This window comes from Callospermophilus lateralis, chromosome 7, assembly GCF_048772815.1.
Source record: "Callospermophilus lateralis isolate mCalLat2 chromosome 7, mCalLat2.hap1, whole genome shotgun sequence".
In the NCBI taxonomy this organism is placed as follows: Eukaryota; Metazoa; Chordata; class Mammalia; order Rodentia; family Sciuridae; genus Callospermophilus; species Callospermophilus lateralis.
The window spans coordinates 73,035,922-73,180,100 of record NC_135311.1 but is presented as its reverse complement, the minus strand read 5'-3'; the positions used below and the strand labels follow the sequence as shown (position 1 = coordinate 73,180,100).

The window sequence follows — 144,179 nt, the reverse complement described above, 5'->3', positions numbered from 1 at the left end:
TCTAACAACTACTGTCTGTATGACTTTAAGCAAGTTTTCTCATTTGTAAAATGAGAGATATTGTCCACTTCTGGGATTGTTTGAGGGATCAAATGAGTTAATACTTGCGAACAGTGTCACACAGTGCTTGGCATACATTAAATGCTTAATAAATGTCATTTTAAATTTTAAAACTCAACACCCTATCTTAGATTGGGGTCAGCAGAAGCAGACTTTGAGACAAGAATTTATGTATAGCAATTTACAAAGGAAGTTTTTAGGGGAAAAAAAATAGGGAGTTGGGGGAAAGGGCAGTAAAAAAAGAAACAGTCAGGCAGAGATGTGATTACAAAGTCCTACTGAGGTTGATCCACAGGGATCTCTGTCATACCTTAGAACTTGTTCCAATCTAAGAAAAGGCACTGAGATTTCCTATCCCTGCACTCTCTGGCATTGGTTAAGGACCACTTCCATGGAAGTAAGCTACTTCTAGCTCTCCACATGAAGCAATGTCAGTAGCCTGAGGGTTATTGTCCAAAGAAGAGTTGCAGGTGTGGACCTTTGGAAGAAAATGCATATTTAAGCAGGGAGAAGAAGTGCACAGGTACAGGAAAGAGGATATGAAGGGACTTGGGCAGAATACCATACCCCAAGGTATAGCTGTCAGGCATAATATAAATATTTAATAGCATGGCATAGAGACAGATAAATGGGTTCAGATCCCATCTCCTCCACTTTCCTGGACATGCAAACTTGGATAGTTCACTTAACATCTCTGAATCTTTGTTTCACCATTTATAGAAAAGGGTAGATGACACCTATGACAACTAAATGAATTAATAATGTAAAGTAACTAGCAGAGTATCTGACATACTCATGTAGGCTCAGTAAATATTAGTTCTCTCTATCCTTTCAAGATTCTTGATCTATCCCAAGTTTGGATTGGAGGGATCATGGTGAATAAATGAATTTGTAAGTATTCACTCCTGGTATAAATTTCTTCAGACAAACTCTGTCTGAAAGCAAGTTTATTCAAAGGTTATTTCCCCTATGATTTCTTCATTCTTTTGATTATATGAAGAAAAATTCTTTAAGACTCATGTGTCATAATATTTCTATAGTATTCTCTAAGTTTATAGTTTCTAAGAAGAAATGAATGCTCTGAACTTAGATACAGCAGGTGTAACAGAATTAGCAAATGAGAATGGCCAGGGAAAATCAGGAGGAGCTTTGCATGGCTGACCAGCAGGAAGCCATGAGAGGAGATCACACTGGGCTAAAGGTCACATGTCTCCAGTCTAAGTTTTGGTATTAAGTTAGTCATTCCTGGGACATCTGGGCTCTCAACTTCAAGTCAGTGTTTGCACTAGAAGCTCTCTCAGATAATTTATAGTGCTAAAACTTTATCATGTGTCTTTTCAAAACCTCAACTCCTTACCTGAATCGAGGGGATTTCTCTGTAGAAAAATCCCTTCATGGTATAAAGGATACAGAAGTTCAGGGAAGGGGAATGATAGCCTGGATTGCTCAGAAAAGTTCATAAGGGATTAGAACTTGAGCTGGTTATTGAAAAGAAATCAGCATTGCAAATATGGTTATGTTCGAGGACATATAGTGGAAAAATTGTAAAAATAAAAAACATTAATATATCAGGAGTTATGACAGGAGGGTAAGGCTTACTATATGTAGTATTTTGAGATAATCATGGAAATATAACTTGGAAGCAGATTATGATGGGTTCTGAATAGTAAGTAAGGAATTGTGACAACCTAAAGTAATGATACGCTCTTGAAGAATTTGAAAAGCAAAGGTGGTATTGTACACGATATCACTGGATGATGTGTAAGATATGTCACAGCCATAAAATACTGTTGGCTAAGAAGTCTTTTAGAAGGCTGCCACATTGCCCGGTTATACATGAAAAACCTTTGAAACTTGAGATTTTTGTACCATTCAGTTAATAATGTAAAGATATTGGTTAACCAGAGCACAGTCAACCAAAAGAGAGAGAAAATGCAATCACCTCCAACAGTCCATTCCCACAGAGAGAACCTACAGGAAGTTGGATTTCCTTTGTTTATATAAGACTATGTGGCCCTTTGTAAATGTAATCACCTCCCCTTGTATTTGAGGGTGAAAGTTTGGGAGGAACAGGAAAGAGCTAAACTATAGCTTTGTAGAATAGATAGAAAGTATTTGAAATGTAGCAATCTAAGAAATAAGAAGAGAATAAAGGGAGGAGGGGGAAATGGACAGTAAGAACAATGTGATTTCACATTGTTCCTTATGTTAGTGTATTGGGGCTTTAAACTGGCAAGAACAAAGCAAAACCATTTTCTTTCAGAGTTTGAACCTAATATGGAAATAGACCTAAAAGTCAGGCAAATGATCAAAACATTAATTGTATATATAGTAAACTTCAATTAACAAGTGTGGTTTGATCTAAAGCCACAGTTGGGATTTCTAATGCTTCTCCTCATGTCTGAAAATCACGAAGACACTTTCTTTACCACTCCAAAGGCATTGTCTGAAAGGCAGATGCTCATCTCACTATGTACAAAGGGAATCACACCTCATGCTAATTGTGCTCTGGTGAGATAAAGAGAAACTGGTTTCCAGATCTGCCTCTTGAAGGTGGACCCTGACCATGTATGTGCAACCCACAGAATCCAGAGCAGGAGATAGACACTGAGGATGGACAGATACAAATAGAAGGAGGATCAAACTAAGTTTCCTAGACAAATTCCAGATTATTTATATCCCAGGTTCTGTGTTAATGGTGAATAACTTATAATAACTGAAATCCATATCACTTTCAGAAAGTGTAGAAGGGTGAGTAACTAGGCTTTGCAAATAGAAGCTCTTCCCATTTTTAAAAACTAACAATCTCATAAATATGATTCCTTTAGGAGATGAAAATTGAAATCACAGACCACATGCCTACTTCAATAAAAATATAAATCTTTCTGTCATAATGAAAGAAAGTGGCTCTTACTCTCCTAGAATGTGACTGATCCATGATTTTAAAGTCCCATGACAGAAGATCCTTCTGTCACCATGATAATCAAAAGTTCTGACTCTCCCAGGAGAATTCAGTATTGTTCATCTGAAAAAAAAAATCTGGAATAGGATGTTAAAAACAAAGCAAAAAACAAAAAAGAAAAACTAGCATCTCATTTTCTGTACTTGGCATTTCCATTCTCCCTTTGAGGAATATATAAGCAACTTCTCTGAAGATAAATGTAACATGGGAAAGTACCAATAAGTTTATTTTATGGCTGTTGAAAAAAAAGTGTTATTGAGTCGATAAAATGTCTGTTAGAGATATAAAGGGAGTAGAAAATTATTAACACAGCAAAGGTAAGTTTTCCTAGTATCTTGAATGTTCACCCAATCTGTCATTATTGTATCACAGAATCTGTTACTCACGGAAATCAGTTTCCCTTTTATTTTGTATTAACACACACTAGTTGTACATACTAATGGATTTCACTGTGATATTTCCATACATGCATACAGATTGCATTGAGCATACTGAAATCAATTAATTTAACTTTTATACTGATTACCTTTTTGAGTTATGATCTGATAAATAAATAAAAATGTATTTTAAAGTTGAATCAATAGATTAGACATAAAAAGATTTTTTATAGGAAAAATGTATAGTATTTATATTTAAAAAATAAAACATTTACCAATTTTGTAATGGTTTACTTATAAACTTAAAGATAATATTGAAGGTAAAATTAAAATGACCACAACCAAAACTAAATTTATGTATGATATTCAAGGACACTGGGAGGATTTTAGCAAAAATAATCTCAGCATTAAATGCACCAAACATCCCAAGTCTGGTGTAGAATTAGAGAGAAAATCAAAATTGAAATTCATCTTAAAAACGATGTGGAAACAAACGTTAAGTATATCAGTTGAATAAAAATGACTGTCTTCACTGGAACACGTTCTACTTGGGGGGATGTGCCTCCCCGCCAAGTAAAAAACTTGAGGGATGTGGCCAAAATAGTATTCAGTGTACTTATTTTAACATTTACTCCTAAATAACAATAAAATAAACAAATAAGCTAATTAATTAACTTGGGAAAGCAGCTAAAGAATTACAGAAATCATAAAGTAACAAGGGAAATAACTAATAATAAAAGAAAAATTAATGAAATGTAAGCACCACCAATAACAACCAAAACCTCCAAATTTTTTTTTTTAGATGCATAATTTCTGGGATGAGCAAAGGCATGGGGAAAGCTTTCCTTACATTTTATAATTCACTGAATGCAGATAAATGTTCATCAATAATAGATTCTTAAATTATAGTTAATTTATATTGCAAAATTGTGTTCAATGTTTAAAATTGTACATACAATTCTACACGTGCAACCAGTGACCACCATTGCTACCATTGTGACGATGCTCCTCTAACCATTGGTACTATTTTCCTAATATTTTCTTTAACTCTATTTATTTTAAAAGAGAATAAAAACAAATTTGATGTCATTTTACCAGAAGTATCTGTGGAAACACAAGTTTGATATGTTGGGTACATTTTTCTGTCACACATGAAAATGAATTGAAAAAAAAAAATGACACTTTCAAAGCCCTTCCTTGACCCAGTCAGAACAAGAAAATCCAAGCCTCTCAAGTGATGCTAGCCAATCTGTTTACCTAAGTTGGATCTGGTTCTGACCCACTAAGCACAGTCCTTTATAACTTGTGAGGAGCTGGCCTCTGCCTGGATGCCTTCCTGAGCTGGGTCTGATGGAGACAGTGGGCTTGTAGCTAAACCAACCACTCTGGAATATCTAAGAAGTGGACTAGTCATGGAAAGGGATGCCTTGGGGGACACTGGAGCAGTTCCCCACTTCCCTCTCTACCAAGAGAATAGAACTCAGCCAGGGAGATGGATGGAAAATAAGTCAAGTCTAATTCAAAGTTTCCTGAAATATGAGGAGCTAGTGGAAGGGGATTGTTAGAAATATTCACTAGGCTGCACATGCTCACAGCCAGTGCTCAGAGGAAGATTTTTCCAACAGCTTTGACAAAGAAGTCTATCCCTTATGAACATATTACAAAGACCTTCCCAAATTTATTGAGGAGGTAATAGCACTTCCTCAATTTAACTAGATCATTCACCAAACATTGGAGAGGATCCAAGTCCCCCAGGTGTCTCCAGTGTTCCAAAGACCTTGGACAAGATTATGTTTACGCATTGTGATGTGTTGTTATTTTTGACTTTACTGACAGTCATTCAGGCAACCACTAAGCCGAACAATTTCCTAAGCACCAATTCCATAGGCTCAGATTGTGCCTGATTTGCTTGGAGCAAGTTGAGAGAGAGGTGGGGAGTAATAAGAAGGCAGCTCAGGGAGGTTACCAGGGCAAGCCTGCATAGGACGTATTTGTTAACACCCTATCCTCTACCTACATCACAGTTTCCCTGGGGTTGCCACTGCAAGAGCTCTGGCCAGAATCTTCAACAACACAGTATATCTGTGAATGTAGAAATATCCTGCCAGATTCCCAAGGAGATGGAAGGACAGCACAGGAACCTCCTGAGAAGGCAAATTCTGGGCAATATGACAAAGCCCATATCTTGGGAATGTGACCAAGAATCCAACCTTGTATCCTGTATCCAAACTTTGGAGGGTATTCTCTCCTAGTCTATTTTCAGTTCTCTTTTGGGTTCTGATGTATCCTGGCTCTTTCAACTTCAGGATAAGACTTCTGGATTTATCATCATAACTCTGAATCTGACCCCTTTTCTCCTTTTAAAAAATTTATCATAGTATTTGCCTTATAAAACCATATTGTCTCATTATGGAGTGACTAGATCCCTGGTACCTGGTATAAGAATGCTGGGTTTAGGTTCTGATTCTGAAATTCCATGGCTGTGTGATCTTGGCAAGTTTTAAACTCCATATGCCTCAGATTATCCACACATAAGATACTATATGTATTTACATTAGAAAGTTGACTAAGGGAATGAATCTGTGCCTTGGTAAACAATGAATAAATGTTAACTATTAATGTTATTTATCTGCCAAAATAGTAACCAGCAAATTACTAGGTATTTTATATGTTTGGATCAGAACATTCTTTTCATTTTTACTGGAAAGGATTTTTTAGTTAATACTAATAACTGATTTTATCAAATCTTCAGTTTATAAAAGTCATTAAGACCTTTAATTTGAGTTTCAAATCTATTTTATCTAATTTGGGGTTATTTAAATTTAATGCCTTAAATTTTCTTCCATTATTTGCACCATTATTATTTAGATGATAAATAATCCAGATAATTCCTCTGTAGCACTAAAGAGTAGCATTAACACTGCAGGGACTGCTCATTTTATTATGAGTTTTTATGAATTTTCACATTCCACTTGACAGAATATATAGTTTATGTCTATATTTAGGAAATTAACCAATATTAGGAAGAATAAAAATGTGTCTTAAGAGGAAAGTGTGCAGTGCACTTTGTAGAAAGTTCTCATTTCTATTATGATTCTTTAAAAAATTTTTTGTTAGTTATTAATGGACCTTTATTCATTTGTTTGTTTGTATTTGGTGCTTAGAATCGAACCCAGTGCCTTACTCATGCTAGGCAAATGCACTACCCCTGAGCCACAACCTCAGCCCCTCTATTATGATTCTTGATCACTCTGATAGTAACATACAATAAAACTGTTGTGTTAATTGATGTCAAATATTTTCCCATACATGTAATATTGACCTTTAAACAGTCAACATCCCATAGTAAGTCAATACTGATAATTTTTAGAGGTATATATAGATAGAGAGACACAAAATGAAAGAAACCTTTTGAAGAACCAGGGAGGAACAATGGGGTTATTCAGAGGTTTGGTCTCCCTCTTAGTCCTATTCCTGCTGCAGAGGTCAAACACTTCCCTTGTGAGGCTGAATGACAATGGTTATGAAGACCTGGTCATTGCTATAGATCCTGGTGTGCCAGAAGATGGAAAACTAATTGAACAACTAAAGGTAAGATAGATGGAATTTCTTCTGTTTGAATTATGGAAAAGAAAAAAAATGTTAATGGTGAATAATTGTTATAGAAACTCTGAATGCTCCATGAAGGTCAAAAGCAGTATGGTGCAGTGGGGACAATGTTGGGATGTGCAGAGAAAGGTAGAGGTTCTAGATGGGATTCTTCCCAATCTTACCACAACACCTACAATAAGGCACAGGGCCTCCCTGTTCCTCAGTGTCCTCCTCTATAAATTAGTAGTTGTACTTATCTCTTTTTAAATAAGTGTCTAACTCATGGCATGCTAGAGGAAATAGCAGTAAATAAAAGAAAAAAGCCCCTGGTCTCATGGAGTGTATATTTTTTTCAGAGATCTAATTAATAAAAATTAGTAATTTAGCAAGCAGGTCAGGTGTTAGCAGGTTGCTGTGGAATACACCAAATCCAGAAAGGGAGTTTAGAGTGTGGGTGGGACTGGAATCAGGGGAGAATTTTAGTTTCATGTATGATCATCATGGAAGACCTCAGGGATGAGGTGATGTTTCAACAGAGATGGAGGTAAGTGAGGGAAGAGTCCACTGACAACCTGTGAAATCGGCACAGCATGGAGGTGACAGGATGCTTGCTGTGACCAAGGAAACCATATGGATGAACAGAGTTAAGCAAAGGGCTCTCTGAAGTTAGAGAGGAAGCAGGGCTCAGACCACAGGAAAGACTTTGGCATCTTCTCTGAGATGAGAATCCATGGAAGAGTTTCTCCAGAGGAGGTGTACACTCTCCTACATGTTCTGGGATGGCTCTGACTGCGGTATGGAAGAAATGGTGAAAGGCTTGCACTTGTCACTCAATTATGTATGAATGCTATTGTAGCATAGAGGTATAAAAGGACCCAGGTAGAAAGCTGTAGCAGGTGAGTAGTGATAGTGATGAGGACAATTAGACTGTGGTAAAGAGAGTTACTGTGTATGATTCTGAACATACTCTGAGGGCATCATAGACAATACTTCCTGATGGTTTAGATGTGTGTGAGTAGGGGAAGGTAAGAAATAAATGTAAGAATCAAGGAAGGCTCTACACTTTTGCCTAAATACTTGGAAGGGTGGGAGTCTTATCAATTGGGAAGGGGTAAGTGGGAAAGTTGTTGGGAGATCTGGAGTTAGTTTAGAGTATTTTGAAATTAAAATGCTTATTAGACATCCAAGTTAAAGAGGCAGGAAACTGAAATTAGTGTAAAAATTTGTGTGTATGTAAAAGTTTGAGGGTCCTCAGTGTGTAAATTAAATGAGTTACTAGGTGGGTGTAAACAGAAAGAAAGGCTCCAGTACCCTGATTTTAAATGAAGGACTTTGATTTTCTAAAGTTTTTCTCACCATAAAATCTCACATAGTTCAGAGATTGGGCTTACTGTGATGTGAGTTTTTCTCTGTACATGACATCTATATGTACTTATTCCTCATATTTAATTTCCAGGACTGTGTCCTGATGCTACTTTTGAAACCTTCTTTGGTGATTCTATGGTTGCCATTTATTGTTCATTCTCTATAAATTCTGTTACAGTTAGAGGTGTTTGCTTATTGGTACCTTTTGAATTCCAGAAAACGTAAATATTCTTTTTTATTAGGGAATATGGGTTAGAGCAGATAGCACAGCTAATTATTAATGATAGGTTCTTAGTGTTCAGGGCTAATTGAGACTCCAACATAAACGCAATCTCTTGAAGCTGTACAATGCCCTACCCACACAATCAAACACAGTAACCCTGTTCAATATATAACTCAATTTGAACCAGTAAATACATTTTCTTCTTGTTTGCAAAGAGAGCCATCACTTTGAGCAGAAGGTAGAAATCTATTGGGACCTAAGTATCATATCCTCCCAACCTTCACCCCCCCCCCAAAAAAAGGAGAGAAGCATCCTTAGAAAACACAGATAAGTCTTTCATCTGAATTTTAAACATTTCTGAACTCAGAAATCAGTATTTGATAAACTGTTTTGTTGGGATAAAAATTTCTTAAGCATGGTCCTCTATTGAACACCAAAATGGTAAATTCAATTACTTGCAGACAAGCCTAGATTTCACAATGTTTTTTGACATTCTCTCAGCCCTCAACAAAGTTCATACATTTATAGCAAGCAACTTTGTGAAACATCCACATTACACAGAAAAATAAAACTGGGGTTCTGAAAAGATAAGTAGCTTTTCCCAGGTCACACTAAATACAATCAGAACTGAGATCCTGGTCATGAGCTTTGAAGACTGATAGATCTGGGTTTAAATTCTGACTTGAATAAAATGGCAAAAACCCAAACCCAAATACTCTTTCCTAAAAACTTATAAACCAATGTGGTCTTAAATCTATTCTTAGGGATACCTGAGATGTTCAATTTTCAACTTACTCTTTTCTGTGTTTTTAAATATTTCTTCTTAGTTTGAGAGTAATTACTTTTGCAAACACTGGTACTTTCATTGTCTGGATTCAACTAGGTTTTTATAGGAACTCTGAGAAATAATGTAGAATATTATTAAGGAATATTATGGGGGTTTTGCTTCCAAAAACTCAGTGTCCAATTATTAGTTATTCTAGGATACTCTGGGGATGACAGTCATCTAATAGAGTCTCTGACACCACTCTCGGACCTCAGAGCCCACCATTATCCAAGACAGGCCACTTGGACTATTGAGACACCAATATAAATGCAATCCCTTGGAGCTGTACAATGCCCTACACACACAATCATACACAGCAACCCTGTTCAATATATAACTCAATTTGAACCAGTAAATATATTTTCTTCTTGTATGCAAAGAGAGCCATCACTTTGAGCAGAAGGTAAAAATCTACTGGGACCTAAGTATCAACTCCCCCAATCCTCTACCCCCTGCCAAAAAAAAAAAAAAAAAAAAAAGGAGAGAAGCATCCTTAGGAAACACAGATAAATCTTTCATCGGAATTAGGCCAGCAAATCAACTCTGCAGCTCTCCAAAGGCAGTTTTCCTAATTCTCAGCTGGTCCACTGGGCCTTTAGTTCTCTGAACCCTGGCCTTCTGACTTACCATGGTTATGAACAAATAAGGTTACTGACTTCTTATAGTACCTGTGAGTCAGCACATTGGACTCTCTTACAGATAGCCAGGAAGAAGCCCTCAAATTCCTGAGGAACAGTTCTATTGTAGCTTTATGTTAAAGCAGAAATAATCACAGAGGAGCCTGTCTTGAGAAAAAAAACAACAACACTGATGACAGGGATATTTCAAACTGATGAAGAAGCTGACATTACCATTTATTACCCAGGATTTTGGAATTATTCAGGGTCTTGATCATGTAGAATAAAACACCTTAAATGTGTTTTACCCATCAATTTCTCCCACTAGAGAGTAAAGTCTGTGGAGAGACAACTTCTTTTATTAATCATTGTAACTTTGGGCTTCATAACTTTGGGCTTAGTAACTTTATAACTAAACATTAGGCGAAATTATTTCAGGTTAATGGTAGAGCCACAATTTCACATTCGAAATTTTACCTCTACTATGGATTTTTCCATAACCCTACCCATTGACACCCAATCCTGTTACCTTCCCTATGGATAGGGTGGGGAAATTATTCCTCCATGCAACTCTAACATCAGCCTGAGAATGTTTAAAAAGATCATTAAAACACGAAGAACAGAAATGATAATATTCCTGTAGACTGTCTTCCTCAGCTTGCATCCATTAAAGCTGTTCTTGACTCAGATTTTTAGTAATGATATCAAGCAACTTCAGGGTTGCTTGTGGGCACAGTAATTTTAATTCATCCCATCTTTATGACAACCCTAAAGATAGGTATATAGCAATGGTCCATTAAAGAGGTGAGGAAACTGAACTTCAGAACACTATATAAATCAACCAAGATCTGTGAACCAAAAAGTACTAACACCTGTACTGGGACCAAGAAAATTACCCCAAAGTCCATGTGCATATTCATATTAATCAGTTCCTTTACACAAAATGCATAAGCACTCGCCTTTCGGGGTAAGAGAACAGAAGACTGAGAAGCCTTTCAATGTGTAGGACAAAGAGTTTGACAGGTTGCAGAAATGGAATGGTGGGTAATCATCAAGCAGGTGCTTTTCTGTTGACAGGTACCGGGGGAGATGTCAGAGATAAGCTCTGCTCTGTCAGTCCATTCTTGCTCAGCAATACTCACATATTGTTTTTCGTTGAAATAGGACATGGTCACTACAGCATCTACCTACTTGTTTGAAGCCACACAGAAAAGATTTTTTTTCAAAAATGTTTCTATATTAATTCCTGAGAATTGGGAAGGAAGTCCTGAATACAAGAGGCCAAAACATGAGAGCTATGATCAGGTAAGTGTTGAAAACTTCTCTAACAGAAAAAGAATATTTTCAGATGTTTCCCAGTTTTGCCACAAATTGATTGTTTCAGAGTCTTTCTAACTAAATATTGCCATTTGTGTTCTTCATGTTTTAATGATCTTTTGAAATATTCTCAGGCTGATGTTAGAGTTGCAGCACCAGCTTACCCAGGCAGAGATGAACCCTACACCAGGCAGTTCACAGAATGTGGAGAGAAAGCAGAGTATATTCATTTCACCCCTGACTTCATACTGGGAAAAAAACAAAATGAATATGGACCATCAGGTAGGAAATTTGGCTTAAACATCTCATTTTAAACAAGCATCTCTGTTCCTGGGTTTAATGAACCAGCCTTGGAGCAGAAGTCTCTAGGTTCACATCCTGGCTCTTCTGTTTATTTGCTGTGTGTGAACTTAAACAAGTGACCACATACTGTGTGCTTATGTCTGGTGAAATGGTGAACAGTGGAGTTTTTGATCTTGTGGAAATATTATGAGTATTAAAATAGAGAATTCATATAAATGTAAAAAATACAGTAACAAGAATTTCTTCAGAAATTTGGACAGAGCACATAAAAAATGTGTTTTTTTATGTCATACATTTAGGATTTCAATTTTCCAGTTCTCTACATTTGGATATATATTTTTAAATTTATTTATTTATTCTAATTTGTTATACATGACAGCAGAATGCCTTTCAATTCATAATACACATATAGAGCACAATTTTTCATGTCTCTGGTGGTACACAAAGTAGAGTCACAGCATTCTTGTCTTCATACATATACTTAGAGTAATGATGCCCATTTCATTCCAACATCTTTCCTTCTCTCATGCTTCCTCCCTTCTCCTCCCTCCCTTTTGCCCTATCCAAAGTTCCTCCATTTCTCCCATGCTACCCACTCCCACCCCCATTATGAATCAGCATCCATATATCAGAGAAAATATCGGCCTTTGTTTTGGGGGGATTGGCTTACTTCACTTAGTGTAATATTCTCCAGCGCCGTCCATTTACCTGCAAATGCCTTAATTTTATTCTCTTTTAATGCTGAGTCATATTCCACTGTGTATATATACCACAGTTTCTTTATCCATTCGTCTATTGAAGGGCATCTAGGTTGGTTCCACAATTTAGCTATTGTCAATTGTGCTATTATAAACACTGATGTGGCTGTGTCCCTGTAGTATGCTGTTTTTAAGTTCTTTGGGTATAGACGGAGGAATGGAATAGCTGGGTCAAATGGTGGTTTCATTCCAAGTTTTCCATGGAATCTCCATATTTCTTTCCATATCGGTTGTACCAATTTTCAGTCCACCAGCAATGTATGAGTGGACCTTTCTCTCCACATCCTCACCAACACTTATTGTTTGTATTCTTAATAGCTGCCATTCTGACTAGAATGAGATAAAATCTTAGTACATATATAGAGCACAATTTTGATTTGCATTTCTCTAATTGCTAGAGATGTTGAACATTTTTTTCATATATTTGTTGATTGTAGATCATCTTCTGATCAGTTCCTTGGCCTATTTACTGATTGGGTTATTTGTGTTTTTTTGGTTTTAAGTTTTTGGGGTTCTTTGTATATCCCAGAAATTAGTGCTTTCTCTGATATGTGTGTGGTAAAAATTTGCTCCCATTCTGTAGACTTTCTGTTCACCTCACTGATTGTTTCTTTTGCTGAGAAGAAGTTTTTCAGTTTGAATCTGTCCCATTTATTTATTCTTGATATTATTTCTTGCACTATAGAAGTCTTATTAAGGAAGTGAGGGCCTAATCTGACATGATGAAGATTTGGGACTACTTTTTCTTCTATTAGATGCAGGGTCTGTGGTTTAATTCCTAGGTCCTTGATCCACTTTGAGTTGTTTTGTGCATGATGAGAAATAGGGGTTTAATTTCATTTTGTTGCATATGGATTTCCAGTTTTCCCAGCATCATTTGTTGAAGAGGCTATCTTTTCTCCAATGTATGTTTTTGGCACCTTTGTCTAGCATGAGATAACTGTATTTATGTGGGTTTGTCTCTGTGTCCTCTATTTTGTACCATTGGTTTACAAATCTATTTTGGTACCATACCATGCTGTTTTTGTTAAAATTGTTCTGTAATATAGTTTGAGGTCTGGTATAGTGTTGACACCTGCTTCACTCTTCTTGCCAAGGATTGCTTTAGCTATTCTGGGTCTCTTGTTTTTTTCAGATGAATTCCATGATTGCTTTTTCTATTTCTATGAGGAATGTCATTGTGATTTTGATTGGGAGTGCATTAAATCTGTATAGTACTTTTGGTAGTATAGTAATTTTGACAATATTAATTCTACCTATTCAAGGACAAGGGAGATTTTCTATCTTCTAAGGTCCTCTTTAATTTCTTTCTTTAGTGTTCTGTAGTTTTCATTGTAGAGGTCTTTCACTTCTTTCATTAAGTTGATTTACAGTTGTATATTAATCAATTACACATATGTTACTTGGAAACCTGATGTGTAGCAAGCTGGAGAGAGCCATGATGCCACTTACTAATCAAGAAAAAAATGTATAGGCTATTAGTTGGTGATGTTATCATTTAACTATTTGCTTGAACCAGATGAAATTGTCTATAGTTGATCATTTGGCCTATTAAAAATGGAAATTTCATCTAGTTCAATCTAAATGTTAAGATAATTTGTTCAGATGAATGAAATAAATAATTTTACAGGCAAAAATGAAAATTACTGTTAAAGGAGAGTCCAATTCATAGGTCACTATTCAATGAAAAGTTTTATGAAACCCGAAGACTCAGAATTGCCTCTCCCTCTCCTATTGCCTGTTCAGTGAGTGTTCATTAAGTCTTCATGTCTGCCAACACAGCTGCCTTAGTCATCACTATCTGGACCACTTTCCTACTCTAATTGTGAAAGCTCCATAATCCTCTCCATCCCAATCTCATCTCTCTCCCATATGTTACCCTGACAAGAAGTGCTCTCCTTGGCCCTTCTAATCCTTCTCATCTTTCTAGATGTTCCTTCTTTCTACCCTGGCATGTCCAGCAAACCTAGTCACTTCAACCACCAGTACAAATAGCTCAATTCTCCAGCCACTCTTATCCTAATTTACATCTCCTATATTGTATGATCTTGCCTCTTTTTTGCTTCTATTACACGTTTCCCAGACTGTTTAAGTGTAACATTAATTGGCATCATTACAAACACACAGTTTCTAAGCTCAGTTATGCTCTCAAATCTATTTAACAATATTCTTACTTGGCTTTTCTCAGTTCCCTTTCTCATTTACCATAGTAGCTGTTTTAAAGAATCCACCATTTTTCTCAAGATCTCTAGCCACTCCTCTCACTCCAATTTTCAGATGCCTTAATGAGCAACTGAAGTCCCTATTTTTTGTTTGGTCATTCAAACTCATGTCCACCTTCCACCTCCTCTATATAGTTGCAATACAAAAGAAAAACTTTTACAATTTTTACATCCAATTTACCCATTTCAGCTCTTGATCCTTCCTTATATCCTATAATCTAGACCTATTCCATTACTGACAGTCCTACCTATCCTCTCAGACAGTTCTTTGTTATGTAATTTGATATAAGTGTCTATAAAAAGAAAATCCACACTCTCTAAACCATCCTCTAAAAACAACAAGGCTTTCGAGAAAAAAAGATTAGAAAGACAGCCCTCAAAATCCACATAATTTCATACCAACAACAGTAGTATAGTGTCTATAAAGATCATTTGGACTAGGCAGCCACTTGATAAGGCTGGAGGCTGCCATAGCAGATTCAAAAATGCTCATATGTACACACACACACACACATACACACAGTAGAATTCTATTAGAAATGAGAGCAAAGTAGGCTGAAATAACATGATTTCAATGGCAATGGAATTTTAAGTCAGAAGGGCTGCTTTTTCAGGTGGGTGCGGGAAACAGAGCAACCTGAGGAGGGTAGAAGTCAGATAGTGGACCTAAGAAGACAGTCACAGATGCAGGAAGTTTTAATTTTTGAAAAAAATCACCAAATGACTTTAGTAGCACTTGATATGAGGGCTTTTCTCTCCCTTACTGAAGGTTATAATTCCATTCCCACTAACCAGGTCCTATTTGCCCAGATCTCAAACAAGCAATTTTAAAGTTTAATGTGTAAAGAATAATTTTTTCTCAATATTTTATTACCACTTTTTCAAGAGTATTTTTAAACAAAATTCTCCTAATTACATTCATGGCATCTTAATTCAATAGTATTACCGTATGTCTGATTACATTGTTGGTAGAGTTAAAGTTTGAGGAGCCATAAGCCGTTGTATTTTCGTTTTTACTCGTAAACTACCAATACCCAAATCTTCATTGACTTTGGCCATAGCATATACTCCTTAAAAGTTTGTTGATTTAACATATAGGAAAATAAAGATACAATATACTATTTAACAATATAGTCATTAAATGCCATAAGCTCTTTTTATAAACAAAAATGTTAGGTGTTATGGAGATCCTCAATCTAAATATAATTTATAATGGGAAGATCTTAACATTTTTTAGATATAAAATTTGTCACTTGAATTATGATCATGCATTTGAAATATTTTCCTACAGGTAGACTGTTTGTCCATGAGTGGGCTCATCTCCGCTGGGGAGTGTTTGATGAGTACAATGAAGATCAACCTTACTATAGTGCTAAGTCAAAGAAAATTGAAGCAACAAGGCATGGCTATTTATATTCTCTTAGATGACCTCGGGCTTTTAACTGGTTGATTTTCCTATTTCACATTCTTTCAAATGATAACTATTTATTTTTGTCTCAATGAAAATGCTAGATGCTACATTACAAAACTGCCTCTTTTTAAGGGAAATTTATCTTAGAGCAGTTGGTTGACTTTCTAAAATACACATAACTTTGATGGCAATTATTTGACTGATATTTTGATGTATTTTACACCTATCTACCATAACTGCCAGAACTCATTTAAACTAAGAGTATATGCTACATAGATGGACTAACTACATATTGATCAAAATTACTTCTATTGTATAAGTTTAAACAAAAATGAATACATACTGCTAAATGTGGGCTGAGTAAGAAAGAAAACACTTCAAGTAGCCAACTAGTAACTTCTTGGAGATAAATAAAGGTTATTTTGGAATATCAGTGTAGCATGGTAGTTAATAATAGACTATTCTCTTGATTCTGAGATTTGGAGAACAAAGTGTCTGGGGGAATCCACTTAAAATTGGGTGCATTATCAATGATTAATGTCCTGCTAGGGATAGGGTCTTGTCACACAAGTACAAACTGTTAATGACTAATTTGCCTCAAAATGAACTGTCACATATTTTTCAGGTGTTCCACAGGTATCACTGGCAAAAATAGATTTTATAAGTGTCAAGGAGGCAGTTGTATAACAAGATCATGCAGAACTAATTCAACAACAAAATTGTATGAAAAGGACTGTCAATTCTTCCCTGATAAAGTTCAAACAGAAAAAGCTTCCATAATGTTCATGCAAAGCATTGATTCTGTAAGTATGTCAATCATTATTTTCAGAATTTATAATCAAAGGGAATTTCTAGTTTTATTCATTTTTATTTTTATTATTTTGTGGTGCTGGTAGTCAAACCCAAGGCCTTATACGTGCTAAATGAGTAGTCTATCCATTAAACTACATCCTGAGCCCCACATATCCTATTTTAAATGATCTGTCCAGGTGACATAAGGATTAAATATATTAAGAAAGAATTCTTTGAACATTGGTTGACATATGTAAAGAACTCAGATAATGTTACCTGTTATCATTATCACTATCATGGAAAAGCTACTTGATTCTTATTCATTATATTTTATTCAATAAAAGCATATTTTCAGGGTGTATTTTAAATTTCTTCCAGTTTTGTAGTTATGCTTTTTTAGTGCAGGGTATAGTAAATTATTTTTTTATTTCATTAATCTTTTAGGTGTTGGAGTTCTGTAATGCAGAAAACCATAACCAAGAAGCTCCAAGTTTACAAAACATTAAGTGCAATTTTAGAAGTACCTGGGAGGTAATCAGCAATTCTGAGGATTTTAAAAACACCCCACCCATGGCAGCACCACCTCCTCCACCTGTGTTCTCATTGTTGAGGATCAGTGAAAGAATTCTGTGCTTAGTTCTTGATAAGTCTGGAAGCATGTCTGTAAGTTCATGGATCCATATTTTCTCAATGTGGGAATGGAAATAATTGAATGCTAAGAACACACTGAACTCTACCTGTACCTGGGTTGTTCTAAATCACATAGTAACATAAAATACCATCACTTCCTGTGATCATGAGCTCATGATGTTGCAATATTATTGTATGAAAAGAAAGATGACAAAGAGTTAAGAATATTCTAATAACCTAATAACAAAAGAATATCCATTTTTTCCCCAGAAAATGGATGGTTACTAGGGGAAGATATAAGGCTTTAGCTGGAAAATTAAAACTAGACATTGAAATATGAAGTTGTTTTAAACCATGGTCCTTGTACTGAAAATGCTTGAGACATGGAGATAGAGTGGGTTAGTGGTTGCTAAACCCCATCCAGGTTCAAGGAACAAAAACAATCAGCAGAATTCTGAACACAGCTTTATCTTATTTGTATCAACTGTGCAAGTGACCTCTTTATACTCAAAGACACACACAAAAAGCATCATATAACAGACAAGAAGGAGGAGTGAGGGCCTGTCTCCTCCTCTGTCTGCAGCTGGCTTCCACCTGGCCTGTGTGTGCTGCTTTCTGGAAGCTCGGCCTCTCCTCTGGTACTTCGGTTCTCTCCCTCTGCCTGCCTAATTCTCTTCCACAACCAGTATCTCATTTAGGCTCCTGTTCACCTGCCAGCATACCACAGGGTATGATTGCTGCTCATTCAGATTGAGTCTGCTGTTGTCCTGTCCTTGGCTGTTTCCACTCTTAGGAGTGTAGAGAGCACTTGTGACCAGCCGAGTTGAGCCCCTTTTGTTTTTCTATTGTTGTGTGTTCTCTAGTCCTACAGGAGTTCTGTGAAGCAGGCCACCTAGTTCTCCTGGGGGCATAAAAGGTATTATCATGTGGAAAAAATATATATAGCTAGATGCAGCCATTCATTCCATTATCATTTGGTGAAAAGAAAGCATTGTATTGGGCTCTGAGAATATATGTACATGTCATTCAGAAGTTGACAGTCCAATAGAATTTTTTTTTCTCCCTTTTCTCATTACCTGGATTAGCCATATTTATTCTGCAAAATTTGTGAGAGTCACTCACTCAGGAGATGGGCTGGATTTATTGGCTGCTATATGCTCTTCTGATCCCAACACTGCCTGTGAATACATCTGTTTACTATATATTATATTGAAACTAACGTGTCTTTCCCAACTAGCTAGGGAGCTCTTCTAGGAAGTAGAACCTTGTGTGATGAATCTTTGTATACCCATGGTCTAGAACAGAGTTTATCATGTAGGGGCAGTCAATAAAAATTTGTTGAAATGAATGGACTACTAAAAATCAAATGCAATGTGATAAAGCACCCAGAGGATGGCACATTTGAAGCAGAACAGAGCATGCATGCTGCAGGCCAGGAATAAAAACTTCAGCAAATAGGAAAAGAGTGGCTATTGAAAAGGGCAGAGAAAGATTAATGAAATGAACAGATTAATGAAATGAACCACAATAACACAGAGTTCCAGAGGAGCAACAAAATGCTATACAGCAACCCATAAAGTGACTAGTAAATGTCACTGAGGAAAGAAGAGGCTCCTGATTGGCAGATGAGGAGTCTTCCCTAGACAGGATGCTGGCATACCAGAGTTAAAGGCAAAGCAAAGAAGCAAAGTGGTGTAGAGTACTCAAATATGGGGGTGTAGAAATTTTTCCCTGTAATTTGTTCAGGAAGTTCAGAGGCAAACTTGGGTGTGGTTGTGGAGAGGAATCCCCTGAGTGTGAGGAGAGATGGAGAGGACAAATTATGAAGAAGTATACATCCTCAGAAACTCAATACCAGGAAGAGGGATGTGAGTCCTGAAGTGTTACCAAATTAATCCATAGATGAATAAGTGGTGGGGAAGGTTAGGAGAAGAGGAAAGGAGGCAGGGAGGGACTGGGCTTCTCAGCATTTACTGCAGCTCAGGTAAGTTTTGCATTTGGAGTAAACTAGTCCCCAGTAGATGGACCATTTGAGCTCTGGGCCGAGGTCAAGATAGACTGGTTGGAATTAGGAGCTCTGGGGTGTGATTTCATCCAAGGACAATAGGCACAGAGGCTCCCAGGAGGAATTAGAGAGGCTCTAAAATATGTACCATCACCTGCAACTCAATCTCCTCCCTAGCTTCCTCTTCTAACTTGGGTGGTTAGCCACAAGAATCACTCCTAATTGAAAAATACGAGCTCCTTACTATTCTGTATGTGTTCCTTAACAGACATAACCATATTTTTCAATTTCACCAATTAAATAATTGCTTTCTTCAATACTACCAATTAATAATCATAGACATTTCTTACCAATGAAATTTATCCACTCATTTTATGTGATCTGCTATTATATTCTATATGAAAACCACTTGTTGTTTTCTTGTCTTTTTTCAGTTCTCCTCTCAGAGTTCTACTCGCCTCGATCGAATGAATCAAGCAGCAAAATATTTCCTACTACAGACTGTTGAAAATGGATCCTGGGTTGGGATGGTTCACTTTGACAGTGCAGCCAGTGTTAAAAGTGAGTTAATCCAAATAAAAAGTAACAGTGAAAAAAACAAGCTCTTGGAGAGTTTACCTACGGGAGCTTCTGGAGGAACTTCCATCTGCTCTGGAATTACAACTGCATTTCAGGTGAAAATCATACTGCAAATATATTTTTTCCTTTTTTTCTTTGTTTTCAGCATACTTTACTATGAAATCTGCTGCACATACATTCTGCCTAGTTTTAACATAGTTTATTCTAAAAGGCACAGAACACACAGAAAAACATTTACTTGGTTTTTAATGGATGAGTGAATTAATGAATAAAATGTAGGGAAATAAATAAATATAAAAATTCCACTACATTATATGACCAATAAGGCCAGCTATTTTGCTCTTGTTTGTATAGAAGAGTTGGTGATAATAAATGTCAGTTAAGTAAATAATAATGTGTGGGCACAAAAGCCATCAACTTTGGGGGCAATGAAGAAAATTACTTGGTGTGATTCCACTTTGGGCCAGTTCTCTTTTTAGTTTATGTGGCATTCAGATAGGGCAAACTGATGCCTATCTATTAAGTAGGGACTATTAATTCCATCTAGTGTAAGCCATGTGAGTCAGGGCATGACCTTTCACATCAGAGTACTGGCTCTGTTTTTTGGCTTTGTAACCTTAGGCAAACTTTTTGGTCTCTTTGGATTGTATATGACTTATCTATACAATAGAGGACAGAGGAATGCCTACTCATAGGATTATTTTGAAGATGATGTGAACTTATATAGTTACATACTCAGAATGATCTTTGCTGTATTATACAGTAAATTTTATCCAAATGGTCATATTGCACACATCATTAATATCGTCATTTTTCTGTTTAGAAACCCTGTCTATCCCCCTCACAGTATACAAAATTAAGTCCAAATTCCTCAGTCTGAAGTTACTCCAAAGTCTCCTGAAACTAAGATTGCTCTCTTCTATCTCCCAGCCTTTTTCTCAGTTCTCCCCTCCTGATTCTCTATGCCCTAAGAACTTAGTGTGCACATTGCTCTCCAAGCCCCTGTGTGCCAGCAGTCCCTGTACCTATGCACATGCAATTCCTCTGCCTAAAATGCTTCCTTCTTTCCCATCTTGACATGCTAAAATTCTACTAGTTCTTCAAAATCCTCTCTCTTGTTAGCTTTTACTGCCCTTCCACAACCCTATAGAGTCTCTTTTATGAATTACATGGAGTTTTAAGCATAGGTTTATAAAATAAAGACCTGCATTTAAATCTCAATTGTCACTATTAGCTTTGTGACACTAAACACGATTTACCTCTCAAGTCCTTGAGTTTTTCCTTAGTAAAACAGGATAATGAAAGCCAGCACATAAGGTTATTCATGTTTTCATTTATTCAACATGTATTTAATGTCTAGCTGGTATGGGCCAATCAAAGCTGCTTCCCTCTGCAGTGTTTTCTGTATCCATGAGGAACGTATTTTACCATATAGGTGAATACAAACAGTAGTGCACTTTGTGGAGACAATGTTTGGAAAGAATATACAGAGTAATATTATTCTGAGTAACTGGGAAAGGAGGGAATTTCTTCAGGAAAAGAGGCCACTGAGGCCTTCCCTAAAAAATGACATCTAAAGTAAGATTTGAAGGATGAGAAAGAGCCAATGGTTCATGTAGAAAGGAGAGCACAAAGTTTCTTAGAAAGAATTGGTAGGGGTGCGGAGATGGGGTTGTGGCTCAGCGGTACAGTGCTTGCCTCGCACATGTGAGACCCTGAGTTCGATCCTAAGCACCATATAAAAACAAATAAGTGAAATAAAGGTATCGTGTCCAACTACAACTAAAAAATAAATATTAAAAAAGAGAATTGGGGGCTGGGATTGAGGCTCAGCGGTAGAGCGCTGGCCTAGCATGGTTGGGACCCAGGTTCGATTCTCAGCACCACATAAAATAAAGGCATTGTATTGTTTCCATCTACACCTAAAAAATAAATGTTAAAAAAGAAAAAAAGAATTAAAAAAAAGAATTGGGAAAAAATGGATTAATCCAAGAAATGGTAGAAGCTGGTGGCACTGGACAATAGCAAATGAAGGGGTATGAAATGTGGTTGGAAAATTAGATTATGGTTAACCATCCAAAGCTTCAAAAATATGATAGATTTTTATGTTTTTTAAAGAATAACAAACAGCTACTGAAGAGCTTGAAACATCAGAATCTGGTTATCAATTTATGTTTTATGAAGGTGACCTGGTTGCCCCATGTAAAACCAAGTGTAGGGAGCAAGAGTGGTAATAGGGAGACAATTTAGGAGCTTGGGATTGAAATAAATTACACAACGTATAAAACATAATTAACACATACTTAGTGTTCAGTAAAAGAGATATCTCTAATATTTTTTTCATTTTTCTTGGACTACAGAGCACTCTGTTGAACATATTTGTTGTGTTTATCTTCATCTCCTCAGTATCAGCAACTCTGTAAGATTATTGAACTGAATTTTTTCTATGAATGCAGGAGCATATAGTTCCTATTGAATTCCAGCATAGTGGCTGACCCACTGCAAGTGCTCAGTGAATATATTAATATAAAAAAGGAGAGATGAAGAAGAGAGAATGTTACTTCATCTTTGGATCTTTAATTTGCATTCATATGTCAGGGAGTAATGTGTTATGAATGTGGTATAAATACCATAAATGTATAAAGCTTTCTTCTATTCTTCAGTTTCATTTCAATGCATATCAGAGTATATTTTCCATGTATTACAATATGTATAAGTCTCTTTGACTCAGAACCTGAACAAATTGTAATGAGGGTGGTAATTTTTCCCCTTGATATGAACTTTATTAGGGATTTCTACATTCTAAAACCTATTCTGTAAATCTGTACATACTTCCACTCCATGAAAAAGAAAGCCACTGATAACCTGACTTTTTTTTCTTGTAGTCTGCACTCAATTTCCCAAAATAGTGCTCAAAGAGGCCATCACTAATTAAAGTTGTCACAGAAGTTGAAATATAATTGCTATCCCAGGCTAAGTTCTCTTTATCCTCTTATACAGCCATCTAGATTTAGAGCTCCAAGATTCAAACTGTTGGACTTTTAGGAAAGAAATTCAATTGCAAATAAAAATTAACAAATATTATTCATGTTGTCTCTGAATGCCACTAATATGCTTAGTCCTGTGCCAGTTACTATTAAAAGTAAAATAAAATTATACAATATCCCTAACCTCAACATGCTTAGAATTGAACATATCTTTTTTTTTAAAGTATGCTAAGAATTTTCTAATTTGAAATTAAAACTTTTTAATTTTGAGTGGACACTATTTTTCATTAGTTCATTTTAGTTATACATAATATTAGGGTTCTTTTTGACAAACTTATACAAGGATGGAATATAATTTGCTCCAATTTAGACCCCACTACTTGCCTTTTCCCTCCTCCTGTTCCCTTTCTTGAGGTGGAGTCTTAATGTATCTATCTGTATATACAATCGACATTATATGCTGAAGCTTTGGTGTAGATAGTTGGTCAAAGAAAGCAGAAAAATATTACTTCTATGTTCCACAATTATATTGTAGGTGTCTGGTTAATCTGAGTTTCCCAGGCTGTCATTTGGTCCAGGCAGGATTTTCTAAAGTCCTGCTCCCACCTATCTACATTTGAATAAATATTCTCTTCAGTTGGCAGGGATGGAATCTGGGGCAGGAAAAGGTAATGTTTAAATTTCCCCAGGGATTGTTGATTTCAGATTCTATGATTTTAAAAGAGATTAACACCTCTATTCCTTACACTATCATTTATTCGTCTAAATTTTTCTCTAATTTCCCATTGGTCTTTTGGATCTAGGATAGTAATTGTGGTCTGAATTATGCTTGCAGGTGATTAAAAAGCTAAACCCTCAAATAGATGGATCTGAAATAGTGCTGCTGACTGATGGGGAGGATGGCACTACAGGGAACTGTGTTGATGCTGTGAAACAGAGTGGGGCCGTCATTCATTTAATTGCTTTGGGGCCATCTGCTGAACAAGCAGTAATACAGATGAGCACTGAAACAGGTAAAACATGATCTGTACATTCTAGACCTTTAATATCAATGTATATAAAGAGGCTGACAACTCAACAACTTCTCTTAAGCTCCTAGTTTGCAAGTCCTGGGCCAGGAGTTGGAAACCACAGTCAAACCAGACCCAATTTCTGTTCTCACAGTACTCAGAATTCAGTTGTATGGAGAGGCAAATAAGACTGCAAATTAGATCATAATCATATAATATTCCTTCATAGCAGTAGGACTATCCAAGAATAAAATTCTGTGTGTGCAGAGGAAGCCATCAATTCTCCCAAGGGTGTAGAGTACAGGGGCAAGGAGGTCTCAGCAACTAGGTGATTCTGAGCTAGACCTTGAACAAGGTATTAAATTTCCCTGGGAAGGAAAGAGGGTGAGAGAAGATAATCAGGCAATGAACCAAAAAAAAACATGTTGGAGTGACAATGTGATGGAAGCAATGATATTCCTGTGAGGCCAGAGCATATGTGCCCATCTGTGAAGCAGGCTGTGAGGTGGGAAGCCACAACTGACATTAGCTCAGCCAAAACATCCAAATAACAAAAAATTTATAGATAAATATTAACAATAGTAGCTGTTATTTTAGATACAAAGATGTGATGAAAACAGACTATGTTTCTAATATCTTCTAAACATAGCAGAAAAAATATAATTCACAACATGAGTGCCAAATATTTTATCAAATTAGCTTTAATGGCACAAATATTAACTTGCTGTTAGTTGTATAAACTCATCATTTTAAGGTGTTTCTGTTTTGTTTTGTTTGTTTTTTGGTGTTTTGTTTGAGACAGGATTTTATTTCTAAAGTTTCCAAGGCTGGCTCCAAAATTATAATTCTCCTGCTTCAGTCTCCCACGTAGCTGGTTTTACAGGCCTGAGTTGCCATGCCCATCCAAAGTGCTTTTATAGCAAATGTAAAATTTAAATCACTTCCAAGTATTCCATTGAGTAGTAGTACCTTTTGAACTTGTCTTTACTGCTTACTTTTCTTCTATCTCCTGTCAATGATTGTCAGGATACCTCAGTACATAATATCTTTCTGATTTATATATTATCTTCTAATTTTCTGTTTGATCTACTCTGTCTTCAATATCTAAAAACCACTTTGATAGAACTATATCCTAATTAAAACTGAATAATTCCCCAAAAGGGTTGTGTAAAGACTGCAAGCTTAACCACGTGGAACTGTAACATTTTCTTTCATCATCCATGATTATTTGATGTATTTCAGGCAGCTGATATTTTGATGTTGAGGTATTAAAGTAGCTTCTGCTTCCTAGTTATATTTTTTAAATTGGCATTTCAGAATTAAATCCTATAGCTATCTGACATTAGTCTATTTTAATAATATGTACTGAAACTGATTTTGTTTAAACTGTTACCTTATTAATCACTAAAATGTACTTATTTTCTAGAAAGCAAACTAACTAATGCATTTACATTTTAGGAGGAAAACATATTTATGCTTCAGATAATGCTGAGAACAATGGCCTCATTGACGCTTTTGGGGCCCTTACATCAGAAAATGCTGATCCCACCCAGAAGTCACTTCAGGTCAGAGTTCCCACTGCTGGGGCTTTCTGCTTGCATTTACCATAACTGAAAAGAATTTTCAGTCTTACGTTTTGAGTTCTGTGTTTATCTCAAAGTAAATTTCTAATTAAAATCAAAACTTTTGCCAGAAATAGAAATTATCCTAGAAATAATCAACCCAATTGAGTGCTAACATCAGAGGAAAATACCAGAAAAAAAGAAAGAAAAAGAAAGAGCAGAATTGGAAAAAAATATAATAAACCTTTGAGGAAAATGAAAAAAAAAGAGTAAAATAAATGGTGAGAGAGCTAAGATTTTTTTTCATATTCCCATAGAATTTGGTTAAGGAATAATATTAAAACCTAATTACATGCATTTTCCATCAAAGGACTTCATTTTTAAAAAGCAACCATTTTTGAATGAATGTATTTTTTTAAAAAACTCATGTTTTCAAGCTTTCCTTATCCTTCACTCTTATAAAATAAATTTAGACAAATGAATTCAAGTGCCTAATTTGGAAACATAAGAAGTGTATCTTGGAAATAAACAAGAGAAAGAAAGGGTGAAAGATTATTCTGTATCTACAAGGCTAGGGCTTCTCCCACCTCTTCAACCACATTTTTTTTTTGCTGGCATTTTATTTTACTCACCTCTCTTCTATTTTTTTTTTTTTTGCTTATCTATTTTTTATTAGTTGTTCAAAACATTACAAAGGTCTTGACATATCATATTTCATACATTTGATTCAAGCAGATTATGAACTCTCATTTTTACCCTGTATACATATTGCAGATTCACATCGGTTCCACATCCACTTTTTTACATATTGCCATACTAGTGTCTGTTTTATTCTGCTGCCCTTCCTATCCTCTACTATCCCCACTCCCCTCCCCTCCCCTCTCCTCCCATCTTCTCTCTCTACCCCATCTACTGTAATTCATTTCTCTCTCATTTTTCCCCTTTCCCCTCACTTCCTCTTATATGTAATTTTGTATAACAATGAGGGTCTCCTTCCTTTACCATGCAATTTCCCTTCTCTCTCTCTTTCCCTGCCCCCTCTCGACCCTGTTTAATGGTGATCTTCTTCTCATGCTCTTCCTCCCTATTCTGTTCTTAGTTGCTCTCCTTATATCAAAGATGACATTTGTCATTTATTTTTTAGGGATTGGCTAGCTTCACTTAGCATAATCTGCTCTAGTGCCATTCATTTCCCTGCAAATTCCATGATTTTGTCATTTTTTAGTACAGAGTAATACTCCATGGTGTATAAATGCCACATTTTTTTTTATCCATTCATCTATTGAAGGGCATCTGGGTTGGTTCCACAGTCTAGCTATTGTGAATTGTGCTGCTATGAACATCGATGTAGCAGTATCCCTATAGTATGCTCTTTTAAGGTCTTCAGGGAATAGTCCGAGAAGGGCAATAGCTGGGTCAAATGGTGGTTCCATTCCCAGCTTTCCAAGAAATCTCCATACTGCTTTCCAAATTGGCCGCACCAATTTGCAGTCCTACCAGCAATGTACAAGTGTACCCTTTTCCCCACATCCTCGCCAGCACTTGTTGTTGTTTGGAGTGAGATGGTATCTTAGGGTGGTTTTGATTTGCATTTCTCTGACTGCTAGAGATGGTGAGCATTTTTTCATGTACTTGTTGATTGATTGTATGTCCTCCTCTGAGAAGTGTCTGTTCAGGTCCTTGGCCCATTTGTTGATTGGGTTATTTGTTATCTTATTGTCTAATTTTTTGAGTTCTTTGTATACTCTGGATATTAGGGCTCTATCTGAAGTGTGAGGAGTAAAAATTTGTTCCCATGATGTAGGCTCCCTATTTACCTCTCTTATTGTTTCTCTTGCTGAGAAAAAACTCAAAATGGATCAAGGAGCTTGATATCAAATCAGAGACACTGCGTCTGATAGAAGAAAAAGTTGGCTCTGATCTACATATTGTGGGGTCGGGCTCCAAATTCCTTAATAGGACACCCATAGCACAAGAGTTAAAAACAAGAATCAACAAATGGGACTTACTTAAACTAAAAAGTTTTTTTCTCACCTCTCTTCTGAACTCAACTCTTTTTCTCATTTCTATGTTACAATAGCACCATCATTTTTTGTTACTTAGATTCAAGAATTTTGATTAAGCATTTGTTCTTTAATTCAGATCCCATCTATGATGTCAACATAGGCTATTTCCATCAAAATCTTAAAAAAATTCTCTTCTTTCCAAAAGTCTATGTCATACCTCCTTATGTCAAGACTTCCGTGTTCAGTTTTTCTATTCATCAAGTTACTCTCTACATTAAAACTTACATTGATCACCTAGACAGACCTATTTTCCAACAATAAGTAGAGCACAGATGCTGTAGCCTGTGGCTTAGAATATATACATTTTGGTTTGGAAATTTTACAGCATAATAATACTTTCTTAAATCAAAGACATATTCACTTAACAGGAGATAAAGATTTTTATAACAATGATGCTTCAAGTAGAATCCAGTCACTTTTATCAGCATGAGGGTGTGTTTTGTTGTGGATTAAGTTGAAGTAGAGATGAGATTTCTTATTGTTCTGAAAAGGCTCTACTTAGGAAGCATGTAGTGAGTGGATCAAGTTGGACCTTCTGAGACTTTATGTTATCTGAAATGAGCCAGGCCCAGAAAGACAAAAGTGCATGATCTTTTTTTCTTTTTTTAAAATTTTTATTTATTCTAATTTGTTATAGATGACAGCAGAATGCATCACAGTTCACATTACACACCTAGAGCACAATTTTTCATATCTCTGGCTGTATACAAAATAGTCACACCATTCGTGTCTTCATACATGTACTTAGGGTAGTGATGACCACAGCATCCACCGCCTTTCCTACCCCTGCCCCCTCCCTTCCCTTCCCACCCTTCTGCCCTATCTAGAGTTCGTCTATTCCTCCCATGCTCCCCCTAACCCCATCATGAATCAACATCCTTATATCAGAGAAAACATTCGGCATTTGTTTTTTTGGGATTGGCTGACTTCACTTAGCATTATGTTCTCCAACTCCATCTATTTACCTGCAAATGCCATGATTTTATTCTCTTTTAATGCTGAGTAGTATTCCATTGGGTACATATATCATATTTTCTTCATCCATTCATCTACTGAAGGGCATCTAGGTTGGTCCCACAGTTTAGCTATTGTGAATTGTGCTGCTATAAACATTGATGTGGCTGTGTCCCTGTAGTATGCTGTTTTTAAGTCCTTTGGGTATAGACCAAGGAGTGGGATAGCTGGGTCAAATGGTGGTTTCATTCCATGTTTTCCAAGGAATCTCCATACTGCTTTGCATATTGGCTGCACCAATTTTCAGTTCCACCAGCACTGTATGAGCATGCCTTTTCCCCACATCCTCACCAACACTTATTGTTGTTTGTATTCTTATTAGCTGCCATTCTGACTGGAGTGAGATGATATCTTAGAGTAGTTTTGATTTGTATTTCTCTAATTGCTAGAGATGTTGAACACTTTTTCATGTATTTGTTGATTGGCTGTATATCATCTTCTGAGAAGTGTCTGTTCAGTATCTTGGCCCATTTATCAATTGAACTATTTATTTATTTATTTTTGGTGTTACGATTTTTGAGTTCTTTATGTATCCCAGAGATTAATGCTCTATCTGCTGTGTGAGGGGTAAAAATTTGCTCACATTCTGTAGGCTCTCTATTCCCCTCACTGATTGTTTCTTTTGCTGAGAAGAAGCTTTTTAGTTTGAGTCCATCCATTTATTTATTCTTTTTTTTAATTAATTTTTATTGTTGGTTGTTCAAAACATTACATAGTTCTTGATATATCATATTTCACACTTTGATTCAAGTGGGATATGAACTCCCATTTTTACCCCGTATACAGATTGCAGAATCACATCAGTTGCATGATCTTAAATAGTTGAACTCAGAGAAGCAAACAACTGGTAGAATGTAGGAATTGGAGAGATGTTAGACAAGGATACAACATTTCGGTTAAATAGAAATGAGTTCAAAAGATCTATCATACAAACATGATGATGATACTTAATAACATGAATGACGTCCTCAATGAGAGGACTTCAGTCCCTTCACACACACACACACACACACACACACACACAAAATGACAAGGATGTGAGGTAATGCTCATGTAAATTAGCTTGATTTAGCCCTTCCATAATGTGTACACTTTTCAAAACATCATGTTGCACATGATAAACTTATACAATTTTTGTCACTTTAAAAAATAGTAATTAAGCAAAAGAGGGCTCTCCTAGACTATGTGCTACCCACAAAGACTTGAATAGCTTCTTAAAAGTTCCTCCTTTAGATGGTCCTACATTTTACTTGGTCTTGTCTCAAGATTCCATCCTGTACACATCAGTTTCCCCTTTGTGTTTGCTGTCCAGAGCTTCACTCTCTATCCTGTATGAAAAACTATTTCAAGATTTCAGACCAGGAAAATATCCATGAGAGCGTTTTCCCAATGATTTATGGTCCTTATTGGTAAAGCTCTCACTCTCTGTCAAATGCTCAAATGACCCATAAACATCATTTCTTGGATCATCATGAAAATGGGTAAACTAAGGGTAATCAAACATGCACGCACACAAACACACACACATACACACCCCCAATAGTCCTTCGCTGTCTATAGTACCCTTTAATAGTAAAGACTAGTATGGGTCTGGGAAAAAAATAATCACTTCTTGTCCCCAACTGTAAATTCATTCTCCTGATCTATAGCTCTTTTATATCCTGTTTTTCTCTCAGATCCTCTATTTCCACACATTCTAGCTAACAACTGCTACATATCAATGAGTTTCAGAAAGATCCCAAGAGTAAGGTGGCCATATATAAGATTGTATTTAGATGAGAAATTGAGACTGATCTTTAAAAGAAAAAGAATAAAATTATTCTATTCTACAATCATTGATTTTTAAAATATATCTAAACAGCTCGAAAGTAAGGGATTAACCCTGAACAATGATCTCTGGATGAATGACACTGTAATAATCGATAGCACTGTGGGAAAGGAAACATTCTTTCTTGTCACATGGGAAAAACAGCCTCCCAGTATTTCTCTCTGGAATCCCAGTGGGAAACTGACAGAAGCTTTCACACAGGACACTGTTTCCAAAATGGCTTATCTCAGCATTCCAGGAACTGCACAGGTAAGTGATCAGTTTTTAGACTTCCTCTGAATTTTTGAAAGCTGAAAATAAATTGTTTAATGTCATAAGTGTGAGTATTGATGATCATATCATCTACAAAATTATTTTGTGATGCACTCTCCTTGTCTTTGTGACCCTAAAGACTGTAGTAGATAGCAGAAAAATGAAATAAATAACCAGGAGAAAGTCTAACAAGAACCCTCAGGAAAAACTATGGGAAGACTATGTGCAGTTAGTGTGCAGATTGCTGCTGAGGTCAATGAATAAGACCACAGGCAGACTGTCCAGTAATTACTTTTTCCAGATGAGATGTCACAAAATACAGACACCATACATGACAATAATCAGAGTACCTGCCTGAACCCCAACTCACACCATTTTAAAACCTCAAGCCATCAAAACCCTGTTTATCCTACTTCATACTTCTAAGATTTATTGTAGATTTGAATAATATTTTAAACCAGAATATGATTTAACTCTGGAAACTTACTATCTTTCCACTGGAAATTTTAGGTGGGCACTTGGACTTACAGTCTTCAGGCCAAAGCAAACACAGAAATACTAAGTATGACAGTAACCTCTCGGGCAGCAAATTCTTCTGTGCCTCCAATCACAGTGAATGCTAAAATGAACAAAGACACAAACAGCTTCCCCAGCCCCATGATCGTCTATGCACAAGTTCTCCAAGGGTATCTCCCCATTCTTGGAGCCAGAGTGACTGCAATCATTGAATCAAAGAGTGGAAAAACACAAGTTTTGGAACTTTTGGACAATGGTGCAGGTAATTCACTGATTTTATGAATAAGCCTATATTTTTAAAACTCAGGATATGGTAAGGGTCCTGTGTCAAAATGGGGCAGTCAGATAGATACCCAAGGGATGGAGAAATAGCAGAACCTGCAGGGAATTCTATCAGATAAAACCTGTAATCAATGTTGACAATAAATGTTATTTGTTGTTATTATTATTGGCCATCACCATTTAAGTAGATCTCATTCAGACAGTTGAGGACAGCATCAGCAATGCCGGGCCAGTGTTTCATAGGGGAACATCACCAAGAAAGTCTGCTCAGAGACAGTTAAGCACAAGCAGTCAGATGAGATCTAGTGGTACTACATGGGCCCCTGGTAGGAAAAGGGAGAGAAGCAAGAGTAACTGCCAACAACTGAAAAAAAAATGACAGAGTTTTGAGAGCTGAGGCTCAGGGGCAGCAGGAGCTACCTGAAGAAAGGAGGGCTCCTCACTGGGGCATCAGATACCAGGTGTTACAAGTAGGAAAGAAGGAACTGTGCTGGCTTCTGGGGAGAGATCAGTGAGCAAGGAAAGAAGCAATTTGATTCACATCTGAATTATTACAGATTTGAATCAGTACCTTCCACAATGTAATTTATTCACTTTTTTGATAATACTGTCTTCAACTAGAGTTGGCTAATTATTCTTATGTGCAACTCAATTCCTTCTTCAGGCACCACTGTCCTTTGCTTTTTCTTTCCCTTTCCACAGAACTATCTGCACTATATAAAACCTATCTGTATCTTGTTTGATTTCTTAGCATTTTATCAGATGAATATTTAGCTAATTGGGAAGTATCTAGTTTGAAATGCCTTCACTTAAGAAGACATTGGTGATTAACAATGTCTTAGTGTAGGCATTCTCAAACTTTAGCATACAGGGAATCATCTGGAGAGTTTGATTAAAATATGGAATGCCAAGGCCCTTCCCTAGGTAGTATGAGAAATTTACATGTCTCTGAAAATCCCTATACTTATAGAGATACAGATAGTGGTGGTTCAAGGACCTCACTTAGTACCCTCTGATTTAGAATTTATACCCCACAAGATATGTGTTTTGCAATATAACAGGTGACACCAATGCTAGTGTTATCAAGAAGTATACTTATGATATAGTGTTCCTGAAATCCTCCAATTTTTATTCCAATAGCAGATGGGATTTTTCTATGTCAGAACAGAAAATTAATGGATCAGCAAAGACCAGAGAAAAGAAAAAGGAAGAGTTGTTGGCTTGAGTGAGATATAGATCCTACACAGTCACTTTTTTTCCTATTGTGGAAATTTTTTTATTTAAATACAAGGATGACATATGAGTAGATAAATTAATATGACTAGATAAATTAAGGTGAAAACAAAGCAAATGGCAGAGAAATGGTAAGAGTAGTACCGTAAAATATATTTAAATTGATAAAGGACAAAAAATATGAGATATTTATGTATTTATTATACATACACAAGTATAAATGTGTGTATATGTGGTATAAAGATATAAAGGTACAAAAATAACTTGAGTCTCAATTCAACAATATTTTGATCTGACAGAGCATAATGGAAATATTCTCCAGAAGGTCAAACCCTAAATATGAACCCTGGTCTAGAGGACATGTTATAGAGGCCAAAGCTTCTTGTTTTAGAAAATGCATGAATTTCTCTTTGTATTTACAATCATTTATTTCTTCATTTCTATGATAAGGTGCTGATTCTTTCAAAGATGATGGGGTCTACTCCAGGTACTTTACATCTTATTCAGAAAATGGCAGATATAACTTAAAAGTGCGGGCTCACGGAGGAACAGACTCTGCCAGACGAAGCTTGCGGTACCCACTGAATAGAGCTGCATATATACCAGGCTGGGTGGTAGATGGTGAGTAGCTCATGGTGTCCAAATTCATGCATAGATAGAATAATATTTGGGGTTTGGTATAATTGAGGCTTCAAACATCTTATAACTCAAAATATAGCTTTTCCCACTTCTGGAATAAAGTTCTTAGCTAATTGTCTCCAAATTAATCTAGGCTTTAGAATAATGCCTGGCACCTAGTAAACACTTAAAAACTGTTAGCTAGCATTATGTCAGTTTGGGAAACCTTCATGATATCAACAAAAATATGCCAAATTTTTAGTTCAGGACATGAAAACAAATCAATGTTATGAGCCTAAGTATAAGCAGAATTTATCCTTCAGATTACATGTGCTATTAAAAATAAACATTCATTTGTAATGGTGTTTTCTGATTTGTTAGCTTTTAAACTGCCTTTATATTTTAAAAGTTAATATGCACATTATAGGAAACAGAAAAACACAAGCAAAGAACAAAGTAATGGATTCACATGTAGCTTAGTTGAACAGGTCCTTTAAGAAACTGCATGTCCATATACAACATCTCATTTTGTGTGGTTGAAATCATAGTGTGCATCAGGCTTTTCTGTGTATCATGAGTATCCACCAGTTTAAAATCCCAAAGCTACATGAGTATTTTTGATAACCAAGAATACACTATAGCAATACCTTCTGTTAGGAAAAAAATTGCAATCCTGCCTTTCCTGGAACAAAATTTTCACTGAAAGCAGAAATGACAACAGGTCTCCAGATAGATATATTGGCAAAGTTACAAATACAATAATGCATTCCTTTAATGCTCAATTTAAAATGAGACATAAAGCAACAGAATACACCAAGCATAATGTTTCTCAGAAGGTTCACTGTCAGATTTCTACTACTAAAATACTAGCAAGAAAGCATGTTCCCAGTGAATTGAAGTATTCCTACAGTACAGCCAGAAGTTGTACACACATCAGTAGCTCACATCAAAATGAAAATCAGTGTTTGCTCCCATGATAGTGGAATGCATTACTATTCTTATTATACATATACAGCACAATTTTTCATATCTCTGATTGTATATAATTTATGTTCACAATAATTCATGTTTTCATACATGAACTTTGAATAATGATGTCCATCACATTTCACCATCCTTGATAACCCCGGACCCCTCCCTTCCCCTCCCAGCCCTCTGCCCTATCTAGAGTTTATCTATTCCTCCCATGCTCCCCCTCCCTACCCCACTATGAATCAGCCTCCTTATATAAGAGAAAACATTTGGCATTTGTTCTTTTTAGGATTGGCTAACTTCACTTAGCATTATCTTATCCAGTGTCATCTATTGACCTGCAAGTGCCATGATTTTTTCTCCTTTATTGCTGAGTAATTTCCATTGTGTATATATGCCACATTTTTTTCTATCCATTCATCTATTGAAGGGCATCTAGGTTGGTTCCACAGTTTAGCTATTATGAATTGTGCTGCTATAAGCATTGATGTGGCTGTGTCCCTGTAGTATGCTGTTTTTAAATCCTTTGAGTATAGACCAAGGAGAGGGATAGCTGGGTCAAATGATGGTTCCATTCCTAGTTTTCCAAGGAATCTCCATACTGCTTTCCATATTGGCTGCACCAATTTGCAGTCCCACAAGCAATGTATGAGTGTGCCTTTTTCCCCACATCCTCGCCAACACTTATTGTTGTTTGTCTTCACAATAGCTGCCATTCTGACAAGAGTGAGCTGATATCTTAAAGTGGTTTTGATTTGTATTTCTCTAATTGTTAGAGATGATGAACATTTTCTCATATATTTTTTGATTGATTGTATACCCTCTTCTGAGAAGTGTCTGTTCATGTCCTTGGCCCATTTACTGATTGGGTTATTTGTTTCTTGGTGTTTAACTTTTAAAGTTCTTTATATACCATAGAGATTAGTGCTCTATCTGATGTGTGAGGGGTAAAAATTTGCTCCTAAGATGTAGGCTCTCTGTTCACCTCACAGATTGTTTATTTTGCTGACTAGAAACTTTTTAGTTTGAATCCATCCTATTTATTGATTCTTGGTTTTAATTCTTATGCTATAGGAATCTTATTAAGGAAGTTGGGACCAATTCACACACGATAGAGATTAGGGCCTACTTTTTCTCCTATTAGACGCAGGATCTCTGGTTGTATTCCTAGGTCCTTGATTCACTTTGAGTTGAGTTTTGAATATGGTGAGAGATAGCAGTGTAATTTCATTTTTATGCATATGGATTTCCAGTTTTCCCAGTTCAATTTGTTGAAAAGACTATCTTTTCTCCAATGCATGTTTTTTGGTGCCTTTGTCTAATATAAGTTAATTGTGATTTTTGTGGGTTAGTCTCTGTGTCCTCTATTCTGTACCATTGGTCTACCAGTCTGTTTTGGTGCCAATACCATGCTGTTTTAGTCACTATTGCTCTGTAGTAGAGTTTAAGGTCTGGTACAATGATGCCACCTGCTTCACTCTTCCTGCTAAGGATTGCTTTAGCTATTCAGGGTCTCTTATTTTTCCAGATGAATTTCATGATTGCTTCTTCTATTTCTATGAGGAATACCATTGGGATTTTGATTGGAAGTGCATTAAATTTGTATAGTGCTTTTGGAAGTATGGTCATTTTGATAATATTAATCCTGCCTATACAAGAGCAAGGTAGATCTTTCCATCTTCTAAGGTATTCTTTGATTTAGTTCCTTAGGGTTCTGTAGTTTTCATTGTATTGATCTTTCACCTCTTTTGTTAAGTTGATTCCCAAGTTTTCGGGTTTTTTTTTTTTTTTTTTTTTGCGGCTGTTGTAAATGAGGTAGTTTTCCTCATTTCCCTCTCAGAGGATTTGTCACTGATACACAGAAATGCCTTTGATTTATGGGTGTTGATTTTGTATTCTGCTATTTTGCTGAATTCATTTACTAGTTCTTGAAGTTTTCTGGTGGAGCTTTTGGGGACTTCTAGGTATAGAATTATATCATCAGCAAATAGTGCTAATTTAAGTTCTTTCCCTATACATATCCCTTTAATTTCTTTCATCTGTCTCATTGCTCTGGCCAGTGTTTCAAGAACTATGTTAAATAGAATTGGTGAAAGAGGGCATCCCTGTCTTGTTCCAGTTTTTACAAGGAGTGCCTTCATTTTTCTGCATTTAGAATGATGTTGGCCTGGGGCTTAGTGTAAATAGATAGCCTTTAGGATGTCTAGTTGTAAATTCTTTTAACTTTTGTTTATCAGGGAAGGTTTTTATTTCATTGTCAAATCTAAAGCTTAATTTTGCTGGTTACAAGATTCTTGGTTGGCATCCATTTTCTTTCAGAACTTGATCTATGTTGTTCCAGAATCTTTTAGCTTTTAGGGTCCAGGTTGGAAAATCTGCACACAACCTGATTGGTTTTCCCCTGTATGTAATCTGATTCCTTTCTCTCATGACTTTAAGTTTCTCTCTTTACTCCTATCTTAGGCATTTTCATTATAATGTGTCTTGGTGTGCATCGGTTGTGATTTTGTATATTTGGTGTCTTGTAAGTCTCTTGAATTTGATTTTCCAATTTATTTTTCATGTTTGGGAAATTTTCTGATAGTACTTCATTGACTAGATTGTTCATTCCTTTGGTTTGGAACTCTATGCCTTCCTCTATCCCAATAATTCTTAAATTTGGTCTTTTTATGCTATCCCATATTTCTTGAATGTTCTGCTCATGATTTCTTACCATTTTCATTGTGCAGTCTACATTATTTTTCAGTATTATATAGTTTGTCTTCATTGTCTGGGGTCCTGTCTTCCAAGGGGTCTAATGTGTTGGTGATGCTTTCAATTGAGCTTTTAATTTGGTTTATAGTTTCTTTCATTTCAAGGATTTCTGTTTGGTTTTTCTTTAGAACATCTATCTCCCTATTGAAGTAAACTTTTGCTTCCTGAATTTTTTTATGTAACTCTTTGTCAAAATGATCTTTTGCTTCTCATACTTGCTATCTTATATCATCCTTTAATTCACAGAACATTTTAATTATGTGCAGCCTGAACTCCTATGCTATAATTTCATCTGTTGTTCTGGCCATGGATTTTAATAATGTGGTATCTTGATTTGTTTGGGGCACTTTTTTCCCTTGTCTTTCCATGTTGCTTGGGTATCTTCCTTTCCAGCTCTGTGGATCTGAGGCATTCCCATGTTTACCCTATAAGCATGTAGTGCCCCTGTAGGGTTCCAATACCTCACCTTTGAGGGGAAGGACAATGTTAGCAGATCCCAATATAAACAAAATACCACCTGGTTATCTGATGTTCTAAACTGGTAGTTGCCACAAATAAAGATGGTTATGGAGGTCCAGCAAAATGGTTTCAATTTATAGTACATATATAAAGCACAAATTTTTATGTCTCTTGTTGTATACAATGTAGAGTCACACCATTCGTGTCTTCATACGGGTACTTAGGATAATGATGTCCATCTCATTCCACCATCTTTCCTACCCGCAAAACTCCCTCTCCCTCCCCTTTGCCCTATCTAGAGTTCCTCCATACTTCCCATGCTCCCCCATCCATCCCCATTATGGATCAGCATCTACATATCAGAGAAAATATTTAGATCTCTGCTTACTTCACTTAACATAATATTCTCCAATTCCATCATTTACCTGCAAATGCCATGATTTTATTCTCTTTTAATGTGGAGTAATATTCCATTGTGTATATATACCACATTTTCTTTATCCATTCATCTACTGAAGGGCATATAGATTGGTTCCACAATTTAGCTATTGTCAATTGTGCTGCTTTAAACATTGATGTGGCTGCTTCACTGTAGTATGCTGTTTGGGGGTTCAGACCAAGGAGTGGGATTGCTGTGTCAAATGGTGGTTCCATTCTAAGTTTTCCAAGGAATCTCCATACTGCTTTTCATATTGGCTACACCAATTTTCAGTCCCACTGGCAATGTGTGAGTGTGCCTTTTTCCCCACATCCTTGACAACATATATTGTTGTTTGTATTCTTAATAGCTGCCATTCTGACTGGAGTGAGATGAAATCTTAGGGTAGTTTTGATTTTCATTTCTCTAATTGCTAGAGATGTTGAACATTTTTTCATATATTTGTTGATTGATTCTATATCATCTTCTGAAAAGTGTCTGTTCAGTTCTTTGGACCATTTACTGTTTGGGGTTTTTGTTTTGTTTTGTTTTGGTGTTAATATTTTTGAGTTCTTTATATATCCTAGAGATTATATAATCTATCTGATCTATCTGATGTGTGTGTGGTAAAAATTTGCTCCCCAAATGTAGGCTGTCTATTCACCTCACTGATTGTTTCTTTTGCTAAAAAGAAGCTTTTAAGTTTGAATCCATCCCACTTATTGATCCTTGATTTTATTTTTTGCACTACAGGAGTCTTACTAAGGAAGTTGGGACCAAATCCAATATGATGGAGATTTGGGCTTACTTTTTCTTCTGTTAGGCACAGGGTCTCTGGTTTTATTCCTAGGTCCTTGATTCACTTTGAGTTGAGTTTTGTGCATGGTGAGAGATTGGGCTTAATTTCATTTGGCTGCATAAGGATTTCCAGTTTTCCTAGCACCATTTGTTGAAGAGGCTATCTTTTCTCCAATGTATGTTTTTGGCACCTTTGTCTAATATGAGATAATTGTATTTATGTAGGTTTCTCTGTGTCCTCTATTCTCTACCATTGGTCTACAAGTCTATTTCGGTAAAAACAATCCTTCCTATGAATTTTAACACAACGTGTATTCAGAGTGTTATTTAACTAACTGTCCTTTTGTCATTAATGTTTTCATTAAATCAAAAGAAAAAATGTGTACAACAAGGTGATGATAACCATGAAGAATGAATTCTTTGCTAACTTTGCTCTGCATAGTTACTTCTATTGTGACTTTTAGGGGCTTTTTCTTAGCAATTAGAATACCATCATAAATATTATTCCTTAGCACTTGCAGCGTGGAGTGGTTGGAAGGAAACTGGCTTTTCCCCAGGTATATTCCAGCCTGAAGATAATTTGAGAAATAAAGCAACACTTTTTTAAAGGCATATATTGAATTATTGAATTATTATATAGCTTTATTCTTGTTTAGTGTAGTCCTCATTTTAGAACAATTTTTTTATCCTAAAGGATACTAAAACGTGAATTATCCCAGCAATTGGTGCTTATGATTGTCAGAAGACTTAGTAAAAATTTGACCATACATATGAAGTGGGGAAAAACCAGTGGGATGAAGAAGGTGATTTGTTTGCTAACTTTGAACTAGTGAATTTTTAATGCAGAGGTAATTGAAGTGAACCCACCAAGACCCGAAACTACTGAGGATACTCAGACAATATTGGAGAATTTCAGCAGAACAGCATCTGGAGGTGCATTTGTGGTATCAAATGTTCCAGGCACTACAAATTCTCCCTTGCCTGACCTGTTCCCTCCAAGTCAAATCACAGACCTTGATGCCACACCTGAGGGGGATCAGATCAACCTAACATGGACAGCACCAGGAGATAATTTTGATGTCGGAACAGGTAAGCATAAAGTATCATGTGCTTTCAACTTAAGTTAAAGGTGCCCATTGCAAAAGCAAGGGTGTATGGGCAGGTTAGGGAAGAACAGTTTTTGACTGACAGCTCACTGAACTTTTAATTTTATAATCTGATAGTTTTTAATCAATCAAACAGGAGATATTTTAACATGGTTTTACTTCTCATGCAAAGATAGTAGCATTTGGCAGAGCTTAAAAGTCAGAATTCAGGTTTCTTTAAAAAGCAATAACTTTTTTGTGAGTATATACTATGCATAAGTAAACAACATTTTTGAGAGTAAATGGAAAGGAATTTATATGGTATCTATGCTACAGTTACTAAACTGCCTGTAACTCTTTTCTTAGTCCGAGAGTATATCATAAGAATAAGTGGAAGTATCATTGATCTAAGAGACAATTTTGATGATGCACTTCAAGTGAACACTACCGACCTATCACCAAAAGAGGCGAACACTAAGGAAACCTTTGCATTTAAACCAGGAAACATCTCAGAAGAAAACATAACCCACATATTCATTGCCATTCAAAGTGTAGACAAAAGCAATTTGACATCAAAAGTATCCAATATTGCACAAGTGGCTTTGTTTATCCCTCAAGTAGATCCTGTTCCTGATGAAGGCCAACCAAATCCTAATCCTGGTGAAAGTCATCCTAATTATAATTCTGGAGTAAATATTTCTACAGTGGTGCTATCAGTGGTGGGGTGTGTTGTGGTTGTTAGTATTATTTTAAGTACCACTATTTGTATCTTAAAGAAGAGAAACTCTTCAAGAAGACCTACAACAGAGTTTTAAAAAAACAAAAACATATAAGTAAAGGATATTTCTGAAATTCTAAATTCAGGCTGTATGAATTTATACTTATAAAAGATAAGTTTAAGTGGTCTAAAAAGAATACTATGATTAAATATAAACATGCATGAATTTGTGAAAAACTGCCAATACTAAAGTTAATAGTTTTATTTACTCATTTGATTTTTCATATGTAGTGATAAATAAAGACCTTTTTCTTATTGATGCCCCAGCTGTGTATTATTTTTCTGATGCAAAATGTTCAGAAATAATATTTTCAAATTTCATGACAAAGTTTAAATTGTCAACTTAAGTAGTTTTTTAAAAATTACAAAAAATCAAATAAATGATATTTGTGGAAATTCACTGGTTTTGGTGCCATTCGTATAAATTGATGGCATTATACCTAAAAGCTCCACTATAGCACTGAAATATCAATAATCATATTTGTTGCAATTCTTGAATTATGGAAGGTAGCAGTTAAAAAAATCAGATACAACCTGTCAAACAATAGTTTTTTTCTGATTTCAGTTCAATATAAACATAGGCGTCTTTTTCCTTAAAAAGCCATACCTACCCATGTGCTGTTTCTTTCATCATAGGAATTATTGAAGCTACTGTGTATTCACTGTTTTCAGAGAAAAAACCTAAAATATGTAAAAAACAATTTCATTCATAACTCAGAGTCACAAGGTCCCAAAAACAACTGTAGGGGAAGAAACCTTTACTAAGGGTTCATGGTTTCAGAGGTCTCAGTCTATGACAGCAGGCTCCATTCTCTGGGCCTCAAAATGAGGCAGAACATCATGGTGGAGTGTGCGGCAGAGGGAAGTGACTCACGTGGGTCAGGAAGTAGAGAGAGAGGTCTCCACTTGCCAGATACAAATATATACCCCAAAGCCATACCCCCCAATTCCCACCACCTCCAGCTTCACCCTACCATTTCAGTTTCCACTCAGATAATCCTATCGGGGGATTAATTCACTAATTTGTTAAGACTCTCACAACCCAATTATTTCTCCTCTGAACCTTCTTGCATTCTCTCACTTGTGAATGTTTTGGGGACCTCACATCCAAACCATAACAAGAATTGTGTTGTTGAGGAAGAACAAATATTGTAGTCTTACTCCTTCTTGCAGGTTAGCACCTGTTCAACTACTGCTAATAGGTAGAGAGATATAGGTCAATGTGGAGAACATAGAAAAGGCCTGTTACACTTTGGAATTTTACAAAGAGGGGAATGAAGGCCTGAGATTCTGGGTTAGCAATAGTGATACTACTGTATCAGACTTTCTCAGTATCCTTCCCACCCAGCCATCCCATACCTCTGAAGGCAAAGCTTATTGGCATGGTTATTTCCCTTTGTGATGCTACAGTACAGTAACTAGGCACAGGCAGATCCCTATATTGGGCTATTCTCACCAAGTTCTAGCTCTGAATTAGTTCTATTGCCAGATCTCTATAAGTAACTAGTTGTTAATTAGTTAGAATTAGATAACCAAATGATTGTTATTCTTATAGTCAGGACAGGTAAATAACTTATGTTTCCCAGTACGAAATGGAAACAAGAGGCTCTGTTTAAAAATTATTGAGAATTTCAAAACAACAGCAAAATTTCAAGCAATGACAAAAACAATGAAACCAAGTTCAAAGCCCTGCTGAGCACAAAGCTCTGAACAACTGCACGGACCCCATATCCACAAAGCCAGCCCTACCTCTGCTGCAGGAAAAACTAGCAACAGCACCAGTTGTGTAGGGACTCTGTAGGGTCCATTAAAACCACAAAGTACCCTCCATGGTCTCATAGTAGGTCTCGTTAATCAAGAAAAAGTATCAGATTTGGGTAGAGACACGTAGACCCATCACCTCTGATTAGGAATCTAGAAACAGAAAGTAAATCTAAGTTTCCAAGTAACCAAGAGAGTCAGCCCTATGTGGGAAGGAACAGCTTCTGTACCAACCTCAGAGAATCAGCTCTCTGAAGGGTTCCTGAACAGAAAAAACCTGTCGCAGCAGCCATCCAAGTGGATGATGCCCTGGGGTTAGCCAGTCACAGTGTCACAAGTTAAATACCTGCCCTCAGAGATTTACACAAGCCTCTAGATGTTTTTCCATTTGTAATCACTAGACTTGAAGAATAACCAGCAAACAAACCTTCCATTTAATCCCAGTCAACCAACATAATCATGGAGAAAATATAATTATTGTTTTAAGCTACTAAATTTTGTTATAATTTAGCCCATAGCACTAGATTAGCAAAACAGCCAATTCCTGTTATTAGTCCAGATTCCATTAGGGAAACAGAACGAATCTGAATACTACAGAGCAAAGAACTTATCACCAGTTCTTCCCCAGAATCACAGTTTCTGCCAGATGCAGTTTCGATACATCCAAGTTGCCTGAGCTAAGCCCATAAAATCACTGAAATATGCGATCATGCCACATGGTGGAATCACAAGGAATTTCCTCATGTGGTAGTGAGTGGTCCTTGTCCTCAGCCTAGTAATTTTAATAGGCAGAAAGCTGAAAGCTATGAGCTCTTGTGACATGGTGACACTCACTTCACACTGGTGGCTCTGATTACAGACTTCTGGCCCAATCCTCTATTGTACTGCAGAGTCATGTGTCATTGTCTATGTATTCACTTTAATCTCAATCTTGTAAATCTTCTATAATGCTTGTTTGTTGGTTCAGTAAGGAGCCTAAGGAAAAACAATTTCAGATGAATTGAAGTTGCCATTTTCATATACTAATAGATGTATTTGGAGATTGAATAGGGAGGAAGAGCTGTCCCTTGACTTATCCCCACACCCAACAACAACAACAAAAGGGTAGGAAGGACTTCTGAAGACAACTGAGATTTTCCAAGACTGTGGGGTCATAGGCAGAACAGGAAGCAAGCACAAAAGAGCAAGTGACTGTTGCGATTAATGCTGAGAAATGGACAGTGAATTTAGCAACACAAAGTGATTAGTGAACTTAATAAATGCAATTCTCACAAAGAAATAATTAAGAGAGTAAACAGAATCTTGACTGTGAAGTACAGTATAGAGAAGTGGAAATTAGAAGAATTAGTATGTTTGAAGCCAAGAGAGGCTTTATTTGTAGAGTAATTGTTAAATTCTATTATAAGTATTATAGAACTATTTTATATTTTAAACCTTGTACATATGAAACTGAAAAAAGTTTTTAAAAATTTAAAAGAACACTTTGGATTCAGACTTACAGTATTGTAATCTGCAAACTGGGACAATTGAGCCTACCTCCAAATATTTTGTGGATTCCATTAAGTAATGGCAGATTTTGGGTCCTGTTCCTATATGTACCTAGTGCTGAATTCATGGCAGCTCTCATATTTAGAACTTGCTAACTCTGAAGCTCAGGGATCTTAGCATTGAGGACTATCTGCCCATCTTAGCCCAACTGACCTATTGAATCCTGCTATTTACCAGACATTCAGCACTAAGTGCTGAAGTAGAGAGGCGAATGAAAATAGAGCCTCAGAATGGAAGGAAAAAATTAAAAGCCATTTTTAAAAAATTAAAAGACTAATATTAAAATATGCCAGAAGCCTAAACCTTCCCAGAGCAAAGTAATAATAATAAAAATGATGATTCTAAACATTCTCCACTAACAGTCAGTTGTTCCTTCTTAATTAATGAGTGTTTCATCCTTCCAAGTATTTAGACAAAAGTCTAGATTTACTTTCCTTCCAAATTCCCCAATCCCACACTCATCTATACCATCAGAACTATTGTCCATGATACCCTCAGACTATGTTCAGAATTGCACACATTAACTATCTCTTCCACAATATCTCTGTCCTTGTCACCATCACTGCTCACCTGCCACAGCTTCCTACTTGGGTCCTTCTATACCTCTGTGATACAACACAATTTACACAGTATGGGTGACAAGAGCCAATCCTCCACCATTTCCACCACACCATAGTCAGAGCTATCTGAGAACATTTAGGAGAATGCACAACTCCTCTGCTCAAACTTTCTTGTGGATTCACATCTCAGAATAGCTACCAAAGTCTTTCCAGTGGTCTGGGCTGTTTTGCCTCCAGTTTCAGCTAGTCACACCCTTCCTCCTATTCATCCACAGTTTTTCCTTGGTCATTACAAGCATGCTGACACCTCCATGTGGAGCACAATTTACAGATTGTTAGTGGGTTCTTCCCTCACTCATCTTGGTTTCTAAGATTTAAAGTGGGCAAGGGATCTGATTAGGCATTTCTCAAAGAAAAACAATGGGATGGTGGAAGATGGAAGAGTAGACAGTAGCAACAGTTCTTGTGGCTCCAAGGACAGGGGATTCAAACATCCACAACACTGCTTCTCTGGGTAGTAAGTGAAAGAGATTTCACTAAAACTCAATAGCCGACAGCCAGAGTGCCTTAGAGACATAAATTTGGGGATCATTAAACAAGGAAAAAGTGACAAAAGTAGGAATGAAAAGATTTAGAGTTAATTTAGGGCATTTTGAAATTTAGACACTATTGGACATCCAAGTAGAATATGCAGGAAACTGAATTTATGGTTAAAATTTGTATGTAGGTAAAAATTTGAAAGTCCTCAATGTAAAGGATGCAAGTCCACTAGCTGAGTACAAATGAAGAGAAAGACCAGGATCTTAAATGAAAGACTCTAATTTTCTAAACTTACTCTCAACCATAAAATACAAGATAATACAGAGATTGGGCTTAGAGTAATGTGAGTTGTTTCTCTGTACCTGACTTCTACATGTACTCATTTCTTTTATTCAATTTCCTGATGATATAAAAGATGATATATGTACTGATGCTCACTTTTGAACTCTTCTTTGGTGATTCCAAGACTACTATTTATTGTTCATTCCCTATAAATTTTCTTGCAGCATACAGGTGTTTGTTTATCGGTACCTTATGGATTCTAGAAAAGATAAATATTCCTTTAACTTGAAAATATGGGTTCAAAGAGCAGATAGCACAACCAAATTTTAATGATCAGTTCTTAGTATACAAAGCTAAGCATTCAATTTTAAACATTTCTGAACTAAGAAGTTAGTATTTGCTAAAATTCTTTGATAAGGTAAAAAGTTTCTTAATATGGTCCTCTTTTGCAAACTAAAAGGTAAATTAAATTCCGTGTAGACATGTCTAAATTTCACATTGGTTCTTGACATTTTCTTAGCTCTTTACAAATTTCTTACTTTTATATTATCAGATAACTTAGTAAAATACTATCATCCACATTACATAGGAAAACAAAACTGGGGTTCTGAAAAGATAGATGATCTTTCTAAGGTTACACTAAATACAATCAGAACTGAGATCTTTCTCATGAGCTTTGAAGACTGATGGACTTTGTTTTGAGTTCTGACTTGAATAGATGACAAAAACCCAAACCAAAATATTCTTTCCTAAAAACTTATGAACCAAAGTGGTTTTAAACCTATTCTTAGAAATACCTGAGATGTTCAATTTTCAAGTTTCCTTTTTCTATGTTTTAATATTTATTCTTGGTTTGAGAGTAATTACTTCTGAAAACACTGAAACTGTCATCTTCTTCATCCAACTAGGTTATTATAGGAACTCTGAGAAAGAATTTAGAAGAAATATTTTGGATATCCTGCTTCCAAATCTTAGGGAACAATTATTAGCTATTCCAAGATATCCCAGGAGGTTGTAGTCATCTAAGGGTCTCTGGCACCCCTCCTCACCGCCATCCAAGACAGCCCACTTGAACAATTGAGACTCCAACATAAATGCAATCCCTTGGAGCTGTACAATGCCTTACCCACACAACCACACAGGGCAACCCTGTTCAATACACAACTCCATTTGAACCATCAAATACACTTCCTTCTTGTGACTATTTCTCTGTAAAATGTCCTCCAAAAAACATTCTAAAACTTTCTAGAATAGTTTGTTTTAAACACTGCAACCATTTCTTTGTAAAACTTCCTGATGCAACTTAAAACCAGTGCTACAGCGTTGGATAAAATAAAGAACACCTGCTTCAGATTAAAGTGTCCTATCCTGTACCATAAAAATGCTTTAATAGGCTCTTATATCTCTATGGACTATACCACCAATATGCCTCATGTTGGTAGTTTTTAGAGTTTAAGCAATTCATTATACATTTGTTGTCATGCTTATTTAGACAAAAAATTACTGTTATTTACTGACATTTAAATTTTTATTACATCTTATTGATCCTTCTTAGAGTTATTTTGTTGCTTGCTGGAGAATTTCCTCCAAGAGTGCTTTTTTGGAGTGGTGCAGGGACTGGGGATTCGACCCAGAGCCTCAGGCATACTGAGCACACACTCTACCACCTGGCTGCAATCCAGGTCCCAAAGTACATTTAGCATGTGTGTTTGGTCATATGAGGCCTAAAATATGTGACTTATTTTTATTTTACCCTAATATTTAAGTGATAATTAAAGATGCTAGATTTCACTGTTTCTTCTTTCAACACTTCAAAAGTATTATTCCATTGCCTCTTGCAGCAAGGGTTGCTGCTGAGAAGTCCAGGCTGGACATAAAATTGATCATCATCAGCTTACAGAGATAATGGAAGCATGATCCAGAGTGAGATAAGCAACTGGAATAGAGAGGGAGGCAAGAAGGGAGCCAAGAATCAACTCTTGAGAAGACCTGACCTTTAAGGAGGTGGTCAAGAGGAGGCATTGTGAACTAGACTGAAAAAATACAGTCATAGATTTATAAATATAATAGAGAACATGTCGCAAAAACCAAGAGAGGAGAGATTTTCAAAAATATAAGAAATTATCAACAATATCAGGTGTTACAAGGAGGTCAAGTAAGATAAGTACACTAAATTATTCATTGTTTGAAACAATATATCCAGGTCATTGGGTTTTTCCTCTAAAGATGAGAAAAAAATCTGTATTATTTTCAAATGCTGATAAGAGGAGTAGGAAGCCAGGAGAGAAGAAGCTACAAAAAATTAAATTAAAATTTAAAAAAGAGAGAACAGTGCATCTTCTAAATACTAGAAGACAATGTTGGAGAACACAAATAGAGAGAGATTAACTGTTAAAAATGTAATATGTGGTGTTCCTGAGGCTTGAGAATAGGAATAGTCCAAATAAAGACACATTTGTAGATGCGAAGGCAAGCATTTGATGAAATTCACATCTAAGCGTTTCTATTTTCCTTGTGAAACATCAAGAATCAATTTTGCTGATAGGTAAGGAATGAGGTGAGTTGATAGCATGAGTAGCACTGTAACTTTAATAATACCAGTAAACAGGATCAGTAGCAATGGGCATCCCTTCAGATTAGACCAACGTATGGAAACGTTTGCCTAGAACATAAATGAATTTCATGTATTCCCAGGAACTACAAACCAGACTAGACTAAGAGAAGAAATGGTGCTTCAATTACCCTTGGAAGTTATTTAACAGAAATGTAATGCTTCAAATGCAGGTTTAACAACCAATTACGTTTTCCTTTTAATGTTATGAGAAAAGATATTAGATAAGGCACTGTTTTTTTTTTTTTCTCAGAAAAGTTCAGGTTTCAACTCTGATTTTCATAATTCTAAGCCCTATAATTAAGGCAAAGAGCAGCTAATAAAGTTTAAAAAGTTAAAGAATGATGAGGAAGAAAAATGTTAGTCCTTCTATTTTCTATGCTACTGCAAAAAAGTACCAAAAACTTCATAGAAAAAATTTATAGTCTCAGTTCTGGAGACTAGCATCCAAGATTAAGGTGTCTGCAGGATGGTGCCTTCTGGGTGCCATGAAGGAGAATCTGTTCTACACCCATCTAGTGGTTCTCTGGAAATATTTGCCACTGGTTAACTTGTAGACACATCACCCAATCTCTCATTTTTATATGCTTCTGGTGTTCCCCCCATTTGGGGATTTATGTCTAACTCCCCTCTTTGTATAAGGACACCAGTCACATTGGAATGGAGAGCCACCCTAGGCCAGTAAGATTTCATCTTAACTTGTTACATTTGCAATGGCCCTTTTCCAAGTAAGGCAATATTCTGAGTTACTAAGAGTTGGACTACAGCCTGTGAATTTGGGGAAAACATGATCCAACCCAGACAGTACATTTTAAAACTTCCAAAGAGGTTTCCAAAGACCTTTTTCAAACAGTCCCTTTCGAAATTTTTCAGATTGTGAAAAGTCACCTATGGGATTTCAAACTTTCAATCTATGATTATTATCTTTGTTTTTGTTTCTATTTTTCCTCTGCTAATAGGAAGAAGGCAAAGGTAGAAAGGAGGAAGCTAAGTATATGAACAACCTAGAAGAAGGGTGCTGGCAGCCTAAAAGAAATAGGTGTGAGTAGAATTACAGTCTATCCAAGAAGTCTAACTGCAATTTAAGAATCAAAAAAATTTTTTTCTTTGGGGGTCAAAATGATCAGTTAACCAATAATTGATAAGAATTAGTGAATGTGATCCTGATAAAATTAATAGAATTTAAGAACTGAAAAATAATTTAAGGATAATCTACTCTAATAACCTCTTTTGCCAAAAAGTACCATCACAAGCACACACACATTTATTTACATGCTTATTTATTTGGTAAGTTGATATGTGTGTAAGTGTATAAGTGTATACGTGGATAGATAGAGAGATTATAGATAGACAAATAGATAAACAGGTCTCTTCTACCTACATGTCCCTTTGATGACTCAAACTCAGCTCATTCAGAGCTGAATCAACAGATATGGTTCTTCCTGCCTCTTCCTAATCTGGTCTTCTTACTTCCTTCCTTGAATGGGTAGGACTAGGGGGTCCCAACATTCTACCTCCCTAGGAGAACTATCAAGCTGAGAGTCCTCTCATGGCGTTCTTCACCCCCAGTCACAAAGTCCTAGAGAATATGTACTGTAATGACCTATAAAATCCATAGCTCTCCTTTCTATCCCCATCAACACCCCTTAGTTTGGGTGCTATGTTCTTTTGTCTGGATTAGAGCAAACCCTTCCCTCTGTTGGCTCTCTAGTCAGCACCATCAGAAGCTGGTCCCCTCAGCCCCTGCCCAGTGCATCCTCTATCTCCTGGCAGAGTTACATCTATCATATACTCTAAGGAGGTTGCAACATTTGTTAAAAGATTTCCAACTCTTTATGAAGTCCATGCCACAGTTGTCTCCATAGTTGAGTCCATAGTCTAATCCTCACAGGATGGCATTTCAGGTCGTTCCTATAAGATCCCAAAGACTAGAATAGTAGTCACTGCAATCCAAGCACCTGACACAGTGTCAGGAAGGCAATCACTAAACTAAATATCTCACAATAAACTTATCTATTATTCTAGTCTCATCTTGTACCATTCCTCACCTCATTCATTGCAACCTGAACATACTACAGGAATGACTGCTCCTCAGATAGTCCGTGCTACTTCACCTCCATGGCTATCACACTGCTCTGTCAGGAATGCCTGCTCCCTCCCTCCCACTCTTTCATGGCAAATTTATTTATCTATCACATTCCTGTTGAGGTATTGCTTCTTCTAACCACCTACCCACTCGGCCCCCAAACTCTTCTTTCTTTAATAGTTCTGAACCTCATTTTCCTCAACTGTAAAGTAATAACATTTCTTTATATGTGTCATATAATCTCCTGATCACTGAGGATTCAGTAGTGGGGAAAAAAGAAGACAAAATTGCTACCTCATATCCTTCTACTACTATTGCCTTGTAAATGGCCAAAGCTGATCCTTGCTAGATTTAATAAACATTTACTAGATCCAAGCACTGTTTTCATATTTTTATGATATGAACTCATTTAATTCTCACAACAAGTCTATGAGAATGGAATCATTATTACCTGAATTTTATCAACGAGAAAAGTGAAGCACAAACATATCTATCAACTTGCTTAGGATCATAGTACCAGTGAAAGTAATTAAGCCAGGATAGAACATGCATTCTCAACTACAGTGAGATATATATATATATATTTCTGCTATGTGTTAGTCAGATTTCTATTGCTGTGACAAATGCCTAAGGTAAATCAACTTAAAAGGAGGAAAGGTTTATTTTGGTTCTCAGTTTCAGAGATTTCAGTCCATGGCTGGTTGGCTACATTGTTTGGAGGCCTGTGGCCAGACGAATATCCTGGCAGAGGGTATGTGGTGGAGAAAAGCTGTTTACCTCACAGTGGCTATAAAATAAAGGGAGAAAGAGGAAGGGACTGGATTCCCAATATTCCACTCAAGGGCACAACCCCAACAACCTCCTTTCACTAGGCCCTACCTCTTAAAGGTTCCACCACCACCCAACAGAGCCACAGGCTGGTGACCGAGCCTTTAGCACATGTGCCTTTGGTGAATATTTGAGATCCATACCCCAAAGTGTTATGTGTTTCATTGCACCAAACTGCAATCATTTATCTTTGTGTCCATATTCCATGTTAATTTGGGGTCACACAAAAATCGAAGACTATATTTAATTTGTTTTTATATCCCCAAGGCCTACTAAAATGTCTGCTTGTTGACAGTAGGGCTCAACAAATACTTGTTGAACCATTGGCACACGGGTTCAAATACCTAATACAAACCTACCTAACAAATACCAAGTCACCTGATAGAGGAAAGAACACTGCGATAAGTATTGAGCCCATTAACATAAGCAAGTCAGATAATATAAAAATGCTAAAAATTCATCCCTTCAAACCTCTGATTGTTTTCATTATGCTAAGAAATAAAATTTACCTTTTTAACCATTTTTAAATGCACAGTTCAGTGACATTAGGTACATTCATGCTGTTGTACAAGCATCAACCCCATCCATCTCCAAGACTTTTTCACCTTCCCCAAACTTAAACTCCTTACCCAGTACTAACTCCCTGTTCCCCCTTCTCCCCAGCCCCTGGCAACCATTGCTTTATTTTCGGCCTCTATGAATCTGCCTAGGGTGAGTACCCCATTTGAGTGGATTCAAAATTTGTCCTTTTGTGCCTGGCTCATTTTGCTTAACATAATGTTGTCAGGGTTCATCCATATTATAGCACATGTCAAAATTTTCTTCCTTTTTAAGGATGTATATATCATATTTTGCTCATCTATTTGATCTGCATCAGTGACACTTGAGTTGCTATTGTGAATAGTGGTGTTATATAGTCATGTGTGTACAGATATTAGTTCATGTTCCTGCTTTCAATTCTTTTGGTTCATGCCCAGAAGTGAAATTGCTGGATCATAGGGTTATTCTGTTTGATTCTGTGAGGAATCACCACACCATATTCCACATGGCTGCACCACTTTACATTCCTTACCAGCAATGCACAAGAGTTCCGATTTCAACTCACACTTGGCATTACTTATTTTATGTTTTTGTTTTGTTTTGTTTTGTTTTGTTTTTATGATAGCTGTTCTAATCGGTGTGAAGCAGTGTCTCATCATGAAATTTCTAATTTTATTTTTTGGGCAACTCTAAATCCTCTCCAAATCTCATATTTCTCTTGAGTCCTGAACTGAAAGAAAATCTCTTTGGAGTCATGTGCATGAAGGACACTTTCCACAGAATATTGTTCTTCTCACACACATTTTTTGGAGGTGCTGAAAAATTTGATATTTTTTTAAATACATAAACAACAAGTTTTTTCCTCTACTGTTAATCCTAAATAGTGTTTGTTCTCTTGATTGTGTAGTTTGTTTAACAGCCATTAAACTTCATTCTGTTTTTACTAGCTTTCCAACTCTGTAGTCATTCAAAATTACTACCCACAAGAGCCACAGCATGTTAATGGTGATCCTCAGTATTTATCAACTGCACTTTAAAAATCTAGGAGTAAATTTTAAAATACTTTTAATGTTGTCGTTATTTGTTAGGCTCTCTTCCTTAGAGATATATTTCCTTAAGTAAGTATTCTAATGAAATTTACTTTTTAAAAGAAACAGATCAAGTATTTTATTGATTCATGTTAGAAAAGCAATTTTCCTAAAAGAAAATTAAATTGATTTGTTATTTGACAGTCTTCTCAACAAAATCCCTCAAAGTATATTAGAACAGGCTGCATTTATATATTCTTATCCAGAGGAAGAACCCATTGTGTAAACAATATATTTCACTAAACAAGGACTCAATAATGATTCTGGATTTTTATTACTTTAATATACACATATGTAGAAAAAAGAAAAACAAGCAATCCAGCCAATAGCTAATTGGAGAAGTATTTCACTGAAAGAAGGGCCTCTCCTCTTGGTCATCAGATGGTAAGGATCAGCCAGAAACAAGAGAAGTATCTGAGCAGTTTGTACAAGAATACTATGAAACCCATAATAAGACATGAATACACAAGCTTTCTCTGTACCAAACCCCAAGGCCACGCCAACAAAGGAAATGCAAAGATGTGAATGACTGGCAAAGAAAGTATGGCAAGCATGAAGGATTATGTGAGTGTAAAGTCTGTCACCCATAGCCTATTTAATGTCATCAGGAAGTCAATGGTAATAATGCATTTGTACCCAAGTCAACCACAGTCAGTATGTGCCAGTTATTGTCAATAATGGCAAACACTGTTTTTTCTCAAAATTCAATGTGCATATGAATCACCTGGGAATCTTGTTAAAAATGCAGATTTTGATTCAGTAGGTCTGGGGTAATTGCTGAGACTCTGCATTTCTAACAAACTGTTAGGTGATGCTAAGGCATCTGGCCCATAGGCCAACCTTTTAATAGCATGTACATCATGCTATTAAAAGGTCGGCCTATGGGCCAGATGCCTTAGCAAGTTGACATCTTATGGAGATTTGGTCAAACTCTTGCTTTTCTAATGAAAGAACAGACATTGTTGGGGCCACCATATTCCTGTGGAATAGCATAGATAGGGGGCCTGTGGCTGCAGCAGCCATCTTGTGATTGTGAGTAAAAGCCACCAATCCAAGGTTGGTGGAGAAGAAATTTGGAAAGAAACTGTGTCTTTAGTGCAATCATTTTACCACTGCACCAGCCCTGAACTGCCGTGTATGGATAATATACCAATATTTGAGTAAGTCACTATGAATTAGATTTTATAACAGAAAACACTCTTAATGAGTACAAATAGGCCTTGGTACTAATGTGTGAAATATAGACAAAAAAGCTAGCAAAATGGGGAGAAAGAAGAAGAGTAAAGGACCTGGGTAATCCAAACCCAGATAAGCTTCTTCAGGTAAATAAGGACCTGTTAGAGAACTGTGATCCCTAACTTTAAAAAAAAAATTTAGAAAACAGTTTGGGTTCACAGCAAAATTGAGAGGAATGTCTACACATTTTTTATATACCCACTGCCTCAACACATGTACGGCCTCCCCATAAACAACATCCCTCACCAGCGTGGTATATTTGCTCCAATTGGTGATCTTGCATTGACACATTACCACTACCTGAAGACCACAGTTTACGTTAGGACTCACTCTTGATTTTGTACATTTTATGGGTTTTAACAAACATATAATGCCAGGTGTCTACCACTATGGTACCATACACAGTATTTTCACAGCCTAAAAATCCTCTGTGCTCTGACTATTCATCTCTTTTCTGAATAACCCCTGAAAATCTATGTAATATGTAATAAATGTAATATGTAATTTATGCAATATCACAATTTTGCCTCTTCCAGAATGTCAACGATTGGAATTATATATGATTGGAATTATACCTTGTGATACAGTATGTATGCCTTTTGTCCTATAGACCTTGGATATTCTGTTCTTTTTTTTTTTTTTTTGTCTTTCTCTTATTTGTTTTCTTATCTTTTTCTCTTTAGTTTTCAGTTTTGAAAATTTGGAGATTTGTATTGATAATAGCCTTAAACTCTGAGATTCCTTCCTCAGCTATGTCCAATCTACTAATAAACTCACCAAAGGCATTCTATATTTTGGTTATAGTATTTTTGACCTCAAACATAATTTTTTTATCCTTTCTCAGAATTTCTATCTGATTACATTTCTCATCTGTTCACACATGTTGCCTACTTTATTCCCTAGATCCTTTCATATAATAGTTTTAAATTTCTGACCTGACAATTTTAATATTCCTGTCATGTCTGGTTTTATGCTTCCTGTGTCTTTTGAAATTGTTTTTTGCCCTTTATTATGTATTATAATTTCTTCATATACGGATATGATGCCCTGGGTAAAAGGAACTAAAGTAAATAGGTGTTTAGTAACATGGTGGTGAGGTGTACGGGGGGCGATGTTCTGTAATCCTATGATTAGGCCTCTGGACTGTGAATGTCACAAGTGTGTCTCAGGCTTTTTCCCCCCACCATTGGTGTGACAGGACAGCTAGAGTGAGCTGAGTTGTATATTTCCTTTCTCCACGTCAAAGGGTAGGGTTGACTGGGGCTGGGTGCTGTCCTTTCCCCCGATAGGCTATGACAAGACTCCCAGCAGAGTAGGCTCTGGATAACTAGTTTCTCCAGAGGGCATGCCTTATTAAGAAAGAGTGCTCTAGCATATTCCAAAATGGTGTTTCCCCTAATCCTGCTGGAAGCATGAGGGTTTTTTCCCTAGGTATTTACTGTAAGAACTTGGTCAGACTCTCCAATGCAAAATTTACAAAAGTGTGGGTCCCACTCTGACTGGGTGGCCCAGGGCTTTTAGATTCTCAGACTTAGCCATACTGAGCTTCCAGTACTTTGTCAATTGCAGTTCAGAGTTTCGCACCTTGGCATCAGTTTGCAAGGTGGTTTGCACCTCGTCTCTGCTCCAGTAAGAAGACTCCCTATGTTCACCTGTCTGTATTTCCCTTCTTGGGACAGCAGTTTTCCCTGTGTTCTCCTTGCCATACAGAGCCATTCTGCTAACAAAACTCCTTGCATGCAGCACCCAAACAGATGTCAATCTGCAGCTCTTTCAGAAATAATCTAGTAATTTTTTAATGTAGAAAAGATGGTGATCCACTTCCCCAACTCATAGTGGTAACAATTGGTATTCACTGAGCACTTACCATAGTGTTCTAAGTGTTTTATATGTAATTTGTTTATGTCTTAAATTCTTTGAAGCAGGGTTTATTGTTATAATTCTCCTGATGAGGAAATTGAAGCAAAAAGAAGTTAAGTAATTATCAGGCTGAGGCTCAGACCCTGGGAAACAAATTTCTTCCACCTGGGATCCCACCAGGTAGAAGAAGATGCTAGGCACAGTTGGGATAGTAGACATGCTTTGAAGAGGTTGCAGTAGACCCCAAGCCCCCAGTTTTCAACCATCCAGCCTTCTGAGTTTTTCCATAAGCCTTTTTTACATGCAGGCCAAAGAAGGCACATTGCCATCAAGTTACAAATGTGAGCACATGTTCACAAGCAAATGTTTCCGACCTTGAGTACATATGCTGAATCAGGTGTTCATGACCTTAGCAATATATTGAAATGTAACCTCAGTAAGAGGGCCTAAATATAGCCATCTTGGGCCTGCCCTTACAGTAACTTAAATAACTTTGCTCATTTACTAAGTGATGGGGATGGGATTTGAACTCAGACAGCACAACTTTAAACCCTGTACCCTCAACTGCTTTGTCTTATTGCTATCCTACAACATAAGAATTCTAGTATCTTTAGCTTGGAAAAGGAGTCACATATGCATATGAATTTGGATACCAATCTCAATAAACTTGACTTTCTCAGGTTCTCTTAAACCACTGGGCTGGAAATCACTTTCCTTTATCCATGTTGCCATTAACATCTTCAATTTCTCACCTCCATATTAGAAACTTTTGAAAATTTAAAACCTCAATTTTAGGATCACCCATTAGATATAGCTATGAATAACTATGAACATAAGCAATCATTACTTGGAAGCAAACATGTTAATTGTAAAATAATTAATTCTCAGTCATTTTAAAGACTACAGTGACTCTACTTACTCTAGCAATCAATCAGAGAAAGAAGCACTGCTCTTGCACCTATCAAAGGAAATACTTTGGAATATAGATTTTTTTGTGTTGCAATTTTAGTTAGCAGAAGTAGAGAAATAGGCCATTTTCTAATTCCATCATTTTGGTCTCTCTTTCAAGTAAAATTTGGGTATTGTTCTTCTTTTATAATACAATAAAATAGAATGATAAAACACTTAATAAAATGTTAAAATCCTGTCCACTCTTTATAACCCAGCTTAAATCATCATTTCTCAACTTTATCACTAGCTCTGACTCATCCAAGGAAGCACTGGGGTGTGAATCTTTGTTCCATTTTCCTTGCTGTTATATATTTTTATTATGGTATGCATCAGTTTATATGATAGGTCTTCGTAGTACAGATCCCTCTAGTAAATTGCAGATTTCTTAAGGGAAAGAACTTTTTATCTTCTGAGCTTATTGCAGAACATACTCTCCATAATTACTCAAGGGTTTAGTCTAAAGCCCACATGACCTCTTATATATATTTTCCTCAGACAAGAATTCTATTTCTTCCTAGTAACAGAATTCTAGCTCTTCTGGATTAGGGAAAGAAAATTATAAAATTGTGATAATTTGGTTTTTGTACTGGAATTTTAATAATTTGTTTTTAATATTCTTTGTAAGATAGAGGGTTTGACTAAATATGAATTGGACTCCTTACCAGGGGAAATAATGTGTCCTCAAGGAATGCAGCACAAAGGATAAAAGATGACTTTGAGTCAGACTAGGATTTTTATTTGGTTCTGACAACTACTGTCTATATGACTTTGAGTAAGTTTTCTCATTTGTATCATGAGAGATGGTGTCTACTTCTGTAGTTGTTTGAGAGATCAAACATGGTGCTTGGCATACAATAAGGGCTTAATAAATATTATTTGATTTCTTAGAACATGACACCCTGTCTTAGATTGGGGTCACTAGAGGCAGACTCTGAGACAAGGATTTATGTATATACAATTTACAAATTTTTCAGGGGAAAAATTAGGGAGTTGTAGGAAAAGGCAGTAAAAAAGAAACAGTCAATTAGAGTTGTGATTATAAAGTCCTACTGATCCACAGGGATCTCTGTCACACCTTAGAACTTGTCCCAACCCACAGGAAAGGCACTGAGATTTCATATTCCGGCACTCTGTAGCATTGGTTAGGGACCACCTTCATGGAATTAAGCTACCTCTGGTTCTCCACATGAAGCAATGTCAGTAGCCTGGGGGTCATCATACAAAGAAGAGCTGCAGGTATGGATCCTTGGAAGCAAAAGCATATTTAAGCACAGAGAAGGAGCCCACAGGAACAAGAAAGAGGATATGAAAGAACTTGGGGGGAACACCATACCCCATGGTATTACCAACTGGACATAATATAACTAGCCATAGCATGGCATAGGGACAGAAAAACAGGTTTAGATCCCATCTCCTCCACTTTCCTGGATATACAAACTTGGATAGTTGACTCAATATCTCTGAGTCTGTGTCTCACCATTTATAGATAGGAAAAGAATTAATGAAAACTAAATAAATTAATAATATAAAGCAACTATCGAAGTATCTGACATACTCAGGTAGGCTCAGTAAATATTAGTTCTCTCTAATCCTTGCAAGATTCTTAATCTATCCCAAGAATGGATTATAGTGATCATGGTGGATAAATGAATTTGTAAGGTACTCACTCTTGGTGTAAATTTCTTTAGACAAACTCTGTTTAAAGCAAATTTGTTCAAAGGATATTTCTCCTTATGGCTTCTTCAATCTTTTGATTATATGAAGAGAAATTCTTTAATGCACACATGTTACAATATTTCTACAGCATCTGCTAAGTTTATAGTTCCTAGGAAGAAATGAATGCCCTGAACTAAGGGTTCAGGAGGTATAACAAATAGAAGGAGCAAAAGAGCAGCCAGGGAGAGTCAGGAGGTAATTCACAGCAAGGACCAGCAGGAAGCCATGAGAGGAAACCACACTGGGCTAAAAGTCACGTATCTCCAGTCTAAGTTTTGCTATTTAGTCAGATACTTCTTTGGACATTGGGATTCTCAATTCCAAGTCAGTGTTTGCCCTAGATGCCTCTAGGGTGGTTTCTAGTTCTAAAACTGTAACATGTGACTTTTCAAAACCTCAAATCCTTATCCAAAATCTCGAGGATTTCCTCTGTGGAAAAATTCCTTTATGGTACAAAGTTTAAGGAAGGGAAATTACAGCCTAGATTGCTCAGAAAAACTTCATAGGGAAATAGACCTTGAGCTGAATATGGAGAAGAAAGCAGAATTACAAACATGGGTGTGTACAATGACATTACAGTGGGAAATTTTTAAAAAATTCACAAACATGAACATACCAGGAGGTGTAATGACAGGAGGGTAAGGTTTATTATATGTAGTATTCAGAAATAACCCTGGAAATTATAAGTTGGGGCCAGATCGTAATGGGTTCCGATAGCATGTAAGGGATTGTGACAACCTAAAGTAATGATATGTTCTTGAAGAATCTGACAAAGGAAAGGTGGCATTGTACACAATACAACTAGATGATATGTAAGATAAGTCAGAGCCAGAAATTACTGCTAACTAAAAAATCTTTAATAAGTCTTCCAAATTGCCTAGTTATAAATGAAAAGTCTTTGAAAGTTGAGGTTTTTGTACCATTTCGTTAATACCAACAAAGAGAGAAAAAAATGGAATTACCTCCAATAGTCCATCCCCTCTTAGAGAACCTACAGGAAGATGGGTTTCTTTTGTTTTATGTAAGACTATACAGCTCTTTATAAACATAATTACCTCCCATTGATGGATTTGGAGGGTGAAAATTTGGGAGGAAAGGTAAGAGCTAACATATAGCTTTGTAGGTTAGAAGAAAAGTAATTGGAGTTCCAGGAATTTATCAATCCAAGAAAGAAGAAAAGGATAAAGGAAAGAGATGGGGGAAATGGACACTAAGAATAATTTGATTTCACATTGTTCCCTGTTTTGGTGTATTGGAGCTTTCAACTAGCAAGAACAAAGCACAGCCATTTTATTTCAGAGTTTGGAACTAATTTAGAAATAGACATAGGGGTCAGGCAGATGATCAAAACAGTAGTTGTACATATGGTGAAATTAGACTAAAATTGTGTGGTATGATCTAAAGCCACACTTGGGATTTCTTTTTTCTTTGTAATCTTTTAATTTGTTTTAATTAGTTATACATTCTATATATACATTCTGTATATAGAATGCATTTATGCACTTTGATATATATCATACACAGATGGAATATAATTTCTCACGTTTCTGAGTGTACATGTTGCAGAATAATATTGGTCATGTAGTCACATATATACATACAGTAATAATGTCTGTTTCATTCTACTATCTTTCCTATCCCCACATCCCCTCCACTTCCCTCCCATCACTTCCATCTACGGAATCTAAGGTAATGCTATTCTTCCCTAGTGCCCCTCACCTTATTGTGAATTAATATCTGAATATTAGAGAAAACATTCAGCCTTTGGTTTTGTGGGATTGGCTTATTTCATTTAGCATGATATTCTCCAACTCCAACCATTTACTGGAAATGCCTATAATTTCACTCTTCTTTAAAGCTGAGTACTAATCCATTGGGTATATATACCACACTTTCTTTATCCACTCATCTATTGAGGGAAACCTAGGTTGGTTCCATAGTCTAGCTATTGTTAATTGAGGTACTATAAACATTGATGTGGCTGTGTCACTATACTATGTTGATTTTAAGTCCTTTAGGTATAAACCAAGGAGTGGGATAGCTGGGTCAAGAGGTGGTTCCATTCCCAATTTTCTGAAGAATCTCCATACTGCTTTCCATATTGGTTGCACCAATTTGCAGTCCCACCAGCAAAGAATGAGTGTGCCTTTTCCCACACATCCTCGCCAACATTTATTGTTGTTTGTCTTCATAATAGCTGCCATTCTTATTGGAATGAGATGGTATCTTAGAGTACTTTTGATTTGCATTTCTCTAATTGTTAGAGATGTTGAACACTTTTTCATATAATTTTGATTAATTGTAATTCTTCTTCTGTGAAGTGTTGTTCAGTTCCTTAGCCCATTTATTGATTGAGTTTTTTAGGATTTTTTGGTGTTAAGTTTTTTGAGTTCTTTATATATCAAAGATTTCCCATGCTCCTGGATAGGCAGAATTAACATTGTCGAAATGGCCATACTACCCAAAGCATTATACAGATTTAATGCAACTCCTATTAAAATCCTAATGACATTCTTCATAGAAATAGAAAAGGCAATCATGAAATTTATTTGGAAAAATAAGAGACCCAGAATAGCTAAAGAAATCCTTAGCAAGACAAGTGAAGCAGGAGGCATCACAATATCAGAGCTTAAACTATACTACAGAGCTATAATAACCAAAATGGCATGGTTTTGGCACCAGAATAGACTTGTAGATCAATGGTACAGAATAGAGGACACAGAAACTAACCCACATAAACACAGTTATCTCATACTAGACAAGGGTGCCAAAAACACTTATTGGAGAAAAGATGGCATATTCAACAAATGGTGCTAGCAAAACTGGAAATTCATATGTACAAAAATGAAATTAAACCTCTATCTCTCAACCTGCACAAAAATCAGCTCAAGTGAATCAAAGACTTAGGAACCAGAACAAAGACCCTGTGGCTAAAAGAAGAAAAAATAGGCCCAAATCTTCACCACAGTTAGGATTTCTAATACTTCTTCTCATGTCTGGAAATCATAAAGACACTCCCATTATGACTCCAAAGATACAGTCTGATGGGAAGGCACTTATCTGACTAGGTACAAAGGGAATCATACCTTACATTAATTGGACTCTGGTGGGGAGAGAAACTGATTTCCAGATCTGCCTCTTTAAAGACAGGACAGGACTCTGACCATGTGTGCTCAGCCCAAGGAATTTTGGAGCAGAAGGCACACATTGAGAATGGACAGATTCAAAGGGAAAGAAGAAGAAACCAAGCTTCATAGATAAATTCTAGCCCACTTATATCCCAGGTTCTGTGTTAAAGGTAACTTATAATAACTAAAATCCAGTATCACCTTCAGAAAATGTATAAAGGGAGTAACTCGGCTTTGCAAAAGGAACCTCTTCCCATTTTTTAAAGCTAGCAATCTCACAAATATGAGTTCTTCCAGGAAATAAAAAGTGAAATCACAGACCACATACCTACCTCAACAATAATATAAATCTTCCTGTCATAATGAAAGTAATTGATTTTTACTCTCCTAGCATGTGACTGATCAATGATTTTAATCTCATAACAGAAGACCTTCTGTCGCCATGATAATCAAAAGTACTTACACTCCCTGGAGAATTCAGTGTTGTTCATCTGAAGCCCCAGAGAAGAACCTGGAGTAGGAGGTCAGAAATAAAAAGAGAACAAAAAGTAGCACCCCACTTTCTGTATTTTCTGGCATTTTCATTCTCCCTATGAGGAATATATAAGGAAATTCTCTCGAGATAAATTTTACATGGGAAAGTCCAAATATGTTTCTTTTATGGTTCCTGTTTTTAAAAAAGTGTTATTGAGACAATAAAATGTCTGTTAGATCTACAAAGAGAGTAGAAGAGAGAATTATTAACACAGTAAAGGTATGTTCTCCTAAGATATTAAATGTTCATCCAATCCGTCAGTACTCTATGACAGAATCTGTTATCCACCAAAATTAGTTTTTCTTTCTTTTTAAATTAACATACATTAATTGTACATATTAATGGGATTCACTGTAATGTTTCCATACATGCATATAGATTGCATTGATCATATTGAAATCAATTATTAATTTAAATATATGTATTATTTCCTTCTTGAGTTATGATCTGATAACTAAATCTAAAAAATATTTTGAAGTTGAATAAATAGATTATATATAACAAATGTTTTATATAGGAAAATGTATAGTAATTATATTTGAAAAATTAAACATTTACCAATTTTGTAACATTGTACTTATAAATGTAAACATACAATTAAGGGTAAAATAAAAATGAGCACAACCAAATCTAAATATGTATGTGATATTCAAGGACCCTGGGAAAATTTTTGCAAAATATTAATTTTGCAAAAAAAATGTTGCAAACATATTAATTGCATAATTAAATATACCAAATACCCCAAATCTCGTGTAGAATTAGAGAGGAAATCAAAACTTAAATTCATCTTATAAACTATGTGGAAACAAATGTTAAGTATATCAATGAACAAAAGAGACTATGGACACTGGAATACACTATGCTAAAACTTGTGGAATGTGGCCAAAATAGTGCTCAAGGTATTTGTTTAAAACATATTCCTAAATAACAATAAAACAAACACAAATAAATTAGTTAAGTAATTAAATTGGGAAAGCAGCTAGAGAATTACATTAGAAATCAAAAAGTAACAAAAACAATGACTAATAAAGAAGAAATTAATGAAATGTAAACAACACAAATAACAACCAAAAGCTACAAAAATAAGTTTAAATATACAATTCCTAGGACTTGTAAAGGCATGGGGAAAGCTTTTCTTACATTTATGATCCCCTGAATTGTAAACATGAATAAAGATAAATGTTCATTATTAATGGAATTCATAAATCATAATTAATCTATATTATAAAATTATATATTCAATGTTTAAGAAATAGAAGATGATTGCATGTTTACCATGATAAACTAACACCATGCCTACACATGCCAACCTCAGGCATACTCTTGGATCCACTACACTATTCCCCTAATATTTTCTTTTTTTTTATTAGTTGCTCAAAACATTACAATGATCTTGACATATCATATATCATACATTTGATTCAAATGGGGTATGAATTCTTATTTTTCCCACGTGTATAGATTGCAGGATCACATTGGTTATCTATATACAGCCACATTTATACATACTGCCATACTAGGGTCTGTTGTATTCTGCTGCCCTTCCTATCCCTTTCTATTCCCCCCTCCCCTCTGCTCCCCTCCCAGCACCTAATATTTTCTTTAAATAAAACATTCTTTAAAAGAAAAACACAGGAAGGACTGGCTGCAACAAAAGGAAGAAGTGCTCTCACTCCGGGCCTATGCTGTCTTCCATGGTTTACCAGTGTTCCCCCAGTGAGTTATCCAGTGACTCGTGTGTCCCTTCCTCCAGGACCTCATGGCAGAGGTGAAGGTGAAGGTGCAGCTCCCCCAGTGTGGTTCCAGTCAAAATAGAAAGCAGGATTATAGAACGATGCCAATTTCCTCATGGAATCACTGACCAAGTAATTCAAAATGAAATGCCCCATATAGAAACCCAATAGCAGGCAGTGGCCATCGATAGACTGTTGTCCATGGGTCAGTTAAATCTCTTAAGGAGCAATACAGGCCCCCTTTCTTTCTTTCTTTTTCTTTTCTTCTTTTTTTTTTATTAGTTCTAATCAGTTATACATGACAGTAGAAAGCTCTTCCATTCATTGTACACAAACAGAATAGAAGTTTTTGCTTCTCTGATTGTACATGAAGTGGAATCACACCATTCGTGCAATCATACCTATGCCTAGGATAATGATGTCCATCACATTTTACCATATTTCCTAATCCCTTACCTCCGCTCCTCCCCTTTGCCCATCCAAAGTTCATCTCAGTGGAACTTTGTTCCACTGTGCCCCACCCATTATGGCTTAACATCTGCTTATCAGAAAAAAAAATTCAGCCCTGGTTTTTGGGGATAGGCTAATTTTGCTTAGCATGATGATCTCCAACTCCATCCATTTATCTGCAAATGCCATAATTTTATTCTCTTTTAATGCTGAGTAATATCTCACAGTTTCTTTATCCATTCATCTAAGGGCATCTAAGTTGGTTCCACAGTTTAGCAATTGTGAATTGTGCTGCTATAAACATTGAAGTGGCTACACCACCAAATATGCTGTTTTTAAGTCCTTTGGGTATAGAATATAGACCTTTTATACAGAATAAAAAAACTCTTAGAATGCTGGTAAAATAAAGGGCTCAGACAACCAAAAAAAAACTACTATATGAAATTATAGAGGATGCAGGAAATAAAGGAATATGGAGCAGAGATATTTGATATAAAAGTAACTTATCATTAACAGAAATCAACAAAATTCTAAAGAATTCAGAAAGTAAAAAGTTTATCAAAGTTCTTAAGTCTGTAGGAGCCTCCAAAAAAGAAAGTATATATGCTCTGTAATCTGAGCCAGACCAGTCTGTGACTGGTAGAGCCTGGTACAGTGATCAGGATTTTGAATCTGAATTTGTACAAGTGCTTAACAGTGTTTCAAATTCCTACAAACCAAGGCAGAAACATCGTGAGAAAGCAAACAGAATCCAATGATACAAAGAAATAGTTCATTTTCTTCATTACATGAAGTATGGAAATATATCTGCGAACTGGGAATCAGTAAGGTAGAATTGTCCATGAAGAACATTGAAATGAGCTTAAATACACTTATTTATGATGAGTAAAGTAGATAAGACTTTTATTGCTAAAAAGGAAGGCACAGTTGGCAACGTAGACAGACATATGAAACTGTACAGGGCAGTCAATCCAATCATCCCACCCATGGGTTTAATCCAATGACCCTGCAGGCTCTGCTGGATTTTTGATGACTGCCATGAAGGTGGTGAGATTTCATCATCTAACTGTATTTACATGACAGAATGGCTCAAATTTTGATGCAGAGTGATGAACTTTACTGGCATGCAAATGAAGTTGCCTGGAGAGCATTTTAATTCATGATGGAATATCAGATTTCCTTGAAAGCAGATTCACAGTAATGGATACAGACTTGCTGCTGTGAAAACTTTTTTTTTTTAATTTATGAAGACAAAATTTATATTGGTAGAGTGGCCATCAGAATATGAAACAGATGAGGTTAGTACTGAAATCTATTCTTCAATAAATAAAATACTTTGAAGCCCTGGAGGAAAAAGAAACCAACAAACCCATATTTGCCAAGTACCATGGCTAGAGCACAAATATGTTCATTTTAAAGTTATTGATTAGGGTCTTCATTGAAAATTTTTTTTTTATGTCTGGCTCATTACCACCATTTTTGTTTTCTGTTTTCTCAGTGGTTTCATTGAGAAGAAATTAAAAGTGGTGAAGACAAGAACAGCATAAGAGTGTATGAAAATTTGAAGAAGCATTAAGTGAGGGAGAGTAGAACATTCCTTTTCTACACAATATTGATTCCTTCCTGTATCAGTAATATTCTTTCGAAGGATTATGCTAACGTACCTCAAAACAAAGGATAAATATTGTCGAGGATATTTCAGTGTGTAAATATTATCATTTTCATCATAAAAGGAATATTTTCACTGTTCTTTTGTTAAAGCCTTACAAGCTTCATTCATTGACTCAAGTGTATTTTTCACCACAATTTCCTTGAATTCTTATATAATGTCTACAATGTTTGTGTGTCTGAATCCTCCCACTCCTACAGATTCAGATGTTAAAATACAACCCACAATGTGATAGTATTTGAGGCCTTTGGAAGGTGACAGTTTAAGGGTGGAGTACTCATGAATGGAATTTGTGCCCTTTTAAAAGAATCCAGAGAGCTCTATTGCACTTCTGTGGTGTCAGTACACAGGGAGAAGAAAACCATCTGTGAACCAGGAAGTAGTCCTTGCCAAACACCATATCTGCCGGTGCCTTCATCTTGAACATCCCAGGCTAAAGAACTGTGAGAAATAAATTTGTTGTTGATAAAACTCCAGTCCATAGTATTCTGTATAGCACACAGAAGGGACTAAGATAATGTGTATCCATTTAACTAAAATTAAAACTGAACAAACAAAAAAAAAAGAAAATAATAATTGGTGTCATTTTACCAGTAGTATCTGGGGAAATACAAATTTTATATGTTGGATACATTTTTCTGTCATACACAAGAATGAAGCCATAACACATGACTCTTTCAAAGTCTTCCTTGATCCAATCAGGGCAAGGAAACCCAGCCCTCTCCAATGTTGCAATTGAGCCTGTTTACCTAAGTTGTATCTGGTTTACACCCACTAATCACAGTCCTTTCTAACTTGTGAGGAGCTGGCCTCTGCTGGAATGAGACAATGGGCTTGTAGCTGGACCAGTCACCTGGGAATATGTCAGAAGTGGATCAGTCATGAACACGGATGTGTCAGAGGGCCCTGGAGCAGCTCCCCACTTCCTTCTGTACCAAGAGAGTAGAAATTCAGCCAGGGAGATGAGTCGAAAATAAGTCAAGTCCAATTCAAAGTTTCCTGAGACAAAAGGAATTTGTGGAAGTGGACTGTTGTAAGTATTCACTAGGCTTCATATGCTCTGTTCCAGACTTGAAGGGAGATTTTCCAAACAGCTTTGGCAAATGGAAAATATCTCCCTTCTCATTTTATTACAAAGACCTTCTCAACTTTATTGAAGGGTAATAGCACCTTCTCAAATGAAGTAGATAATCTACCAAACAGAGAGGATCCACATCCCCCAGGCATCTCCAATGTTTCAAAGACCTTGGACAAACTTCTGTTTAGACGTGGGGATGTGTTGTTATTTTTGGCTTAAGTGATATCATTTACTAATTCAGTCAATCCACTGGTCAAAACAATTCCCAAGCACCAACTCCATCGGCTCAGAACATGTCTGGTTTGCTTGAAGCAAGTTAAGAGAGAGATAGGGCGTAAAAGGAAGGCCGCTCAGGAGGAACAAAGGCAAGGCCATGCAATATGTATTTGTTAATAACCCTTCTACTTATATTACAGTTTCCCTGGGGCTGCTGCAACAGGGCCATCCAGAAACTTTCACAGCACAGTAATTCTATGAATGTAGAACTATCCAGCAGTATTCCAAGGGGATGGAACAAGGGCATGGGAGCTACCTGAGAAGGCAAAGCCAGGGCACACATGACAAAGCCTCTATCTTGGAAATGTGGCCAAGAATCCAACATTGAATACTCACATTCATGAAGGTATTCTTTGCTAGTCTATTTTCAGTCCTCTTTTGGGTTCTAATATGTTTGGCTCCTTCTACTTTAGAACAAGACTTCTGGATTTATTATTGTAACTCCTAACTTGACTTCTTTTCTCCTTTTAAAAAACTTATTGTATTATTTGCCTTATAGAACCACATTGCCTCATTATGGAGTGATTAGATCCCTATTATGTGGTATAACAATGCCGAGTTTAAATCCTGATTCTGAAATTCCCTGGCTGTGTGATCTTCACAAGTTTTAAACTCTATATGCCTCATATCTCCATACTATAAGTATTTACATTAGAGAGTTGCCATGAGGACTAAGGGAATGAATCTGTGCCTTGGTAAACAATGAATAAATATTAACTATTCGTCTTTCAAAATAGTAACCAGCAAAGTACCAGGTCTTTTTTTATATGCTAGGATCAAAATTAATTCTTTTCATTCTTTACTGGACAAGATTTTAAAATTTCATGCTAATAACTTCATTTAATCAAATCTTTAATTTATAAAAGTCTTTAATTAAGCAACCCTAGTTTCAATCCCTGGTACTAGAAAAAAAAAGTCTTTAAGATCTTTAATTTGGGTTTTAAGTCTATTTTACCTAATTTGGGATCATTTACATTTAATGATCTTATATTTTATTCCATATTTACATCATTTATTCCTAGATGATAAATAGCTCAGATAATTCAGTTGCTCTGTAGCACTGAAGAGCAGTATTAGCACTCTGGGAATTGCTCATTTTATTATGAGTTTTTATGAATTTTCACCTTCCACTCTACAGAAGATATAGTCTATGTCTATATTTAGGAAATTAACCAAAATTAGGAAGAATAAAAATGTGCCTTAAGAGGAAAATGTGCAATACACTTTATAGAAAGACCTGATTTCTATATTATGATTCTTGATCACTTTTACGGTAACATACAATAAAAGTGTTGTGTAAATTGAAGTCAAATACTTTCCCATATATGTAATATTGACCTTTAAACAGTCAACATCCATAATTTTTAGAGGTATATATAGACAGAGAGAGACAGGGTGAAAGAAGACTTTTGAATAACCAGAAAGGAACAATGAGGTTATTCAGAGGTTTGGTCTCCCTCTTAGTCCTATTCCTGCTGCAGAGGTCAAACACTTCCCTTGTGAGGCTGAATGGCAATGGTTATGAAGACCTGGTCATTGCTATAGATCCTGGTGTGCCAGAAGATGGAAAACTAATTGAACAACTAAAGGTAAGATAGATGGAATTTCTTCTGTTTGAATTATGGAAAAGAAAAAATGTTAATTAAAGTTAATAATTATCATGGAAACTCTGAAATCTCCAGAAAGTTTAAAAAGCAGCATGGTGCAGTGGGGACAATGTTGGAATGGGCAGAGGGAAGTAGAGGTTCTAGATGGGGTTCTAGCCAACCTCATCACAGTATGAACAATATGGCATAGGGCCCCCTGATCCTCAGTTTCCTCATCTGGAAATTAGTATTTGAACTTATCTGTTCTTTGGTAAGTTATTTATTGAATGCTTATGGCATGCTAGAGGAGAAAGCAGTGATTTAAATTTTAAAAAGCCTTTGGTCTCATGGAGTGTATGTTTTGTTTTTCAGAGATCTAATTAATAAAAATGAGTAAATCAGCAGGTCAGGTGTTAGCCGGTTGCTGTGGAATACACCAAATCAGGAAGAGAGTTCAGAGTATGGGTGGGAGTAGAATAAGGGGAGAATGTTAGTGTCATGTAGGAGAGTCAGGGAAGACCTCTCTGATCAGTTGACGTCTCAAGGAGACGGACATGAGTGAAAGGTGTTCTTTGCTAGTCTATTTTCAGTCTGTGGGATGGGCACAGCATGGAGATGACAGCATTCTTCCTGTGACCAAGGAAGTGACATGGATGAAGAGGAGGAAGAGTGAGTTTAGCTGAAGTTGAAGAGGAAGCAGAGCACACACCACTGGAAAGCCTTTGGCTTCTACTCTGAGGATCTATTAAGGAGTTTGTCAGGGGAGGTGTGCACTGCACTTCATGTTCTAGGATCGTTCTAACAGTGCTGTGGAGGAAATGGTGAAGGGTGGGCACTTGTTGCTCATCCTGTGTGAATGCTGTTGCAACACAGGAGTACAGGTAGAAAGCTGTGGCAGGTGAGCAGTAATTGTGACAAGGACAGTGATATTGTGGTAGAGATAGTTAGTATGTGTGATTCTGAACATGTTCTGAGGGTATCATGGACAATACTTCCTGATGATTTAGATGGCTGTGTGATAGGGGAAGGTAGGAATCAAGACAGGACCTACACTTTTGCGTAAACACTTGGATTGATTATATTCTCATCAACTGAGAAGGGTACAACTGTGAGTAAGGAAGTTTGGCAGTTTGGAGATCTGGAGTTAGTTTAAGGGTTTTGAAATTAAGATGCTTATTAGATATCCAAGTAGAGAAGACAAGAAACTGAATCTAGGATGACAATTTGTGTGTAGGTAAAAATTTAAGATTCATCAATCAGTGTGTGATGATTTGAATGTACTAGGTAAGTGCAAACAGAGAAGAGAAAGGCATCAAGACCCTGATTTTCCAGTTTCTCTGAACCATAAAAATCCCACATAATGCAGAGTTTGGGCTTACAGTGATGTGAGTTGTTTCTCTCTCTCTGACATCTACATATACTCATTCCTTATATTCAATTTCCACAACTGTGTTGGGATGTTCACTTTTGAAGCCTTCATTGGTGATTCTGTGGCTGCTATTTATTATTTATTCCTTATAAATTCTGTTGCAACATAGAGGTCTTTGCTTATTGTACCCTTTGATTTCCAAAAAAGATAAATATTCCTTTTGCTAAAAAGTATGGGTTATAAGAGCAGATAGCACATCTAATTCTTAATGATAGTTTCTTAGTGTTCAGGGCTAATAGATCAATTGTAAACATTTCTGAACTCAGAAATCAATATTTGATAAAATGTTTTGTTGGAGTAAAGAGTGTCTTAACATGGTCTTTTATGAATACTAAAAGTGTAAATTCAATCCTTGCAGACATGCCCATGCCTAGATATCACAATATTTCTTGGTATTTCCTCAGCCCTCAATGAATTTCTTACATTTATAACTTGTAATGGTATAAAATACTATCATTCACATTACACAGAAAGAGAAATCTGGGGTTCTGAAAAGATAGATGACTCTTCCCAGGTCATATAAAATAAACTCGGAATTGAAATCCTGCTCATGAGCTTTAAATGCTGATAAATCTGGGTTTTAGTTCTGGCTTGAATAAGAGGGCAAAAACCCACACCAAAATGTTCTTTCCCAGACTGTTTTCCTGAGCTTGCATCCATTAAAGCTTTTCTTGACTCAGATTTTTAGTACTGATATCAAGCAGCTTTAGGGTTGCTTATGAACAGAGTACTTTCTAATTCATCTCATCTTTATGACAACCATCAAAATAGGTGTGTAGCAGTGATTCGTTGAAGAGGTGAGGAAACTGAACTTCAGAACATTAAATAAATCAACCAAGTTTTTCTGTGAACCAGAAAGAACTAACGACCAGTACTGAGACAAAGAAAATTAACCCAAAGTTCATGTGTATATTCATATTAATCAGTTCCTCTAAACACCAACAAAAGCAATTGTCTTTGGGGGTAAGAGAACAGAAGACTGAGAAGCCTTTCAATATGTAGGACAAAGCATTAGTTTGAGTTTGACAGGTTGCAGAATGGTGGGCAATCAATCATCAGGCAGGTGCTTTTGTGTTGACAGGTACCAGGGGGAGATGTCAGAGATGAACTCTGCTCAGCAATACTCACATATTGTTTTTCTTTGAAATAGGACATGGTCACTACAGCATCTACCTACTTGTTTGAAGCCACACAGAAAAGATTTTTTTTCAAAAATGTTTCTATATTAATTCCTGAGAATTGGGAAGGAAGTCCTGAATACAAGAGGCCAAAACATGAGAGCTACGATCAGGTAAGTGTCAAAATCTTCTCTAACAAAAACAAAGAATATTTTCAGATGCTTCTCAGGTTTGCCACAACTGATTGTCTCAGAGTCTTTCTAATTAAATATTATCATTTCTGTTCTTCTTATTTTAATGATCTTTTGAAACATTTTCAGGCTGATGTTAGAGTTGCAGCACCAGCCCTCCCAGGCAGAGATGAACCCTACACAAAGCAGTTCACAGAATGTGGAGAGAAAGCAGAGTACATTCATTTCACCCCTGACTTTGTACTGGGAAAAAAACAAAATGAATATGGACCATCAGGTAGGAAATTTGGCTAAAACCTCTCATTTTAAGTAAGCATTTCTGTTCCCAGCTTTAGTGGACAGATCTTGGAGCCAAAGTATTCCAGTTTCAAATCCTGGCTCCTCTGTTGTTTTTTGTTAGGTGTGATGTTAAACAAGTGACCCACCCTTTCTGTGCTTATTCCTGACAAAATGGTGACTAGTTGAGTTTCTACCTTGTAGAATTTTTGTGAACCACTATCTAGAGAATCCATGTAAAAGTATACAATATAGTGTCAATAATGTTTCAGAAATTTTGACACCAGAATTAATAAATGTTTCTAAGGCATACTTTTTAGATTTCAGTTTTCTAGTTCTCCATATCTATTAATCAATCACATGTAAGTTCCATAAAAACCAGATGGGGAGCAAACTGGAGAGAGCCATGATGCCAGTTACTGATCAAGAGAAAAATTCATAGGCTATTAGTTGCTAATATTATTATTTAAACTACTTGCTTATATCAAATGAAATTGTTTGTAGTTGATCATTTGGGTCTATTAAAAATGGAAATTTCATCTAATTCAATATAATGTTAAGATTATTTATTCAGATGAATGAAAGCAATTATTTTCCAGACAAAAATGAAAATCACTATTAAAGGAGAGTCCAGTTCACATGTCACTATTCAGTAAAAACTTTCATGCAACCCCATACCCTATAATTGCCTCTCCCATTGCCTGTTCAGTGAAAGTTCATTAGTCTCCGTTTCTGCCAACACAGCCAGCGATAGTTATCAATACCTGGACCAATTTCTCTCTCCAACCTTGAAAGCTCTATCATTCCCTCCATCCCAATCTTACCTCTCTTCCATACATTATCCTGACAAGAATTCCCCAAAATATCACACCATCCTAAGTGCAATTTCTTTCTACCCTGACATGTCCAGCAAATCTAGTCGCTTGAACCACAAATACAAATAGCTCAATTCCCCAGGCACTCTTATCCTTAACTTCCATCTCCTGCACTATATGCTCTTGTCTGTCTCTTTTTGGCTCCTGTTACCTGTTTCCCAACTGTTTAAGGAATACATAACACTAACTGGCATAATTAGAAACACACAGTTTCTAAGCTCAGTTATGTTCTCAAATCTATTTAACATTATTCTTACTTGGTTCTTCTCAGTTACCTTTCTTATTTCCCATAGTAGCTATTTCAAAACTCTACCATTTTTCTTAAGATCTCTAGTCACTCTCCTCATCTATTATCAGAGGCCCAGAGTGAGAAAACTGAAGCCACTACCTTTTTTGTTTTATAATCCAAATTCATGTCCACTTTTACCTCCTCTACCTATACTGGTCATAGAAAAGACTTCCAATTTTCCCCATCTCGGATTTTGATCCTTCATCATATCCCATAACTTAGACCTATTCTATTACTGACAGTCCCACCCTTCCTTTTAGACAGGAGTTTGTTATGTCATTTGATGTATGTATTTATAAAAAGAAAATTCACATTCTCCAAACCTTGCCCTAAAAACAACAGGCTTTTGGAAAAATAGGATGAAGAAGAGAGGCCTCAAAATCTACTTATTTTCATACCAACCACAATGGTAAAATGGTATCTAGACAGATCATTTGGACCTACCAGGCCACAACTCAGTGGTTGGAGGATGCCCCAGCAGATATTAAAAGTACACATGTGTGTATATATATATATATATATACACACACACACACACACAGTAAAATTTCTGTTAGAATTGAGAACAATGCAGGCTTAAATGACATGATTTCAATGGAAATAAAATCCTAAGTCAGAAGGGCTGGTTTTCAAGGGTGGATGGGAGGTAGAGCAACCTGAGGAGGGCAGAAGACTGAGGGTGGAACTTTCTAGAAGATAGTCACAGATGAAGGGAATTTTAAATTTTCTTAAAATTTACCAAAATCCTATAGTAGTACTTCATATGAGGGTTTTCCCCTCCACTGAAGGTTATAATTCCACTCCCACTAATCAGGTCTCATTTGCCCAGAAAATCAAAAAATTATAAATTTTAAAGTTTATTGCATAAACAATAACATAGGGATATTGTTAAAATCCAGACTTTGATTTAATAGGTTTAGTAGGTTTAGAGTAAGATTCTGCATTTCCATCAAGCTCCCCAGTGATGTTGATGCTGCTGGTTCAGGACCATATTTTGAGGTCTATATTTTTCATTTTTTAGGTCCTTAATATTTTGAGGTCTTTATTTTTTAAATACCCAATATTGCATTCAATGTATATAAATAAAAATAATTATTATTTTATATAATTAATGCTTACATATATCATAAATGTATCACTTTATTTTGACACCCCCAAAATTCTATGTGGTCTACAATACTATTTCCCAGTCTCTTCATTACCACTGTCTTAAGAGATTTTTTACACAAATTTTCCTGATTATATCGTATGGTATCTTAATACAATAATTATTATATATCTGATTGTATTGTTGGTGAAGTTGAAGTTTAGAGAACCATAAATCATTATATTATGTAATATCTTTTGCTCCCAAGCTACCAAACCCCAAATATTTGTCTACTTTGATGATAGCATATGCTCCATAAATATTTCATTGATTTAACATGTTGTGGAATAAAAAGATAATATACTATTTAACAATATAGTCATTTAATACCATGGGGTTTTTAGAAACAAAATGTTAGGAGTTATGGATATCTTCAATCAATATATATGTTGTAATGGAAAGATCTTCTTAAAATTTTTGAGATACAAAATTTTTCACCTGAATTATGATCATGCATTTGAAATAATTTCCTACAGGTAGATTGTTTGTCCATGAGTGGGCTCATCTCCGCTGGGGAGTGTTTGATGAGTACAACAAAGAGAAGCCTTTCTACAGTGGCAAGTCAAAGAAAATTGAAGCAACAAGGCATGGATACTTATATTCTCCTAATGACCTCAGGCTTTTAACTGTTTTTTTTTTTTACTTCTTTCAAATCACAATTATTCATTTTTGTCTCAATGCAAATAACAGGCGCTATATTACAGAACTGCCTCTTTTTAGGGAAATTTATCTTAATGCCATTGGTTTTCTATTTAAATTACACATAACTTTCATGGCAATTATTTGATTGGCATTTGGCATTTTGATGTATTTTACACCTGTCTATCATAACTGCCAGAACACATTTAGACTAAAATTGCACACTACATAGTTAGACTAACTACAAAATTGATCAAAATTATTTCTGTTTGTATAAAAGTAAACAAAAATGGTTAAGTACTTCTAAGTGTGGGCTGAATAAGAAACCAAATGCTCTAAGAAGCCAATTAGTAACTTCTTGGAAACTAATAGAGGTCATTTTAGAATGTCAATCTAGCATCACAGTTAATAAAAGACTGTCCACTTGATTCTAAGATTAAGAAAACAAAGTGGTTGGGGAATCCACTTAAAATTGGGTGCCAAATCAATGATACATGTCCACCTGGGGAGGGGAACTTGTTACACAAGTGCAAGCTAGTAATAACTAAATTGCCTCAAAGTTAACTGTCACATTTTTTTTTCAGGTGTTCCACAGGTATCACTGGCAAAAATAGTGTTTATAAGTGTCAAGGAGGCAGTTGTATAACAAGATCATGCAGAACTAATTCTACAACAAAATTGTATGAAAAGGACTGTCAATTCTTCCCTGATAAAGTTCAAACAGAAAAGGCATCCATAATGTTCATGCAAAGCATTGATTCTGTAAGTATGCCAATCATGATTTTCAGAATATATAATCAAAGGACATTTCTAGTTTTATTCATTTTTATTTTTATTATTTTGTGGTGCTGGGTGTTAAACCCAAGGCCTTATGCATGTTAGATGAGCACTCTATCCATTGAACTACATTCCCTGCCCCACATATCCTATTTTAAATGATCTGTCTAGGTGAAGTAAGGCTTAAATATAATAACATAGAGTTCTTTGAACATTGGCTGGTGCATGGTAAGCACACAAATAGTGTAATCTGTTATCCCTATCACTATTGTGGTAAAGTTACTTGATTCTCATTAATTACATTTTATTCAATAAAAGTATATTTGCAGAACATATTTTAAATTTTTTTCCAATTTTATAGTTAGGCTTTTTTAGTACAGGGGATAACAAATTATTTTTCATTTTATTAATCTTTTAGGTGTTGGAGTTTTGTAATGCAGAAAACCATAACCAAGAAGCTCCAAGTTTACAAAACATTAAGTGCAATTTTAGAAGTACCTGGGAGGTAATCAGCAATTCTGAGGATTTTAAAAACACTACACCCATGGCAGCACCACCTCCTCCACCTGTGTTCTCATTGTTGAGGATCAGTGAAAGAATTCTGTGCTTAGTTCTTGATAAGTCTGGAAGCATGTCTGTAAGTTCATGGGTCCATTTTTTCTGAAGGGTGGGAATGGAAATAATTCAATGCTAAGAACACATTGAACTCTACCTGTATCTGGGTTATTCTAAATCACATGGTGACATAAAATACCATCACTTCCTGTGATCATGAGATCAAGGTGTAGCAACAAAATATTGCAGCAAAAGATGATATCAGCAGAGTTAAGAAGACCTAACCTAAGGATCTCCGTCTTTTTTCCACAGAAAATGGATGGTTACTAGGGAAAATGTGGGACTTTAGTTGGAAAAAACAATCAGCAGAATTTCTAACATGGCTTTCTCTTATTTATACCAACTGTACAAGTGACCTCTTTATGCTTAAAGACACACACACACACACACACACACACACATATGATATATAGCTAGATGCAGCCATTCATTCCATTATATTTTGGTGAATGGAAATCATTCTGTTAGGCTCATGTCCATGTCATTCAGATGTTCAGAGTCCAATACAAAATTTTCTATCCCTTTTCTCATGACCTGAATGACTTATATTATTCTACAAAATTTGGGAGAGGCACTCACCCATAGATGGGCTAGGTTTATAACATGCTGTAGGTTCTTCTGATCCTAACACTGCCCTGTGCTTATGTCCATTACTATGCATTATATGGAAACTACACATATCTTTCTCAACTAGCCTGGGAGCTCTTCTAGGAAGTGGAAATTTATTTGATGCACCTTTTTATCCGATGGCCTAGAACAGAGTTTATCACATAGGGTCAGTCAATAAAAATTTGTTGAAATGTATGGACTACTAACAAGCAGATGCAATGTGATAAAGCACCCAGAGGATGACACATTTGAAGCAGAACAGAACATGCATGCTGCAGGCCAGGAATAAAAACTTCAGCAAATAGGGAAAGGGTAGCTATTAAAAGGGCAGAGAAAGATACGATTAATGAGATGAACCACAGTAACACAGAGTTCCAGAGAGAGCAGCAAAATGCTATACAACAGCCCATAAAGTGAACAGTAAATGTCACTGAGGAAAGAAAATGCTCCTGATTGGCGGCTGAGGAGTCTTCCCGAGACAGGGTGCTGGCAGATCCAGGGTTAAAGGCAAAGCAAAGAAGCAAAGTGGTGGAGAGTACTCAAATATGGGGGTATAGAAGTTTTTCCCTGTAATTTGTTCAGGAAGTTCAGAGAGAAACTTGGTTGTGGTTGTGGAGAGGAACCCTCTCAGTGTGGTGAGGAGGGATGGAGAGGACAAATTATGAAGAAGTATACATCCTCAAAAACCCAATACCAGGAAGAGGGATGTGAGTCCTGAAGTGTTACCAAAGAACCAATTCAAATTAATCCATAGCTGGAGAAGTGGTGGGGAAGGTTAGGAGAAAGGGAAAGGAGGGAGGGAGGGACTGGGCTTCTCAGCATTTATTGCAGCTCAAGTAAGTTTTGCATTTGGGGAAGACTAGTCCCCAGTAGTTGAACCATTTGAGTTCTGGGTGGAAGATAGTCTGGTTGGATTGAGAGTTCTGGGGTGTGATTTCATCCAAGGACAACAGGCACAGAGGCTCCCAGGAGGAATTAGAGAGGCTCTAAAATGTGTATCATCATTTGCAACTCAATCTCCTCCCTAGCTTCCACCTCTAACCTGGGTGGTTAGCAGCAGTAATCAGTTCAAGTTGAAAAATATGTGCTCCTTAATATACTGTATGTGTTCCATAACGCACATAACCATATTTCTCAATTTTACAAATTAATAATTGCTTTCTTCAACAATACCAATTAATATTTATAGAAATTTCTTATCAGTAAGGTTTATCCACTCATTTTATGTGATCTGCTATTACATTCCAGATGAAAACCACTTGTTGTTTTCTTGTCTTTTTTTAATTCAGCTTTATAATCGCCTCAATCGAATGAATCAAGCAGCAAAATATTTCCTACTACAGACTGTTGAAAATGGATCCTGGGTAGGGATGGTTCACTTTGATAGCATAGCCAGTGTTAAAAGTGAGCTAATCCAAATAAAAAGTGACAGTGAGAAAAACAAGCTCTTGGGGAGCTTACCTACTGTAGCTCTTGGAGGAACTTCCATCTGCTCTGGAATTGCAGCTGCATTTCAGGTAAAACACATATTTACAAATATGTATTTTTTCTTTTTTGTTTGTTTTTAGGACATTTTAATACAAAGTGCTTCTACATATGCTTTCTGCCTAATTTTAACATAATTTATCCTAAGAAGCACAGAATATACAGAAAAAAATTTAGTTCATTTTTAAATGAATCAGTGAATCAATGAATAAATATAGGGAAATAAGTATAAAGATATCATTACATTGTATGTCCAATAAGGCCAAATATTTTGCTCTTGTTCGCATAGAAGAGTTGGTGATAAATAAATGTCAGTTAAGTAAATAATAGTGTGTGGGCACAAAAGCCATCAACTTTGGGGGCAGTGAAGCAAATTACTTGGTGTGATTCCACTTTGGGCCAGTTCTCCTTTTAGTTTATGTGACATTCAGATAGGGCAAACAGATGCCTATCTATTAAGTAGGGACTATTAATCCTATCTAGTGTAAGCCATGTGAGTCAGGGCATGACCTTTCGCATCAGAGTACTGGCTCTGTTTATTAGCTTTGTAACCTTAGGCAAACTTTTTGGTCTCTATGGATTCCATATGCCTTATCTATACAATAGAGGACAGAGGAATGCCTACTCATAGGATTATTATGAGGATGATGTGAACTTATACAGTTATATACTTGGAATGATCTTTGATGTATTATAGAGTAAATTTTATCCAAATGGTCATATTGAACACATCATTAATATTAACTGTCATTTTTCTTTTGTTTAGAAACCCTCCCTATCTCCTCACAGTCTATAAAATTAAGTCCAAATTCCTCAGTCTGAAGTTACTCCAAAGTCTCCTGAGACTAAGATTACCCTCTTCTATTTTCTAGCCTTTTTCTCAGTTCTCCACTCCTGATTCTCTATGCCCCAAGAACTTACTGTGCACATTGCTCTCCAAGCCCCTGTGTGCTAGCAGTCCCTGTACCTATGCACATGCAATTTCTCTACCTAAAATGCTTCCTTCTTTCCCATCTTGACATGTTAAAATTCTACTAGGTCTTCAAAATCCTCTCTCTTTTTAGCTTTTACTGCCCCTCCACCACCCTATAGAGTCTCTTTTATGAATTACATGGAGTTTTAAGCATAGGTTTATAAAATGAAGACCTGCATCTAAATCTCATTGTCACATTAGCTTTTTGACACTAAACATGATTGACCTCTGAGTCCATGAGTTCCTCCTTTGTAAAATGTGATAATGAAAGCCAGCACATAAGGTAGTTCATGTTTTCATTTATTCAACATGTATTTAATGTCTAGCTGGTATGGGCCAATCAAAGCTGCTTGTCTCCATGGTGTTTGCTGTGGTGTTTGCCAACAGATATTACCTTATAGGTGAATACAAACAGTAATGCACATTATGGAGACAGTGTTGTGAAAGAACCTAGCAGTGTGCTATGATTCTGAGTAACTGGGAAAGGAGGGAATCACTTCAGAAAAAGAGCCCACTGAGGCCTTCCTTAAAAAGTGACATCTAAACTAAGACTTGAAAGATGAGAAGAAGCCAATGGTTTATGTCGAAAAAAGAGCACAAAGTTCCTCGGGAAGAGTTGGATAAAAACTGGATTATTCCAAGAAATGGTAAAAGCTGGTGGCACTGGAGAATAGCAAGTGAGGGGGTATGAAATGTGGTTGGAAAATTAAATGATGGCTAAGCATTCAAAACTTCAAAAATATAAAAGAATTGTAATTTGTTTTAAGTACAACAGACAGCTACTGAGGGCTTCTGCCAGAATCTGATTATCAATTTATGTTTTAGGAAGGTGATCTGGTTGCCCCCGCAAGTGTAGGGAGCAAGAATGGTAATAGGCAGACAGTTCAGGCGACTGGGCTTCATAAATTACATACTATGTAAAACATCAATGTTCAATAAATGGCAACTCTGTAATATGTCATCTCTCTTAAACTACAGAGTATTCTGTTATAGTATTTGTTGTATTTTTTCTTACTCAAGTCTACATTTTCTCAGTCTCAAGACACAAAACCCAGTAGGGATTATTAAGTTGAATTTAATTATTTCCATGAATGTAGGAACTATGTAGTTCCTACTGAATTTCCACACAGTGGCTGACCCATGGCAAGTGCTCAGTAAGTAATACAAAAAAGGGAGAGATGAAGGATAGAGAACACTACTTCATCTTTGGGTCTTTGTTTTGACTTCGTGTGGGGGATGTGATTTTGGAATGCTGTATAGATGTCATAAGTGTATAAAAGTCTTCCTCTTCAGTTGATTTCAGTGTATGTCAGAGAATATTTCCCATGTATTAAAATATATATAAGTTGCTTTGCCTCAAGCCATAGGCAAATTGTAATATGGGTGGTAATTTTCCCCCTGATACCAGTTCTATTAGGGATTTCTGTATTCTCAAACTTTTTCTGTATACATGTCTCTACTCCTTGAGCAAAGAAGCCACTGATAATCTGACATTTTTTTCACTTGCTGGCTGGACTCAGTTTTCCAAAATGGTGCTCAAAGAAGCCACTACTAATCAAAACTGACAGAGAAGTTGAAATAGAATTGCTCTCCCAGGCTAAGTTCTCTTTTTCCTCTACCACGACCATCTAGATTCAGAACTCCAAGGCTCAAACTGCTAGACTTGTAGGAAAGCAATTCAATTGCAAATAGAAATCAACAAATATTGTTCATGTTGTCTTTGAATACCACTAATATGGTTAGATCTGTGCCAGTTACTATTAAAAATAAAATAAAGTTATACAAGATCCCTAGCTCTACCATGCTTAGAATTTAACATATCTTTTTAAAAAATATGCTAAGAGTTTTCTAATTTGAAATCAAGACTTTTATTTTGAATGGACTCTTTTTTTTCATTTGTTCATTTCAGTTATATAAAATATTAGGGTTCTTTTTGACAAAATTATACAAGATGATATATAATCTGCTCCTATTTAGTCCCCAGTATTTCCCTTTTTCCTCCCCCCTGTTCCCTTTAGTGAGGTAGATTCTTAATGCATTTATCTGAAAATACAACAGACATTATACACTGAATTTTGTTGCAAGATAGTCCAGTCAAAGAAAGCAGTAAATATTACTTCCATATTACACAGTCAAATTTTAGGTGTCTGGTTGACTTTAATTTCCCAGGCTGCCATTTGGTCCAGGCAGGATTTTCCAATGTCAGATAGCTTTAGGTTTTAACTCTGAAATGCCAATTTAAAAATGGTATCAGAAGCTATTATATTTGAATAAATATTCTCTTCAATGGGCAGGGGTCAGGAGGCAGGAAAAGGTAATGTTTAAATTTCCCCAGGGATTGTTGATTTCTATGATTTTATAAGAAACCATCTCCTCTATTCTTCACACTATTGTTTATTCCTCTATTTTTTTCCTAATTTCCCTTTGGTCTTTTGGATCTAGGATGGTAATTGTGTTCTGAATTATGCTTTCAGGTGATTGAAAAGCTAAACCCCCAAATAGATGGATCTGAAATAGTGCTGCTGACTGACGGGGAGGACAGCACTACAGGGAACTGTGCTGATGCTGTGAAACAGAGTGGGGCTGTCATTCATTTAGTTGCTTTGGGGCCAAATGCTGACTATGCAGTAACAGCGATGAGCATTGAAACAGGTAAAACATGATCTGTACATTCTAGACCTTTAATACCAATGTATATAAAGAGGCTAACAATTCAACAACTTCTCTTGAGCACCTGATTTTCAGGTGCTGGGCCAAGAGTTGAAAACCCCAGTCAAACCAGATGCAATCTGTGTTCTAATAGTACTCAGAATTCAGTTGTCTGGAGTGGGAAATGAAACTGCAAATCAGATCACATAAGACGATAACATTCCTTGACAACATGTGAAATATCAAAGAATAAATCTCTATGTGAGAAAAGAAAGCCATCAGTTCTCCCAAGGTTGTAGAGAATCAGGGCAAGGAGGTCTGAGCAATGAGGAGATTTCTTTGCTGGGCCTTGAACAAGGTGTTAAATTTCTCCAGGAAGGAAAAAGGGAGAGAGAAAATAATCAGGCCATGAGCAAAAAAAAAAAAAAAAAAAACATTGTGGAGTGACAATGTGAGGCACTCTATGGAAACAGTGGTATTCCTGCTGTGAGGCAGATGTAGGTGCTTATTTGTGAAGCAGGCTGTGAGGTGGGAGGCCATGTTGGACAGAAGCTCAGCCAAAATATCCAAATAAGAGATATTAACTATGGTAGCTATTATTTTAGGCACACAGATGAATGATTCAGATTAAATGTTTCTAATGCCTTCTAAATAGCAGACAAAACATAATTCATGAGTACAAATTACCAAAATGGCTTTAATGTCACAAATATAATTGTGCTTGTAGTTGTACAGACTCATCATTTTAAAGTGTTTCTGTTTTGTTTTTGTTATTTTGTTTTGTTTGAGTCAGGGTCTCTTAAGTTACCAAGGCTGGCTTCAAATTTATAATTCTTCTGCCTCAGCCTCCCAAGTAGCTAGGGTTACAGACCTGAGTTGCCATGCCCATTCAAAGGGCTTTTATAGCAAATGTCTAATTTAAATATTTTCCAAGTAGTACTTTTTAAACTTGACTCCACTGCTTACTTTTCTTCTATCGCCTGTCAATGATTGTCAGGGTACTGCAGCATCTTTCTAATATCTTTGTAACTTATATATTATCATTCTAATTTGCTGTTTGATCTATACTTTGTAAAATCTAAAAACCGCTTTTTTTAGAATTATATCCTATATAAAAGTGAATAATTCCCTGAAAGGGCTGTATAAAGACTGCAAGCTTAGCCACGTGGAATTGTCACATCTTCTTTCATAGTCCATAATTATTTGATGTATTTCAGGTAGCTGAGATTTTGATGTTGAGATATTAAAATAGCTTCTGATACCATTTTTAAATTGGCATTTCAGAGTTAAAACCTATAGCTATCTGACATTGGTCTATTTTACTAATATATTCTGAAACTGATTTTATTTAAACTGTTACCTTATTAACCACTAATATGTAATTATTTTCTAGAAAGTAAGCTGATTAATGCATTTACATTTCAGGAGGAAAACATGTTTATGCTTCAGACATAATCGTGAACAATGGCCTCATTGATGCTTTTGGTGCCCTTACATCAGAAAATGCTGATCCCACCCAGAAGTCACTACAGGTCAGAGTTGCCACTCTTGGGGTTTTTGTGTTTGCATTTACCATAATTGAGCAGAAGAACTTGGTAGTCTTAAGTTTTGAGTTCTATATTTATCTCAAAGTAAACTTTTAATTAAAATCAAAACTTCTGCCAGAAATAGAAATTATTCTTTAGCTATAACCAAAATTAAGTGCTAAAACGAGAGTAAAATAAATGGTGAGATAGCTAAGATTGTTTTTCATATTCCCATAGAATTTGGTTAAAGGATAATGTTAAAATCAAATTACATCCATTTTCTTTTTTTTATTTGTATTTTTTTTCATTTTATTTATTTTTTTATTGGTTGTTCAAAACATTACATAGCTCTTGACATATCATATTTCATACTTTAGATTCAAGTGGGTTATAAAGTCCTATTTTTACCCCGTATACAGATTGCAGAATCACATCGGTTACACATCCATATTTTTACATACTGCCATATTAGTAACTGTTGTATTCTGCTACCTTTCCTATCCTCTACTATCCCCCCTCTCCTCCCCTCCCATCTTCTCTCTCTATTCCATCTGCTGTAATTAAATTCTCTCCCTTGTTTTTTTTCCCTTTCCCCTCACAACCTCTTATATGTAATTTTGTATAACAATGAGGGTCTCCTTCCATTTCCATGCAATTTCCCTTTTCTCTCCCTTTCCCTCCCACCTCATGTCTCTGTTCAATGTTAATCTTTTCCTCCTGCTCTTCCTCCCTGCTCTGTTCTTAGTTGCTCTCATTATATCAAAGAAGACATTTGGCATTTGTTCTTTAGGGATTGGCTAGCTTCACTTAGCATAGTCTGCTCTACTGCCATCCATTTCCCTCCAAATTCCATGATTTTGTCATTTTTTAGTGCTGCGTAATACTCCATTGTGTATAAATGCCACATTTTTTTTTATCCATTCATCTATTGAAGGGCATCTGGGTTGGTTCTACAGTCTAGCTATTGTGAATTGTGCTGCTATGAACATTGATGTGGCAGTATCCCTATAGTATGCTCTTTTAAGGTCCTCAGGGAATAGACCGAGAAGGGCGATAGCTGGGTCAAATGGTGGTTCCATTCCCAGCTTTCCAAGAAATCTCCATACTGCTTTCCAGATTGGCTGCACCAATTTGCAGTCCCACCAGCAATGTACAAGTGTACCCTTTTCCCCACATCCTCGCCAGCACTTGTTGTTGTTTGACTTCATAATGGCTGCCAATCTTACTGGAGTGAGATGGTATCTTAGGGTGGTTTTGATTTGCATTTCTCTGACTGCTAGAGATGGTGAGCATTTTTTCATGTACTTGTTGATTGATTGTATGTCCTCCTCTGAGAAGTGTCTGTTCAGGTCCTTGGCCCATTTGTTGATTGGGTTATTTGTTATCTTATTGTTTAATTTTTTGAGTTCTTTGTATATTCTGGATATTAGGGCTCTATCTGAAGTGTGAGGAGTGAAAATTTGTTCCCAGGATGTAGGCTCTTCTACATCCATTTTCTTCATCTAAAATAAAGCAACCATTTTGAATGAAAAACAACAAAAAACCTCACCGTATTTCCAAGCTTTCTTTACACTTCATTGTTACAAAATAAATTTAGACAAATGAACTCAACTGCCTAATTTGGAAATGGAAGAAATGTATCTTGGAGATAAATACGAGAAAGAAGGGTGAATGATTATTGTATCTACAAGGCTAGGGCTTCTCCCAAATTTTCAACCACACTTTTCGCTGGCATTTTATTTTACTCACCTCTCCTCTGAACTCAAATCTTTTTCTCATCTATATCACAATGACACCATCATTTTCTGCTACTTAAATTCAAGAACTTTGATTAAGCTCTGGTTCTTCAATTCAGATCCCATGTACAATGTCAACAAAGCCTGTTTCCATCAAAATATATATTTTTAAAAAATCTGTTTATCTTTTTCCCAAAAGTCTATGTCATACATCCTTATGTCAAGACTTCTGTGTTCAGTTTTTCTATTCATCAAATCACTATGTACATTAAAACTTAGCATGATCACCCGGACAGACCTATTTTCCAACAATAAAGAGAGCATAGAAGGAAAGCCTGTGGCTTAGAATATGTACATATTGGTTTGGAGATTTAACTCAATAATAATAAATTAAAGATATATTTACTTAACAGGAGATGGAGATTTTTGTAACAATGATGTTCAAAGTAGCAATCTGCTCACTTTTATTAGCATGAAGGTATTTTGGGTTATGGAGTAAGTGGAAATAGAAATGAGATTTCTTATTCTTCAGAGAATGCTTCACCTAGGAAGCATGTAGTGAGTGAATTAAGTTGGATATTCTGTGACATTATGTTACCTGAAACAAGCCAGGCCCAGAAAGACAAAAGTGCATGATTTTACACAGTTGAACTCAGAGAAACAAAGAGTATAATGATGATTACAAGCGGCTGGTAGGATGTTGGGCTTGGAGAGATATTAGACAAGGATACAACATTTCTGTTAGATGGGAGAAATGAGATCAAGATATCTATCATACAAACATGGAGTTGATAGTTAATAACATGCATTATTTCCTTGAAAATTGTTCAGCATGAAATTAAGTCCTTTCACCATAAAAAAATGACAAGGATGTGAGGTAATACTCATATAAATTAACTTGATTTAGCCCATCTATAACATGGATAATTTTCAAAACACCATGTTGTATATGACAAATTTATACCATTTTTGTCACTTTAAAAAATAATAATAAAGCAAAAGAGTTGAATCTCCTAGACTAAGTGCTATCCACAGAGATTTTAATAATTTCTTTAAAGTTTCTCTCTGAGAAGATCCTATGTTTTATTGGTCTTTTCTCAGAATTCCATCCTGTACACATTAGTTTCCTCTTTTGTATTTACTGTCCAGAGCTTCACTCTCTATCCTGTGAAAAACTATTTCAAGATTCCAGATCAAGGAAATGTATCCATGAGAGCTTTTCCCCAGTTATATGGTCCTTATTTATAAAGCTCTAATGACACATAAACATTATACTTTGGATCATCATGAAGATGGGGAAACTGAGGATAACCACACACATACACAAAAACACACACACGTACACACCCCCAATAGTCCATCTCTGTCCATAGCACCTGTTAATACTAAAGACTGGCATGGGTGTTTATCCAAAGAACTGAAAAAAATAATAATAATGAGTTCATGCCCCCCAACTGTAAATGGCTCTTTTATATGCTGTTCTTCTCTCAGACCCTCTTATTTCCACATTTTCTAGCTGATAATTGCTACATATCAATGAGCTTTCAGAAAGAGACCAAGTATAAGGTGGCATGCCATATAAAACATCGTATGCATATGAGAAATTGAGATTGATCTTTAAAAGAAAAAAAATAAAATTATTCTATTCTACAGTCATTGATTTTTAAAATGTATCTAAACAGCTCGAAAGTAAGGGATTAACCCTGAACAATGATACCTGGATGAATGACACTGTAATAATCGATAGCACTGTGGGAAAGGACACATTCTTTCTCGTCACGTGGGAAAAACAGCCTCCCAGTATTTCTCTCTGGAATCCTAATGGGACACTGACAGAAGCTTTCACACAGGACACTGTTTCCAAAATGGCCTATCTCAGCATTCCAGGAACTGCACAGGTAAGTGATCAGCTTTAAGACATTATCTGAATTTAGAAGCTGAAAATTCATTGTTTAATGTCATAAATGTGAGTATTGATGATTATATCATCTACAAAATTATTTTATCATACACTCTCTTAGACTTTGTGATCCTAAAAACTGTGGTGGATAGCTGGAAAAAGAAATAAAGAACTCTTGCATCAGGAGAAAATCTAACAAGAACCCTCACGAAAAACTATGGGAAGACTCTGTAATTAGTGTGCAGATTGCTGTTGAGGTCAATGAATAAGACCAAAAGCAGACTGTCCAGTAATTACTTTTTCCAGATGAGATGTCACAAAATACAGACACCATACCTGACAATAAAGACAGTACCTGCCTGAACCTTAACTCACACCATTTTAAAACCTCAAAACCATCAAAAACCTGTGGATCATACTTCACACTTCTAAGATTTATTGTAGATTTGCATAGTGGGAACCAGGATATCATTTAACTCTGGAAACTTACTGTCTTTCCACTGGAAATTTTAGGTGGGCACTTGGACTTACAGTCTTCAGGCCAAAGCAAACACAGAAATACTAACCATAACAGTAACCTCTCGGGCAGCAAGTTCTTCTGTGCCTCCAATCACAGTGAATGCTAAAATGAACAAAGACACAAACAGCTTCCCCAGCCCCATGATCGTCTATGCACAAGTTCTCCAAGGGTATCTCCCCATTCTTGGAGCCAGCGTGACTGCAATCATTGAATCAAACAGTGGAAAAACACAAGTTTTGGAACTTTTGGACAATGGTGCAGGTAATTCACTGGTTTATGAATAAGCCTATATTTTCAAAACTCAGGATATGGTAAGGGTCCTGTGTCAAAATGGGGCAGTAAGATAGATACCCAAGGGATGGGGAAATAGCAGGATCAGTAGGGAATTCTACCAGATAAAACCTACAATCAATGATGTTGACAATAAACGTTATTTATTGTCATTATTATTGTTTGTCATTGGTCAGCCAATGATTGTCACCATTTAAGTAGATCTCATTCAGGCAGTTTAGGAGAGCATCAGCAATGCTGGGCCAGTGTTTCATAGGGGAACATCACCAAGAAAGTCTGCTCAGAGACAGTTAAGCACAAGCAGTCAGGTGAGATCTAGTGGTACTACCTGGGCCCCTGGTAGGAAAAGGGAAGGAAACAAGAGAACTCCCAACAACTGAAAAAATGACATGAGAGCTAAGACCCAGGGGCAGCAGGAGCTACTTGAAAAAAGGAGGACTCCTCACTGGGGCATCAGATACCAGTTGTTACAAATAGGAAAAAAGGAACTGTGCTGGCTTCTGGGTAAGAGGTCAGTAAGCAAGGAAATAAACAATTTGATACACTTCTTAATTATTACAAATTTGAATCAGTACCTTCCACAATGTAATTTATTCACTCTTTTGATAATACTGTCTTCAACTAGAGTTGGCTAATTATCCTTACATGCAACTCAATTCCTTCTTTAGGCATAACGATATTTACACAACTGTCCTTTACCTTTTCTTTCCCTTTCCATAAACCCATCTGCACTATATTAAACTTACCTGCATCTTGTTTGATTTCTTTGCATTTTACCAGATGAATATTTAGCTAATTGGAAAGTAACTAGTTTGAAATGTCTTCAACTAAAAAGGCATTGGTGATTAACAATGGCTCAATGAAGGCATTCTCAAACTTTAGTGTACAAGGGAATCATCTAGAGAGTTTGGTAAAATATGGAATGCTGAGGCCCTTCCAAAGTAGTATGAGAAATTTACATGTCTAAAAATCTCTATATTTTTAGAGATACAGATATTGGTGGTTCAAGGACTTCACTGTAATACACTGTTTTAGAATTTTAAACTATGGGAAATTGTTTGGCAATTGAACAGGTAATGCCAATGATTGTGTTATCAAGAAGTATACATATGATATAATATCCCACAAATCCTCCAAATTTTTTTTCTAATAGCAGATGAGATTTTCCTCTGTCAGACCAGAAAGTTAATGGATCAGAAGAATAAAGGCTGGAGAAACGAAAAAGAAAGAGTTGTTGAAGATAAAGCAAAACAAGTAATGTAGTCAACTAGAGTGAGAAATAGATTCTATTCAAAGTCACTATTTTTTCCTACCGGGGACCTTTTTTGATTTAAACACAGAGATGACATAATATAACCAAATAAATTAAGGTAAAATTGAAGCAATTGGCAGAGAAATGGTAAAGGCACTATAAAATATATGCAAATAGATTAAGGACAGGAATATGAGGTATTTGTTTACATATACAAATATAAATGTGTTGTATATGTGCTATATGGATATAAAGATATCAAAACAACTCTAGTATCAATTCAACTCTAGTATCAATATATTGAGCTGACAGAGCATAATAGAACTAGTTTCCAGAAGGTCAAACCCTAAATATGAGGCCTGGTCTAGAGGACATGTTATAGAGGCCAAAGCTTGTTGTATTAGAAAATACATCAATTTATCTTTGTATTTACAATCATTTATTTCTTCATTTCTATGATAAGGTGCTGATACTTTCAAAGATGATGGGGTCTACTCCAGGTATTTTACATCTTATTCAGAAAATGGCAGATATAACTTAAAAGTGCGTGCTCATGGAGGAACAGATTCTGCCAGGCGAAGCTTGCAGTACCCACTGAATAGAGCTGCCTATATACCAGGCTGGGTGGTAGATGGTGAGTAGCTCATGGCGTCTGAATTCATGCATAGATTGAATAATATTTGGGATTTGGTATAATTGAGGCTTCAGACATCTTACAACTCAAAATATAGCTTTTCCCACTTGTGGAATGAAGTTCTTGGCTAATTGCCTTCAAATTGATCTAAGCTTTAGAATAATGCCTGGCACCTAGTAAAGATTTAAAAACTGTTAGCTAGTATTAGATTAGTTTGAGAAAACTTCATGATATCAACAAAAATCCAAATTTTCAGCTCAGGACATAAAAACAAATCAATATGTTATGAGCATAAGTATAAGCAGAATTTATCCTTCATATTACAAGTGCTATTAAAAATAAACATTTATTTGTAATGTTGTTTTCTGTTTGTTTGCCTTTAAAGTATCTTTTATATTTTAAAAGTTAATATGCACATTAGAGGAAACAGAAAAACACAAGGAAAGAACAAAGTCATGGAGTCACAAGTAGCTTAGCTGGACATGTCCTTTCAGAACCTGCATGTCCATATACAACATCTCATTTTGTGTGGTTGAAATCATAGTGTGAATTGGGTTTTTCTGTGCATCATAAATATTCACCAGTTCAAAATGCCAAAGCTACATGAGCATTTTTGATAATCAAGAATACACTACAGCAATACCTTCTGTTAGAAAAAAAAATTGTAGTCCTGCCTTTCCTGCGACAAAATTTTCACTCAAGGCAGAAATGGCAACAGGTCTCTAGATAGATATATTAGCAAAGTTACAACTACAATAATGTATTCCTTTAATGCTCAATTTAAAATGAGACATAAAGCAACAGAATACACCAAGCATAATGTTTCTCAGAAGGTTCACTGTCAGATTTCTACTACTAAAATACTAGCAAGAGAGCATGTCCCCAGTGAATTGAAGTATTCCTACAGTACAGCCAGAAGATGCACACACATCAGTAGCTCACATCAAAATGTAAATCTTTCAGTGTTTGCCTCCATGTTTACTTCTTGCTTCCTTCTGCCCCTCTGCTGCTAGCCTAAGGAATAAGTCCTAAAAAACATTGCCCAGAGATAAAAATAATTTCATGTCCAAGATGCATCTTTCCAATCAATTGTACCAAAAAGATATTTACAAGTTGGCTAATTCACTAGGTTTAATTTTTATGATATACTATCACCTTGGGCATCTAGAAAATTTAGATGTTATGAAATTTATGAAATAAAGTATGAACTTTGTACACAATAAGCACAAGTACATTACAAAAAAATGCACATATAGATTTATGATTATGATCTAAAACAGACTTCCAGATATGGAGATGCTAGCAAATAGTCATTCCCCTTACCCTTCCTCCTCTTCCTTTTCAGTGACTAAGTACAGGACTACCACTAGGTTTAAGAGGTAAGCAAACAAAGGTCACTCCCAGAAGATAGTTCTTCCTTAAAGAATAATAATAATAATAATAACAAAAGGATAATCACATAGAGATTATTTTGCTACTTCTAATATAATTTTTGGTATTAGGACTTATCCTTTAATACCCAGAAATATTAACTAAATTATACATTTAACAGTAGCTAGAGAATCTGAAATAATATAAGGGGAACAGAAGAATTCTTGCTCCATACCTTCTGCTCTCTCCACCCTCCCCCACGCAGTGAACAGTCAACACACTCTCCAAAACATCAAGTTTTATAATTACTCCATTCCCCTAAATTCCAACCATTCCTATACAGTAACAAAAAATATATAAAGGGCATTACTTCAGCCCTCTACTTTTGCCATAGGTTTTGTACTTTTAAACATCCAGAAAGACTAGATGTTTCCAACAAAATACTTAAGTCTCCCACGAAACATACACTAGCACTGAATCAACCACACACACTTATTTAACACAGGCTAGACTTTAAAGCAAAGGAACAGAAACGAGAAAAAAATATACCTTTTTTAAAAAGGTTAGAATGTGAAAGTGACTTCCAAACAGGAACATTATGGCCTGGAACCTCTCTCCTTCTCATCTCTTATCAAGGCAGGGGTCAGATATATGCATCTGTAATGCTTAGAGAGAACTCTAATGATTTCAATTCCTAAGGGGTTTTAAGAACAATCCTTCCTATGAATTTTAACACAAAGTGTACTCAGGATGTTAGTTAACTAATCATACTTTTGTCATATACTGGAATGCTTTTTTTAAGTCAAAAGAAGAAATGTGTAGAGCAAGGTGATGATAAGCATGAAGAATGCATTCTTTGCTAACTTTCCCTTGCATAGTCACTTCTCTTGTGACTTTCAGGGGCTTTTTCTTAGCAATTAGAGTACAATAAGTATTATTCCATAGCACTTGTAGCATGGAGTGGTTGGAAGGAAACTGGTTTTTCCCCAGGTATATTCCAGCCTGAAGATAATTTGAAATGTAAAGCAAACTTTTTTGAAGGTATATATTGAATTTGCAGATAACATTATTCTCATGTGACAGTCTTTACTCCAAAGCAATTTATTATCCAATTTATTATCCTAAAGGAAACTAAAAGATGAATTATACCACCAACTGGCACTTATGATTGTGTCACAGGCCTTACTAAAAATTTGACTATCCACATGAAGGAAAAAAGGGAAATACTAGTGGGATGAAGAAAGTGGTTTATTTGCTCACTTTAAACTAGAGAATTTTTAATGCAGGCAAAATTGAACAGAATGCAACAAGACCTGAAACTACTGAGGATACTCAGACAATATTGGAGAATTTCAGCCGAACAGCATCTGGAGGTGCATTTGTGGTATCCCAAGTTCCAGACTCTACAAATGTTCCCTTGCCTGACCTGTTCCCTCCAAGTCAAATCACAGACCTTGATGCCACACCTGAGGGGGATCAGATCAATCTAACATGGACAGCACCAGGAGATAATTTTGATGTCGGAACAGGTAAGCATAAAGTATCATGTGCTTTCAACTTAAGTTAAAGGTGCTCATTGCAAAAGCGAGGATGTATGGGCAGGTTAGGGAAGAACAGTTTTTGACTGACAGCTCACTGAACTTTTAATTTTATAATCTTATATTTTTTAATCAATCAAACGAGATATTTTAACATGGTTTTACTTCTCATGCAAAGATAGTAACATTTGGCAGAGCTTAAAAATCAGAATTCAGGTTAATTTAAAAAGCAGTAACTTTTTTGTGAGTATATACTATGCATAAGTAAACAACATTTTTGAGAGTAAATGCAAAGAAATTTACTATGGTATCTATGCTACAGTTACTAAACTGCTTGTAACTCTTTTCTTAGCTCAAAAGTATATCATAAGAATAAGTGGAAATATCATCGATCTAAGAGACAATTTTGATAATGCACTTCAAGTGAACAGTACTGACCTATCACCAAAAGAGGCGAACTCCAAGGAAACCTTTGCATTTAAACCAGGAAACATCTCAGAAGAAAACATAACCCACATATTCGTTGCTATTCAAAGTGTAGACAAAAGCAATTTGACATCAAAAGTATCCAATATTGCACAAGTGGCTTTGTTTATCCCTCAAGCAGATCCTGGTCCTGATGAAAGCCAACCAACTCCTAATCCTGGTGAAAGTCATTCTACTCATAATTCTGGAGTTAATATTTCTAGTGTGGTCTGTCAGTGGTGGGCTCTATTGTGGTTGTTGTGGTTGTTAGTATTATTTTAAGTACCACTATTTGTATCTTAAAGAAGAGAAAATCTTCAAGAAGACCTAGAACAGAGTTTTAAAAACAAAAGCAATATAAGTAAAGGATACTTCTGAATTTTTAAATCCATCCTGTGTGATTATAAACTTATAAAAGATATTTAAGAGGTCTAGAAAGGATATTGTGATCAAATATAAACATGCATGAGTTTGTGAAAAACTACCAATACTAAAGTTCAATAGTTTTATTCACTCATTTAATTTATCGTAAGTAGTGATAAATACTTTTTTCATGTTGTTGCCCCAGTTGTGTATTATTTTTCTAATTCAAAACTTTCAGAAATATTTTCAAATTTTATGAAGAAGTTAAAATTATCAATTTAAGTATTTAAAGTACAAAAAGTAAATAAATGATAATTGTGAAAATTGATTGATTTGGTGCCATTGGTATAAATTGATGGCATCATATTCACCTAAAAGCTCCACTATAGCACTGAAATTTCTACAATCATGTTTGTTTCAATTTATGAAATATGGAAGGTACTGGTAATAAAAAAAATCAGATACCACCTATCTAACCATAGTTTTTCCTAATTTAGTTCGATTTAAAAATATACCTCTTTGGGGCTGGGGCTAGGGCTCAGTTGTACTCACTTGTTGGCATGTGTGAGGCACTGACTTCGATTCTCAGCACCACATATAAATAAATTAAATAAAAGTCTACCAACAACTAAAAAAATTAATATATATATATATATATATATATATATATATATATATATATATTAATTAACTACCACTATTTGTATCTTCCATATATATATCTTTTTCCTTAAAAAGCCATGCCTACCCATGTACTATTTCTTTTTTCATAGGAATTATTGAAGCTACTGTATATTGACTTTGTTTTCAGAGAAAGAAAATAAAATACATTAAAAACATTTTCATTCATCACTCAGAGTCACAGCCTAGGAGTTGAAAACATATTGATGAATAAAACCAATGAAAGTGACAATGTAGGCTGAGAAGAGCAGGTTCCACATATTCAGAAGCCTATCATGAGTCCACATTTACAAGAATAGTTTCCTTATCGTCCACCTGATGTTTTTCTCACATTGCACATTGAGTTTTACTGCCATAATTTGGCAACCAGAGGAACTTGAGAGAAACTAAGGTCATATCCATTCATTTACATCCTTATCTCACATAGCTTTGGCAAGAATTATTTGCTGATGTGGAAGCTACCTGAAATGAAAGTCATATAAGCTGAATCCAGGAGTCACTCCTAACAATCTTTGAACATCAACTAGACTTTCTGACCTGGCATAATTTATTTGGTCTGATTAACAAGGATGACAAAAGAAGGGCCTTTGATTTAAATTGGGTACAAAAGATCAAGGGAGGAGAAAATAGGCAGAAGTCTCCTGATTACTGAAAAGGTGTGATTTACTCTGATGGCATTAAGAGGAAAATGAGTTGTGCAGCAGAGCACATGGGAACCGTTTTAGTCAGCTTTTTCGCCCATGGGATGCAAGGACCCAACCAGAACAACTGTGGGGGAGGAAAAGTTTATGTAGGGAATCACAGTTTCAGATGTCTCAGTCCCTGGGCAGCAGGCTCCATTCTTCAGGGCTCAAGGTGAGGCTGAACATTGAGGCTGAGTGTGTGGCAGAGGGAATCAAAGAGAAGTCTCCAGTTGCCAGATATAAATATATACCCAGAGCCACACCCCCAATTCCTACCTCCCCCACCCACACCCTATCACTTTAGTTTCCACTCAGTTAATCCCTATCAGGAGATTAATTCACTGATTGGGTAATGATTCTCAAAAGCCAACCATTTCTCCTCTGAACCTTCTTGCATTGTCTCACATGTAAGCTTTTGGGGATCACCTCACATCCAAACCGTAACAGGAGCTATGCTGTTGAGGAAGAACGGCTATTGCACTGGGAGTTCTTCTGGAAGGTTAGCATCTATTCAACCAGTTCTAATGACTAGGGAGATACAGGTCAATGTGGAGAAAATGTAGGAAAGGGGTGTTGGACCCCTGGACTTTTACAAAGAAAGGAATGAAGGTCTGAGATTCTGTGTTAGAAATTGTGATACTATGTAATAATCAGACTTTTCCCATTTTCCTTCCTACCCAGCCACCCGATAGCTCTGAAGGCAAAGTCTATCAGCATGGTTATTTCCCTCCCTAATATGACAGTACAATTACTAGGCTCAGGTGGGTACCTGTCCTGGGCTATTCCCTCCAAGATCAAGCTCTGATTTAGTTCTATTATCAGATCTGCTTAAGTAATGGGTTGTTAATTAGCAAGAATAAGAAAACAGAATGATTGTTGTTATTATTATAGTCAGGACAGGAAAATAACTTATGTTTCCCAGTACAAAATAAAAACAAGAGGCCTCTGTTTAAAAATTATTGAGAATTTCAAGACAACAGCAAAATTTCAAGTAATGACAAAAACAGTGAAACCAAGTTCAGACCCTTCTAAGCACAAAGCTCTAAACAACTGCATGGACCCCATACGCACAAAGCCAGCCCTACCTATGCTGCAGGAAAAACTAGCAATAGCACCAGTTGTGTAAGGTCTCTATATGATCCATTAAAACTACAAAGCACCCTTTATGATCTCATGGTTGGTCTCCATAATCAAGAAAAAGTATCAGATTTGGGTAGGGATCCAGAGGCCCATCACCTCTGATTAGGAATCTAGAAACAGAAAGTAAATATAAGTTTCCCAGTAATGAAGACAGTCACCCCTATGTGAGAAGGAGCAGTTTCTGTACCAACCTCAGAGAATCAGCTATCTGAAGGGTTCCTGAACAGAAAAAACCTGTAGCAGCAGCCATCCAAGCGGATGATGCCCTGAAGCTAGCCAGTCACAGTGTTACAATATAAATACCTGCCCTCAGAGGAATGCACAAGCCTCTAGATGTTTTTCCATTTGTAATCATTAAACTTCAAGAATAACCAGCAAATGAACCTCCCATTTATTTTTTATTTTATTTTTTATTTGTATATGACAGCAGAATACATTATAATTCTTATTACACATATAGAGCATAATTTTTCATATCTCTGGCTGTATGCACAGTACATTCACACCAATTCATGTCTTTGGATAATGATGCCCATCACATTCCACGAAAATTTATAAGCCCATGCTACCACCCTTCCCCCACAAGCCCTCTTCCCTATCTAGAGTTTGTCTATTCCTCCCATGCTCCCGCTCCCTATCCCACTATGAATCAGCCTCATTATATCAAAGAAAACATTTTGGCATTTGTTATTTTGGAATTGGCTAACTTCGCTTAGCATTATCTTCTCCAACTCCATCCATTTACCTGCAAATGTGATGATTTTATTCTCTTTTATTCCTGAGTAATATTCCATTGTGTATATATGCCACATTTTTTAATCCATTCACCTATTGAAGGGCATCTAGGTTGGTTCCACAGTTTAGCTATTGTGAATTGTGCTGCTATAAACATTGATGTGGCTGTGTCCCTGTAGTATGCTGTTTTTAAGTCCTTTGGGTATAGACTGAGGAGGGGGATAGTTGGATCAAATGGTGGCTCCATTCCAAATTTTCCAAGAAATCTCCATACTGTTTTCCATATTGGCTGCACCAATTTGCATTCCCGCCAGCAGTGTATGAGTGTACCTTTCCCCCCACATCCTTGCCAACATTTATTGTTATTTGTATACATAATAGCTGCCATTCTTACTGGAGTGAGATGAAACCTTAGAGTGGTTTTGATTTCCATTTCTCTAATTGCTAGTGATGATGAACATTTTCTCATATATTTGTTGATTGATTTTATATCATCTTCTGAGAAGTGTGTGTTCAGGTCCTTGGCCCATTTATTAATTGGGCTATTTGGGTTTTTATGTTTGTTTGTTTGTATTTTGTTTTGGTGCTTAGCTTTTTGAGTTCTTTATGTATCCTAGGATTAGTGCTCTATATGATGTGTGAGGACTAAAGATTTGCTCCTAAGATGTAGGCTCTCTATTCACCTCAAAGATTGTTTCTTTTGTTGAGAAGAAACTTTTTAGTTTGAGTCCATCCCATTTATTGATTCTTGGTTTTAATTCTTGCACAATAGGAGTCTTATTAAGGAAGTTGGGGCCTAATCCCACATGATGGAGATTAGGGGCTACTTTTTCTTCTATTAGATGCAGGGTCTCTGGTTGTATTCCTAAGTCCTTGGTCCATTTTGAGTTGAGTTTTGTGTATTATGAGAGAGAGCGATTTAATTTCATTTTGTTGCATATGGATTTCCAGTTTTCTCAGCACCATTTGTTGAAGAGGCTATCTTTTCTTCAGTGCTTGTTTTTGGCACCTTTGTCTAATATAAGATAATTGTAATTTTGTGAGTTAGTCTCTGTGTCCTCTATTCTGTACCATTGGTCTACCAGTCTAATTTGGTGCCAATAGCATGCTGTTTCTGTTATGATTGCTCTGTAGTATAGTTTAAGATCTGGTATAGTGATGCCACCTGCTTCACTCTTGCTGGTAGGAATTGCTTTATCTATTCTGGTTCTCTTATTTTTCCAGATGAATTTCATGATTGCTTTTTCTATTTCTATGAGGAATGCCACTGGGATTTTGATCAGAATTGCATTAAATCTCCATAGTGCTTTTGGTAGTATGATCATTTTGATAATATTAATTCTGCCTATCCAAGAGCAAGGTAGATCTTTCCATCTTCTAAGGTCTTCTTTGATTTCTCTTTTTAGGGTTCTGTAATTTTCATTATATAGATCTTTCACCTCTTTCATTAAGGTGATTCCCAAGTTTATTTTTTTTTTGAGGCTATTGTAAATGGGATAGTTTTCCTTATTTCCCTTTCTGAGGATTTGTCACTGATATACATAAATGCCTTTGATTAATGGGTGTTGATTTTATATCCTGCTACTTTTCTGAATTCAGTTACTAGTTCCTGAAGTTTTCTGGTAGAACTTTTAGGGTCTTCTAGGTATAGAATCATATCATCAGCAAATAGTGCCAATTTGAGTTCTTTATCTATGTGTATCCCATTAATTTCTTTTGTCTGTCTAATTGCTCTGGCTACTGTTTCAATAACTATGTTAAATAGAAGTGGTGAAAGAGGGCATTCCTGGCTTGTTCCAGGTTTTAGAGAAAGTGCCTTCAATTTTTCTTCATTTAGAATGATGTTGGCCTGGGGCTTAGCATAGATAGCCTTTATTATGTTGAGATATGTTCCTGTTATCCCTAGTTTTTCTAGTGTTTTGAACATAAAGGGGTGCTGTATTTTGTTAAATGCTTTTTCTGCATCTATTGACATGATCATATGATTCTTATCTTTAAGTCTATTGCTATGATGATTTACATTTATTGATTTCCATTTGTTGAACCAACCTTGCATTCCTGGGATGAATCCCACTTGATGGTGGTGCACAGACTTTTATATGTCTTTGTATTTGATTTGCCAGAATTTTATTGAGAATTTTTTGCATCTATGTTCATTTGAAGTTTTCTTTTTTTGATGTGTATTTGCCTGGTTTTGGAATCAGAGTGATATTGGCCTCACAGAATGAGTTTGGAAGTGCTACCTCTTTTTCTATTTCCTGAAATAAATTGAAGAGTGTTGGTATTAGTTCTTCTTTAAAGGTCTTGTAGTACTCAGCTGTGTATCTGTCTCGTCCTGGACTTTTCTTGATTGGTAGACTTTTGATGGTGTCTTCTATTTCATCACTTGAAATTGATTTGTTTAAATTGTGTATATCACCCTGATTCAATTTGGGCAAATCATATGACTCTAGAAATTTTTCAATGCCTTTGATATTTTCTATTTTATTAGAGTACAAGTTTTGAAAATAATTTCTAATTATCTTCTATATTTCTGTAGTGTCTGTTGTGATATTTCCTTTTTAATCATGTATGTTAGTGATTTGAGTTTTCTCTCTCCTTCTCTTCCTTAGCATGACTAAGGGTCTGTCAATTTTGTTTTATTCTGTCAATTTTTTCATTGTTTCTTTTGTTTCTATTTCATTGATTTCAGCTCTGATTTTAATTATTTCCTGTCTTCTGCTGCTTTTGGTGTTGATTTGTTCTTCTTTTTCTATGGCTTTGAAATATAATGTTAAGTCATTTATTTGTTGACTTTTTCTTCTTTTAAGGAATGAACTCCATGCAATGAACTTTCCTCTTAGAACTGCTTTTATAATGTCCCAGAGATTTCAATATATTGTATCTGTGTTCTCATTCACATCTAAAAATTTTTTAATCTCCTCCCTGATATCTTCTGTAACCCATTGTTCATTCCAATAGCATATTATTTAGTCTCCAGGTGTTGGAGTGGATTTTATTTCTTATTTACCATTGATTTTTAATGTAATTCCATTATGATCTGATAGAATGAAGGGTAGTATATTTACTTTTTTATATTTGCTAAGAGTTGCTTTGTGGCATGGTATATGGTCTATTTTAGAGAAGGATCCATGTGATGCTGAGAAAAAAGTGTATTCATTCATTAAAGGATGAAATATTCTGTACATGTCAGTTAAGTCTAAGTTATTGATTGTATTATTGAGTTCTGTAGTTTCTTTGTTCAGTTTTTGTTTGGAAGATCTATTCAGTGGTGAAAGAGGTGTGTTAAATTTCCCCAAAATTATTGTGTTGTGGTCTATTTGACACTTGAACTTGAGAAGAGTTTGTTTGACGAACAAAGCTGCTCCATTGTTTGAGGCATATACGTTTATAACTATTAAGTCTTGTTGGTGTATGGTTCACTTGAGCAGTATGTAGTGTCCTTCTTTATTCTTTTTGATTGACTTTATTTGAAGTCCACTTTATTTGATATGAGAAAAATCCTTGCTTGCTTCCACAGTCCATGTGAGTTGTATGATTTTTCCCAACCCTTCACCTTCAGTCAATGGATGTCTCTTTCTATGAGATGAGTCTCTTGTAGGCAGCATATCGGTGGGTCTTTTTTTTTTTTTATCCAATATGCTAGTCTATGTCTTTTGATTGGTGAGTGTAGGTCATTAACATTCAGGGTTATTATTGAGACATGATTTGTATTCCCGGCCATTTTTGCTTATGTTGGTACTTAATGGAACTTGGTTTCTCCTCTAATTAGATTTTCCTTTAGTGTAATCCCTCCCTCTGCTGATTTTCATCATTGTTTTTCATTTTCTCTTCTTGGAATATTTTGCTGAGGATGTTCTGTAGTACAGGCTTTTGGAGTGGGTGGATCTGGGCTGCTGGGCTTGACCTCCCTCTTTAGTCTGTTGGTTGGAAGGGGCAGTCCTGTACCAGAGGCTATGCTCTGGTGGGTGTCTGCCCCATCCAGGGGTGTACCGGGCCTACTGTGCACCTGAGATGGACACAGGCTGGTGTGGGTGGATCTGGGCCACCAGGCTTGACCTCCCCCAGTAGTCTGCTGGCTAGAAGGAGTGATCCTGCACCAGAGGCTAGGGTCTGGCGGGTGACTGCCTTACTCGGGGAGGGATGAACCGGGCTTCCTGTGAGACTGGGTCCTGTGCAGGCTGGTGTGGATGGTTCTGGGCCACCAGGCTTGACCTCCCTGTGGTAGTCTACTGGTCAGAAGGGGCGGTCCTGCACCAGAGGCTCTGGTGGGTGTCTGCCCCGCATGCTGTGCGCCTGGGACCTGCACAGGCTGGTGTGAGTGGATCTGATGAACCTCCCATTTAAACCCAGTCAATAAACAGAATCATGAAGAAAATACAATTATTGTTTTAAGCTACTAAATTTTGGCATAATTTAGTCCACAGCACCAGATTAGCATAACAGCCAATTCCTTTTATTAGTCCAGATTCCATGGGGAAAACAGAACCACTATGAATACTACAGAGCATAGAACTTCTCACCAGTTCTACCCCAGAATCACAGTTTCTGCCAGATGCAGTTTCAATACATCCAAGTTGCCTGAGCAAAGCCTGAACAATCACAGAAATATGCGATCATGCCACATGGTGGAATCACAAGGAATTTCCTCATGTGGTAGTGAGTGGTCCTTGTCCTCAGCCTAGTAATTTTAATAGGCAGAAAGCTGGAAGCTATGAGCTCTTGTGACATGGTGACACTCACTCCACACTGTTGGCACTGATTACAGACTTCTGGCCCAATCCCCTATTGTACTGCAGAGTCATGTGTCATTGTCTATGTATTCACTTTAATCCCAATCTTGTAAATCTTCTATAATGCTTGTTTGTTGGTTCAGTAAGGAGCCTAAGGAAAAACAATTTCAGATGAATTGAAGTTGCCATTTTCATACACTAATAGATGTATTTGGAGATTGAATAGGGAGGAAGAGCTGTCCCTTGACTTATCCCCACACCCAACAACAACAACAAAAGGGTAGGAAGGACTTCTGAAGACAACTGAGATTTTCCAAGACTGTGGGGTCATAGGCAGAACAGGAAGCAAGCATAAAAGAGCAAGTGACTGTTGTGATTAATGCTGAGAAATGGACAGTGAATTTAGCAACACAAAGTGATTAGTGAACTTAATAAATGCAATTCTCACAAAGAAATAATAAAGAGAGTAAACAAAGATTCTTTCAGAATCTTGACTGTGAAGTACAGTATAAAGAAGTGGAAATTAGAAGAATTAGTATGTTTGAAGCCAAGAGAGGCTTTATTTGTAGAGTAATTGTTAAATTCTATTATAAGTATTATAGAACTATTTTATATTTTAAACCTTGTACATATGACACTAAAAATGTTTTTAAAAATTTAAAAGAACACTTTGGATTCAGACTTACAGTATTGTAATCTGCAAACTGGGACAATTGTGCCAACCTCCAAGTATTTTGTGGATTCCATTAAATAATGGCAGAGTTTAGGCCCTGTTCCTATATGTACCTAGTGCTGAATTCATGGCAGCTCTCATGGTTAGAACGTTTGTCTTACTAACTCTGAAGTTCAGGGATCTTAGCACTGAGGACTATCTGCCCATCAGTGAACTGACATATTGAATCCTGCTATTTACCAGACATTCTGCTATTTACCAGACTAAGTGCTGTGGTAGAGAGGTAAATGAAAATAGAGCTTCAGATGGAAGAAAAAAATTAAAAGCCACATGGAAGAAATGGAAAGAAAGACTTTTGACAGTTGGGTATAGACGGGGAACATATATTCTCATTGACTTTTTTGTCCACTGCAATGTAAACAGTCCCTTAATTTTGAATCATTTCTTTTTTGTTGTTGTTGTATTTTGGAATTTTTTTCTTATCATGCTGAATAATTCATGGATATTTATATATATACATATTTGTATCTGTTTTTTTCATTTCTTGCATTTGAAATTAGTCATTTTTCCTTGCTCTGCCGAGGGTTAGGGTATTTGATTAGTGTATTTTGATTTTGTGTTGTATTGTCTTTTTCAAAATTCTGTTCCCCTTGTCTCTCTTTCTCCCTCTTCTCTTGCTAACAGTCAAGTTCTATTGTTCTTTTCTTATTCTTCTTTTAATTTTTTACTTTTATTTCTTCCTCATCCCTCCACCTAATTTTCATGTTCTACATCACTTTTGCACTTTCCACATTCACCTATTGAAATTTTGAACTTTTTTATGCCCTCCCATGCCTTCATCATTCCTCTTAATTAACCATTCTTAACATCTTAGTGCTAATTGGTGTATATAATGCCAGACCACACCAGTAAGGCTGTAGTTCTAAGTAATACTACAGAAGCCAGAGATAACACCTCTGGTGTGATTTTATGCCAGATATATAATACATGATCACTTACTGATGGAAATCAATGATCATACCATTTATGTTTATTGTGAAAATTAACATTATAGATGTCATAATAGGAACAAAGCACTTAGTTTATTGCCATGTATTGTTTACACAGGTTGCTGTAGTACTTGGCTCCCCCTAAACTGTGAGGTACTAGAAACCAAAAGGGACACTATAAGTTTATAGTGTAGAAACTCTGCTGCTTCAGATACATTCAGATAGAGGGTAGACACACAAACAATATTAAAAAGCAAGGGAACAAACCATTTCAAACAACCCCAAATACTCCTACATTATGGAGACGGTGGGCTTGTGGCTAGACCAGCCACTCAGGAATATGTGAAAAGTGGACTAGTCATGAGCAGGGACGCCTCTGGGGGCACTGGAGCAGCTCCCCACTTCCCTCTCCACCAGGGAGATGGATGGAGCATAGGTGAAGTCCAGTTCCAAGTTTCCTGTGCTATGAGGAATCAGTAGAAGGGTCCTATTATGAGTATTCACCAGGCTTCATATGCTCAGGGCCGGTGCTCAGAGGGAGATTTCTCCATCAACTTTGGCAAAGAGGAAGTCTCTCCCTTCCAAACATATTACAAAGACTTTCTCACACTTATTGAGGAGGAAACAGTACCTCCTCAAATAAATTAATCCACTAAACGTTGGAGAGACTTCAAGTCCTCCAGGTGTCTCCAGAGTTTTAAAGACCTTGGATAAGCTTCTGTTGAGGCATTGTGATGTGTCCTTATTTGGGGCTTCTATGATAAGTCATTTAGTAATTCAGTCAATCCACTGGTCGAAACAATTTCCTAAGCACCAACTCCCGAGGCTCAGAATGAACCTGGTTTGCTTGAAGTAAGTTGAGAGAGATTTGTGGAATAATTGGAAGGCTGCTCAGGAAAGGACCAGGGAAAGAATGCATAAGATGTATTTTTTAACACCCCATCCTCTACCTACTTCAAAGTTTCCCTGGAGTTGCCACTGCAACAGCTCTGACCAGAATCTTCTACAACACAGTAATTCTATGAATGTAGAATTACCCTGCCAGATTCCCAAGGGGATGGAAGGAGGGCACAGGAGCCACCTGAGAAGGCAAAGTCCAAGCATAAGTGACAAAGACTCTATCTTGGGAATGTGGCCAACTATCCAACATAGTATCCTGTATCTGAACTATTGAAGGTAGTCTATTTCAGTCTTTTGGGGGGTTCTGATATATTCTAGCTCCTTCTACTTTAGGACAAGACTTCTGGATTTATCATCATAACTCCTAACCTGACCTCTTTTCTCCTATTTAAAAAAAAATAGTAATTTGTATTATTTGCCTGATAAAACTACATTGCCTCATTATGGAGTGATTAATGGTATAAGAATGCCAGGTTTAGATCTCCTGAAATTCACTGGCTGTGTGATCTTAACAAGTTTTAAACTCTATACGCCTCAGATTCTCCATATAAGATAGTGTATATATTTACTTTAGAGAATTGTCATGAGGATGAAGAGAATCAATCTGCACCTTTGGTAAAGAATAAATAAATATTTACAATTAATATTATTTTCCCTGTAATTAAGTAATCAGCAAAGTACCAGGTCTTTTTTATATGCTTGGATCAAAACAAATTCTTTGCATTCTTTACTGGATGGGATTTTTAAATTTCATGCTAATAACTTGACTTTATCAAATCTTTAATTATAAAAGTCTTTATAATTAAAATTTAAGTTCTTTAATTTGGATTTCAAATGTATTTTACCTGATTTGTGGTTATTTATATTTAGTGATCTTATATTTTCTTCCATTATTTACACCATTATTCCTTGATAAATAACTTAGATAATCCAGTTGCTCTGTAATACTGAAGAGCAGCATTAGCATTTCAGTGTCTGCTCATTTTACTGAAAATTTTTATGAATTTTCACACTCCACATAAAATATAGTCTATGTCTATATTTAGGAAATTAATCTAAATTAGGAAGAATAAAAATGTATCTTAAAGGAAAATTGGCAGTGCAATTTATAGAAAGATCTGATTTCTATTATGATTCTTGATCACTTTTACAGTAACATACAATAAAACTGTTGCATAAACTGAAGTCAAATATTTTCCCATATGTGGAATATTGACCTTTAAACAGTCAACATCCCATAATAAGTCAATACTGATAATTTTTAGAGGTATATATAGATAGAGAGACACAAAATGAAAGAAACCTTTTGAAGAACCAGGGAGGAACAATGGGGTTATTCAGAGGTTTGGTCTCCCTCTTAGTCCTATTCCTGCTGCAGAGGTCAAACACTTCCCTAGTGAGGCTGAATGACAATGGTTATGAAGACCTGGTCATTGCTATAGATCCTGGTGTGCCAGAAGATGGAAAACTAATTGAACAACTAAAGGTAAGATAGATGGAATTTCTTCTGTTTGAATTATGGAAAAGAAAAAATGTTAATGGTGAATAATTGTTATAGAAACTCTGAATGCTCCATGAAGATCAAAAGCAGTATGGTGCAGTGGGGACAATGTTGGGATGTGCAGAGAAAGGTAGAGGTTCTAGATGGGGTTCTTCCCAATCTTACCACAACACCTACAATAAGGCACAGGGCCTCCCTGTTCCTCAGTGTCCTCCTCTATAAATTAGTAGTTGTACTTATCTCTTTTTAAATAAGTGTCTAACTCATGGTATGCTAGAGGAAAGAGCAGTGAATGGAAGGAAAAGGCCCCTGGTCTCATGGAGTGTGTATTCTTTTCAGAGATCTAATTAATAAAAATGAGTAAATCAGCAGGTCAGATGTTAGCAGGTTGCTGTGGAATACACCAAATCAGGAGAGGGAGTACAGAGTGTGGGTGGGACTGGAATCAGGGGAGCATGTTAGTTTCATGTATGATCATCATGGAAGACTTCAGTGATGAGGTGGCATCTCAGCAGAGATGGAGGTGAGTGAGGGAAGAGCCCACTGACAACCTGTGGATTGGGCACAGCATGGAGGTGACAGTATGCTTGCTGCGACCAAGGAAAAGATGTGGATGAACAGGAGGAAGGGTGTAGCTAGCTGAAACTGGAGATGAAACAGAGCCCAGACCACTGGAAAGACTCTGCTAACTACTCTGAGATGTGAATCAACAGGAAAGTTTGAGAGAGGAGTGGGCATTCTCCTAAATGTTCTAAGATAGCTCTGACTGTGGGGTGATTGTCACTCATCCTGTGTAAATTCTGATGTATCACAGAGGTATAGAAGGACCCAAGTAGGAAGCTGTGGCAGGTGAGCAGTGATGGTGACAAGGAAAGAGATATTGTGGTAGAGATAGTTAATGTGTGTGATTCTGAACATAGTCTGAGTGTAAAATGTACAATATTTCCTGATGGTTTAGATGAGTGTGGGATAGAGGAATTTAGGAAGGAAAGTAATACTCAAGAAAGGTTCTAGACTTTTGTCTAAACACTAGGAAGGATGAACTATCATCAACTAGAAAGGAACAACTGTTGTGGAGAATGGTCAGCAATGGGGGAAATCTGGAGTTAGTTTAGGGCATTGTGAAATTAAGATGCTTATTAGACATCCAAGTGGAGAAGGCAGGAAACTGAATTTATGGTTAAAATTTGTGAGCAAGTAAAAATTTGAGAGTCCTCAATGTGTAAAGGATATGAATCCACTAGCTGGGTGCGAACAGAAGAGAAAGATCCCAATCTTAAATGAAGGATAGCAATTTTCTAAACTTTCTATCAACCATAAAATACCATGTAATATAGAGATTGGGCTTACAGGTGATGTGAGTTGTTTCTCTCTTTCTCTGACTTCTACATGTACTCATTCCTTGTATTCATTTCCAGGACTGTGCCCTCATTTTCATCTTTAAAAGTCTTCTTTGGTGATTCTGTGGCTACTATTTATTGTTCATTCCCTATAAATTTTGTTGCAGCATACAGGTGTTTGTTTATTGGTACCTGGTGAATTCCAGAAAAGATAAAAATTCCTTTTAGTTGAAAATATGGGTTGGAAGAGCAGATCGCACAAATAAATCTTAATTGTAAGGTCTTAGTGTACAGAGCTAAACTGTACATTCAATTTTAAACATTTCTGAACTAAGAAATCAGTATTTGATAGAATGCTTTGATGAGTTTAAAAAGTTTCTTAACATGGTCCTCTTTTGAAAACTAAAAGGTAAATTAAAGTCCTTGCAGATATGCCTAGATTTCACAATGGTTCTTGCATTTTCTTAGCTTTCTACAAAGTTCTTATTTTTAGATCATCCAGTAACTGAGTGAAATACTGTCATCCACATTACACAGAAAAGAAATCTGGTGTTCAGAAAAGATAGAAAATTTTTCCCAGGTCACACTAAATATAATCAGAACTGAGATCCTGCTCATGAGCTTTGAAGACTGATAGACCTGTTTTTGAGTTCTGGCTTGAATAAGATGGCAAAAACTCAAACCAACATGTTCTTTCCTAAAATCTTATAAACCAATGTGGTCTTAAACCCATTATTATGGATATTTGAGATGTTCAATTTTCAAGTTTCCTTTTTCTGTGTTTTAATATTTATTCTTTGTATGAGAGTAATTACTTCTGCAAACACTAGATTATTGTAGGAACTCTGAGTAAGAATTTAGAAGGAATATTATGGGGCTCCTGCTTCCAAATCTTAGGGAACAATTACGAGCTAGTTCAGGATACCCCAGGGGGTGGCAAGTGTTCCCCTCCATAACCTCAGAGTCCACCACTATTCAAAACAGCCCACTTGGGCCATTGAAACTCCAAAGTAAACACAATCCCTTAGAGCTAGGCAATTCCTGACTCACACAATCATACACAGCAATGCTGCTCAATCCATAACTCAATTTGAACCAACAAATATACTTTCTCCCTATATGAAAAGAGAACCATCATTTGAACAGAATGTGACAACCTGCTGAGACCTAAATAGCACACCACCCACTAAAAAAGCAGGGTGGGGGGGCGACAAATGAAGAGAAGAGTCCTTAGGAAACACAGACAATTCTTTCATCTGAATTAGGTCAGCACCTACTTGTCAGCTCTCCAAAGCCTGTTTTCCTAATTCTCAGCCAGTCCACTGGGCCTTCAGTTCTCTGAACTCTGGCCTTCTGACTGATCCTATGGTTCTGAAACAATCAGGTTGCTGACTTCTTACAGTGACATGTGAGTCAGCACATTGGACTCTCTTACATAAGAAAGCCAGGAAGGAGCCCTTGAATTCCTGAACAACAGTTCTTTGTAGGCTTATGGTAAAGGAGGATGAATCACAGAGGAACCTGTCCTGAAAAAAATGACAGTGAGAATGGGGGTCCTTAGAGCTGATAAGGAAGTTGCCATTACCATTCATTACCCAGGATTTTGCAATTATTCAGGGGCTTGGTCATGTCAAATTAATCACCATAAATGCGTTTTACCCATTGATTTCCCCTCTGTGGAGAGGCAATTTGTCTTATGAAGCATTGTAAATTTGGGATCATGTTACTAAATATTAGGTGATATTATTTTCAGGTTGGTGGAAGAACCACAGTTCCACAATCAAAAATTTACCACTGCTATGGGTTTCTCTGTAACCCCATCCATTGACACCCAACCATGTTGCTTCCCCATGGATATGGTAGGGAAGGAAACCTGCCCCATACCAATTCCTACAGACTGTCCTCCTCAGCTTCATCCATTAAAGATGTTCTTGTCTCGGATTTTTAGTAATGATATCAAACAGTTGAAGACTGCTTATGGGCAGAATATTTTTCTAACTCATCCCATCTTTATGAAAACCATCAAGATAGGTGTGTAGCAAAGGTTCGTTAAAGAGATGAGGTAATTAAACTTCAGAGTATTACATAAATCAACCAAAACCTGTGAACCAGAAAGTACTAACAACAGTACTGAGACAAAGAAAATTACTCTAAAGTCAAGGTGCATATTCAAATTAATCATTTCCTCTAAACACCAAGCATAAGCAATTGTCTTTTGAGGTAAGAGAACAGAAGACTGAGAACTCTTTTAATGTATAGGACAAAGCATTAGTCTGAGTTCGACAGGTTGCAGAAATGGGACAGCGGGTAGAGACAATGTTCATCAGACACGTGCTTTTGTGTTGAAAGGTACAAGAGAGAGATGTCAGAGATAAGTCCTGCTCTGTCAGTCCATTCTTGCTCAGCAATACTCACATATTGTTTTTCTTTGAAATAGGACATGGTCACTACAGCATCTACCTATTTATTTGAAGCCACACAGAAAAATTTTTTTTTCAAAAATGTTTCTATATTAATTCCTAAGAATTGGGAAGGAAATCCTGAATACAAGAGGCCAAAACATGAGAGCTATGAACAAGTAAGTATCAAAATCTTCTCTAACAAAAACAAAGAATATTTTCAGATGCTTCCCAATTTTGCTACAACTTGATTGTTCCCAAGTCTTTCTAACTAAATATTATCATTTGTGTTCTTCATGTTTTAATGATCTTTTGAAACATTCTCAGGCTGATGTTAGAGTTGCAGCACCAGCCCTCCCAGGCAGAGATGAACCCTACACCAGGCAGTTCACAGAATGTGGAGAGAAAGCAGAGTACATTCATTTCACCCCTGACTTTGTACTGGGGAAAAAACAAAATGAATATGGATCATCAGGTAAGAAATTTGGCTAAAACCACTCATTTTAAGTAAGCATTTCTGTTCCCAGCTTTAGTGGACAGATCTTGGAGCCAAAATCTTTGGGTTCAAATCCTGGATCCTCTGTTTTTTTGTTTTTGTTTTTTGCCAGGAGTATGTTAAACAAGTGACCCACCCTCTCTGTGCTTATTCCTGGCAAAATGGTGACCAGTCGAGTTTCTACCTTATAGAATTTTTGTGAACCACAATCTAGATAATCCATGTAAAGTTATACAATCTAGTGTTGATATGTTTCAGAAATTTTGACAGCAGAATTAACAAATGTTTTCTAAGGCATACTTTTTAGATTTCAGTTTTCTAGTTCTCCACATCTGTTAACCAATCACATGTAAATTCCATGAAAACCAGATGGAAAGAGCCATGATGCCAGTTACTGATCAAGAGAAAATTTCATAGGCTATTAGTTGCTGATATTATTTAAACTACTTGCTTGTATCAGATGAAATTGTTTATAGTTAATCATTTGGGCCTATTAAAATGGAAATTTCATCTAATTCAATCTAAATGTTAAGATTATTTATTCAGATGAATGAAAGCAATTATTTTCCAGACAAAAAATGAAAATCACTATTAAATGAGAGTTCAGTTCACATGTCACTTTTCAGTGAAAACTTTCATGCAACCTCATACCCTATAATTGCCTCTCCCATTGCCTGTTCAGTGAAAGTTCATTAATCTCTGTCTCTGCCAACACAGTCAGCCCTAGTTATCAATACCTGGACCAGTTCCTCTCTCCAACCTTGAAAGCTTCATCATCCCCTCCATCCCAATCTTATCTTTCTTCCATACATTATTCTGACCAGAATTGCTCTCCTTGGTTCCCCAAAATGTCATACCATCTTAAGTGCAATTTCTTTCTACTCTGACATGTTCAGCAAATCTAGTCACTTGAGCCACAAATACAAATAGCTCAATTCCCCAGCCACTCTTATCCTTAACTTCCATCTCCTGCACTATATGCTCTTGTCTGTCTCTTTTTGGCTCCTGTTACCTGTTTCCCGACTGTTTAATAAATGTGTAATACTAATTGGCATCATTACAAACACACAGTTTCTAAGTTCAGTTATGCTCTCAAGTCTATTTAACAGTATTCTTACTTGGCTCTTCTCAGTTACTTTTCTCATTTCCCATAGTAGCTATTCAAAGCTTCTAACATTTTTGTCAAGAATCTCTAGCCACTCTCCTCATTCTCATCAATTATCAGGTGCCTGGAGTTAACAAACTGAAGCCACTAACTACCATTTGTTAATTAATTTTTTATTTATATATGATAAATCACTACCTTTTTTGTTTTATCACCCAAATTCATGTCCACCTTATACTGGTCATAGAAAAGACTTCCATTTTTTACATCCAGTGTCCCCATCTCAGTTCTTTATCTTTCCTCATATCCCATAATTTAGATCTATTCTATTATTGACAGTTCCACCCTTCCTCTTAGACAGGAGTTTGTTGTGTCATTTGATGTATGTGTTTGTAAAAGAAAATTCACATTCTCCATACCTTGCCCTAAAAACAACAAGGCTTTTGGAAAAATAGGATGAGGAAGAGAGCCTTCAAAATCTACATAATTTCTTTAACAACAACGAAAGTATAGTGTATAGAAAGATTATTTGGACCAATCAGGCAGCAACTAACTTAGTATGGCTGGTGGCTGCCACACGAGGAAAGCTGAAATGACACATGTCACTGGCAATGGAATCCTGAGTCAGAAGGACTGTTTTTAAGGTGTGGATGGTACGTAGAGCAACTTGAGGAGGGTAGAAGGCTGAGGGTAGAATTTTCTAGAAGATAGTCACAGATGCAGGGAGTTTTAAATTTTCTTAAAATTCACCAAAATCCTGTAGTAGGACTTGATATGAGGGCTTTTCCCTCCAACACTGAAGGTTATAATTCTATTCCCATGAACCAGATCTTATTTGCCCAGAAAATCATAAAGTTTTAAATTTTGAAGTTTATTGCATAAACAATAATTTAGGCATATTGTTAAAATCCAGACTTTGATTTAATAGGTTTAGTAGGTTTAGAGTGAGATTCTGCATTTCCAGCAATTTCCCCAATGATGTTGATGTTGCTGGTCCAGGACCATATTTTGAGGTCTATATTTTTCATTTTTTAGGTCCTTAATATTTTGAGGTCTTTATTTTTTAAATACCCAATATTGCATTCAATGTATATAAATAAAAATAATAATTATTTTACATATTTAATGCTTACATATATCATAAATGTACCAGTTTATTTTGACACCCCCAAAATTCTCTGTGGTCTACAATACTGTTTCCCAGTCTCTTCATTACCACTCTCTTAAGAGATTTTTAGACAAATTTTCCTGATTATATCGTTTGGTATCTTAATACAATAATTATTATATATCTGATTGTATTGTTGGTGGAGTTGAAGTTTACAGAACCATAAATCATTATATCATGTAATGTCTTTTGCTCTCAAGCTACCAAACCCCAAATATTTGTCTACTTTGATGATAGCATATGCTCCATAAATATTTCATTGATTTAACATGCTGTGGAATAAAAAGATAATATACTATTTAACAGTATACTCATTTAATACCATGGAGTTTTTAGAAACAAAAATGTTAGGGGTTATGAATATCTTCAATCAAGATATATGTTGTAATGGAAAGATCTTCTTAAAATTTTTGAGATACAAAAATTTTCACCTGAATTATGATCATGCATTTGAAATAATTTCCTACAGGTAGATTGTTTGTCCATGAGTGGGCTCATCTCCGCTGGGGAGTGTATGATGAGTACAATGAAGAGAAGCCTTTCTACAGTGGCAAGTCAAAGAAAATTGAAGCAACAAGGCATGGATACTTATATTCTCCTAATGACCTCAGGCTTTTAACTGTTTTTTTTTTTACTTCTTTCAAATCACAATTATTCATTTTTGTCTCAATGCAAATAACAGGCACTATATTACAGACCTGCCTCTTTTAAGGAAAATTTATCTTAACGCAGTTGGTTTTCTACTTAAATTACACATAACTTTCATGGCAATTATTTGATTGGCATTTGGCATTTTGGTGTATTTTACATCTCTCCACCATAATGGCCAGAACTCATTTAGACTAAAATTGCACACTACATAGTTGGACTAACTACAAAATTGATCAAAATTATTTCTGTTTGTATAAAAGTAAACAAAAATGGTTAAGTACTTCTAAGTGTGGGCTGAATAAGAAACCAAATGCTCTAAGAAGTCAATTAGTAACTTCTTGGAAACTAATAGAGGTCATTTTAGAATGTCAATCTAGCATCACAGTTAATAAAAGACTGTCCACTTGATTCTAAGATTAAGAAAACAAAGTGGTTGGGGAATCCACTTAAAATTGGGTGCCCAATCAATGATACATGTCCACCTGGGGAGGGGAACTTGTCACACAAGTGCAAGCTAGTAATAATTAAATTGCCTCAAAATTAACTGTCACATTTTTTTCAGGTGTTCCACAGGTATCACTGGCAAAAACAGCGTTTATATGTGTCAAGGAGGCAGTTGTATAAATAGACCATGCAAAAAAAATTCTACAACAAATTTGTATGAAAAGGACTGTCAATTCTTCCCTAATAAAGTTCAAACAGAAAAGGCATCCATAATGTTCATGCAAAGCATTGATTCTGTAAGTATGCCAATCATGATTTTCAGAATTTATAATCAAAGGGCATTTCTAGTTTTATTCATTTTTATTTTTATTATTTTGTGGTGCTGGGTATCAAACCCAAAGCCTTATGCATGTTAGATGAGCACTCTATTGATTGAACTACATTCCCTGCCCCATTTATCCTATTTTAAATTATCTGTCCAGGTGAAGTAAGGCTTAATATAATAACATAGAGTTCTTGGAACATTGGCTGGTGCATGGTAAGCACACAAATAGTGTAATCTGTTATCACTATCACTATTGTGGTAAAGTTACTTGATTCTCATTAATTACATTTTATTCAATAAAAGTATATTTGCAGAACATATTTTAAATATCTTTCAGTTTTGTAGTTAGGATTTTTAGTGCAAGGTATAGTAAATTATTTTTTTATTTCATTAATATTTTAGGTGTTGGAATTCTGTAATGCAGAAAACCATAACCAAGAAGCTCCAAGTTTACAAAACATCAAGTGCAATTATAGAAGTACATGGGAGGTAATCAGCAATTCTGAGGATTTTAAAAACACTACACCCATGGCAGCACCACCTCCTCCACCTGTGTTCTCATTGTTGAGGATCAGTGAAAGAATTCTGTGCTTAGTTCTTGATAAGTCTGGAAGCATGTCTGTAAGTTCATGGGTCCATTTTTTCTCAATATGGGCATGGAAATAATTAAATGCTAATAACACACTGAACTCTACCTGTACCTGGGTTGTTCTAAATCACATAGTAACATAAAATACCATCACTTCCTGTAATCATGAGCTCATGATGTTGCAACATTATTGTATGAAAAGAAAGATGACAAAAGAGTTAAGAATATTCTAATAACCTAATAACATAAGAATATCCATTTTTTCCCCAGAAAATGGATGGTTACTAGGGGAAGACATAAGGCTTTAGCTGGAAAATTAAAACTAGACATTGAAATATGAAGTTGTTTTAAACCATGGTCCTTGTACTGAAAATGCTTGAGACATGGAGATAGAGTGGGTTAGTGGTTGCTAAACCCCATCCCAGTTCAAGGAACAAAAACAATCAGCAGAATTCTGAACACGGCTTTATCTTATTTGTATCAACTGTGCAAGTGACCTCTTTATACTTGAAGACACACACAAAAAGCATCATATAACAGACAAGAAGGAGGAGTGAGGGCCTGCCTCCTCCTCTGCCTGCAGCTGGCTTCCACCTGGCCTGTGTGTGCTGCTTCCTGGGAGCCCAGCTTTTCCTCTGGCACTTCTCTCCCTCTGGCTGCCTGATTCTCTTCCACAACCAGTAGCTCATTTAGGCCCCTTTTCACCCTGCCTGCATACCACAGGGGCCTTGATTGCCGCTCATTCAGATTGAGTTTGCTGTTGTCCTGATCTGCTGGGCTTTTTCCACTCTTAGGAGTGATGAGAGCACTTGTGACCAGTCCAAGTTGAGCCCCTTTTGTTTTGCCATGGTTATGTGTTCTCTAGTCCTACAGGAGTTCTGAGAAGCAGGCCATCTAGTTCTAATAGTTGCAAAACTTACTTGAGCTGCAGTAAATGCTGGTGTAGATTAGTCCCTGGTAGATGGACTATTTGAGCTCGGGGTAGAGATCCTGATAGTCTGGTTAGGCCATCTAGTACTAATAGTTTTCCTGGGGCAATAAAGGGTATTATCATGTGGGGAAAAAAAGAATATATAGCTGTAGCCATTCATTCCATTATCATTTGATGAATAGAAAGCATTGTATTGGACTCTGAGAATATATGTCCATGTCATTCAGAAGTTGAGAGTCCAATAGAAAAAATTTTTCTCATTACCTGGATTAGTCATATTTATTCTACAAAATTTGGGAGAGGCATTCACTCAGGAGATGGGCTGGATTTATTGGCTGTTATATGCTCTTCTGATCGCAACACTGCCTGTGTAATATGTCTGTTTACTATATATTATATTGAAACTAATGTGTCTTTCCCAAGTAGCTTGGGAGCTCTTCTAGGAAGTATAACCTTATCTGATGCATCTTTATATCACCATGGCCTAGAACAGAGTTTATCATGTAGGGTTAGTCAATAAAAAAAAATTGTCGAAATGAATGGACTATTAATAAGCAAATGCAATGTTATAAAGCACCCAGAGGACAGCACATTTGAAGCAGACAGAACATGCATGCTGCAGGCCAGGAATAAAAACTTCAGCAAATAGGGAAAGGGTGGCTATTAAAAAAGGGCAGAGAAAGATACAGATTAATGAAATGAACCACAATAACACAGAGTTCCAGAGAGAGCAGCAAAATGCTATACAGCAGCCCATAAAGTGACCAGAAAATGTCACTGAGAAAAGAAGAACCTCCTGATTGGCAGCTGAGGAGTCTTCCCTACATAGGGTGCTGGCAGATTCAGGGTTAAAGTCAAAGCAAAGAAGCAAAGTGGTGTAGAATACTCAAATATGGGGGTGTAGAAGTTTTTCCCTGTAATTTGTTCAGGAAATTCAGAGAGAAACTTGGGTGTGGTTGTGGAGAGGAACCCTCTGAGTGTAGTGAGGCGGGATGGAGAGGACAAATTATGAAGAGGTATACATCCTCAAAAACCCAATACCAGGAAGAGGGATGTGAGTCCTGAAGTGTTACCAAAGATTCAATTCAAATTAATCCATAGATGAATAAGTGGTGGGGAAGGTTAGGAGAAAGAGAAAGGAGGGAGGGAGGGACTGGGCTTCTCAGCATTTACTGCAGCTCAAGTAAGTTTTGCATTTTGGGTAGACTAGTCCCCAGTAGATGGACCATTTGAACTCTGGGTGGAGGTCGAGATAGTCTGGTTGGATTGGAAGCTCTGGGGTATGATTTTATCCTAGGACAAGAGGCACAGAGGCTCCCAGGAGGAATCTGAGGGGCTGTAAAATGTGTATCTTCACTTGCAACTCAATCTCCTCCCTAGCTTCCACCTCTAACTTGGGTGGTTAGCAGCAGGAATCATTCCTAACTGAAAAATCTGAGCTCCTTACTATTCTGTATGTGTTCTGTAACACACATAACCATATTTTTTAAATTCACCAATTAAATAATTGCTTTCTTCAACAATACCAATTAATAGTTATAGAAATTTCTTACCAATAAAGTTTATCCATTCATTTTGTGTGATCTGCTATTATATTCTAGATGAAAACCACTTGACTGTTTTCTTGTCTTTTTTTATTATTCAGCGTAATAATCGCCTCAATCGAATGAATCAAGCAGCAAAATATTTCCTACTACAAACTGTTGAAAATGGATCCTGGGTAGGGATGGTTCACTTTGATACTGGAGGCAGTGTTAAAAGTGAGCTAATCCAGATAAAAAGTAACAGTGAAAAAAACAAGCTCTTAGAGAGTTTACCTACGAATGCTGGTGGAGGAACTTCCATCTGCTCTGGAATTACAATTGCATTTCAGGTGAAAATCATACTGCAAATACAGTTTTTTCCTTTTTGTTTATTTTCAGCATATTTTACTACAAAATTCTGCTGTACATACATTCTGCCTAGTTTAACATAATTTATTCTAAAAGGCACAGAACAACAGAAAAAAATTCACTTGATTTTTAATGGATCAGTGAATCAATGAATAAAATGTAGGGAAAAAATAAGTATAAAAATGCCACTACATTATATGACCAATAAAACCAGAGATTTTGCTCTTGTTTGGATAGAAGAGTTGGTGCTAAATAACTGTCAGTTAAGTAAATAATAGTGTGTGGGCATAAAAACCATCAACTTTGGGGGCAATGAAACAAATTACCTGTTGTGATTCCACTTTGGGCCAGTTCTCCTTTTAGTTTATGTGGCATTCAGACATGGCAAACTGATGCTTATCTATTAAAGCAGAAGGAATAGGGACTATTAATCCTATCTAGTGTAAGCATCAGAGTACTGGCTCTGTTTATTAGCTTTGTAACCTTAGGCAAACTTTTTGCGTCTATGGATTCTATATGCCCTATCTATACAATAGAGGACAGAGGAATGCCTACTCATAGGATTATTATGAAAATGATGTGAACTTATATAGTTATATACTTAGAATGATCTTCTCTGTATTATAAATTTTATCCAAATGGTCATATTGAACACATCATTAATGTCAATTGGGTCATTTTCCTTCTTAGAAACCCTCTCCATCCCCTCACAATCTACAGAGTTAAATCTGAATTCCTCAGTCTGAAATTATTCCAAAGTTTCCTGAGGCTAAGATTGCCCTCTTCTATCTCCCAGCATTTTTCTCAGTTCTCCCCTCCTGATTCTCTATGCCCCAAGAACTTATAGTACACATTGCTCTCCAAACCCCTGTGTGCTAGCAGTCCCTGTATCTATGCACATGCAATTCCTCTACCTAAAATGCTTCCTTCTTTCCCATCTTCACATGTTAAAATTCTACTAATTCTTCAAAATCCTCTCTCTTTTTAGCTTTTACTGCCCCGACACAACCCAATCGAGTCTCTCTTATGAATGACATGGCTTTTTATGTGTAGGTTTATCAAATTCAAATCACAATTATCACTATTAGCTTTGTGACACTAAACATGATTCTTGACCCTTCTAATCCTTGCTTTCCTCCTTAGTAAAATGGGATAATGAAAGCCAGCACATAAGGTTGTTCATGTTTTCATTTATTCAACATGCATTTAATGTCTAGCTGCTTTCCTCTGAGGTGTTTGCTATATCCATGGGGAACAGATTTTACCATATAGGTGAATACAAACAGTAATGCACATTATGGAGACAGTGTTGTGAAAGAACCCAACAGGATGATATGATTTTGAGTAACTAGGAAAGGAGGTAATCACTTCAGAAAAAGAAGCCATTGAATCCTTCCCTAAAAAGTGACATCTAAAGTAAGATTTGAAGGATAATAAAGAGCCAATGGTTCATGTAGAATGTAGAGTACAAAGTTCCTTAGAGTTGGGGAAAAATGGATTATCACAAGAAATGGTAGAAGCTGGTGGCACTGGAGAATAGCAAATGAGGGAGTATGAAACGTGGTTGGAAAATTAGATTATGGCAAACTCAAAGCTTCAAAAGTATGAGAGATTTTTACTTTTTTTACAATAACAAACAGCTACTGAAGAGCTTGAAACATCAGAATCTGGTTATCAATTTATGTTTTATGAAGGTGACCTGTTGCCCCATGTAAAACCAAGTGTAGGGAGCAAGAGTGGTAATGTGGAGACAGTTTGGGAGCTTGGGCTTGAAATAAATTACATAACATATAAAACATAGTTAACACATATTTAATGTTCAGTAAAAGGGACATCTCTAATATTTTGTCATCTTTCTTGAACTACAGAGTACTCTGTTGAACATATTTGTTGTGTCTATCTTCATCTCCTCAGTATCAGCAACTCTGTAAGATTATTGAATTGAATTGAATTTTTTCTATGAATGCAGGAGCAATAGTTCCTATTGAATTCCAGCATAGTGGCTGACCCACTGCAAATGCTCAGTGAATATACTAATTTTAAAAAGGAGAGATGAAGAAGAGAGAATGTTACTTCAAATTTGGATCTTCATTTTGCATTTACATGTGGGGGAATAGTATATTATGAATGCAGTATAAATACCATAAATGTATATAGCCTCCTCTATTCTTCAGTTTCATTTCAATGCATATCTGAGTATATTTTTCATGTATTACAATATGTATAAGTCTCTTTGACTCAGAATCTGAACAAATCGTAATGAGGGTGGTGATTTTTCACCTTGAAATGAACTTTATTAGGGATTCTACATACTAAAACCTATTCTATAAATCTATACATACCTCCACTCCATGAACAAGAAAGCCACTGATAATCTGGCTTTTCTTTTCTTGAAGTCTACCCTCAATTTCCCAAAATGGTGCTCAAAGAGGCCACCACTAATTAAAGCTGTCACAGAAGTTGAAATATAATAGCTATCCCAGTCTAAGTTCTCTTTATCCTCTTACACAGTCATCTACATTTAGAGCTCCAAGGTTCAAACTGTTGGACTTTTAGGAAAGCAACTCAATTGCAAATAAAAATCAACAATTATTATTCATGGTGTCTTTTGAATACCACTAATATGTTTAGTTCTATGCCAGTTACTATTAAGAGTAAAAAAAAGTTATACAGCATCCCTAACCTCAACATGCTTAGAATTCAACATATCTTTTTGAAAAGTATGCTAAGAGTTTTCTAATTTGAAATTAAGACTTTTTTTATTTTGAGTGGACACTATTTTTCATTAGTTCATTTTAGTTACACATAATAATAGGGTTCTTTTTGACAAAATTATACAAGGATGAAATAAAGTTTGCTCCAATTTAGACTCCAGTACTTCCTGTTTCCTCTCCCTGTTCCCTTTCTTGAGGTGGATTTTTAATGTATCCATCTGTATATACAATTGGCACTATACACTAAAGCTTTCATGTAGATAGTCAAAGAAAGCAGAAAAATATTACTTCTATATTCCACAATTATATTGTAGGTCTCTGGTTGACCTGAATTTTCCAGGCTGAGATACCACTGTCATTTGGTCCAGGCAGGATTTTCCAAAGCCCTGCTCCCAGCTACCTACATTTGAGTAAATATTCTCTTCAATGGGCAGGGATGGAGGCGGGGCAGGAAAAGGTAATGTTTAAATTTCCCCAGAGATTATTGATTTCAGATTCTATGATTTTAAAAGAGTCTAACACCTCTATTCCTTACACTATCATTTATTCGTTTAAAATTTTCTCTAATTTCCCATTGGTCTTTGGATCTAGGATGGTAATTGTGGTCTATGAATTATGCTTGCAGGTGATTAAAAAGCTAAACCCCCAAATAGATGGATCTGAAATAGTGCTGCTGACTGACGGGGAGGATGGCACTACAGGGAGCTGTGCTGATGCTGTGAAACAGAGTGGGGCCATCATTCATTTAATTGCTTTGGGGCCATCTGCTGAACAAGCAGTAATAGAGATGAGCACTGAAACAGGTAAAACATGATCTGTACATTCTAGACCTTTAATACCAATGTATATAAAGAGGCTGATAACTCAACAACTTCTCTTAAGCTCCTAGTTTGCAAGTGCTGGGCCAGGAGATGGAAACCACAGTCAAACCAGATGCAATCTCTGTTCTCACAGTACTCAGAAGCCAGTTGCCTGGAAAGGCAAATGACACTACAAATCAGATCACATAAGCTGATAACATTCCTTGACAACCTGAGAAATATCAAAGAATAAATTTCTATGTGGGAAAAGGAAGCCATCAGTTCTCCCAAGGTTGTAGAGAATAAGGGCAAGGAGGTCTGAGCAACGAGGTGACTTCTTTGCTGGTCCTTGAACTAGGAGTTAAACTTCTCCAGGAAAGAAAATGGGAGAGAGAAGATAATCAGGCTATGAGCCAAAAAAAAAAGTCATGTTGGAGTGACAATGTGAGTCAATGTGTTGGAAGCAATAGAGTTCTTGTGAGGTCAGAGCATAGGTGCCCCTCTGTGAGGTAGGAGGTCATGACTAACAGAAGCTCAGCCAAAATATCCAAATAACAATGAAGTTTCTAAATAAATAGTAACTAGATAGCTGTTATTTTAGGTACATAGATATGACGTAAATAAATTACATGTTTTAATGCCTTCTAAAAATAGCAGAGAAAACATAATTCATGAGTACCATTTTATCAAATTGGTTTTAATGACACCTAATATAAACCTGCGTTTAGCTGTACAAACTCATTGTTTTCAGGTGTTTTGTTTTGTTTGTTTTTGTTGTTTTATTTTGTTTTGAGACAAAATTGCTTAAGTTGCGAAGGCTGGAATCAAAATTGTAATTCTCCTGCTTCAGCTTCCCAAGTGGATGGGATTAGAGGCCTGTGCTACCATGCATGTTCAAAGTGCTTTTGTAGCAATTTTAAAATTTATTCCTCTTCCAAATGTTCCATTCAGTGATAGTACTTTTTAGGATTTGTCCCCACTGCTTACTATTCTATCTCTGACTAATTATTACCAGGATACATCAATATCTTTCTAATTTATTTATTATCTTTTTAATTGACTAATTATGATATACTGTTTGTAAATCTAAAAACAACTTTGTTATAACTATATCTTAAATAAAAGTAAAAATTCCCCTAAAGGGGAATTTACTTATTTTCTTATTTTCCAGAAAGCAAACTAATTAATGCATTTACATTTTAGGAGGAAAACATGTTTATGCTTCAGATGAAGCCGTGAACAATGGCCTCATTGATGCTTTTGGTGCCCTTACATCAGAAAATGCTGATCCCACCCAGAAGTCACTTCAGGTCAGAGTTGCCACTCTTGGGGTTTTTGTGTTTGAATTTACCATAACTGAAGCAGAAGATTTTGGTAGTCTTAAGTTTTGAGTTCTATATTTATCTCAAAGTGAATTTTTAATTAAAATCAAAACTTCTGCCAGAAATAGAAATTATACTTTGGCTATAACCAAATTAAGTGCTAAAATAAGAGTAAAATAAATGGTGAGATAGCTAAGATTGTTTTTCATATTCCCATAGAATTTGGTTAAGGGATAATGTTAAAAACTAATCACATCCATTTTCCACCAAAAGACTTCACCCAAAATAAAGCAACTATTTTGAATGAAAAACAAAAACTCATGTTTCCAAGCTTTCCTTACACTCTACTGTTATAAAATAAATTTAGACAAATGAACTCATGCACCTAATTTGCAAATAGAAGAAATATATCTTGGAAATAAACACAAGAAAGGCTAGGGATTCTCCCTTCTCTATAACCACATTTTTTTTTTTTTTTTTTTTGCTGGGATTTTATTTTACTCACCTCTCTTCTGAACTCAACTCTTTTTCTCATCTATATCACAATATCTCCATTATTTTCTCATTTCTCATTTTTATCATCTAACAGAAATGTGTGTCCTTGTCTAACATCTCTCTGAGTCCTACATCCTACCAGCTGCTTGTAATCATCATTATACTATTTGCTTCTCAGAGTTCAACTGTTTAAGGTCATGCACGTTTGTCTTTCTGGGCCTGGCTTGTTTCAGGTAACATAATATCACAGGAGATCCAACTTGATCCACTCACTACATGTTTCCACATTTAGATACTTAGGTTCAAGATACTTAGATTCAAGAAGTTTGATTAAGCTTTGGTTCTTTAATTCATATCCCACGTACAATGTCCACATAGCCTGTTTCCATGGAAATGTTTTTTAAAATATTTCTCTTCTTTCTCCATTCACAAAAGTCTATGTCATACCGCCTTATGGCAAGACTTCTGTGTTCAGTTTTCCTATTTATCAAGTCACTCTCTACATTAAAACTTAGCATGATCACCTGGACAGACCTATTTTTCAACAATAAGCAGAGCATAGAACAAGAGCCTGTGGCTTAGAATATGTACATATTGGTTTGGAGATTTATCTCAATGATAATACTTTCCTAAATTAAAGACATATTCTCTTAACTGGAGATGAAGATTTTTATAACAATGATGTTTCAAAGTAGAATTCACTTACTTTTATCAGCATGAGGGTATTTTGGGTTGTGGAGTAAGTTGAAGTAGAAATGAGATTTCTTGTTGTTCTGAGAAGGCTCCACCTAGGAAACATGTAATGAATGGATCAAGTTGGATCTTCTGTGACATTATGTTACCTGAAACAAGCCAGGCCCAGAAAGACAAAAGTTCATGATCTTACACAGTTGAACTCAGAGAAGCAAATAGTATAATAATGATTACAAGTGGCTGATAGGATGTAGGGCTCACAGAGATGTTAGACAAGGATACAACATTTCTGTTAGATGGAAGAAATGAGTTCAAGAGATCTATCATACAAATGTGGTGATGATAGTTAATAACATGTATTTTATCCTTCAAAATTGTTCAGAGTGGAATTAAGTCCTTTCACTACACACACACACACACACACACACACACACACACACACGAAATGACAAGGATGTGAGGTAATGCTCATGTAAATTAGCTTGATTTAGCCCTTCCATAATGGGTAGACTTTTCAAAATTTCATGTTGTATATGATAAATTTATACCATTTTGTCACTTTAAAAAAATAGTAATAAAGCAAAAGAGTTGGCTCTCCTTGACTAAGTGCTATCCACAGCGATTTTAATAATTTCTTTAAGTTTCTCTCTGAGAAGATCCTATGCTTTATTGTTCTTTTCTCAGGATTCCATCCTGTACACATCAGTTTCCCTTATTGTGTTTACTTTCCACAGCTTCATACCCTATCCTGTGTGAAAAACTATTTCAAGATTCTAGATGAGGAAAATATATCCATGAGAACTTTTTTCCAATGATTTATGGTCCTTATTTATAAAGCTCTCACTCTCTCTGACAAATGCTCTAATGACACATAAACATTATATCTTGGATGATCATGAAGATGGGAATTGAGGGTAATCACACACATGCACAAACACACACACACATACACACCCCCAATACTCCATCTCTGTCCATAACACCCTTTAATACTAAAGACTGGTGTGATTGTTTATCCAAAAAAATGGAAAAAATTAATCGGTTCATGCCCCCAACTGTAAATTCATTCTCCTGCTGTATAGCTCTTTTATACCCTATTCTTCTCTCAGACCCTCTATTTCCACATATTCTAGCTGACAACTGCTATATACCAATGAGCTTTCAGAAAGATTCCAATTATAAGATGGCCATATATAAGACTGTGTTCAGATGAGAAACTGTAGATTATCTTTAAAAAAAAAAAAAGAATAAAATTATTCTATTCTACAGTCATTAATTTTAAAAATATATCTAAACAGCTTGAAAGTAAGGGATTAACCCTGAACAATGATCTCTGGATGAATGACACTGTAATAATGGATAGCACTGTGGGAAAGGACACATTCTTTCTCGTCACGTGGGAAAAACAGCCTCCCAGTATTTCTCTCTGGAATCCTAATGGGACACTGACAGAAGGTTTCACACAGGACACTGTTTCCAAAATGGCCTATCTCAGCATTCCAGGAACTGCACAGGTAAGTGATCAGCTTTTAGACATTCTCTAAGTTTAAAAGCTGAAGTAAATTGTTTAATGTCATAAATGTGAGTATTGATGATTATATCATCTACAAAATTAATTTGTCATGCACTGTCCTTGACTTTGTAATCCTAAAGACTGTGGTGAATGGCAGGAAAAATAAATAAAGAACTCTTACTTCAGGAGAAAATCTAACAAAAACTCTCAGGAAAAACTATGGGAAGACTGTGCAGTTAGTGTGCAGATTGCTGTTGAGGTCAATAAATAAGACCAAATGCAGAGTATCCAGTAATTATTTTTTCCAAATGAGATCTCACACAGTATAAGACACCATTTATGACAATAATGAGAGTACCTGCCTGAACCTTAACTCACATCATTTTAAAACCTCAAACCATCAAAAACCTGTTCATCATACTTCACACTTCTAAGATTTGTTGTAGATTTGCATAGTGGGAACCAGGATATCATTTAACTCGGGAAACTTACTATCTTTCCACTGGAAATTTTAGGTGGGCACGTGGACTTACAGTCTTCAGGCCAAAGCGAACACAGAAACATTAACCATGACAGTAACCTCTCGGGCAGCAAGTTCTTCTGTGCCTCCAATCACAGTGAATGCTAAAATGAACAAAGACACAAACAGCTTCCCCAGCCCGATGATCGTTTATGCACAAGTTCTCCAAGGGTATCTCCCCATCCTTGGAGCCAGTGTGACTGCGATCATTGAATCAAAGAGTGGAAAAACACAAGTTTTGGAACTTTTGGACAATGGTGCAGGTAATTCACAAGTTTTTATGAATAAACCTATATTTCATAACTCAGGATATGGTAAGGGTCCCTGTGGCATCATGGGTCAGCAAGACAGAATCCCATAGGACGGAGGAACAGCAGGAAATTCTATCAGATAAAACCTGTAATCAAGGTTGACAACAGATGTTATTTGTTGTTATTATTATTGTTTGTCATTGGTTTATCAGCCAATGTCTATCATCATATAAGTAGATCTCATTCAGGAGGTTGAGGACATCGTCAAAAAAGTGTGCTCAGGGAGGGTGAAGCACAAGCAGCCAGATGAGATCTAGTGGTAGAACCTGGGCTTCTGGTAGGAAAAGGGAGAAAAGCAAGAGTAATTCCCAATAGCTGGAAAAAAGACAGACTAGAGCCAAGGCCCAGAGGCAACCAGAGCTACCACAAAGAGGAGGGGGCATCAGATAATAGGTCTTAGTGACAGAAAACAGGACCTGTGATCCATTTTCTGTCTCCCTGGTTCATGTTGGTATGTGGTGCTTATACATCCTTTCCAGAGTCTGGATGGTCCTAGACAACGGAACCTTCTGGTAAGAGGTCAGTGAACAAGGAAATCAGCAATTTGATACACATCTGAATTATTACAGTTTGTATCAGTACCTTTCACAATGTAATTTATTCAGTTTTTTGATAATACTGTCTTCAACTAGAGTTGGCAAAATATTCTGATGTGCAACTCAATTCCTTCTTCCAGCATAACAATTTTTATACAACTGTCCTTTGCTTTTTCTTTCCCTTTCCACAAAACTATCTGCAGTATATAAAACCTATCTTTATCTTGTTTGATTTCTTAGCATTTTACCAGATGAATATTTAGCTAACTGGGAAGTATCTAGTTTAAAATGCCTTCACCTAAGAAGACATTGGTGATTAACAATGACTTAGTGCAGGCATTCTCAAACTTTAGTGTACAGGAAATAATCTGGAGAGTTTGATTAAAATACAGAATGCCAAGGCCTTTCCCTAGATAGTACATGTCTCTGAAAATCCCTATATTTATAGAGATACAGATAGTGGTGGTTCAAGGACCTCACTTAGTACCCTCTGATTTAGAATTTATACCCCACAAGATACGTGTTTTGCAATATAACAGGTGATAGGAATGCTAGTGTTATCAAGAAGTATGCTTATGATATAGTGTTCCTGAAATCCTACAATTTTTATTCCAATAGCAGATGGGATTTTTCTGTGTCAGAACAGAAAATTAATGGATCAGCAAAGACCAGAGAAAATAAAAAGGAAGAGTTGTTGAAGAGAAAGCAAAACAAATAATTGTAGTTGGCTTGAGTGAGAATTAGATCCTACACAAAGTCACTTTTTTTTCCTATTGTGGACATTTTTTTATTTAAATACAAGGATGACATATGAGTAGATAAATTAATATGACTAGATAAATTAAGGTGAAAACAAAGCAAATGGCAGAGAAATGGTAAGAGTAGTACCATAAAATATATTTAAATTGATAAAAGACAAAAATATGTGATATTTATGTATTTATTATACATACACAAGTATAAATGTGTGTATATGTGGTATATCGATATAAAGGTACAAAAATAACTTGAGTCTCAATTCAACAATATTTTGATCTGACAGAGCATAATGGAAATATTCTCCAGAAGGTCAAACCCTAAATATGAAGCCTGGTCTAGAGGGCATGTTATAGAGGCCACAGCTTGTTGTTTTGGAAAATGCATGGATTTATCTTTGTATTTGCAATCATTTATTTCTTAATTTCTATGATAAGGAGCTGATTCTTTCAAAGATGACGGGGTCTACTCCAGGTACTTTACATCTTATTCAGAAAATGGCAGATATAACTTAAAAGTGCGGGCTCACGGAGGAACAGACTCTGCCAGAGGAAGCTTGCGGTACCCACTGAATAGAGCTGCCTATATACCAGGCTGGGTGGTAGATGGTGAGTAGCTCATGGGGTCTGAATTCATGCATAGATTGAATAATATTTGGGGTTTGATATAATTGAGTCTTCAAACATCTTATAACTTAAAATACAGCTTTTCCCACTTCTGGAATAAAGTTCTTGGCTAATTGTCTCCAAATTAATCTAGGCTTTGAAATAATGCGTGGCACCTAGTAAGCAATTAAAAACTGCTAGCTAGAATTATGTTAGTTTAGGAAACCTTCATGATATCAACAAAAATATGCCAAATTTTCATCGCAGGATATGAAAACAAATCAATATGTTATGAGCCTAAGTATAAGCAGAATTTATTCTTTAGATTACATGTGCTATTAAAAATAAACATTTATTTGTAATGGTGTTTTCTGGTTTGTTTGCCTTTAAACTGCTTTTATATTTTAAAAGTTAATATACATATTATAGGAAACAGAAAAACACAAGCAAAGAACAAAGTCATGAAGTCACAAGTAGCTTAGCTGGACATGTCCTTTCAGAACCTGCATGTCCATATACAATATCTCATTTTGTGTGGTTGAAATCATAGTGTGAATTGGGCTTTTCTGTGTATCATGAATATTCACCAGTTCAAAATGCCAAAGCTACATGAATATTTTGATAACCAAGAATACACCACAGAAATACCTTCTGTTAAAAAAAAAATTGTAATCCTGCCTTTCCTGCGACAAAATTTTCACTGAATGCAGAAATGGCAACAGGTCTCTAGATAGACATATTGGCAAAGTTACAACTATAATAATGCATTCTTTTAATGCTCAATTTAAAATGAGACATAAAGCAACACAATACACCAAGCATAATGTTTCTCAGAAGGTTCACTGTCAGATTGCTACACTAAAATACTAGCATGAGAGCGTGTTCCCAGTGAATTGAAGTATTCCTACAGTACAGCCAGAAGATGCACACACATCAGTAGCTCACATCAAAATGTAAATTTTTCAGTGCCTGCTCCCATGTTTACTTGTGTGCTTCCTTCTGGCACTCTGCTGCCAGCCTAAGGAACAAGTCCTGAAACACACTGCCCAGAGATAAAAATAATTTCATGTCCAAGATGCATCTTTCCTATCAATTGTACCAAAAATATATTTACAAGTTGGCTAATTCACTAGCTATACTTTTTATGATAACTATACCCTTGGAAATCTAGAAAACTTACATGTTTTGAAATAAAGTATGAACTTTGTACACAATAAGCGCAAGTACATTACTAAAAATGCACATATATATCTATGATTATGATCTAAAACAGACTTCCATATATGGAGATACTAGCAAATAGTCATTCCCCTTACCCTTCCTCTTCTCCATCTTCACCATTCCAATGACTAAGTTCAGGACTACCTCTAAGTTCTGAGATAAGCAAACAAAGGTCACTACCAAAAGATAGTTCTTCCTTAAAAATAACCAAAGGATAATTACATAGAGACTATTTTGCTACTTCTAATATAACTTTGGACATTAAAACTTTTCATTTAATACCCAGTAATATCAACTAAATTATACATCTAACAGTAGCTAGACAATCTGAAAAAAATCTAAAGGGAGCAGAGGGATTTTTGCTCTATACTTTCTCCTTGCTCCACCCTCTACCGAGTGAACAATCATCACACTCTCCAAAACATCAAGTTTAAACTCCATTCACCTCAATGACATAATTCCTATATAGTAAAAAAAAAAAAAGAAAGAAAGAAATACTGTTTTGTTTTTTTTACTATATAAAGGACATTTATAAAGGACATTACTTCAGCCCTCTACTTTTACCATGTGTCTTGTACTTTTAAACATCCAGAGAGACTAGATGTTTCCAACAAAGTACTTAAGTTTCCCACTATACATACAGTAGCACTGAATAAACTGAATAAACTTACTTAACACAGGCTAGATATTGAATGAAATAAACAAACAAAAAGCTTTTTTTAAACTGTTAGAATTTGAAAAAGACTTCCAAACAGGAATCATAGCCTGGAACCTCTCTCCTTCTCATCTCTTATCAAGCTAGGGGTCAGATATGTGCATTTATAATGCTTAGAGAGAACTCTAAATAATTTTACTTCCTAAAGTGTTTTTTAGAAATTTACTCATTTATTCTGATTTGTTATACATGATAGCAGAATGCATTTCCTTTAGTGTAATACCTCCCTCTGCTGATTTTCAATGTTGTTTTTCATTTCCTCTTCATAAAATATTTTGCCAAGGATGTTCTGTAGTGCAGGTTTTCTAGCTGTAGATTCTTTTTCAAAATTTTTATTCGATTTTAAAATATAAATGACAGTGGAATACATTATAATTCTTATTACAGATATATAGCACAATTTTTCATATCTCTGTTATATATAAATTATGTTCACACCAATTTTTGTCTTCATACATATACTTTGAATAATGATGTCCAACACATTTCACTATCCTTGATAACGCCCCCTTCCTCTCCCACCCCTCTGCCCTACCTAGAGTTTGTCTATTCCTTCCGTGCTCCCCGTCCCTACCCCATTATGAATCAGCCTCCTTATATAAGAGAAAACATTTGACATTTGGGTTTTTTTTTAGGATTGGCTAACTTCACTTAGCATTATCTTCTCCAGTGTCATCTATTTACCTGCAAATGCCATGATTTTTTCCCCTTTATTGTTGAGTAATATTCCATTGTGTATATATACCACATTTTTTTTTCCATTCATCTATTGAAAGGCATCTCCGTTGGTTCCACAGTTTAGCTATTGTGAATTGTGCCGCTATAAGCATTGATGTGGCTGTGTCCCTATAGTATGCTGTTTTTTTTTTTTTTTTTTAAGAGAGAGTGGAGAGAGAGAGAGTGAGAGAGAATTTTTTTAATATTTATTTTTTTTAGTTTTTCGGCAGCCGCAACATCTTTGTTTTTTGTATGTGGTGCTGAGGCTCGAACCCGGGCCGCACGCATGCCAGGCGAATGCGCTACTGCTTGAGCCACATCCCCAGCCCCAGTATGCTGTTTTTAAGTCCTTTGAGTATAGACTGAGGAGAGGGTACCTTTTCCCCCACATCCTCGCCAACACTTATTGTTGTTTGTCTTCATAATAGCTGCCATTCTGACTGGAGTGAGATGATATCTTAGAGTATTTTTGATTTACATTCCTCTGATTGCTAGAGATGATGAACATTTTCTCATATTTTCTCATATATTTGTTGATTGATTGTATACCCCTCTTTTGAGAAGTGTCTGTTCATGTCCTTGGCCCATTTACTGATTGGGTTATTTGGGATTTTTGTTGTTGTTGTTGTTGTTGTTGTTTGGTGTCTAGATTTTTGAGTTCTTCATATATCCTAGAGATTAGCGCTCTATCTGATGTGTGAGGGGTAAAAATTTGCTCCTAAGATGTAGGCTCTCTATTCACCTCACAGATTGTTTCTTTTGCTGAGAAAAAAACTTTTTAGTTTGAGTCCATCCCATTTATTGATTCTTGGTTTTAATTCTTGCATTATAGGATTCTTATTAATGAAGTTGGGGCCTAATCCCACATGATAAAGATTAGGGCTTACTTTTTCTTCTATTAGGTGCTGAGTCTCTGGTTTAATTCCTAGGTCCTTGATTTACATTGCGTTGAGTTTGTGCATGGTGAGAGATAGGGGTTTAATTTCATTTTGGTGCATATGAATTTCCAGATTTCTCAGCACCATTTGTTGAAGAGGCTATCTTTTCTCCAATGCATGTTTTTGGCACCTTTGTCTAATATAAGATAATTGTAATTTTATGGGTTAGTCTCTGTGTCCCCTATTCTGTACCATTGGTCTACCAGTCTGTTTTGGTGCCAATACCATGCTGTTTTTGTTACTATTGCTCTGTAGTATAGTTTAAGGTCTAGTATAGTGATGCTACCTGCTTCACTCTTCCTGCTAAGGATTGCTTTAGTATTCTGGGTCTCTTATTTTTCCAGATGAATTTCATGAATCCTTTTTCTATTTCTATGAGGAATGCCATTGGGACTTTGATTGGAATTGTATTAAATCTGTATAGTGCTTTTGGCACTATAGGGTCATTTAATTTTTCCAATCCAAGAACAAGTAGATCTTTCCATCTTCTAAGGTCATCTTTGGTTTCTTTCCTTAGGGTTCTGTAGTTTTCATTGTATTGATCTTTCACCTTTTGTTAAGTTGATTCCCAAGGTTTTTTGTTGTTGTTGTTGTTTTTGAGGCTATTATAAATGGGATAGTTTTCCTCATTTCCATCTCAGAGGATTTGTCATTGATACACAGAAATGCCTTTGATTTATGGGTGTTGATTTTGTATTCTGCTACTTTGATGAATTCGTTTACTAGTTCATGAAGTTTCCTGGTGGAGCTTTTTGGGTCTTCTAGGTATAGAATCATATCATCAGCAGATAGTGCTAATTTAAGTTCTTTCCCTATACGTATCCCTTTAATTTATTTCATCTGCCTAATTGCTCTGGCCAGTGTTTCAAGAACTCTGTTAAATAGAAGTGTTTTGTTCCAGTTTTTAGAGGAAATGCCTTCAATTTTTCTTCATTTAGAATGATTTTGGCCTAGGGCTTAGAATAGATAACCTTTAGGATGTCTAGTTGTAAATTCTTTTAACTTTTGTTTATCAGGGAAGGTTTTTATCTCATTGTCAAATCTAAAGCTTAATTTTGCTGGTTACAAGATTCTTGGTTGGCATCCATTTTCTTTCAGAAGCTAATCTATGTTGTTCCAGGATCTTTTAGCTTTTAAGGTCCAGGTTGAAAAAATCTGCACATAACCTGATTGGTTTCCCCCTGTGTATAATCTGATTCCTTTCTCTCATGGCTTTTAAGATTCTCTCTTTATTCTGTATGTTGGGCATTTTCATTATAATGTGCCTTGGAGTGGATCTGTTGTGATTTTGTACATTTGGTGTCCTGTAAGCCTCTTGAATTTGGTTTTCCAATTTATTCTTCATGTTTGGAAAATTTTCTGATATTATTTCTTTGAATAGATTGTTCATTCCTTTGGTTTGGAACTCTAAGCTTTCCTCTATCCCAATAATTCTTAAATTTGGTCTTTTTATGCTATCCCACATTTCTTGAATGTTCTGCTCATGGTTTCTTACCATTTTCACTGTGCAGTCTACATTCTTTTTCAAGATTATATAGTTTGTCTTTATTGTTTGGGGTCCAGTCTTCCAAGTGGTCTAATGTGTTGGTGATGCTTTCAATTGAGCTTTTAATTTGGTTTATAGTTTCTTTCATTTCAAGGATTTCTGTTTGGTTTTTCTTTAGAACCTCTTTTTCCCTATTGAAGTAAACTTTTGCTTCCTGAATTTGTTTATGTAACTCTTTGTCAAAATGATCTTTTGCTGCTCATATTTGCTCTCTTATATCATCCTTTAATTCACAGAACATTTTAATTATGTGCAACCTGAACTCCTTTGCTGTAATTTCATCTGTTTTTCTGACCATGGATTTTAATAATGTGGTATCTTGATTTGTTTGGGGTACTTTTTCCCCTTGTCTTTCCATGTTGCTCGGATATCTTCCTTTCCAGCTCTGTGGATCTGAGGCATTCCCATGTTTACCCTATAGGCTTGTAATGCCCCTGTAGGCTTCCAATACCTCACCTTTGAGAGGAAGGACAATGTTAACAGATCCCAATATAAACAAAATACCACCTGGTTATCTGATGTTCTAAACTGGTAGTTGCCACAACTAAAGATGGTTATGGAGGTCCAGCAGAATGGTTTCAATTTATAGTACATATATAAAGCACACATTTTTATGTCTCTTATTGTATACAAAGTAGAGTCACACCATTTGTGTCTTCATATGTGTACTTAGGATAATTATGTCCATCTCATTCCACCATCTTTCCTACCCCTAAAACTTCTCCCTCCTCTCCCTCCCCTTTGCCCTATCTAGAGTTCCTCCATACTTCCCATGCTCCCCCATCTATCCCCATTATGGATCAGCATCTACATATCAGAGAAAATATTCAGACTTTGGCTTACTTCACTTAGCATAATATTCTCCAATTCTATCATTTATCTGCAAATGCCATGATTTTATTCTCTCTTTTAATGTGGAGTAATATTCCATTGTGTATATATACCACATTTTCTTTACCCATTCATCTACTGAAGGGCATATAGGTCGATTCCACAATTTAGCTATTGTGAATTGTGCTGCTATAAACATTGATGTGGCTGCTTCACTGCAGTATGCTGTTTGGGGGTATAGACCAAGGAGTGGAATTGCTGTGTCAAATGGTGGTTCCATTCTAAGTTTTCCAAAGAATCTCCATACTGCTTTTCATATTGGCTGCACCAATTTTCAGTCCCACTGGCAATGTGTGAGTGTGCCTTTTTCCCCACATCCTTGACAACATATATTGTTGCCTATATTCTTAATAGCTGCCATTCTGACTAGAGTGAGATGAAATCTTAGGGTAGTTTTGTTTTTAATTTCTCTAATTGCTAGAGATGTTGAACATTTTTTCATATATTTGTTGATTGACTCTATATCATCTCCTGAGAAGTGTCTGTTCAGTTGCTTGGATCATTTACTCATTGGTGTTTTCTGTTTTGTTTTGGTGTTAAGATTTTTGAGTTCTTTATATATCCTAGAAATTAGTGCTCTATCTGATGTGTGTGTGGTAAAAATTTGCTCCCAAAATGCAGGCTCTCTATTCACATCACTGATTGTTTCTTTTGCTGAGAAGAAGCTTTTAAGTTTGAGTCCATCCCATTTATTGATTCTTGATTTTATTTTTTGCACTACAGGAGTCTTATTAAGGAAGTTGGGACCTAATCCAATATGATGGAGATTTGGGCCTACTTTTTCTTCTGTTAGGCACAGGGTCTCTGGTTTTATTCCTAGGTCTTTGATCCACTTTGAGTTGAGTTTTTGCATCGTGAGAGATTGGGGCTTAATTTAATTTGGCTGCATAAGGATTTCCAGTTTTCCTAGCACCATTTGTTGAAGAGGCTATCTTTTCTCCAATGTATGTTTTTGGCACCTTTGTCTAATATGAGATAATTGTATTTATGTATGCTTCTCTGTGTCCTCTATTCTCTACCATTGGTCTACAAGTCTATTTTGGTAAGAATAATCCTTCCTGTGAATTTTAACACAACGTGTATTCAGAGTGTTATTTAACTAACTGTCCTTTTGTCATACACTGGAATGTTTTCATTAAATCAAAAGAAAAAATGTGTACAGCAAGGTGATGATAAGCATGAAGAATGCATTCTTTGCTAACTTTGCTTTGCATAGTTACTTCTCTTTGACTTTTAGGGGCTTTTTCTTAGCAATTAAAATACCATCATAAATATTATTCCTTAGCACTTGCAGCATGGAGTGGTTGAAAGGAAAATGGCTTTTCCCCAGGTATATTCCAGCCTGAAGATAATTTGAGAAATAAAGCAACACTTTTTTAAAGGCATATATTGAATTATTGAATTATTATATACCTTTATTCTTGTTTATTGTAGTCCTCATTTAGAGCAATTTTTTATCCTAAAGGATACTAAAACATGAATTATCCCAGCAATTGGTGCTTATGATTGTCAGAAGACTTAGTAACAATCTGACTATACATATAAAGAGGGGAAAAACCAGTAGGATGAAGAAGGTGATTTGTTTGCTAACTTTGAACTAATGAATTTTTAATGCAGAGGTAATTGAAGTGAACCCACCAAGACCCGAAACTACTGAGGATACTCAGGCAATATTGGAGAATTTCAGCCGAACAGCATCTGGAGGTGCATTTGTGGTATCAAATGTTTCAGGCACTACAAATGCTCCCTTGCCTGACCTGTTCCCTCCAAGTCAAATCACAGACCTTGATGCCACACCTGAGGGGGATCAGATCAATCTAACATGGACAGCACCAGGAGATAATTTTGATGTCGGAACAGGTAAGCATAAAGTATCATGTGCTTTCAACTTAAGTTAAAGGTGCTCATTGCAAAAGCAAGGGTGTATGGGCAGGTTAGGGAAGAACAGTTTTTGACTGACAGCTCACTGAACTTTTAATTTTATAATCTGATATTTTTAATCAATCAAACAGGAGATATTTTAATATGGTTTTACTTCTTATGCAAAGATAGTAGCATTTGGCAGAGCTTAAAAGTCAGAATTCAGGTTTCTTTAAAAAGCAGTAATGTTTTTTATTGAGTATACACTGTGCATAAGTAAACAACATTTTTGAGAGTAAATGGAAAGAAATTTACTATAGTATCTATGCTACAGTTACTAAACTGCCTGTAACTCTTTTCTTAGTCCGAGAGTATATCATAAGAATAAGTGGAAGTATCATTGATCTAAGAGACAATTTTGATGATGCACTTCAAGTGAACACTACCGACCTATCACCAAAAGAGGCGAACTCCAAGGAAACCTTTGCATTTAAACCAGGAAACATCTCAGAAGAAAACATAACCCACATATTCATTGCCATTCAAAGTGTAGACAAAAGCAATTTGACATCAAAAGTATCCAATATTGCACAAGTGGCTTTGTTTATCCCTCAAGCAGATCCTGGTCCTGATGAAGGCCAACCAAATCCTAATCCTGGTGAAAGTCATTCTACTCATAATTCTGGAGTTAATATTTCTACAGTGGTGCTATCAGTGGTGGGGTCTGTTGTGGTTGTTAGTATTATTTTAAGTACCACTATTTGTATCTTAAAGAAGAGAAACTCTTCCAGAAGACCTAGAACAGAGTTTTAAAAAACAAAAGCAATATGAGTAAGGATACGTCTGAACTTTTAAATTTATCCTGTGTGATAATAAACTATTAAAGATAACTTTAAGAGGCCTGGAAAGGATAGTTTGATTAAATATAAACTGCCAATACTAAAGTTTAATAATTTTATTCACTAAATTTATATAAATTGGGATGAATAAAGACCTTTTTCACATTAACCTCCAGTTGTATACTATTTTTGTAATGCAAAATTTTCAGAAATAATATTGTCAAATTTCATGAAGAAGTTAAAATTGTCAATTTAATCAGTGCAAAAACCAAATAAATGATATTTTTGGAAAAATGACCTTGGTTTGGGTGCCATTGGTATAAATTAATGGCATTATATTCACCTAAAAGCTCTGCTATAGCAGTACAATTGCTAAGATCAGGTTTGCTGCAATTCAAGAATATGGAAGCTACCATTAAAAAAAGAAAATCAGTACCACCTGTCAACTATAGTTGTTCCTGATTTCAGTTCAATATAAACATATACCTCTTTTTCCTTAAAAAGCCATACCTACCCATGTACTGTTTGTTTCATCATATGAATTATTGAAGCTACTGTGTATTGATTTTTTTCAGAAAGAAAATAAAATACATTAAAAACATTTTCATTCATTACTCAGAGTCACAGCCTAGGAATTTAAGTCATATTGATGAATAAGATCAATAAATGTGACAATGTAAGGTAAGAGCAGGTTCACATATTCATAACCCTGTCATGACAAGTTTGCAAGAACAATTTCCTTTCCAACTGATGGTTTTCTAACTTTGCACTTTGAGTTTTACTGCCATAATTCAGCAACCAAAGGAAATGGAGAGAAACTAAACCTTATCCACTCATTTACATCCTTATCTCATGTAGCTTTGGCAGGAGTTATTTGCTGATATGGAAGTTAACTAAAATGAAATTCATATAAGCTGAGTCCATGGGTCACTTCTAACAATATTTGAACATGGACTAGACTTTCTGACCTGGCATAATTTATTTGGTCTGATTAGCAAGGTTGAGAAAAAGGGGCCTTTGGTTTAAATTGGAAGTCACAAAAGATTAGGGGAGAAGGAAATAAGCTGAAATGTCCTGATTACTGGGAAGGTTTGATTTGCTTTAATGGCATTAAGAGGAAAATGAGTCATGAGCAGGGCATTTGGGAACTGTGCTGTTCAGGCAGAAGTTCTATTGGCACATTTAGTTTTTCTAGAAGGTTAGCACCTGTTCAGCCAGAGCTAATGGCTAAGCAGATATAAGTCAATGTGAAGAAAGTGTAGGAAAGGGGTGTTTAGATACCTGGCCTTTTACCAAGAAGGGAATAAAGGCCTGAGATTCTGTGTTGGCAATAGTGATACTATGTAATACTCAGACTTTCCCTGTGCCCATTCCACCCAGTCACCCCAGAGTTCTGAAGGCAAAGCGTATCAGCATAGTTATTTCCCTCTCTGATGCTACAATATAATTACTAAGCTCAGGTGGGTCCCTATTTTGGGTATTCTCTCCAACATCAGGCTCAGACTTAGTTTTACTACCAGATCTGCATAAGTAGCTAGTTAATTAGTAAGAATAAGGAAAGTAAATGATTGTTATTACTGCAGTCAGGACAGGCTACATAATCTGTTTCCCAGTACAAAAAGAAAACGAGAGGCCTCTGTTTAAAATTATTGAGAATTTCAAGACAACAGCAAAATTTCAAGTAATGACAAAAACAATGAAACCAAGTTCAAAGCCCTGCTGAGCCCAAAACTCTGAACAACTGCACGGACCCCATGCCTACAAAGCCAGCCCTACCTATGCTGCAGGAAAAGCTAGCAATAGCCCCAGTCGTGTAGGGTCTCTGTATGGTCCATTAAAACCACAAAGAACCCTTCATGGTCTCATGGTTGGTCTTCATAATCAAGAAAAAGTATCAGATTTGGGTAGGGACACATAGATCCATAACCTCTGACTGGGAATCTAGAAACAGAAAGTAAATCTGTTTCCCAGTAAGGAATAGAGTCGGCCCTATGTGGGAAGGAACAGCTTCTGTACCAATCTCAGAGAATCAGCTGTGAAGGGTTCCTGATAGAAAAAAACCTGCAGCAGCAGCCATCCAAGTGGATGATGCCCTGGAGTTGGCCAGTCACGCTGTCACAAGTTAAATACCTGCCCTCAGAGGACTGCACAAGCCTCTAGCTCTTTTTCCTTTTATAATCACTAAACTTCAAGAATAACCAGCAAACAAACCTTCCATTTAATCCCAGTCAACTAACAGAATCATGGAGAAAATACAATTATTGTTTTAAGCTGGTAAGTTTTGGCATAATTTAGTCCACAGCACTAGATTAGCAAAACAGCCAATTCCTTCTATTAGTCCAGATTCCATGGGGAAAACAGAACCACTATGAATACTACAGAGCATGGAACTTCTCAACAATTCTACCCCAGAATCACATAGTTTCTGACAGATGCAGTTTCAATATATCCAAGTTACCTAGGCAAAGACTGTACAATCAAAGAAATATTCAATCGTGCCACATGGGGAATAGCAAGGAATTTCCTTGGGTGGCACTGAATGGTCCTTATCCTCAGCCTAATAATTTTAAAAGGCAGAAAGAAGGAAGTTACGAGCTCTTGTGACATGGTAACATTCACTCCACACCTCTGGCACTGATTACAGACCTCTGGCCTAACCCCTTATCGAACTGTAGAACCATGTGGCTATGTTTTCACTTTAATCTCAATCTTGCAAATCTTTGGTTATGCTTGTTTGTTGGTTCAAATAGGAGACCAAGTAAAAATAATTAAAGATGAATCCATGTTGTTATCTTCATCTATCTTCTTCCTAATGCATGCATTTTTTATATTGAATAGGGAGTCAGGAGGACCCTTGATTTATACCTCACTCAATAACAACAACAAAAAAAAGGGCTAGAAAGGGCTTCTGAAGACAAATGAGAAAATCCAAGAATGTGAGGTCATAGACAGAAAAGGAAACAAGCAAGAAGGAAGGAGCAAGCGACTGTTCTGATTAATGCTGAGCAATGGCTAGTGAATTTAGCAACACAAAGTGATTAGTGATCTCAATAAGTGCAATTCTCACAAAGAATGGAGAGAGTAAACAAAGATTCTCTCAGAATCTTGTCTGTGTAGTACAATATAGAAAAAATGGAAAATTAGAAGAATTAGTAATGTGTGAAGGCAAGAGAGACTTTATTTGTAGAGCAAATGTTAAATTCTATTGTAAGTATTGTAGAATTGTTTTAGATTTTAAACTTTGTACAAATAAAACTGAGAAAATTTTTTAAAAAAATTTAAAAGAAGACTTTGAATTCAGATTTATAGTATTATAATCTGTAAAACTGGGATAATAGTGCCTACATCCAAGTATTGTGTGGATTCCATTAAATAATAGCAGGTTGGGGGTCCTGTTCCTATATGTAGTTAGTGTTCAATTCGTGGCAGCTCTCATGTAAGAACTTTGGTCTTGCTACTCTGAAGTTCAGGGATCTTAGCACTGAAGACTCTCTGCCCATTGGTATGTCAACTGAGACGTTGATTTCTGCTACTTATCAGACAATCAGCACTAACTGCTATGGATAGATACAGATATGAATGAAAAATAGAGCCTCAGAAAGGAAGAAAAAAATTAAAAACTGTATATTTTAACGGCTAATATCAAAATATGTCAGAAGCCCAAACTACTCCAGAGTAAAGTAATAATAATAACAATTATGACTTAAAACGGGCAAGAGATCTGATTAGACATTTCTCAGAAGAACAATGGCTAACAGGTACGTATATATAGAAAAACTCAAGCTGATCACCTGCTGGAAAAAGTTGAAGCAATTAAAGAAGACTGAAGCCATGTACCTTGACTCCTCTCCTACTTCAGAACTCTAGAGACATAAGTCCGCCTGATTTGCAGAGAGAACTTCAACTCAGATAAATGATGGAAGTTTCAAAATGAACAGGCAGGATTAGATTTTGATCAAAAAAACAAGACAATTTGAATACTACAAAGTGACAATAATAATAAAATTGGCTGATATATCATTAAAATAAGTTGCTACCCAGAAAGATGGGGGAACTCATCAAAACTTATGATTATAGCTACTAAGAAAAAAAATGTTTTTTCATTTTTATCTTCCTGTAAGTTGAGGCAGCTCAGTAAACTAATTTCATGGCAATAATAAATAATATCACTGCTTAAATTGCAGTGACAAACCCACAGACATACAGACCAATGTTCTGCGCATCCAGTTCCCACTTGTCTTTCCACATCCTTCCCTCCAATAGTAAATACTTGTGTTCATGTCTTCAACATCCGTTCCCCCTTCTTCAGGTAAAAACCAGTCATTTTCCATGCTAGACTTCTTGGCAAGCCCTTTTCTGCATCCCCAGTCTTCCCCTCTAACCTTCATCCCCTATTTCTGATGCCCAAACTGGCTTCATCCCTTGGGTTGGGATTATTTCTACCTTGTCTTTCCACATATCCTAACCCTTACCTAGGACTACCACATCATACAACTGTACAGAATTCTATAACACCTTAGATGAATCTCATCCTTGGAGTTTTACAGTTCACAGTCTCTGCATTCTCATGTAGTGACCTTCCCCTTAGATCTTACATGTGAAAAAATACATATTTTGGCTTCATATCCATCTATAACGCATGAAGTTGTCCTACTTCATTTTAGTAAAAATGCATCTGTTTATGTAACATGTTACAAATGATTATTTGATTTATTATTCATTCCAGTACCTTATTTTCTTTAATAATCTATGTGATAATCAGCACATTGGTTCCTGGTACATTTGTCCCCAGTAGGAACACAAACAAAATTCTAAACACTGTATGTCTTGCTATCTGTTGTCAGCTTATCTTTAGGAAATAAGGGAGTGCCTTTTACCAGAAGATTTTGTAAGGGCCTATAGAAAAGACTGAACAGTAGGAGTTTAGTGGCATGAATGCAGATCCATAACTTACTCCATATTTTGAAACTCTAGTAGTAAGTAGCAGCTATACAAACATTATAGTTTTCTCCAAACGATCATCCATCCACAGTCTCTCAAATGTAGATCTATATAGACCCTTGATTAAGCATCCTTACTAGAAGCAAAACAGGACTTTCCAGATTTTTGAGAATCTTATATCAGGAATAATGCTCTCAAAAAAAAGCCCACTATTGAGTATGTGTTCTACACTCAACATCTTCACCACATCTGTGATGAATGTTACATATATACACACATGCAATTTTAACCAAAACTAGACATATGGGTTTAGAAATATGATTTAGTGAGCTATTTGAATGGAAGTTTATCAATTTTTGTGAGAAAAGAGTACAATTCTAAAAATTCATTCTCTTTATCCATACCTTCTTCTGGATTTCCATCTCAGTAAGAGAAATGTACCTCACCACCCAGTCACTCAAATCAGATTTGAGAAGTCCTTCTACTGACCCTTCAATTTCCTCACCCTTCACATGTAAAGAACAAGTCCAGTCTGATACATCTCTTTAATTCTTATCTCTTGTCTTACTTCAACAACACTGCCACAGTCAATTTCCCTGTACTGCTGGAAAATATGGTTCCTACCTGATCTCTGTCTTCAGCCATGTTCCACGTTGAACCCAGAGTAATCTGAGGAAAACTAGCAAAGTTCCCACATGGACTTGTTGATAATATCTAATTACATTGATATGTCTCTGTGGCAGACACATTGCCTGTTTTATTCATCACATTTATCCAAGTTTTCTGATGAATCTCCATTCTGCTTTCCATAGTGGTTGCACCAATTTACAGTCCCACCAGGAATGTATGAGGGTACCTTTTTCTCCACATCTTCACCAACACTTATTATTGCTTGTATTCTTGATAATTGGAAGAATGAATTTTAAATACAAGACCCAACTCTATGTTGTTTGTAAGACACTCATCTAAGGCAATGATAGCCACAAATTGAAAGTGAAAGGATGGAAATTGATATACCCATGTGAATGAAGCCCACAAAACAAGCAGGATTAGCTACTTTTATACCTTACAAAGCAGAATTCAAGTCAAAATTAACCAAGAGAGAAAAAGAAGATCACTTCTTAGTGGTAAAAAGAACAATCCCTCATAAAGCTATGATAGTAAATATTTATGCCTCAGATGTTATTATTGCTTTAGAATCATACATAGTAATTGAGTTCATAGTAATTGAGTTCATCCCAACAAATTCATGTATCTATTTCAGTTCATGATCCTCTCCCTTTTCCCTCCCCATTTTTATTCTTATCCTCCCTCTCCTCTTCCATGTCACTTTATATATAAATACATAAATATTTATGATAGTAAATATTTATGCCTCAAATATTTTTGCCTCAAATTTTACATAAAATAGAAACTATCCAAATCAACACCTCACATAGGCCCCAGTAAAATAATAGTGGGTAATTTCAATACACCTGTCTCAACAACAGATGGGTCATCCATACATAAACCAGTAAGTCTCTTTAGACTGAAACAATTTTATGAAACAAATGGACTTAACAGACATCTATGTAATATTCCATCCAACAAAAACTGAATATTCTTATATGTTCTTAGTTGCTTGTGGAACTTTCTCCAAACTAGCTTGAATTTTAGGCTACAAAGCAACTCTTAGTGAATACCAGAAAAAAAAAAGAAAAGATTTCTTGCATTTTATCACATCATAATGAAGTAAAACTGGAAAAAAATATCAAGAAACCCTACAGAAAATATAAACAGATGGATATTGAACAATACCCATTTGATGGTTCTAGGTAATCTGAATAACTATATGTAGAAAAATAAAATTAGAACCCTATCTCTCATCCTGAATAAAACTTAAATCAAAATGGATCAAAGACTTAGGAATTATAGAAGAAACTTTATAACTTCTTAAAGAAAACAGGGTCAATACCCCATCATATAGGTGCTGGCATTGACTTTCTCAAAAAGACCCCCAAAATACCTACATAAGAAAATCAGGAAGATTCTAAGTAAACAAACTAGTGATGCATCTCAAAGCCCTTGAAAAAAGAAGAACAAATCAATTTCAAAAGCAGTAAAAGGAAGAAAATACCTTACAAAGCAGAATTCAAGTCAAAATTAACCACAAGAGAAAAAGAAACAGACAGAAGACCCAAATTAATAAAATTAAGAGATGAAAAAGAAGAAATCACCAAAGAAATCCAGAGGATCATTAGGGACTATTTTGAAAACTTGTATTCCAGTAAATTGGAAAAATCTAGAAGAAATGGGTACATTTCTAGACACATATGATCTACCAAAATTGAATAAAAAGGACATGAAAAATCTATACAGGCCAATAACTAGCAATGAGATAGAAACAATAATAAAAAGACATACAACAAAGAAAAGCCCAGGACCAAATATATTCTCAATGGAATTCTATCAGACTTGTAAAGAAGAACTAATGCCAGAGCTCCTCAAATTGTTCCATGAAATGAAAATTTCATTCTATGAATTCAGTATCATACTCTTATCAAAACTGGATAAGAGCACATAAAGGAAAGAAAATTACATACCAATAAATAAATAGATGTATTGTATCCATCTACAACCAAAATACATTTTTAAAAAAATTAAAATAAAATAAACTCGAAGGAATAAATCTAACCAATGAAGTGAAATACCTCTACACTGAAAATTACATATTTATCTCTGATAAACTTAGATTCAAAAATCCTTAGTAAAATATTAGCAAATAATATCAACAACATATTAAGAAGATTATATATTAGGACTAAGTTGGTTCTATCCCAGGACTTCAAGGATGATTTAACATGCATAAATGAATAAATGTAATCTATCATATAAATAGAATTAAGGATATCAATAGATGCAAAGAATACCTTCAACAAAATTCAGCACCTATTTAAAATCAAAACATGAAGAAGCTAAGGATGGAAGAAACCTACTTCAATATCAAAAAGCTTACATATGAATAACCCAAAGTCAGCATCATAATGAATGGGGAAAAACTAAAAGTACTTTCTTTAAAATCTGAAACAAGACAAGAATGTTTACTCTACTCTTACCACTCATATTTAATATACTGTTAAAAATTCTAGACAGAGAAATTAGGCATGATAAGGTAACAAAAGGGATAAAAATAGGAAAAGGAGAAGTCAAAGTATCACTGTTTGTAGATGACATAATCCTATACCTAAAAGATCCAAAAAGCTCCACCTAAATAATTCAAGAGCTAATAAGCAAATTCATGAAAGTAACAAGTTAAAAAACCAATAAACAAAAATGAATAACTTTTCTATACACTGATAATGAATCTGTTAGAAAAGAAATCAGGAAAATAATCCCATTCACAATAGCTTCGAAAAATAAAACAGGGGGATGGGATTGTGGCTCAATTGTAGAGTGCTCGCCTATCATGTGTGAGGCACTGGGTTTGATCCT

The 144,179-nt window shown here is 36.0% G+C and overlaps 3 protein-coding genes and 1 pseudogene across 3 annotated transcripts; all 4 read left to right on the top strand.

Annotated features, from left to right (window-relative positions):
* Positions 1-6,831: 6,831 nt before the first annotated feature.
* LOC143404428 (calcium-activated chloride channel regulator 4-like) lies at positions 6,832-43,019 on the top strand. Its single transcript, XM_076862568.1, has 15 exons — positions 6,832-6,990; positions 11,186-11,326; positions 11,473-11,620; positions 15,913-16,021; positions 16,658-16,835; positions 17,269-17,487; positions 19,906-20,133; positions 23,861-24,038; positions 25,494-25,600; positions 30,539-30,754; positions 31,268-31,535; positions 33,239-33,409; positions 39,654-39,896; positions 40,259-40,552; positions 42,943-43,019. Exons 1-15 carry the CDS (start codon positions 6,832-6,834, stop codon positions 43,017-43,019), a joined length of 2,736 nt encoding a protein of 911 aa, XP_076718683.1.
* A 20,680-nt stretch (positions 43,020-63,699) lies between these two features.
* LOC143404861 (DNA-directed RNA polymerase III subunit RPC6-like) lies at positions 63,700-65,223 on the top strand (annotated as a pseudogene).
* A 3,353-nt stretch (positions 65,224-68,576) lies between these two features.
* Positions 68,577-93,319, top strand: LOC143403895 (calcium-activated chloride channel regulator 4-like). The gene is made up of 14 exons (XM_076862211.1): positions 68,577-68,735; positions 71,312-71,452; positions 71,600-71,747; positions 74,534-74,642; positions 75,281-75,458; positions 75,892-76,110; positions 77,987-78,214; positions 81,630-81,807; positions 83,230-83,336; positions 86,749-86,964; positions 87,480-87,747; positions 89,493-89,663; positions 92,321-92,563; positions 92,925-93,319. The coding sequence occupies exons 1-14, from the start codon at positions 68,577-68,579 to the stop codon at positions 93,317-93,319; spliced, it is 2,760 nt and encodes a 919-aa protein (XP_076718326.1).
* An 11,942-nt stretch (positions 93,320-105,261) lies between these two features.
* Positions 105,262-135,741, top strand: LOC143404426 (calcium-activated chloride channel regulator 4-like). The gene is made up of 14 exons (XM_076862567.1): positions 105,262-105,420; positions 109,213-109,353; positions 109,502-109,649; positions 112,413-112,521; positions 113,157-113,334; positions 113,766-113,984; positions 116,529-116,756; positions 120,115-120,292; positions 121,493-121,599; positions 124,098-124,313; positions 124,828-125,095; positions 126,873-127,043; positions 134,686-134,928; positions 135,293-135,741. The coding sequence occupies exons 1-14, from the start codon at positions 105,262-105,264 to the stop codon at positions 135,739-135,741; spliced, it is 2,814 nt and encodes a 937-aa protein (XP_076718682.1).
* The last annotated feature ends 8,438 nt before the right edge of the window (positions 135,742-144,179 follow it).

Coding starts and splice junctions, on each gene's coding strand:
- LOC143404428 (XM_076862568.1), top strand. CDS start 6,832: ATGGGGTTATTCAGAGGTTTGGTCTCCCTCTTAGTCCTATTCCTGCTG. Junction 16,022..16,657: donor AAGAAAATTGAAGCAACAAG/GCATGGCTATTT, acceptor CATATTTTTCAG/GTGTTCCACAGGTATCACTG. Junction 24,039..25,493: donor ACAGATGAGCACTGAAACAG/GTAAAACATGAT, acceptor TTTACATTTTAG/GAGGAAAACATATTTATGCT.
- LOC143403895 (XM_076862211.1), top strand. CDS start 68,577: ATGAGGTTATTCAGAGGTTTGGTCTCCCTCTTAGTCCTATTCCTGCTG. Junction 68,736..71,311: donor AACTAATTGAACAACTAAAG/GTAAGATAGATG, acceptor TCTTTGAAATAG/GACATGGTCACTACAGCATC. Junction 81,808..83,229: donor AGCGATGAGCATTGAAACAG/GTAAAACATGAT, acceptor TTTACATTTCAG/GAGGAAAACATGTTTATGCT.
- LOC143404426 (XM_076862567.1), top strand. CDS start 105,262: ATGGGGTTATTCAGAGGTTTGGTCTCCCTCTTAGTCCTATTCCTGCTG. Junction 113,985..116,528: donor ATAAGTCTGGAAGCATGTCT/GTAAGTTCATGG, acceptor TTTATTATTCAG/CGTAATAATCGCCTCAATCG. Junction 120,293..121,492: donor AGAGATGAGCACTGAAACAG/GTAAAACATGAT, acceptor TTTACATTTTAG/GAGGAAAACATGTTTATGCT.